The 140543-nt window shown below is 43.4% G+C and overlaps 13 protein-coding genes and 1 non-coding gene across 25 annotated transcripts; 5 read left to right on the forward strand and 9 right to left on the reverse strand.

Moving 5' to 3' along the window:
- The first annotated feature begins 5085 nt into the window (after window positions 1-5085).
- Window positions 5086-11456, forward strand: upb1 (ureidopropionase, beta). The gene is made up of 10 exons (XM_061037229.1): window positions 5086-5296; window positions 6418-6589; window positions 6914-7001; window positions 7079-7173; window positions 7883-8041; window positions 8125-8294; window positions 9325-9406; window positions 9594-9636; window positions 11007-11161; window positions 11333-11456. Exons 1-10 carry the CDS (start codon window positions 5193-5195, stop codon window positions 11414-11416), a joined length of 1152 nt encoding a protein of 383 aa, XP_060893212.1. The 5' UTR covers window positions 5086-5192; the 3' UTR covers window positions 11417-11456.
- Window positions 11457-13156: 1700 nt separating this feature from the next.
- On the reverse strand, window positions 13157-18278 carry gucd1 (guanylyl cyclase domain containing 1). 2 transcript variants are annotated; one of them, XM_061037231.1, is made up of 6 exons: window positions 17899-18278; window positions 17718-17799; window positions 15406-15571; window positions 15216-15307; window positions 14899-15140; window positions 13157-14341 (listed from the first exon to the last, which is right to left on the reverse strand). In XM_061037231.1, exons 1-6 carry the CDS (start codon window positions 17903-17905, stop codon window positions 14250-14252), a joined length of 681 nt encoding a protein of 226 aa, XP_060893214.1. In that variant the 5' UTR covers window positions 17906-18278; the 3' UTR covers window positions 13157-14249. The 2 variants fall into 2 exon arrangements, with proteins under 2 accessions (XP_060893214.1, XP_060893213.1); XM_061037230.1 differs by having other exon boundaries at window positions 17718-17802; window positions 17899-18277.
- Window positions 18279-19484: 1206 nt separating this feature from the next.
- On the reverse strand, window positions 19485-28726 carry p2rx4b (purinergic receptor P2X, ligand-gated ion channel, 4b). The gene is made up of 12 exons (XM_061037233.1): window positions 27457-28726; window positions 27219-27366; window positions 24085-24156; window positions 23252-23324; window positions 22276-22372; window positions 21455-21535; window positions 21219-21360; window positions 20342-20478; window positions 20177-20270; window positions 20019-20084; window positions 19821-19925; window positions 19485-19700 (listed from the first exon to the last, which is right to left on the reverse strand). Exons 1-12 carry the CDS (start codon window positions 27597-27599, stop codon window positions 19668-19670), a joined length of 1191 nt encoding a protein of 396 aa, XP_060893216.1. The 5' UTR covers window positions 27600-28726; the 3' UTR covers window positions 19485-19667.
- Window positions 28727-29070: 344 nt separating this feature from the next.
- zbtb26 (zinc finger and BTB domain containing 26) lies at window positions 29071-33250 on the reverse strand. The gene is made up of 2 exons (XM_061037232.1): window positions 33126-33250; window positions 29071-31451 (listed from the first exon to the last, which is right to left on the reverse strand). The coding sequence occupies exons 1-2, from the start codon at window positions 33240-33242 to the stop codon at window positions 30123-30125; spliced, it is 1446 nt and encodes a 481-aa protein (XP_060893215.1). The 5' UTR covers window positions 33243-33250; the 3' UTR covers window positions 29071-30122.
- Window positions 33251-35669: 2419 nt separating this feature from the next.
- Window positions 35670-51299, reverse strand: susd1 (sushi domain containing 1). 9 transcript variants are annotated; one of them, XM_061037238.1, is made up of 18 exons: window positions 50713-51299; window positions 50481-50616; window positions 48099-48254; window positions 47481-47636; window positions 46340-46519; window positions 44510-44689; window positions 43204-43383; window positions 42620-42799; window positions 41276-41455; window positions 40027-40206; window positions 38473-38637; window positions 38260-38354; window positions 37969-38155; window positions 36502-36595; window positions 36170-36419; window positions 36053-36092; window positions 35870-35957; window positions 35670-35787 (listed from the first exon to the last, which is right to left on the reverse strand). In XM_061037238.1, the coding sequence occupies exons 3-18, from the start codon at window positions 48136-48138 to the stop codon at window positions 35769-35771; spliced, it is 2214 nt and encodes a 737-aa protein (XP_060893221.1). In that variant the 5' UTR covers window positions 48139-48254; window positions 50481-50616; window positions 50713-51299; the 3' UTR covers window positions 35670-35768. The 9 variants fall into 9 exon arrangements, with proteins under 9 accessions (XP_060893221.1, XP_060893217.1, XP_060893219.1 ...); XM_061037234.1 differs by having other exon boundaries at window positions 50481-50621; XM_061037236.1 differs by lacking the exon at window positions 40027-40206 and having other exon boundaries at window positions 50481-50621; window positions 50713-51298.
- Window positions 51300-60918: 9619 nt separating this feature from the next.
- On the reverse strand, window positions 60919-64561 carry si:ch211-12e13.12 (uncharacterized). The gene is made up of 2 exons (XM_061037244.1): window positions 64463-64561; window positions 60919-62524 (listed from the first exon to the last, which is right to left on the reverse strand). Exon 2 carries the CDS (start codon window positions 62504-62506, stop codon window positions 61838-61840), a length of 669 nt encoding a protein of 222 aa, XP_060893227.1. The 5' UTR covers window positions 62507-62524; window positions 64463-64561; the 3' UTR covers window positions 60919-61837.
- Window positions 64562-67322: 2761 nt separating this feature from the next.
- Window positions 67323-70327, reverse strand: si:ch211-12e13.1 (uncharacterized). The gene is made up of 5 exons (XM_061037245.1): window positions 69964-70327; window positions 69720-69883; window positions 69111-69353; window positions 68804-69010; window positions 67323-67647 (listed from the first exon to the last, which is right to left on the reverse strand). Exons 1-5 carry the CDS (start codon window positions 70200-70202, stop codon window positions 67421-67423), a joined length of 1080 nt encoding a protein of 359 aa, XP_060893228.1. The 5' UTR covers window positions 70203-70327; the 3' UTR covers window positions 67323-67420.
- A 1820-nt stretch (window positions 70328-72147) lies between these two features.
- On the reverse strand, window positions 72148-73440 carry LOC132973704 (immediate early response 3-interacting protein 1). Its single transcript, XM_061037246.1, has 3 exons — window positions 73269-73440; window positions 72567-72668; window positions 72148-72477 (listed from the first exon to the last, which is right to left on the reverse strand). Exons 1-3 carry the CDS (start codon window positions 73357-73359, stop codon window positions 72422-72424), a joined length of 249 nt encoding a protein of 82 aa, XP_060893229.1. The 5' UTR covers window positions 73360-73440; the 3' UTR covers window positions 72148-72421.
- Window positions 73441-74061: 621 nt separating this feature from the next.
- On the reverse strand, window positions 74062-89936 carry LOC132973705 (mothers against decapentaplegic homolog 2). Of its 2 annotated transcripts, XM_061037249.1 has the most exons (11): window positions 89764-89936; window positions 84729-85242; window positions 83286-83375; window positions 82919-83112; window positions 80250-80384; window positions 80062-80124; window positions 78843-78896; window positions 77914-78126; window positions 77702-77839; window positions 77369-77513; window positions 74062-76210 (listed from the first exon to the last, which is right to left on the reverse strand). In XM_061037249.1, exons 2-11 carry the CDS (start codon window positions 84968-84970, stop codon window positions 76087-76089), a joined length of 1398 nt encoding a protein of 465 aa, XP_060893232.1. In that variant the 5' UTR covers window positions 84971-85242; window positions 89764-89936; the 3' UTR covers window positions 74062-76086. The 2 variants fall into 2 exon arrangements, with proteins under 2 accessions (XP_060893232.1, XP_060893230.1); XM_061037247.1 differs by lacking the exon at window positions 89764-89936 and having other exon boundaries at window positions 80050-80124; window positions 84729-85053.
- Window positions 89937-92192: 2256 nt separating this feature from the next.
- lrp13 (low-density lipoprotein receptor related-protein 13) lies at window positions 92193-104548 on the forward strand. The gene is made up of 23 exons (XM_061037250.1): window positions 92193-92313; window positions 92389-92535; window positions 93655-93870; window positions 93963-94181; window positions 94902-95117; window positions 95210-95428; window positions 96182-96394; window positions 96490-96719; window positions 96980-97109; window positions 97400-97590; window positions 97728-97914; window positions 98838-99050; window positions 99152-99335; window positions 99417-99618; window positions 99708-99872; window positions 100106-100306; window positions 101373-101910; window positions 102026-102142; window positions 102428-102535; window positions 102637-102870; window positions 102983-103361; window positions 104274-104376; window positions 104474-104548. The coding sequence occupies exons 1-23, from the start codon at window positions 92256-92258 to the stop codon at window positions 104495-104497; spliced, it is 4494 nt and encodes a 1497-aa protein (XP_060893233.1). The 5' UTR covers window positions 92193-92255; the 3' UTR covers window positions 104498-104548.
- Window positions 104549-108545: 3997 nt separating this feature from the next.
- LOC132973707 (mucin-2-like) lies at window positions 108546-111044 on the forward strand. Its single transcript, XM_061037251.1, has 3 exons — window positions 108546-108703; window positions 109825-109905; window positions 109991-111044. The coding sequence occupies exons 2-3, from the start codon at window positions 109843-109845 to the stop codon at window positions 110786-110788; spliced, it is 861 nt and encodes a 286-aa protein (XP_060893234.1). The 5' UTR covers window positions 108546-108703; window positions 109825-109842; the 3' UTR covers window positions 110789-111044.
- Window positions 111045-112190: 1146 nt separating this feature from the next.
- rchy1 (ring finger and CHY zinc finger domain containing 1) lies at window positions 112191-116712 on the reverse strand. Of its 2 annotated transcripts, XM_061037252.1 has the most exons (9): window positions 116578-116712; window positions 115660-115779; window positions 115059-115174; window positions 114564-114642; window positions 114415-114459; window positions 114250-114308; window positions 113362-113391; window positions 113154-113274; window positions 112191-112727 (listed from the first exon to the last, which is right to left on the reverse strand). In XM_061037252.1, exons 1-9 carry the CDS (start codon window positions 116626-116628, stop codon window positions 112509-112511), a joined length of 840 nt encoding a protein of 279 aa, XP_060893235.1. In that variant the 5' UTR covers window positions 116629-116712; the 3' UTR covers window positions 112191-112508. The 2 variants fall into 2 exon arrangements, with proteins under 2 accessions (XP_060893235.1, XP_060893236.1); XM_061037253.1 differs by lacking the exon at window positions 115660-115779 and having other exon boundaries at window positions 116578-116703.
- A 350-nt stretch (window positions 116713-117062) lies between these two features.
- trnag-ccc (transfer RNA glycine (anticodon CCC)) lies at window positions 117063-117133 on the forward strand. The gene has a single exon. It is a non-coding gene; the product is annotated as a tRNA-Gly (tRNA).
- Window positions 117134-119654: 2521 nt separating this feature from the next.
- On the forward strand, window positions 119655-129252 carry LOC132973710 (cytotoxic granule associated RNA binding protein TIA1-like). The gene is made up of 12 exons (XM_061037254.1): window positions 119655-119886; window positions 120623-120719; window positions 120868-120966; window positions 122210-122264; window positions 122350-122437; window positions 122882-122957; window positions 123158-123266; window positions 123356-123451; window positions 124081-124165; window positions 125139-125277; window positions 126042-126193; window positions 127844-129252. The coding sequence occupies exons 1-12, from the start codon at window positions 119858-119860 to the stop codon at window positions 127980-127982; spliced, it is 1164 nt and encodes a 387-aa protein (XP_060893237.1). The 5' UTR covers window positions 119655-119857; the 3' UTR covers window positions 127983-129252.
- Window positions 129253-140543: the final 11291 nt, after the last annotated feature.

The following is a 140543-nucleotide window of genomic DNA, read 5'->3' on the forward strand; positions in this document are numbered from 1 at the left end:
AAACATCACCGCAACCAGCAGATTCTTAGATTAAAAAGAGGATCTGGTCTTGGCTTTAAGGGGGTGTTCTTATAAAGACTTTTCTAAGAATCTTGTCACTCTGGAGCGACTCCTTGTCCTTAGTAAGCTTCCTTACTACGGCCCCTGCATGGTGTGCTCATTCTGGGAAAAGTTGGTTCATCAGTGGGACTATCTTTGGACTTCTTTACTTTCACAGCTTTTATCTTTATTCCCCCGTGAGTTCAGGTTATAGGCCAATGGATCACTTCTTTATTTAGGTTCCCTCAGGGGTCTTTAGTGCTTCTCCACAGAGACCTCCTGAGTCCTCGCGCTCGTCTGCTGCCCTGTGTGGAAACATCCAGATAATTCAGCTTGGTCTTATCAACGTTATGATTGAAACTTTCAAAGAGAAAAAGGACAAGGTATTAGTCATTGCAAAAGCACCATAGCTGTATATAACTGGAAACAGTTTCTTACATTTTGGGGAAATTAGCTGGTCAGATGAGACGATAAACATCAGTCACATGTTTGTGCAGTCCATATAAAGCCAAGGTCTGTAGCTGGTTAGCTTAGCTTAGCATTAAAGACTATTAAAATGGTTCCCCATTAAAGAGTCCATCAGTATTAACTCATCCATTCATACACATTCACACACTGATGGTAGAGGCTGCTGAGTAAAGAGTCCATCAGTATTAACTCATCCATTCATACACATTCACACACTGATGGTAGAGGCTGCTGAGTAAAGAGTCCATCAGTATTAACTCATCCATTCATACACATTCACACACTGATGGTAGAGGCTGCTGAGTAAAGAGTCCATCAGTATTAACTCATCCATTCATACACATTCACACACTGATGGTAGAGGCTGCTGAGTAAAGAGTCCATCAGTATTAACTCATCCATTCAAACACATTCATACACTGATGGTAGAGGCTGCTGAGTAAAGAGTCCATCAGTATTAACTCATCCATTCATACACATTCACACACTGATGGTAGAGGCTGCTGAGTAAAGAGTCCATCAGTATTAACTCATCCATTCATACACATTCACACACTGATGGTAGAGGCTGCTGAGTAAAGAGTCCATCAGTATTAACTCATCCATTCATACACATTCACACACTGATGGTAGAGGCTGCTGAGTAAAGAGTCCATCAGTATTAACTCATCCATTCAAACACATTCACACACTGATGGTAGAGGCTGCTGAGTAAAGAGTCCATCAGTATTAACTCATCCATTCATACACATTCACACACTGATGGTAGAGGCTGCTGAGTAAAGAGTCCATCAGTATTAACTCATCCATTCAAACACATTCATACACTGATGTATTACGTTGTGTTTTTCTCTTCAGACAGCAAGATGGAAATGTTCAATCTCAACTGTAAACTGATCAACTTCATCCATCACTTAAAGGAACGGTGCAGCCTGGACTTCAGAGGTATTTATCATCAAATACTTTATGATGACGATCAGCAAAGGCCCAATCATCTGATGGTTCTAAAGATTATCTAGTCAGATGGTCCAGAGGTGTGAGGTGTGTGAAGAGGGATTTTAACCTCCACGATCTGCTCAGAAGACGATCAGGACCGCCTGATTTATCGACGATGAGAAATCCTGTTGTGTGGAGAGAACACAGAGGACGGCCGAGCACGGACTCTGTGAGTTGTCAAGTAGAACCAAACAATAGCCAATCAGGAAGCAAGCTGACTGTAGCAGGAAGTACAACAGACTTAACCATGGCGATGACAGCAAATGCAAAGCATAAAGTCATTTAAAGGGGACATATCGACTTCTACAGTGTTTCTGAACATATATTTGTGTAACCTGAGTGTCTACTGACCCACAACATGTGAAATAAATCCATCCAGTCCTTTGTTTGTGGTCTGCATAAGTCTTACAACACAGAGAAAAATGCTCTGTTTCAAATGTGCTCTCCTTGTGATGTCACAGTGGGATTCTGGTAAAAAAAAATCCCCTCCCCTGGTATCTCCACCCATGGACTCTACCCCCAGCCTAGAACAAAACTTTTGATCAGGCCCACCATTTTTACGATACGATACACTTTATTGTCCCCTTAGGGAAATTTGTCTTGTGACATCATGTGATGACACTATGGCTGACAGACGTCTCACATGAAGTTTCTTCCTGCAGAGATTGTGGATTTACTGGACAGCAGCGGTAAAGTGATGAACCTGGAAGAGAAGCAGCACAGTTTGTCCCGGGCCAGCAGCGTGCTGGTCGAGAGAGAATTCTATGTCCTCCTTCGAGTCTGCCGTGAGTATATCGAGGTTTCTGAAGATCATCAGGTGAACGATCCTCAATAGTTTGATTCACAGTCGAGAAATATGACCGGAGAAGGTTCATCATAAACTACAGATTATTAACAACATGAGGCAAAATAAGTCATTACCATGTTTCTCTAACTCTAATATGTGTCTCTAGTCTGTCTACAAACCCCCCAATGATGAGAAAAGTCCATCCTCTCCATCCTTTACCTGCTCCACTTTTCAGAAAATGTGTGCTCAAACAGGCCGTTTGGAGATTTTCCCTTCATGACATCACAAAGGGCAGTAGCCCCTCCCCCAGGTGGGTGACACTCCCACAGCTAGGTGTTTGTTCTGCCCTCTGAGTCTGCCTTCTCACTGTAAACAATAGGACATGGAGAGAGAAAGACCGAGACACCCGAGCCCTTCCAGAGAGGGGGCGTGGTCAGACACAGCTCATTTACATATTTAAAGGTACAGACACAGAAACAGCCTGTTCTGAGCAGGGCTGAAATAGAGGGGTTTATAGACATGATCAAATACAGGATCAGAGTGGATTTAGAACAAGAAACTTCACACACATGTTTTGAGGAGCTCTGAGACTTATTTAAACTGAAGAAGAGGAGGAGGATATGTATGTATATATGTATATTTTAGATATATTGTCATGTTTATTCTTACTGGTTTTAACAGACGACATCACATCACTCCTGTATCCTCGCTCTCCTCCACTGGCTCCCTGTCACATGTAGAATTGATTTTTTTCTGATCGCTTTTAAAGCTTGTCTTGATCTCGCTGCAAACTACAACTCTGAAGTATTTATTTTTTAAGGTTTATTTTGGGCTCTTTATTTAGAGATAGGACAGTGGATAGAGTTAGAAATCAGGGAGAGAAAGAGAGAGGGGTGTGACATGCGGGAAAGGAGCCACAGGTCGGTTTTTAACCTGGGCTGCCTGCTTAACAGAGCCTCCCGCACCAATCCATACGACAGCGGCGCTCCCTTCTCTGAAGTGTTGACCCCCTATGAACCATCCTGTGACCTCAGATCCTCAGAAGTCGAGGTTCAAATCTAAAGGAGCTCGAGCTGTTTTCAATCAGGACTCCTCGACTTTGGAACGACCTGCCCGAGGAGATCTGACGAGTAGATTCACTTTTTAAAACTCACATTTATTGACTCGCTTTAGCGTGATGTCACCTTTTCAATCCTTTCATTTATTCACTGGATTGCTCTTAATCTTCTTTAATCCTTCTTCTGATGTTGAACTCTTCTGCCCTCTGCTGCTTTCTTTCATTCACTCTTTTTTATCTTCATTTAGTTTTTTATTTCCTGTGATGTCGTCTTCTGGTGTCTTTAGGAGACCTTCCGGTCGTTTCTCTCTTATTCCTTTTATTTACATTTACATTATTTTTCATGCACGTCTCTCTGTTTGTCCTGACTGTTGATGTTTATTCTGTTATCATCCTGACTTCCTGCCTTTTCTTTGTTTCTCTAAGCACTTTGTAAACATCTGTTTTCAAAGGCTATAAATAAAGTTATTATTAATAGACTACTGCGACAGTCTGATCTACGGTTCATCATCCAAAACACTCAAGAAACTACAATTCATCCAGAACTCTGCTCCTCTTCTCACACACCACCGCACCCGTGACCACATCACTGGGGGGGACGTTCATAACCTCCACTAGCTCCCCATCCCCCAGCGTATCCACTTCAAACTCCTCATCCTCACATGTAAAACCCTCCATAACCTGGCTCCTCCCCCCCCACCTGTCTGAGCTCCTCCACCGGCACTCTCAGGTCTGCTGATGCATGTTGCAGACTTAGCGCGGCCCTCTGGCGCCCCCTGCTGGTCAAACACATCTTCACAACTCTCCTCTTATCTCTTTAACGCTCACTCTGCAGTGCTGCTGAGGAAACTTTCAAACCCCGACAAGGAGCCGGACAGAAAGGTGAAGGGAGGTCGACCCAGGAGCAAAGTCATCACTGCAAACAACAAGAGCCACAAGACGACCAAGTTTCAATGTTTGTGATGATGGAGGTCTGATTCCTGTGGACAACTAAAACCTTTATCTGTACAAACACGACCTGTTCAATCCACTCTATCTTTCTATGTAGTCCCCTCTCCTAACAGAGCTGTGGACATCGAGTATTAGAGGATGGTTGAGACTTTCGAGGAAACAGAATAAATGTGTTTTATTAATAAAGAAGTGATGTCATGGATCTTTTTACTAATATGTGACATTTCTGCATATATATTTATTGACTTGTATAAATAACACAACAGAGTGGCAACACGTGCATTTTCAAGCTGGGGTGGCCAATCAAATTTCGGGGGGGGGGGGGCATGGCCACCCCTTAGATACGCCCCTGCTCATGAAAACTCGCTCTGCAGTCCGGAGCATTTACCATAAAGATCAGAATACGTGGGCACTTCAAATTTAGGGGCGACTCACTTCACCATGTAAACTCGAGGAGCGGCTGGCTTGACCGCAGTGATACGCTGCAGCTGCTGCTGCGTCTTCCTCTCTTTTTTTGGAGTTTGCTGTAACAGACATTACACACACATGGTCACACACATGCTCACACACATGCTCACACACTTGGTAACACTTTGGGTCGCAGGTTGTGAGGCTTGGTGCACACAGGGTTAATGAATGACACAAACGCCCCCTGAGCTGCCTCTGGATACAAGAAGTCTGCTCTTCTTCTCAAAGTCCTCGATTGTGAAAGGCTTCTTTAAAACACACACACACACACACACACACACACACACACACACACACACACACACACACACACACACACACACACACACACACACACACACACACACAGGGTTATATAACGAGTGTGTCCTGATATAAATACAGTGAAGTCACACAGAACTGTTCCGTCGCGGAGAATCCGCAGAAATGTCCGCGTCCGAGTTCGAGTCTCTGGAGAAGTCTCTGGAGAGTCATCTTCCAGAAGCCGAGCTCAGGGAGGTGAAGCGCATTTTATTCGGGAAGGAGACACAGTAAGTTGTTGTTATTAAAGTGTTTTTAACCTTTAACTATGCATGCTCTTTCTTTAAAAATAAGTCCTGGTAAATGATTGTTCTGCAGGACGGACTTCGGCCAGCTCTTTCAGAGCTCTAGTAGAGCACACAACTTTTAACCTGAACCAACTGTGTATTTAAAAAACAGCTTCAAATGTGCACATATGTCACATATAGCCTACTAGTATAGAGATGGGTATTAGTCCAAACTTGTATCTGTTATTAAACTCAGATTAAAATGATATTGTGATTATTTGTTAACATGTAAAAACAAGAGCTACAACTCACACTTCTGCAGGATATTTTCTTGCTTCTTTTTATAGTCATTAAAATGTTAATAACCAGCAAATAACTAAAGCCTATAGCTAACATCCCCATGCACACTCCTCAAACAGTTCAAAGCAAACAGCAACCTCCGGTGTTGAAAAATGAAGCCGATGCTGATGTGTAAAATCCTGCAGTTCCTCGAGTGTCCACTAGAGGCTGGCTGCAGAAGCACAGGAAGTCACATACACACCCATTCTAAAAAGTCTGTTTTTACAGCAGAGATTAACATGTTTACAGCCTGGTTCAAAAAACAAATAGGTGTGATTAGCTCATGTCTCGATGGACACACACTGTACAGGGGGTGAATGTTTTGATGACTCATCAGTTTTGATTTGATGAAGGATAAGAGTTATTCACAATAAGGCGTGTAGCTGACCTGATTGACAGGTGGGCGCGGTGTAACGGTTTGTCAGGAGGTTTAAAACCCGCCTCAGCTCCAGCTCTCAGCCTGTTGTTAGGTTGACTGAAAGTTAGACTGAGACAGCATTTCCAGCATGGAGACCGCCATCGAGGGGACTCCAGCGCCCCCTGCAGGAACAGAAGGGTGATGTCTCTCAGGCTTCAAACATTCATATTTACAGTTTATCGTTCAAAAGTTCTGCATATTCAGTTTACTAACTTATATGACAATGAAAACCATCTGTGGAGAAGAAAACAATAGGGTAACGGCTCACTGTCATCATTCATTTAGAGTCCTGAAAGATGAATGTCAAAGTGTTTAATGTATCCCGTCCTTTAGCGTTCAGAGGTGTAAAGAATCCTCTCTGTCACAGGAAGCTGGACCTCCCTACATGTGCTGTGGACGCTGCTTCGGAGCGCAGCTTTGAACTGAAAGGTTGCAGGTTTGAAGCTGCACAAGAACAACTAAGGCCGCCCAGAAGGGTCCGTGTGGGACTCATCCAGCACCAGATAGTCCTGCCCACTGACGCCCCCATACTGGACCAGGTCAGGACTCAGACCATCACTTACCAAACAGGCTGTGCACCTGTTGACGATGTGATACAGATGGGGTGTTATAGTTGAATCATGAATAAATATTAAACTGTTCAAATGAGGCCTGTCCCTTACTAAGGGTTTAAATAGATGAACCTGATTTGTCAGATTTTGCCGATTGTCGACGGATAGTTGAATGTGTGAGCCATGAAATATTTAGAGAAAACAGCCTCAGCCTGAATGGGAATGTCCACAAACCAGTCTTTGAGTATTGGACTACATGGGGCCTTGCTGGTTAAAAGTGATTCGAACATATCCTCTGACTTCACTCCACAGATCACTGCCATGCACAGTCGTATTGGTGAAATGGTGGAGGTGGCAGCCATGTGCGGTGTGAACATCGTCTGCTTCCAGGAGACCTGGAGTGAGTTCTGATTCACCGTCGACTAAATATTATCCACTTGTTGTAAGAGACTGTGACGTTCTCTGTGTCGTCCTCAGCCATGCCCTTTGCTTTCTGCACTCGGGAGAAAGAGCCGTGGACAGAGTTTGCAGAGTCTGCGGAAGAAGGAAGCACAACTCGCTTCTGCCAAGAGGTGATTGACGCTGCAGAGATCTGTGTGGTGACGTGCTCTGCTTAACCCTCATGTGTCACTATGGACATTATTGTCCACCCTTTAAATGCCAGAATCATGTAATCAAACTGGCATTTAAAGGGTTAAAGTCCTGATAATTACTCAATATTTGATAGTTTTGAGCAGGGCTGGAGTTGTTTAAAAGATTTATGCAGAAAAAAGTAGAAAAAAATATCAATCTGTTCTATTTTTATAGCAGTTTTTGTAAATTGGACATTTTTGCCCTCCAATGTCCAAACAGGGAACTACATTTTAAATCTGATGCTACACAAAAACTAACAATGCGTCAAAGTCAATATTTTGGATAATCTTTGACATATCCAAGACTGATTTAAAAAAAATCCCCCGGCCACCAAATATTTGTTTTATGGAAAATAACAAATTTTTGTGTTTTTTTCTTGAATAATAACAGTGACATCAAGTAATCAAACTGGCATTTAAAGGGTTAAATTCCTCAAAATGATTGAATATTTAATAGTTTTGAGCAGGGCTGAAGTTGTTTAAGAGATTTATGCAGAAAAAAGTAGAAAAAAATATCAATCTGTTCTATTTTATAGCAGTTTTTTGTCATGGACATTTTTGTCCTTAGTGACTTAAGAGGGTCGTACATTAAACAGATGCCTGAGGGTTAAGGAACACAATCCTTGTAACGCTGTCGTTCTGTCATCAGCTCGCCAAGAAATACAACATCGTCGTGGTTTCTCCAATTCTGGAGCGAGATGAGCTGCACGGCACTCTGTGGAACACGGCGGTGGTCATCTCCAACTCGGGGAATGTGCTGGGAAAGAGCAGGAAGAACCATATTCCCAGGATCGGAGACTTCAATGAGGTGAGGCGATTTAGACAGAACGCTGGGATTGTGCAAACCTGCATGACTTTAAGCACCCTCTCTTCTTTTCTTTTTCTGCACAGTCGACATATTACATGGAGGGAGACTCCGGCCACTCAGTGTTCCAGACTCAGTTCGGGAAGATAGCCGTGAATATCTGTTACGGGCGCCATCACCCCCTCAACTGGTTTATGTACAGTATGAACGGAGCCGAGGTCATCTTCAACCCTTCAGCCACTGTTGGAGCTCTGAGGTTAGAGACTGCTCTGTCAAAGTGTGAAGGGATTGGCTGAAGTATGAATTAAAAGAGGGACGCTCCTCATGGCGCCCGTGGTCTAGAGGTCTGTGGTTAGAGACTGAAGTCCTCCAAGCAGACAGCCCGGTCGTTCTCCCTCTCTCTCTCTCTTCCTGATGTCTGACTCTATCCACTGTCCTGTCTCTAAAAAGAAGCGATTTGCTCGGCTCCGAGTTATCCCCAGACTACTCCCCTCCTTTTTCAAGATATTTTTGCTTTTGAAAATTCACATACTTGCTTTTGTACAACGTGTGTTACTGGAGGATTCCTCTAGAGGGAGCACCACATGAATCAGAAGAAGAGATGATCTGTCTCCAGCTGTTTTGGAATGCATGTTTGTTGCTATGCAACGGCAATGACACATCATCGTGCGGGTAGATGTGGACTTGATCTGTAAACTTTTCTTCAAAACTTTCCTCCAATCTTTGTAGCGGCTCTGTGGTGTCTCCGTTGATGTCACATTTTGTCTCATCACCGTGACAGCTCTACACTGCTCCTAGTGGTTATATGCATGTTTCATCTCCCGGATGTGTAGTGTTAATTTCGGAGGACATGCACAATAAATGCTTCAAACCGCTGCAGGATACGCAAGGCTGATGTCATGTGTCGGTCCTAGTTGGACCGTTGGTAAGCGGTCGTCGCCATAGTTTTTGCGGTGTGTCTGCACGCTACCCGTCGGCCCGTCAGCTTTTTTTTGGGCCAATTCGACATGTTGAATCGGCGACAGCGGTCGGTGAGAGGAATCTCTCTGATTGGCTGTTCAGAGATTTCATTTATCTCTCGACACAGGTTCAGTAAAGCCCCTTCGTCGCCTATACTTTTCTACTGTCTGTTTGGTGTGTCAGGGCCTTAAGATTTACACTAATCAGTTCCAAACTGATGCTGTACAGCTGACTTGTCCAAGAGCTGGTGCAGTAATTAAAGCAGCTGTAGTTTCAGAGCTCGTCGACTTGTTTCTCTTGTTATTTACGGACTCTCTTCTCTGCAGTGAGCCCATGTGGCCAATAGAAGCCAGGAACGCAGCCATAGCTAACCACTGTTACACCTGTGCAATCAACCGTGTCGGAACGGTAAGTCCAGCAATGCAATCTTCACATTTTAAATATATTTATTTCAAATCTAGTTTAAAGGTCACACATAATCTGAAATCCACTTCACCATGTTTTCTTTAATATGTGCTCCTTGTCTGACTCAGCTGCTGAAGTGTCACCGTCTGCAGCGTGTGTGTTTTCATGTGCTCTCTTATTTTTCACACAGGAACATTTCAAAAGTGAATTCACATCTGGTGATGGAAAAAAGGGTAAGAGATTTGTTAGATTTGTGTAGCAGAGTCTAAACTGAACTGGACTGAACCGACTTTAGTCCAGTTCAGTCCAGTTTAGTCCAGTTCGGTTCAGTACTATAGACATTAATTGGCATTTCCACTGTCAAAAGTTGGGAATGGTACCAAAATAACCAACACGTACTAGTGCTGTCATTTAAAAATATATTTGAACATATGTGGAGTATGACATGTTGGAACACATTTGATTGAATTTACAAATCCATTCATAATCATTCACACTCTGCCGATGAAGCAGCGGGAAATGTCTTTCCTGAGGACACATCGGACATGTGGATGTGGATTCAGAGACAACCAGCTCTACCAACTGAGCCACAGCCGTTTAATGTTGCAATAATGACCCTAAAACCAAACAGCCCGTTGACAATTCAAAAGGACTGAATTTATTTTTCAATATTCTCACCAGAATCACAAGTCTATCAACCTGATTGGGATCGAGGGCAGCTCTGTATGTAGTTACAATGCTCCCTGCTGACGAGAACAACCGTTCAGAGCGCACAGACGTTCGCTGGTTTGTGGCGACCCTGAGTCTCTCCACTGAAGCAGGTTGCTGCTGTCTGCAGAGAGACAAGTCTCCCTCATGTCAGTTTGTATCTCTGGAATCTCTGTCTCTTACTGTCTTCATTTACTGAGGTCAAGAGTTCATGAAATGGTCCCGTTACACTGAGAGCGCCCTCTGCTGGATCAAACTGTAAACTACTTCAGACGACCTGCGACCCTGATAGACTTTATATTTTTAATTCAAACTGCTCATCACATTTTGAATGTGAACTTTCTCCCCCAGGTTTGAATGAATGTTTGAACTTCGATTTAAAAAATGACAGCCCTCATCCGTACCGTCCCTACCCTTCTGTTGGGGTGCCAAGCGCAGCGATCCCACCCTAAGGGGTAGAGCTAGACACACTGCAGTGCATTGATTGGTCGAAAGCATGGTCACTTCCTGTGTGTCAGCGATAATAAAGGACGAACACAAAACTGATCATGTTTAAAGAGATTTAAAGAGAGTTTTCTTTCTCTCACATTGGGATAAATATCATCATGACAAGAAAAAAACACAAAATGGTGGACGTCCATTGTTTCCCTGTGTTTGTTGTTTTGTGTTCATCCTTGGCGGGCTGCACTGTGATGTAACGCCATAACTTAGCTGGTCATCTGGTTTGCACCCCCCTTAGCAACTAAAGGTACCTCCAGGCAGGATCAGGGGTAACCTCACTAAACTGTACTGAACCAAACCGGACCGCTGGGTGGAAACAGGGCTTCAGTGGGTGTCTCTGGCAGAGTACATTTTTTTCAGCGCCTGTTTGAGACGGATCTCCTGACTTTTGCAGCTCATCATGACTTCGGACACTTCTATGGGTCCAGCTACGTGGCTGCTCCTGACGGCAGCCGCACCCCTGGACTCTCCAGAACCAGGGATGGACTACTGGTGGTAGAGATGGATCTCAACCTGAACAGACAAATCAGCGACAGATGGAGCTTCAAGGTGAGAACGACTCTCCCTCACTGTGCGTCCCATTGTACTCGGTTTTAGTCAGATACTGGTCAGGTGGTCATAAGTGGAGCTAACTTGCTAAAGCTACAAAGGTTGTTAGAACCTTGATGGTAATGAGTCTGTCCTCCTGGACTGCTAAGAACCTGTTCTCTTTGTTTGCAGATGACTGGGCGATATGCCGAGTATGCAGAGGAACTCACCAAGGCAGTCAGACCTGACTTCATCCCCAAGATAGTGAAGGAGTAGATGATATTTCACTATAGTTAAATAAAATGTGATAATGCGATTGGTTCACTTTCAGTTTATTGCATCAAATCAAACGAGGGCACTATTGTTAAAATGTAGGTACCTACCTCACCTTTGATTTCTCTTTTAGGAGTTCTGAAGTGAGTCTGGGTTTTGTAACTTCTGTGGAGTCAACAGTGGCCTCTGCAGCTCCTAGTAACAGTGAGCGCTAATGCTAGTAGAACTGTACAAGAGCAGCAGTGGAATCCCAAAAATCAGTAAACTGAACCTGAACATCTTAATGGTACAGACACTAAAAGCTGCAGCTCAAATCAGACCAGACAGGGCTGCTGCAGAGAGATGTTACCGCTGAGGTGTGAAAATGACATCTGCACATTTAAAGGAGCAGTATGTAACTCTGACCCCTAGTGTTTAAAATAGGTACTGCAGTCTAAATTCTAAACATTGTAGAGAGCTGTCTCCCCCCCTCCTCTCTAGAGTCGATGCTCACACAGGTCACCATGTGGTGGACTCTGAAGCTTCAGTGTTTATCCAGCTCTGTATGGGTCTGTAAACCTTTCTGTGTTCTAACCTCTCTCCATTTTTCAAAAACATCTCCAATATTGATCCTAGTTTGAGCACGTTTCTGCTCGTGGAGCTTATTAGAAACATGCAGAGGCTTTTTAGGTCGAGTACAATCACTTCTATCTGAACCACTTCTCTTGACCGCTTCCATCGCTGCAACACCTGTTGACCTGATAACTGCTCTCATATCTGACAAACCGAGGGGCGTCCAAAACGGCCGTGTGGGGGTGTGTCTTAAAAGCGCCTACCTTCTCTGGTCCAAACAATTCCAGAGCATTCAGGAGCAGAATCTAAAGTTAGAAGGAGGACATACTGGCTGCTGCATTGTTGTCAGAGAAGCCAGCACTTCAACATAGCAAGTTTCCTTAATGTCTGATCATATAGGAAGATCACTTTATCATTTCACTCTCTACACATCTCACTGATTGGACCATTAAATCATACATCCTCTTAGTTTAGATGTGTCTATTATGGTGGCTAACATATTAGCTTCAGTGTTTACCACATGGCAACCTGCGTGAGCATGGACTCTAGAGAGGAGGGGCGGAGACAGCTCTCTACAATGTTTAGAATTTAGACTGCAGTACCCATTTTAACCACTAGGTGTCAGAGTTACATACTGCTCCTTTAATTCCCTAAATCTCTGCTTTACAGAGAACTTCCAACTGATATGTGCGTTGCGTGTCCGCTCTGTTCTCCCTCGTCCATCAACATCCACAGACTGCGTTCTCAGTGCATGGTAATAATAGATTCTACACCCGTGACAGGGTGAGAAAATACGATGTATGTGGTTTAAAAACCTTATGAACACATAAACAAACACACATACGGTCGTTGTTCTGAATCGTCAAAGTGAGTGTTTTATTCTGAAAATAAACAGATGTTTTGATGTTTCGCTGACTGACTTCCTGTCCCGCTCGATCTTCTGTGTGATAAATTGATGCATCGTCCTCCGGCAGAAATTGAAGCTGTGTGTATCTGCTGCAGTGGACTCGGGACTGACGGAGCTGAGACGCAGCGCAGTGGAAGCACAAACAATGAATAAAGTAAAAACATTTCAGCTCTGCTTTTGTAATGAAGCAGAGACTCAACTTGTGGAATTTAGGGGTTAGTGTTGTGTAATGAGGTGAAGGGTAAAACAGCATCAATTAAGACTCAGGTATCAGAAAACATGACTGGAGTTAAATGTTTCTTTAATCAGAACCTTTTTGATAAACTGTTTAATAAAAAATAAGATGTTTTATGTTCCCTCCTCCAAAAATCACAAGCAGTCAGAAATCACTTTTTATTTATTCAAAGTCATTTCACTGTGACGTTTTAAATAACATACAATGTCTGTCTGTTTTGTAAAATGTAGTGCAAAAAACAAATACGTAATAGCAAAATTAAAAAACACAAAACTGAGGAGACGATGAGGAATTCACCCGCTCCGCTCCAAACTGAGAAGCAGTATGATCAAAACAAGCAATCATTGCATCCACCTATCCAGCATGTTGCCACGACAACAAAGCACAAGATGTTGAGCTGGACCCCTTTTGTCCCCCCGGCTGAGTAAACAAGTTCATGTTTCTTCTGCAGATATACGAGTCGATCCGTCGGCAGCCTGCAGAGTATTGCATTGAACTAGTTTTTGTCATTTCATGAGCATGTCACACTTTAGGGCGTTAATTACCTGAGACTCTGAAAACACATCTACTTCCTGTCTTCCCTGTCGCTAGAATCATCAGAATAACAAGTGGCAGAACGGTGAGTAACGAAGACGTTCTTAAAAAGGCAGCTGAGCCTCTGGACACTCAGAACAAGAAACAAAGTGAATCTTCATGTTTTCATCTCCTGATTTTATCATCTCATCATCATCATTACCTCATGTCTTCAGGATTCCCACATTTCATCCACAGTCAGAGATTTCAACATATGCACAACCACAGGTGTTAAAATGAGCCGCACTAAAAAAGTCATGTGGACTCTCGGTCCGTCTTAAAAGAGACCAGAACATGATTCAGACCTCAGAGACATTGATCCTTCATGGGTTAAGAAGTATTGAGTGTTTAAGAGGGAATGAGCACGGTGATGCTGCAGTGGGGGGGGGGGGGGGGGGGGGGGGCCTCTCATGTGAGCACTGGTGGGGCTTATTAGCACCAGAGAGGACGATGGGTCCGGGCGTCTACTGACAGGAGGGGGGGCCACTGGTCCAACCACGGACCGGCAGCAGCATCATCATCATCATCACATGGAGATTATGACATCCGAGTCCAGCCTCCCTTTTTAATCAACTCTCCTTGAAGACAAACAGGATGTCCTCGTCCGTCCCGTAGCTCCGACGAGCCTCCTCAAAGTTACTGACGCTGGTGCAGCACACGCCTGAATAACACACACACACACACACACACACACGCACACACATTTCACATTCAGCTGGACAGTCAAATATATTGTTTGATCCCTTTACTTCTCACCTAAATCAGCCTCCATTGTTCTGCTACTTAGTGTTTCTAAATACCAATTTCTACATACTCCACGTGCGCTCTGCAGTCCGTCAGCGCCGCAGACAATGCCGCTGTTCACTGCCACTCTGGGCAATGCTCCTGTTTCCACAGCGAGCGCTGCGGTCTGCCTCCGGAGCGTGCCAGCAGCCCCACTACAATCTGCTCCATTTCAAATACGCTGTGAGTCTATTTACAATGGAGCTCGCTGCAAGCACTTCAAGCTGAGCAGAATAGATTGAGCCGGAAACGCACAGAGCGTCCGGTCAATTTCAAAATTAAGGATGATTGTCTGAATGCTGTTCACGCACCAGTTCTTGTGCTCATGCATGAACTGTAACGTCCTGAAGCACACCTCTTCAAAGCGTGCCAGGGCAGAACATGGCCAAATCGTACTGCATCTCTTTCCAATCATGTGTTTGTGTGAGTACTCACGGTCAGAGTAGGCGGGGTTGTTGTAGAAGATGGAGCCGGAGGTCCTGTTGAAGCCGCACACCACCACAAAGTGACCCTGGTACTCCGGCTTCCTGCAGAAACACTTCTGGCCCACGGGCAGGAAGCAGCAGTATTTGACAGGCGAGGAGCACAGTTCACATGTCAAGACGACGGCATTGACCAGCACTATGGCAACATGGCCCTGATCCAGATGAGACTGGATTTCCTGAACTATCACAGAGCTGAGAGGAGACATTAGGTGTTAGGACTGAAGCTTCCTCTTTGTCCAAAAGAGTGCTAATAAAAGGGACACGTACCATTTCTTAACGACCACACCTTTGCTCTCTGCTTTGATGAAGAGCTCATTGACTCGGTCTTCTTCAGTATCAAAATGTTTCTTGTAGAAGGACTGCAAATCATCCCCAAACACAAAGGAGATACTGTCACACACACACACAGTATTATATAAGTCTGATTAGGACTGTGCGGATTAGTAAACACACATACCTGATTCCTGAAGCCCTTATCAACGCCCAGAGTCTGGGTATAGAAGCAGTGTTTGATCCCGAGGTGGCACATGAGGTAGGCGAGGTCAATAGTCCACACACTCTCCGTCAGCTTCAGATCCCAGCATGCTCTCTGAAACTCCTCGTCATCAACAGGATGAAGGTACCTGCAACAATGCCCGTTTAGATTCCTTAAAGGTCACATATTATATAAAATCCACTTCTCCATGTTCCTCTAACTCTAATATGTGTCTCTAGTCTGTCTACAAACCCCCCAATGATGAGAAAAGTCCATTTTCTCCGTCTTTTCCCTGCTCCACTTTTCAGAAAATGTGTGCTCAAACAGGCCGTTTGGAGATTTTCCCTTCATGACATCACAAAGGGCAGTAACCCCTCCCCCAGATGGGTGACACTCCCACAGCTAGGTGTTTGTTCTGCCCTCTGAGTCTACCTTCTCACTGTAAACAATAGGGCACAACAGTGTGGTACTGGAAGTCAAAATCCCGTTCTTTTCCTCCATAGTTGATTTGATTATTAGTCATGATGTCATAACCGTCACAGGTAGACTGACCACGAGCTACCTGAGTGTGAAACGATGGTTTACGCCCCTGTATGATATCGACCTTGTTTTAACAACAAGATGGTTTACGCACGATATTGGGGAAAAGAACTACACTACCCACTCTCATAGAGTGTAACAGCGGCTTCTCTGATTGGTGGAGCTCGCTGTTACCATGGCAATGAAAAAAAAGAAAGAAAGAAGGAGCTCAGTTAGTTACAGGCATCCGTCCATGGAAGAATCACCACTCAAACTGGCTTAAAGGATAACAGCATATCGCAATCTAGTGACGTCGGTCCCCTATAGTAACTTAGCAACACAGTATGTCTTAAAGGTATACTCCACAATTTCAGCCTTTAATGAGGCATGATCAAATACAGGATCAGAGCAGATTTATAACAAGAAACTCCACAGACATGTTTAGGGGAGCTCTGAGACTTGAACAGGAGGAGAATATGTGACTTTTAACTCATAGATTTCTGTTACACTACACGTAACAAGCAGTTCATAACTGCATTATTAGCATGGAGGTAAATGGTGAATGGACTTGAGCTTGTATATTTCTTTTCTAGTCTTCTGACTCCTCAAAGCTCTTTTACACTGCATGTCACACCTACACATTCACACTGATGGTAGAGGCTGCTGAGTAAAGAGTCCATCAGTATTAACTCATCCATTCATACACATTCACACACTGATGGTAGAGGCTGCTGTGTAAAGAGTCCATCAGTATTAACTCATCCATTCATACACATTCACACACTGATGGTAGAGGCTGCTGAGTAAAGAGTCCATCAGTATTAACTCATCCATTCATACACATTCACACACTGATGGTCGAGGCTGCTGAGTAAAGAGTCCATCAGTATTAACTCATCCATTCATACACATTCACACACTGATGGTAGAGGCTGCTGAGTAAAGAGTCCATCAGTATTAACTCATCCATTCATACACATTCACACACTGATGGTAGAGGCTGCTGAGTAAAGAGTCCATCAGTATTAACTCATCCATTCATACACATTCACACACTGATGGTAGAGGCTGCTGAGTAAAAAGTCCATCAGTATTAACTCATCCATTCATACACATTCACACACTGATGGTAGAGGCTGCTGAGTAAAGAGTCCATCAGTATTAACTCATCCATTCATACACATTCACACACTGATGGCAGAGGCTGCTGAGTAAAGAGTCCATCAGTATTAACTCATCCATTCATACACATTCACACACTGATGGTAGAGGCTGCTGAGTAAAGAGTCCATCAGTATTAACTCATCCATTCATACACATTCACACACTGATGGTAGAGGCTGCTGAGTAAAAAGTCCATCAGTATTAACTCATCCATTCATACACATTCACACACTGATGGTAGAGGCTGCTGTGTAAAGAGTCCATCAGTATTAACTCATCCATTCATACATTCACACACTGATGGTAGAGGCTGCTGTGTAAAGAGTCCATCAGTATTAACTCATCCATTCATACACATTCACACACTGATGGTAGAGGCTGCTGTGTAAAGAGTCCATCAGTATTAACTCATCCATTCATACATTCACACACTGATGGTAGAGGCTGCTGTGTAGTAACTAATCACATTCATATTCGACGAAGCATCGGGAGCAACTTGGGGTTAAGTGTCTTTCCCAAGGACACATTGGACATGTTGCTGCAGGAGCTGGGGATCGAACCCTCGACCCCCTAAAGGCGACGACTCTACCCACATGTCCACAGGTACTTACTTTAACACCATCCTGGAGCAGGCTAGCCCACAGTCCCAGTGGTACAGTTGCCGGATGACAGGTACTTTCAGCAGGACAGCATCTTCTGGAGGGAGAAGATTTAACACTTATAATTAATAATGACAGGAAACAGGAGGTGATGATGTAATAAAGTGAGGTGTTGTGAGGCCGTGCCCCTCACCTGTCATTCTGCAGCCCTCTCTCTAACACAGGTGGTCAGCTAGGTAACTCCAGACAAGCTCGTCAGGCCTCCTCACAGCATTGAATCCCGGGTTTGGTTTCTTTCCTCATCGATGAAACCAGCTGCCCAACCTCAACTTTAGCTAACCCGGCTAACAGTATTAACTTGTCTTCTGGGAGGGTCCCTGCTTATAAAAGCGAGGCAGCTCGACGACCACCGCCGCTACACATAAAGTTAACGATTAACCGAACAAATAGCGGAAAACAAATCATCACACTGAAGTCTAAGCGAGTTTTTGGGACGCCGCCTCCATCGGAGATGCTTCTTTACTTCACTTCTCTGTTGTTTGCTAGCAGACTGAGAGGCTTCGTCTTCTTCTCTGAGTTTATTAGCGGCGCGCAAACCAACGTTAAGGTGCTTACCGCCACCCGACGGTTCTGGGGAGTACTACATCAGAGCGGCAATTAAATTCTTCTTCTTCGTTGGATTTTAAAGGCGGTTGGCATCCACACTGTTGCATTACTGTCAACTACTGGCTTCAAATTAATCTGCTATCTTTTGAATACCATGAACTTTTGAGTAAGGGGGAAAAAATCCCCCAAAAAAGAATAATGTTCATTCCCCATCCCTTATCCCATCGTCTCGTCTAAACTAGGCTACTCAATCTAGACACTGAGAGGGCCTGAAGGCCTTTCTCAGCAGCTCCTGCACCTCTTCTCCACTAACTCCCTCAATATCCAAAAGTACTTGAAGTTCTCCTTCTTCTTCTTCTTCTTCTTCTTTTAGATGTTACGGAAGTTTAAACGCATCTCGGCGTATAACTGTCCTCCACAGGTGAAGAGAAACTAAACCCTTCTCCTTAACATCTTGAATGCAATCCTCCTGTGGCATGTATGACATTAATAATTGCTTTTGCACTCAAGTGCTGGTTCTTGTTAGCCAAGCAATGTTTAAACGGAAAAACATTATATCCCCGTGTCTGATAGTGTTTTACATTTCTTTGTATGGTTCAGGACTGATACATTAACCCACTGGAATGTTTTCTTCAGTAAATACTGGTTCAACCCACTGAGTCCCACTCTCACTCTATCTATTTTAAAGGATCTGTAGTGACAGAAATGATCGTGACTTTACTATATGATCAGACATTAAGGAAACATGCTATGTTGAAGTGCTGTCTTCTCTGACAACAATGCAGCAGCCAGTATGTCCTCCTTCTAACTTTAGATTCTGCTCCTGAATGCTCTGGATTTGTTTGGACCAGAGAAGGTAGGCGCTTTTAAGACACCCCCCCACATGGCCGTTTTGGATGCCCCTCGGTTTACCAGATATGAGAGCAGTTATCAGGTCAACAGGTGTTGCAGCGATGGAAGCGGGCAAGAGAAGTGGTTCAGATAGAAGTGATTGTACTCGACCTAAAAAGCCTCTGCATGTTTCTAATAAGCTCCACGAGCAGAAACGTGCTCAAACTAGGATCAATATTGGAGATGCTTCTGAAAAACCAAAAGCACAGCACAGATGTTTCATTTAGACCACAGGGGACTGTTTGAAAAGGTGGAGGAGGGGGATAATATGTGCTCTTTAAATCTTAAACTGAGAGAACTGAAAGTATTCAAAATAACATCTTGAAACACTTTGTTTTAGATTTACACATTTAACCCGTTTTATTTGATAATTCATGATGTTGAAGTGATCTACTTTATTGTGATTATTAAAGTACAGGTTAAATTCCTTCTGCAGACAAACGTTCTCGCGTCGATGTGACCACGTTACTGTGTCCCATATGAGCTGCCCATCGACATCTGCACAATAAAATATGAAGGACACATCAACACCTGAGTAGAGGTCGTCATTAAAAAAAGGAATACTTTATGAAAGACTGATTTGTTGATGCTGTGAGGGATGTCAAATGAGTCACCTACTGGTTCAGTGTCCTCATCCTCGTTCAGATATGTGACTTTGTGTTTGTTGTACAGATGCCTCTTTCTCGCACATGTCAACATAAACACATCAGCAACAAGAGGAACCTACAGGAACATGTGAGTCATTTGGATGAATATATATAAAAACAGCTTTTAATAAATGATATTTGTGAAGGAGGACAGAAGACGTCCACTCACCAGAGTAAGAAACGACAGTCCTGCACCTAAGCTCACTATCATCGGTACAATTCCAAATTTCCCTGCCTGCAAGATAAAAGAACCAGGCGATGATACTTCAGGGAACATTCAAATGTTGCTGATGAAATCATTTCAAATTTATGATAATCAGGTCTCACCGTTCCAAACACGAGGATATCGAACCGGATCCCGTATGCTTTAATCAGGGTTCTGGTTTCCTCTCCGTCCGGTGTCTTGAAGTATTTTGCAAACCTAAAAGCAGTGTTTGTATGTTTAATTGATTCATGAATAAGAGGTTGTTGTGTTTTGTTTTCAGCCTTCACCTGAAGTTGTAACCAGGAGCCACATTATTGGTAGGATTTTTGTTGTCCAGCCTGCGGAAGCTGTACTTGGGGAAACACTTCCCCGCCCACCAGTCCAGGTCGCAGCTCCAGTCAATAATGATACCAAGGATCCCACCCTTTGAAAACGACCAATAACAACGATTAACAATAAGTCATCATCCAGCGGTGAGATGAAACATTTATATGTTGTGAGAGAGATGACCACTAAAATTAAAAAGAGTCTACAGTCACAAATTCAAAGTAATGAAAGAGTTTAAAAGAAGAATTTGCGACATGTTCCACATAAATAAATCATAAAGTCTCTCCTGTGTAAATGTGTGTCTGAGTCATGACTGTCTACAATGAGTGAGAAGCTCGAGTCCCACTGGCTGTGTTGTTGTCAGAGCTGTGTTTACATGGACGGGACGGCCGGCTCCTCCCCTTGTTTATAAAAGCTGTTTTAGTCAAGAACTAGAGAGAAGAAGAACATACTCACTGATTATTTAGATGTTAGTAAGAGTTTTTAGATCACGCTCATTCTGTGTCAGTTTACATGCAGCGTGAAGCTACGAGCTAACATTAGCATGCTAACACAACAATGCAGGACACAGGAGATTGCAGCTCGAGCAAAGGACGAGTTTGGCCACAGCTTTGCGTTCAATGGTGCTTAATTATGGTGCATTCTAACTGATAACTCCTTTGTGTGAACGTGAGTGGAGGGGGGTTGGAGGTGTGTCTCTGGAGGAGAGCGGAGGCTTCAGTATGGAGGAGGCGTGGCCAAACAGCAGTTTGTTTTGGTTTCATGCTGGAGCTCAAGGGGGACATCTACTGGATCAAAAAGTCGCACATTCTTCCTTCACAGTGAGTACTTTTGTACCTTCACGGCCATGTCTTCAAAGTCCTCTCCGGCCTCTGAAACGATGTGTTTGAGGCGGAATATGGGGCAGTCTGGATCTGTCGTACGATTGAATATGCACCTCTTGAGGTACGAGGAGTTAATGTGAGGCAATATGTTTCTCCTGGAGGATCACAGAAACACACATTTGATATAAGCGTGCACATTGAAGCAGTATGTTTGCTTACTATACTCCCCGTAGACACTTAAGCACTGACATGTGGAAGTTAAACTTCGGGTATGTTACGCTGTTTTTGATCAACACTGTGAAGTTCTCTGCAGCAGCCAGCAGTGGGTGTCTGTGAGACAGAGAAACAGCACGTCATATTAAATCTAGATTTTTCTTGAATTACTTGAAGGTCCCATATTATGCTTTTTCTGGTTTTATATGCTCTTTAGTGTGTTTTCCATGTGTCCTGTGCATGTTTAGGCACATCTATGTGCAAAAATTCAAAGTCCACAGAAACGTGGCTTCTCCTACGTCCTCCTGTTAGCTGCAGCATTAGCTGCATGTAACGCTCGGTTCTAGACCCCCTCCATAAAAATTTGTCAGTCCGAGGTCTTGTCAGTGTGAGATCACTGATCTAAGTCCATTGGCTCGTTGTGGCAAGCCCAGCAGCTCATGTTGCACGCCCGTTAACTTCTGTAGCACACCCACGATATGCCGTAGCCTGCGGTAGCACAGTAGTGCTAAGGTGCTAATGTTTATGCTCCCCTCGGAGGGAGCCAGTGGCTGCATTCCCAATATGGTAAAAGAGGCGGGACATTTCCGAGAACTGTGCTGAGCGACTGACCAATTACGGCAGAGCCGACAGGCCGACCAATCAGATCAGACTTGGTACACGTGGGGACTTAAGAGCCTTAGAGAGAGAGTCAGAAGAGAGCCGGTGCATGGAGCAGCAGTTCATGAAAACAGACACTTTTTTATAACTTTATCTATTGTGAACATACTTTAGTAGATACATAGATTAAATATATGAACCCCAAAAAGGGCATAATATGGGCCCTTTAAAAATCACGACTCTGCGTTTGTTCTTACTGAGGGAGATTAGTGTCTTTTTCAAGAGGGCACCAAGAGAGCACTTCACAAGTCTGAGCAGTGGTGGAATAGTTCTCACACAGACCTGTCCGAATACCTGAGAGAAAAAAGAAAAGGTGTAAGGTGGTGTGTTCTGTACATCAGTGGTTTTTAATTTTGGTTAAACCTCAGGTCCCACCACCAAATCCTTCATGATATTTTTCAATGTGTTGAGTAAGAAACAGGGGAGAGAGAGAGAGAGAGAGAGAGAGTGGGGAACAACATGATGGAAAGGAGCAACAGGTCTGATTCAAACTCAGGCTCACAAGAACTTAAAGGTCACATATTATCTAAAATCCACTTCTCCATGTTCCTCTAACTCTAATATGTCTCTAGTCCGTCTACAAACCCCCCAATGATGAGTAAAGTCCATCCTCTCCATCTTCTCCCTGCTCCACTTTTCAGAAAATGTGTGCTCAAACAGGCCGTTTGGAGATTTTCCCTTCATGACATCACAAAGGGCAGTAGCCCCTCCCCCAGGTGGGTGACACTCTCACAGCTAGGTGTTTGTTCTGCCCTCTGAGTCTGCCTTCTCACCGTAAACAATAGGATATGGAGCGGGAAAGCCAGCAGCCAGAGTACACCCGAGCCCAGACACAGCTCATTTACATATTTAAAGGTACAGACACAGAAACAGCCTGTTCTGAGCAGGGCTGAAATAGAGGGGTTTATAGACATGATCAAATACAGGATCAGAGTGGATTTAGAACAAGAAACTTCACACACATGTTTTGAGGAGCTCTGAGACTTATTTAAATTGGTTGAAGAGGAGGAGAATATGTGACCTTTAAGCCTCTGCATGCTAAGAACTGCTAGGCTAACAGTGCCCCCCAATCAGATTTACTTTTGGGTCCAGACCCTCCAGTTGAGAACCACTGCAGCACCACTATTACCCTTTAGCACATAGTCTGATATCACCCATGTGTGAAAGGCCTACCATTGCCTCGAGGATCATTGTATCCCTCAATACAGTCACAATCGTCCACACAAGTAGCTGATGGGCCTGGGAGCTGAGGACGACATCACAGGAGTTAATCAGAGTCAGAGCCAGCTCTAGTGGCACAAAGAAGGAATTACACATCAACAGATGGGATTGATTGTAGTTACAGTTTATACAGTATATACAGTGTGCTTAGATTAAGTGCATAAGTGATGTTGTTTACATTATGAGAGGCTGTAGCTGACCAATGACGAGACAGCATGAACTCTCTGTTTGTTTGACAGGAACTGTGATGCCCTCTCGTTGATGTAGACGCTCAATGGCCCTCATCATGGCTCTTCAGAAATCATCAATGAACTGTTTTTATGTACGCTGAACACTAGTGTTGTAGTCAAGACCACACAAGACCAAGACCAAGACCATAAATAGCACATCATCTTGTGCGCACAGGGCGTCTTATTTAGACAAATTTAGACCGTAACACCGGGAAGGTTGCTGCTGTAAGCGGGGGATAAAAATCAAATTATAGATGAATTTAAGTTATTCGTTCTTTTAGTAAGAGGTAACAATTTGTTGGGACAATAACTTGTAAATGATTATTTGTAGAAACACTTAAAGAAAGTTCTGAAAAACATTCTTAACTCTAACAACATGTAAACAATAAACAATGTGTCAGAGCAGGTTTTTTACTGCTGCCATTTTGGCCAGGCCTTGCTCGAAAAAGAGCAAAATCTCAAGCAATTCTTGCCTGGTAAAATAAAAGTAAAATAAAATAAAAATAAAAAAGGACGATAATGTTGGCGTCGTAGCTTGTAGTATCGGTGACTCACCTCGAGACATCGTGATTGAGTTTGATGTGGAGTTATCACCATGTTCGTTAGCACAAAGAATGAATCCCCACCCTGTTAGGGAACAACAAGCACAGGAGTGTTGAGACAGTGATGGGGTGTTACACTCAGTCATAACCAAGCTAACCATCGTTACAGCTCCTGTGAGGAGTTTCTAGCTGCTCATGGAACAGACATCATTAACTGCCCCCCTATATGACATCTGGATGAAGATATAGATATTAAATATGCCTGGCACCCCTCCAGCGGGGTAGGAGTCTGACGAGGAAGTTAACCACACTCTGCAGGAAACAGCCCTTTTAAAGATATTCCACTCCAGAGCGTCGTCGCAACAGAAAGTAAAGTAGGATGGTAAACGGACCACCTTGTATATTTATTTTCTAGTCTTCTGACTCCTCAAAGTGTTTTTACACTGCAGGTCACACCTACACATTCACACACTGATGGTAGAGGCTGCTGAGTAAAGAGTCCATCAGTATTAACTCATCCATTCATACACATTCACACACTGATGGTAGAGGCTGCTGAGTAAAGAGTCCATCAGTATTAACTCATCCATTCATACACATTCACACACTGATGGTAGAGGCTGCTGTGTAAAGAGTCCATCAGTATTAACTCATCCATTCATACACATTCACACACTGACGGTAGAGGCTGCTGTGTAAAGAGTCCGTCAGTATTAACTCATCCATTCATACACATTCACACACTGACGGTAGAGGCTGCTGTGTAAAGACTCCGTCAGTATTAACTCATCCATTCATACACTGATGGTAGAGGCTGCTGTGTAAAGAGTCCGTCAGTATTAACTCATCCATTCACACACTGATGGTAGAGGCTGCTGTGTAAAGAGTCCGTCAGTATTAACTCATCCATTCATACACATTCACACACTGATGGTAGAGGCTGCTGTGTAAAGAGTCCTTCAGTATTAACTCATCCATTCATACACATTCACACACTGACGGTAGAGGCTGCTGAGTAAAGACTCCGTCAGTATTAACTCATCCATTCATACACATTCACACACTGACGGTAGAGGCTGCTGAGTAAAGAGTCCGTCAGTATTAACTCATCCATTCATACACATTCACACACTGACGGTAGAGGCTGCTGAGTAAAGAGTCCGTCAGTATTAACTCATCCATTCATACACATTCACACACTGACGGTAGAGGCTGCTGTGTAAAGAGTCCGTCAGTATTAACTCATCCATTCATACACATTCACACACTGACGGTAGAGGCTGCTGAGTAAAGACTCCGTCAGTATCAACTCATCCATTCATACACATTCACACACTGACGGTAGAGGCTGCTGAGTAAAGAGTCCGTCAGTATCAACTCATCCATTCATACGCATTCACACACTGACGGTAGAGGCTGCTGTGTAAAGACTCCATCAGTATCAACTCATCCATTCATACGCATTCACACACTGACGGTAGAGGCTGCTGAATAAAGAGTCCGTCAGTATTAACTCATCCATTCATACGCATTCACACACTGACGGTAGAGGCTGCTGAGTAAAGAGTCCATCAGTATTAACTCATCCATTCATACACATTCACACACTGATGGTAGAGGCTGCTGTGTAAAGAGTCCATCAGTATTAACTCATCCATTCATACACATTCACACACTGATGGTAGAGGCTGCTGAGTAAAGAGTCCATCAGTATTAACTCATCCATTCATACACATTCACACACTGATGGTAGAGGCTGCTGAGTAAAGAGTCCATCAGTATTAACTCATCCATTCATACACATTCACACACTGATGGTAGAGGCTGCTGTGTAAAGAGTCCATCAGTATTAACTCATTGATTCATACACTGACGGTAGAGGCTGCTGTGTAAAGAGTCCATCAGTATTAACTCATTCATTCATACACTGACGGTAGAGGCTGCTGAGTAAAGAGTCCATCAGTATTAACTCATCCATTCATACACCACTGATCACTGAGCAACTTTGAGCAAGTGTCTTGCTCAAGAACACATCAACATGTGGCTGCAGGAGCTGGGGATCGAACCCCGACCTTCCAGTTGAGTGACAACAGACTCAACCACTGATCCACAGCCGCAGGGTGAGATATTGTTTACCAGAAAACATTAATTTCATATTTAAAGGACAATATATTTTGTTAAAGTTATATTTTTAGGGCAATATTTGGCTTTGTTGGATAAAAATAACTTTATTTTCCTCATTACGTTTCTTATCTAGTTATTTAGACCTTAGTTTTTGGATTGTGGGATAGGGGTGGGGGAGGGAGTCATGTTGTTGCTGTTTGGTTAAATGTTGATGTAAAGCACTTTGGGATACATTTGTGTATGAAAAGTGCTATACAAATAAAGTTTGATTGATTGATTGATTGATCATTTATCTAGCACCTTTAAAAACAATGTTCACAAAGTGCTTTGAATAATAAAACAAAGACATGAAGTCAGGACAACAACAGAACAAGAGATCATATAAATGCAAATAACAGGAACATAAAGGATAGAACAGGCAGGCTAAAGAGGAAGTTAAAGCTATAAAACAATACGATGATGGAAAGTTAAACAAAAGATACAAAGTCAACAAGATGATGAGAACAATGCAGACATAAAGAGAGAGAGGGAGACGACGTCACATCACAAAGAGAGATGGTTAAATTAATTTATAAAAGCAACAGAGGACCGAAGAGAAGAAGGAGGAGGAATGTATACAAGTTTAAGAGGAGTAAAATGAATACAGGAAGGAATAGATCAATAAAAGCAGTTAAAAGATGTCTCTGAATCTGCTCGTCTGATCTCCTCAGGCAGGTCGTGAGAGGAGAGCGTGAGGGAAATTAATCAGAGAGATCCCTCTCAACGACTGCCAATTCAACATGTCGAATCAGCTGAAAAAATGCAGACGGGTAGAGACGGAGCCGGACACATTGCAAAAACTAGAAGGAAGACCGCTCACCAACGGTCGACGATCTCCTCGGTGTGTCAGGGCCCTTTCGAGAAACATTACACTGCTTTGACCACAGGGGGCGCCAAAACTCACACGACCTGAAAGTTCTTCACAGGAGCTTTAATAACTGAACGTGGAGGAGAGTGGTCTCAAACTTTCTGTGATAACGATACCTGAGGAGGGATCACATAATCAGCCACGTCCCAGAAGTGTGGATCCATGTCCGACCTGTTGGTGAAGGCGAACCCTTTCACTTTAGTGGTGATGGTACTCATGACCGTGTCCGTCTGCTGGTAGGCCTTTTGCACCATCAACACATACCTGCAGGTTGACAGCAGTGTGCACAACAAATCACCAAGCAGCTCATAACAGCTGTACTCCATGGCTGGTATATTTCAGATCTGCACTCACCCCACCGCATACAGCAGCACCACGAGCTGGCAGAGCCTGAAGAAACATCCGACCCCGAGGCTTGTAATCACCAGCGTTTTATTGGTTTCATAATCAAACAGAAAATGCAGAAAGCTCCTGCAGCAGCCTCTAGTCTTGCTCATTGCTGCACCAGAGAACCAGCAATGGACTCAATATGCAATAATGATGAGCGGAAAACGGCTGCCCTTATTCAAATCATTGTATTCAAATCTTATGAACTGCACATATCTGTCTCCAGTGTGTTTAACACCTGGCTGGTCGTTTACACAAATACAGTTTGGGAAGTACAGCTCATGTTTGCAGCTTTTATATTTCCATCCTGTGGTAGACATCCTAAATGTTTCAGTGCAAACACAAACGTGCTAAAAGTTGGTCAGTTTTATAATCCTGCAGGAAAAGAGAAGGCGGTAATTATCACTTCAGTCAGTGTTATCAGTCAATTTTTTAAATGGGAGAGTTGGAAAGATGGCTGCATGTTTTAGTAGTAGTCTTGCTCAGCCAACACTAATTTTACATTAGTGATCCCTGAGGGGAAATTCTACACATATGCACAAACAGGAGCTGTGGACATGCATTAAAAGAGAGATGACAGAGTGGGGCAGCTACACAGGGGGTGCACCAGAGCTGGACTCGGAAGTGACCTGACCTCTCAAGCTACCAGACCAACTTCCATATTTTGGTCTGCACTGTCACTTGACCCAAGTCCCTACAGACTGAGATTCTGCCGCCCCCTCATCGTCAGGTTACTAAGACAAAACACTGCAGCACATTCACATCCCCTTTAGATCCTGCTCACTTTAACGGGGTAAAAAGCTGGTGAAAGCAGCCTTAAAGGTGACATTTTCTCCTCCTCTTCAGTTTAAATAAGTCTCAGAGCTCCTCAAAACATGTGTGTGAAGTTTCTTGTTGTAAATCCACTCTGATCCTGTATTTGATCATGTCTATAAACCCCTCTATTTTAGCCCTGCTCAGAACAGGCTGTTTCTGTGTCTGTACCTTTAAATATGTAAATGAGCTGTGTCTGACCACGCCCCCTCTCTGGAAGGGCTTGGGTGTCTCTGTCTTTCTCGCTCCATGTCCTATTGTTTACAGTGAGAAGGCAGACTCAGAGGACAGAACAAACACCTAGCTGTGGGAGTGTCACCCACCTGGGGGAGGGGCTACTGCCCTTTGTGATGTCACGAAGGGAAAATCTCCAAACGGCCTGTTTGAGCACACATTTTCTGAAAAGTGGAGCAGGCAGAAGACGGAGAGGGTGAACTTTTCTCATCATTGGGGGGTTTGTAGACAGACTAGAGACACGAGTGTTAGAGGAACATGGAGAAGTGGATTTTAGATAATATGTGACCTTTAAGGCATCAGCAGAAACAGTACTTCTCGTTATTGGTCTGCATTGTAACTGAACGTCACGAGAGAAATAAAAGATAACTTAAAGACTCATTGTTGTCAATCTTCTTTCTACGTTTGAATTTCTTTACACGTTTATTTTTCCACACATCAGTTCATATTAGGCATGTCGATTTAACATCGCACAGCTGTAAACGTCCATAAATACTGAACTACTGATGTGAATGATTGATGAAGACTCGTGAGTAACAAGAAGAACATTTAATTTTCTAACACACACACTGACGTCCGCATGAAACACAGGACATGTCGCTTTGGTCCACACGTACCTCTGATATAAGCTCTGTATGACTTACAGAAACACGGACACTTTGGCATCCCAGCGCTCACTGGCGTAGCTCGCCTTCAAAGTCTCACCCTGACCGCCCCTTCTTTAAGTCTCTTGTGGTCATGACGTCCATGATGTCATATTCACAAATGTAAGAAATAAAAGGCTTCAGTAAACTGTACACACGATACACAGGAGGAGTGATACATACGCAGTGGCGGTTCTAGACCACTTTTACTGAGGGGGCCAAACTGGGGCCAGTTGTTTCAGAGGGGAACATTAAACCCAGGTGAAAAATAGACAAAGATGATCACTTTAAAACAATATATTATGCCAAATAATACAGACATCATATTTGTTTCAGAAACAGTATTTAATTCTAGATTGTGAGTCTGGTTGTTGAGTCAAATACTGTGTATTAGGGGGGCTCTTCCTTTTGGAGCTCAGTGTTACAGGGGCACTGGCCCCTGTTGGCCCCTGCCTAGAACCACCCATGCACATACGGATACATATTCATTCTGTTCATGTTTTTATCTTAGATAAGAGACACAAAGACGTCGATATAAAAACTTTTGATATACAGTCGTTATGTTTCAGTGCTGAATATTCAAGTACAATATGAAGGCATCTACAATGTGTTCCAGTCCACAGTAATGACGCTACAGTGAAATGTAGAGCATGAAAACATCTGGAGTGTTCACCAGGTGGACCCGTCAGGAAGAGGCCGACGCACCAGCCTCCCCTATCTTTGATAAAGTTTTCATTGGCTTGGTACACACACACACACACACACACACACACACACACACACACACACTCACACACACAGTAACAGTCTCTAAGCTTTTTGAACTGATAACTTTAAGGTGACTCAGTGGAGTCATGTCTGCATCATGCTCATTTAAATAACTGAAAGGCATCCAAAGAGAGCTACTTAAAAAAAATTAAATAAAAAGGTCCAGAGATTTTTTTATATTCGTCCAAAGTCAAAGTCGACCCCTCCGTCGTGCAGGGTGCCTTCATTGGCGTTGTCGAAGCTGTTCTTCCCGTGGATCTGCTTGAGGTGCTTCCGGAGAACGGGCTTGTGAGCGAACACCATCTCGCAGTAGTTGCAGCGGTGCGGCTTGTCCCCGCTGTGCAGGTTCAGGTGGTCCAGCAGGGAACACTTCTGGGTGAAGGTCTTCCCGCAGATCTTACACTGGAAGGGTTTGATGCCGGCGTGCACGCGCATATGTCTGTGCAGGTTGCCCTTCTGCGTGAAGGTCTTCCCGCACAGCAGGCACATGAACAGCTTGTGCATCTTCAGGTGGTTGGCGTAGTTCTCCAGCTGGCGGAAGACGCGGGCGCATTTGGGGCACTGGTGGTACCACTGGAGGGGTTTGTCGTAGTTCCTCTGGTGCTTTTCTGCGGGAGGGGAAGAAGGAGGAGGGGGGCTCAGCGGGTATCCGGACACGCCGGGCAGCGCCGCCATCTCACTGCCGCGACTGTCCACGGTGGAGTTGATGAGGGAGTGCTGGGGCTCGGGGGAGTGGAGGGCAGCAGGGGGGCTAGCGGGGAAATGCCCGCTGATAGAGTTCTCTGCTGCATCAGACACAGACTCCACTTTCACTATAGTGATGTCACTTTCAACAACTTCCTGCCTGGGACGCCTGCTTACCATCTGAGGAGGTGAATAAGGCTGTATGATGACATCATCGTCGTCATCATCATAGTTGTCTTCCTCTTCGTCCACGTTGTTGTCGTCCTCCACCTGCTCCTCGTCCTCCTGGAGGTCGGTCCGTACAGTGGAGCGCCCTTGCTCACTCTCGGTCTGAGAGGATGAACCGTCCTCCCGCCTCTCGCTCCTCATGTCCTCGTCCACGTCTAGCGGGCGTGTGGGCGGAGGCTTGATGAACTTGCTGAGGGCTTGAGTGCACTGCTCCACGATGTGGCCCATCTGGAGGAAGCTGGCGACCGTCAGGTAATGCACCAGCTCCAGCTCGGGGAACTCCAGCTGACCCGTGTAGCAGGAGAGCAGCAGCTGCCGGCCGACCTCCGCCTCCTGGATCATGGAGATCTGGACCTCCCGGGAGTCCTGCTGCAGGATGAACTGGTCCCTCAGGAACGACGAGCCGGCGGCGAACACCACTTTGTGACCGGGGACCTCCAGCTGGTTGATGCGCACGGTGACATCGCAGAAGCGTCGCTGGTGTCGCAGGAGGTTCATTTTCTGCAACATGGAGTCACCGAATGTGGCAAAGCGGAACTGCAGGATCACCTGGTTCTGGGCCATGGTGAACCGAAGACAGTAGCACAGCACCTGTTTAAGACAAATACAGTGACGGTGTCATTGTCATGGTTACTCATGAACATTATGAACAGTCTTCTGGTGTTGTGGTTCAATGAGTAACTTAAGGAATACTCAGGAGTCTTACTCAAACTTAGCTTCAAACATAAGGAATCACATATTCTGTTATTCAGAGATTACAGTAAAACTTCTAATAAAAGCTCAGCTCAATTTAAGGCCATTTTGACAATTACACGCAGCTCTTAATTAGAGGCCCCGATGCATTCAGTGTTGTCAAAGTCATACCTGGTTAAGGTCGGTAAGATTGCACATTGTACGATTCAATAACTATGTCAGCATAAAGCGAGACACTGTGCATGAGTCCTTAATTTCCTACCTCTCACACATTCAGGTGTGCAGAGATGTTTTCCAAGAGTGTCGCAAAAATTCTACCTCTCTTAATATCATACACAGTTAAAGGAGTGATATGTAACTCTGACCCCTAGTGTTTAAAATAGGTACTGCAGTCTAAATTCTAAACATTGTAGAGAGCTGTCTCCCCCCTCCTCTCTACAGTCGATGCTCACACAGGTCACCATGTGGTGGACTCTGAAGCTTCAGTGTTTATCCAGCTCTGCATGGGTCTGTAAACCTTTCTGTGTTCTCTCCATTTTTCAAAAACATCTCCAATATTGATCCTAGTTTGAGCACGTTTCTGCTCGTGGAGCTTATTAGAAACATGCAGAGGCTTTTTAGGTCGGGTACAATCACTTCTATCTGAACCACTTCTCTTGCTGCTTCCATCGCTGCAACACCTGTTGACCTGATAACTGCTCTCATATCTGACAAACCGAGGGGCGTCCTAAACGGCCGTGTGGGGGTGTGTCTTAAAAGCGCCTATCTTCTCTGGTCCAAACAGATCCAGAGCATTCAGGAGCAGAATCTAAAGTTAGAAGGAGGACATACTGGCTGCTGCATTGTTGTCAGAGAAGACAGCACTTCAACATAGCATGTTTCCTTAATGTCTGATCATATAGTAAGATCACTTTATCATTTACCTAACTACACATCTCACTGATTGCTCCTTTAAATGTTGTTTCTGGTGTAAATCTTTCCCATCTTTGCCTTGCAGAAGTTTTAAAATAATGAAAGGCTTGCGTCTTATTGTAGCCTGTGATTGTGATTCAGAGAAGATGATTTGTGTTTACCTGTTGGACAAACTCTGACTTGTTTTCACTGTGACACATGTAAAGAGAGAAACATTGAGGGAGTCTGACCCCAAAAGAAGTCATGAAGCTAACATCGGTATCTGCCCTGATTTACGAATCAGTTCATCTCTAAATTCTACCGAACAAGTCACAATATACTAAATGTTAAAATGTCATAACATTGCTTCATCCTTTAGAAACTTCACACAGATGTAAATCTGTCTGAGGAGAAGGAGCAGACTGGTTATTTCTGTGTTTACAGGACCTTTGTCCCCTTTAATATCATCTTATTGATCAGCAGTAACGACGTAATGTTGTTTTAAAGATGATAATAGAGAGTTTAGGTATTAATATTTAAGTAACAACGACAAACAAAGACAGAAGAATCGTCTCACAGCAGTGTTAGCTCTGTTGTGTTCATGTGTTTCCGGTTGGTGTCGTGTCGATCTTTTCTTAACTACATTATTTATTTATGAAAGTCGTGGGCACAGCCGTGTACCTGATTAACCCCGAAGAACGGATCCGTTAAAGGTGGACTGCCCTCGGGAGGACCCTGGCCTGTGGTGTTTACCCGGGTATGGAGCTCCACCGGAAATAAAACATGTTTACTTCCCATTCTTCTTCTTCGTCTTTTTTTTTTTTTTACGGCGGGTGTCTTCCATCACGTTGGTGCATTACCGCCAGCTTCTGTTAAGGAGGGTTGACTCTGAAAACAAAAATTCGTCTTGGACTCATATCGCTGCCAAACATTCAGACAATCAACCAACCAATCCTTTTATTTTTATTTAACTTTTTTCCTTTCTGTATAACTATCACAACTTATTTGTGAATTTATTTTCCTCTTACCATCAAATTTAATCTTTTTTTTATTACTATTATTATTATTATTGTCCTTAGCCACCATTTTATTATGACCTATTTATTGATTTATTTCCTCTCTCCCCCCTTATATTCATATCATATTCATCATCATGAATTCTCATCACAGCCACTCTCATTTTTCATGCATTTCTTTTTCTTTTTCTTTATTTATTTTCTCTTTCTCTTTCTCCATCCAGATGATTGTCTGTTTTTCTTTGGTTGCCTTGTTTTATGCATTATTTATGTATTTTCTGTTTCTCTTATAATTACTACTGCTATCACCCCGTGCCAACAAACCTTTTTTTTTTTGGTTCTTTTTACTATTATTATCATAATTACTACTGTACACTCCTGTAACAATTGCTTTAAATATTGAGATTATCTCTATTATTTACCATTATTTATTATTATTATTATTATTATTATTATTATTATTAATAATAATAATAATAATAATAATAATAATAATATATATATGTTTTTCCTTTCTCTCTCTCTCTTGCTTTATATATATATTTATTTCTTTTTTATTATTATAATTTTTTTATTTTGTACTATCATTATTATTATAATTTTTCTCTTTTTCTGGTATTAGTGGTATGCTGAGGAGGGTGAAGAAGGCAAGATAATGAGAATTAAAATGATACACTAGCAAATCATAGTCAAACAATCTGGACAAATTACATTATTATTACTACAACATGTCATCAATACATAACCCAACAACACACTACACTGGAACACAATTGATAGTCCATTACCCACTTTTTTTTTGTTCTTTTTTATTTTATCATTCCTCAGTTATTCTAGTTTTCCTCTTTCCCTTTGTTTTGAATATGCTTTCTAGCCCCTCCTGGTGCCTCCATCCTCTCAGTGATCCATCTTCAAACACTAAGGTTAAAAAAGGATAGACTTCAGGACAATGATAATAATAACAAATACAAAAACATACAAATACATTAAAAAAAAAATTGCAATGATAAAAATACTGTGCCTTAAAGAAATTAATCAGATGATACCTCCAAACACCAACACAAACAGATCCCCTCCCATCAGGTCTGGGGGTTGTTCAAGCTTGGCGGGAGGGTAGCAGTAGGCAACCCTATCAGCTTGCCCCTCCGCAGGGTCTGGGGGCAACTGAGACAGGGGCACCCCTGCACCACACAATGACTGAAGTAATAAAAAATGATAATATATATAGAAAGAAAGAGGGGGAGGAAAAGAGGAAAGGGGAAAAATAGGAATAAAAAAGAAAAAAAAAAGAAAGAAAGCATACACTTGAATTACACACACACACACACACACACACACACACACACACGCACACACACGCACACACACACGCACACACACACACACACACACACACACACACACACACACACACACATGCACACACACACACACACACACATGCACACACACATACACACACACACACACACACACACACACACACACACATGCACACACACACACACACACACACACACACACACACACATGCACACACACACAAGCAGGGCCCTTCAATACCCTCAACATACAAAATTGCTAAATGTTATTATTACTCCCTGCTTGCCTGTTTTGTCTCAGTCTATGCTGTGCATTGTATCGTCGTGTCTCTCCTGTCTCCTACATACTTTTGCTCTTGTCATGTCCCTCACTCGTCTTGTATTGTTCTGCAAACACATCTACATGTAAAACAGAAAGGAACATACTAATGCAAGACAACACAACATATACTGCACAAGATCTGCAGAAACACAGCATGAGAGATAAGAGAATATAAAAAACATGTAGGAACACCATGACACTATTACACGACCCACACAGTCTTAAGAAACATTATTCAGAATTTTGATCACCGTGGGAACAAAAGAGTTTTTATAGTTTACATCGGGGGGACTCTGGATCGTCTGCCAGAAGGTAAAAGTTCTCAGAGTGGAGGATGTGAGACGGGCAGAAAGCATTCTCTGTCTCTGTCAATATGCTCATATATTGGTTATAGGTAAAGGTTTTCAATCCTCCCATCGCCTTCATGGACGAGCAAATCTTTCATGTTATTGTCTCACTGGACCTGAGAGCTGTGAACACTGACCCCAATAGTTCAGACCTGCCTGTCACTCCAACTTGACTGCTTCTAATTCAAATCCAATAACTATTCAGTACACATTCAAAAGTAACTGAAAAAGGTTTTATTAAAATGATTTACAAAATGTACAGGTGTGAGGTCAACATTTCAAAATCACAACAACATCATCAGCAGCACTAAAGAGCGTCAGGTCTTCCTGTAATGCCTGGAAAAGAAGACAATCATCATGAGGATGAAGACAGTGATGGATAAATGTTCACTCTATGAAATGCACTTTTAGTCCATACCAGATGAATCCTCCCAACATGATCACAGCAACGAAGACGACTGAAGCAGCAGCAGACGACGCAGAAACCTTCATAACAAAGGAAGTACCTGGACGAGGTAAACACTGAGTGTAAGAACACAGAACCATGGAGCTGTCTCCTGGGTTTCTTTGTAAAAAAGTAGTTGTGTTTTTCTGTGTTTACCTCTTACTTTAGCCCAGAGGACGCAGGTGCTTCTTTCAGCCTGAGAGAGAAAACACTCTTAAAGAATGAAACTTTAAAGTCTGATTCACTTTCTTCCTCACCACTTGTTTCACCCACCTCGTTCCACTGACTGACCGCTCGTAGGACGATGTAGTAATTCCTGCCGTTCTCAAGTCGAGCGTTAAAGCAGCCTCCGTAGAGGAGTCCGTCCCCGACAGTGAAGTTCAACTCCATCCCGACACGCCTGACCTCCATCATGGCAGCGATGTACTCTGCAGGGGGCTCGTTTGAGGAGTGTAGGCTCGCAGGAGACGAGCAGTCAAAGGTCATGACCCCCTCCACAGGAAGCACAAACACCTGGTACATGCTTTAAGATAAACAGCATGAGAAGTCAGTGCCTCGGACGGACATTTGTGGGGGGTGCAGGGTGTGTTTTATCATGTTGTTACCTTATAGGGTCGAGTGTGTTAAGTGACCTTCGTAGCTTCAACATCGGTACAGGAGTCTCAAATTCTCTGAAGTAGACATCAGGTGCTGGAGGCGCTGTCGGATGTGATTATAGAGAGTGTGTGATTAAGACTGCTGAAAATGTGATTTAATAATATAAGGACAAAATATTTTCAGAACGGGGGAAACAACAGGTTTAACATTAATGAAAGAATGTGCGACTTTTTGATCCAGTAGATGTCGCCCTTGAGCTCCAGCATGAAACCAAAACAAACTGCTGTTTGGCCACACCTCCTCCATACTGAAGCCTCCGCTCTCCTCCAGAGACACACCTCCAAACCCTCTACACTTGAGCTCGAGTTAGAAATTAGAATTGTTGTGTTAGCATGCTAATGTTAGCTCGTAGCTTCACGCTGTATGTAAACTGACACAGAATGAGCGTGATCTAAAAACTCTTACTAACATCTAAATAATCAGTGAGTATGTTCTTCTTCTTCTCTCTAGTTCTTGACTAAAACAGCTTTTATACACAAGGGGAGGAGCCGGCCGTCCCGTCCATGTAAACACAGCTCTGACAACAACACAGCCAGCGGGACTCGAGCTTCTCACTCATTGTAGACAGTCATGACTCAGAGACACATTTACACAGGATAGACTGGATTTATGATTTATTTATGTGGAACATGTCGCACAGTCTTCCTTTAATGGTAAATGGACTTGAGCTTGTTTATTTCTTTTCTAGTCTTCGGACTACTCAAAGCTCTTTTACACCGCAGGTCACACCTACAGATGCACTTCGGCTCCGTTGCTGCCACTCTAGTCAATGGTCCTGTTTCGCCAGCAGCACCACAACGCTCTGTTCTGTTTCAAATACGCTGCGAGTCTGTTTTCGACGGAGCCCGCTGCAGGCAAGCGTCACACTGGACAGAGTAAATCGACCTAGACAGGAAGTCAAACAAGGAAACGCACAGAGCGTCCGGTCAATTTCAAAATAAAATACAAGTCAAGTCTCTCAAAAGGAAACATCCTCACTGTCCATTATCTTCCATTATTTATCATGCAACAGGAAAATACAACAATTAAAAAAGTAATAAAGCCAAGAACACAATACAGACTCCTGATCGTTTTCCTCACTTTATCAACATAACATCAAAACAGGCGCCAAATGAACAACAAATCATCCTCAAAGAGACGTTTTTCTCTTGATTCTCCTGTGATGTGTGTACAGCTGTGTCATGGCTGCTCTCTCGCTCCAGAAACAGACCCAGTGGGGCAGGGCGCGCACAGTCCAACAGATCAAAAGCGTGGCATTGACAGACCCAATTACACATCAGACATGAAGCTGCAGGAGCTGGGGATCAAACCCCTGACCTTCTGGTTGAAAGACGGCCGACTCTACCCACTGAGCCACAGCCGCCCTGAATGCAGGAAACATTTGGTCAGAGTAGAACACTGGGTTTGATGTGTACCTGTTAAACTGGTGTTAGTGGTGATGCTGGCTGTGAACCTGGCAGACACTGCAGTGATGGAGATGCTGTAGTTGGTGACAGGAAGCAGCTTCAGACACACTTCCAGCTGGTTGGACTTGGATCTCAAAAACCGTGTCGTCTTGTCATGAAAGGACTTCTGATAGTCTCTGGATCCGACACACGTCACCTGGAAGGATTCAAGGCGGGATCACCAGTTACAGGATAAGCGCTTACCTCTGATGCAATAAAGTGAGAAGCTAAATCCTACAAGACAATCACATCTCCTGTTACCTTGTAAACTTCTGTGTCGTCCTCGTACTTCTCTGCTCTCCAGTGCACACACTTTTCATCGACGACAAACAGGTGAGTGACGGGTGGCTTTAGCTCTTTAAGAGATGAAGGGAAAGAAGAACACACACTAGATCCTCAATATGTAACCAGTCAACATCGATCACCTCACCTCTCACCATGAATGAATTGTGTTCCTCTTTTCTTCTTACTCACCGACACATGTCATGGTCGCGTTCTCCCACACACCGGAGCTGCTGCACACGGACACGTTGCTGCCCCTCCAGCTGTGATATCCGTCCACACAGCGGTGGATCACAACACTTCTGTTATGCCACAGCACGTCTGAGTTCTCCAGGATCGGCACTGGGCCACATTTAACTAGGAGATAAAAAAAACAACATTACATGACTGAGTGGTATCTGGGGCTTATATCTCACATATTTCTATGACTGCCTGTGTTTGAGCTGCTTGAGTCTCAAGATGGTAAATCATAAATAACATCTGTTTTTTCCTCAGTATTCGTCTCGTAGTCCATCGACCCTCATTTATGGATTTACCAGCACACGTGGAGGTAATTTAAAGGGGACATATTATCCCCCTTTTCAAACAGTCCCCTGTGGTCTAAATGAAACATCTGTGCTGTGCTTTGTTCAAAATATAACATGAATCAAGCACCAGAGGAGGTTTGTGACCCTGTATAAACCAGCTCTCTCAGAACGCTCCGTTTTGGTGTGTGTGTCTCTTTAAATGTAATGACCCCCCCTGAGTTTTCCCCGTAGACATCACTCCTCTGTAGAGAGAATAAAAATAGCGGACCTGCTCAAAAGTTTTGTTCTAGGCTGGGGGTGGAGTCCATGGGTGGCGATACCAGGGGAGGGGAGGGGATTTTGTTTTACCAGAATCCCACTGTGACATCACAGGTTACCCAAATATATGTTCAGGTGTGTGAAGGTGGCTTTTTCAGAATATGTCCCCTTTAAGAGGAACAAAACACAATGATTCCCTTCAGTTAATGTCACAATAGGGATCATAAATCAACCTGAACACACTCTTTCACCTGTTTTCTTTCTAAAGCCCTCTGGACGGTGCTATCTTGTCCCTCCATGGAGAACCAACAGATACTCAAACTCTTTTATCCATTCAGCCATCACGCTGTTGAATGCTGAACAACTTTTATTGATTTACTCTTTGGACTGTTAAGCCCCGTTTCCGGTTCAGCTCAATACGGTACACATTCATTTTTACTCTGTCTTGTCTCGGTCTGATTTTAAATCTAGACCGGTCAAGACCACCACTGAGAGGCTATTTTTCCAGGTCGTTAATGTGATTAGAAGGAAAACGCCTCTTTCTAAAAGGAAATTAACTTTAATTCATTTGTAGTTTGATTTTTATCCCCCGGTTACGGCCACAAACTTCCTGTTGGTACGGTCTAAGTGGGTGACATGCCCCCTGCAGACAAGATGATTTTTTAGAGATATTTCTGGTCTTGGTCTTGCCCTGCCTTGGTCTTGGTTTTGGTCTTTATCCTCTAAATGTCTTGGTCTTGTCTCGGTCTAGGAGCACTCTGGTCTCGGGTATGTCTTGGTCTTGGTTACTGTGGTCTTGACTACAACACAAGTGCATGAGGTGCATGCATGGAAGCAAAACATGTGCAATTTGCCTAAATTAATGAGAAACTGTTCAGATGAGTGAAACATAAGAATCCCAGCCAGAGACCCTCCCACATTTCAACACATACACGTCTTTGTATAGAAGTGGAAGTTGTACCTTTGCACTTTACAGATACTTCCCCCCACTCTCCTGACAGTAAACACGACGACACATTATGTCCACTCTCCTGATAAAATCCATCCATGCACTCATACAGCACCACACTGCCCGGGGTACTGGAGCCGTCCCACAGGAGGTTAGTATGGGGGAGCTTTAGTGGGGGGCCACAGCGTATCTCTGCACACAGACAGCCTGAGTGTTATTTACATCACAAACAGAAGAGTACAATCCTCAATGAGAGCACAACATACCTGAGAGTTTGAAAAAATACATTCATTTACTTTCTTATACCTGAAGAACTACAGAGTAACAGATCAATAGAAAACAAATCGGTTTTTTTAGCGTCTAGTTACAGAGACCGGAGTCTGAGTGTCTGTGTGAAGTTGCCAGGCAACCAGCGTAGACTTCAGGAATGCACTTAAACATGTCCGTCAGAGACACGGAGGTTAAAGGTTAAAGATGGAGTCAGAAGCATCTCCCTTCAAAATACAATACAGACTGATCCTAAAGTGAAGCTGCTCCATCGTCCCTTCTGGGCCTCCGTAGATGTGTGGTGGTGACTGTGTCTGCAGAGACTCTGTCCTCTGACTGGATTTTACTGTTCTGCTTTGTTCTGGTTGACTTGGGACGTTTCTGGGCGGAGCTGGTGTGTTTCCTCCAGCCAATGACAGCGCAGCAGGTGAGTTTAGGAGTGGATACTATTCAGTGATTGGACGAGATTCAAACCAGTGAATATGATGGACGTGGACGTAGCAGCAAAGAAGAGAAAATATAATCAGAGTGAGGAGAAACACCAAGTGGATAAAGCTCGTTCTAAAACAAGGGTGAACCTTGTGTTGTCTTTTACTCGTGGACGTGGAGTTGGTCTGCTTCCTGTTGGACAGGAAGGTGACAAACACCGGCGGTTAGCTTGCAGTGTAGGTACAAGCAGTAAATGTACACACTACAACCTGCAGTGGGCAGGGCTTCTGGGGGAGAAGAGCCCAGGAGGAGGGGCCTAGTTTGAATGTGTTTACGCTACAACAAAGATTTCTACTGACTCCATCTTTAATTTTTTTGCTTTTAAGTAACTAGAATGATGTTACTGTTGAAGATAGCTAAGCTTTGGTTTAGCTGTATATTAAGCACAGATTTGAACAATGGAAATCCATTGTACTCAAATTGAAATAAACTAACAAAGAGTATTGACCAAATAGCTAAAAAATAAAATTTCACAGCAGTTAATCAAAATGATTGAACATTGCACCTTCACACCATATATCAGTGTCCTCCCACAGTCCACTCTCTCCACACACCGAGACGTTTCTCGGGCTCCTGGTGTGATATCCTTCCTCACATTGGTAACGCACCACACTGCCAAGGTGTGACGTGCCGTCCCATAGCATCTTAGCATGAGGTTTAAAAACCGGCCTTTGACAATTGATTTCTACAACAGAGAGACAGTTGAGTCAACGTGGGACACTGTTAGCTGGAACAATCATTGAAACACGTTTCTACGAACAGTTCAGCGAGACGATCAGATGATTAATTTGATATTATGCAGGTAATACAACTTTTGGTCATTGAGACTGACATAGTGCCTGACCGATTAATCGGCCTCCTGATAATATCGACCGATATTAACGTGTCAAGTGACTATCGGTATCGGTTAATTTTATCACCGATATGCACTAATTTAAGAGTTTCATTGTATTACGCTAGCAGTTCTCTTTCACCAGCAGGGGGCACTGTATGGATTACAACAAACATCATCACTCTCCAGAGTGTTGAGCCGTGATGCACAGTTAGGCCCCGTGTCTACCTAGCGTCTATTTCTGAGTGCCAGCGTTTTTTTAAATTGTTTTCCATGAGTAGCAATTGCATGGAGAAAAAGCCCAGTCTTTTTTTCTCAGCGCGCCGCCTTTTTTGTGCGGCTGTTCAGAGCGCTCAAGTTGAAAACCTTTCAACTTGTACCCACATCCTCCTCGCGCCGTGTCTGATCAGGAAATAACCGATCTCAAATATAGAACATGCAGTAAAAAGCAGTGTCGGTCATACAGCGGCCGTTGTCCACAGACTGTTGTCATAGAGACAGGACGGACATGCAGCGCTTTTACTATCAGCGCACAACCACTTCATGCAAGGGCTCCTGAGCGCACAGCCAGCACTTTTCTGCTCTGAAAAAACACTAGGTGGACGCAAGTCTTGAGTCTTTTCAAAAAGTGTTTAAATGTGTAAATTTGTATATATCTAACTCTCAAGATTGAACATAGATAACGGCTGATTTATCGGTATCAGATTTTTTTCTCTTCTTAATATCGGTATCAACCCTAGACGGATGTAAAAATCACCTTGACAGAGCAGAGAGGCTCCATCCCATCCTCCATCAGCAGTGCAAACGGACACATTTCCCTCTCCCACAGTTTGGTATCCAGAGTGACACTGATACACGACCTGAGAGCCCACAGTGGAGATATTATCCCACAGCATCACTGAATGAGGAACGGGTGGGGGTACACCACAGTCTACTTCTACAGGGATGGAAACTACATTAATAAATTCAGATTAGACCGTTGAGAAATGTCACAACCAAAGTGTTACTAATCGTTACCTTTGCATGAGATATCTGGCTGCGTCCAGTAACCACTAATTGTGCAGGATGATATATTATTTCCTCCACTTTGATGAAATCCTGTTTTACAGAAATAAATCGCCGTGCTGTCGGGTGCGGAGTTTCCGTTCCACATTAGCCCAGTGTGAGGCAGTATAGGAGGATCCCCACACAATATTGCTGTCAGGTGTTCAAATAGATTAAAAATGTTAACCAAAAGTACACTTTAAAGTCAGGGTTGGTAATTTCCTCCCGATCCACTTTTTAAGATTTTGGTGGAAATTGTCTTTAGGTCCTGACAGAAATTAATAACTCATGTTCTCTGAAAAAGAAACAAAGAAAATCCATCATCTGTATCAGTTGTAAGTCTGTAAAAACTTTGACCAATGTCTGCCACGAGGTACCAATCTGATGAACCAATCAGACGCCTCCCTGTCTCCCTGCTCGCTCAGTGCTCTCGCAGACGCAGCACTGAGGGAAAGCTACTTTCAAAATCATGCAACAATTTCAACCAAAATCTGCCTTTTCATCAAATCATCTTTTATTATTATCGTCAAGGGTAACCACTTTCGTGTTTTAATTACCTTGGCACGACAAAGTTGGACGTGTCCACTGACCGTTTCCACTACAGGTCGAAACATTGTGTCCTCCTTGGTAATGAAACCCGTCTTTACAAAAATAAAGCGCGGTGCTTCCAGGTGTTGATTTATTGTTCCACACCTGCTCAGTGAATTCAATCACAGGTGGAAATCCACACAAGGTCTCTACAAAGAACAACACATTTTACAACCATGTGAAACAGAAAACAGGATTCAGCTCCATTAACCTTCAGTGTACGCCAGTGTTAGGACCATGTTACTGCAGAACTGATGTTAGCATAACCTCGCTCACTACAGAACAGTGTACTGTAGCGCCACTACTATTTGCAGTAGCAAGTGACGCATCCAGTTACTTTACAGATTTAATAATGCCGTTGACATTTAAAAGCTCATTAATCGTTTCTTTATGTGAATCAGCCGACAACAAGGTGGCGAGGTTACGCTAACGTTAGCACAGCAGCATCCTGGGAGAACGAAGTTAAGCACTGTAAACAAAGACAGGTGGTCGTTCAGCTGTGAGCTTCCTGTCCCAGAAATAACATTATTTTACTCTGCTCGAGTAGAACGACAAGAATACAGCGGTGAGTTGTTGTCTACGTTCAGGAAGGAAAACTTCTCTCACAGGAACGTAGCATCGAGGTAAAATAACAACACGCTTCTATAGAGCGCCGTGCCGCAGACAACGGAGACCTGCAGGTACAGCTCACATTAGCCTTGCAGACCGAGGAGGAGACACAGCTTGATTCAAAACTCCGCCTGCTGCAGGATCTGTAAGCTGGACTCCATGGTGGATAGACAGGTACTGTATGTTGACGTTTGAGTCTGTCGCCTTCAGAGATCTAATCGGTAAAATACCTACAAACTGAAAATGACCACGTGCGAGTTGTCACAGCGACACTAAATAATGTGAACATTAAGACGAGGTTTGAAGCAGAAAAAGTAACATTCAAGTTACTATCCCAACAAACTAGTTACTTTAATAAAACTCTGTTAGTAACTGTAATAAGCTACTAACAGCATGTCCTACCTGACCGCGAGCGACGTAGCGCGCCGTCTATTGGTACGGCTCCACTGGCTCTGCCTCGCCGTAGGAAATGAATAGAAAGCGTTGAGATGCTATCCGTCGTTGGAACCAGTGGAGCCGTACCGTTACGACATTGACAGTTTCAGTGCCATGCCCAACACTGATTTACACGTGAAGTTAAACGTGCAATAATCGAAGACGTCGTAACAGTTTGTCTCAGTTTGTTTCTCTACATTCTGACAGGATTTGTTCAGACGGTGAGTGTACCTTGACAGAGCACCGGTGGTCTCTCCCACGATCCAGCAGCCGTACACATGGACACATCGCCCTTTCCAACATTATGATATCCAGAGTGACACTGATAGTGCACCGCAGCGGCCATCCTTGAACTCTTATTCCACAGAATGTGAGCGTGAGGCGTCGAGGGCGGAGAGCCGCAGTCAACATCTGAGAGCCAAAGTATGACAGGTACGCTGCATGAAATAGAACTGAGAGGGAAAATCTCAAGGAACTCTGCACCAACCCCCATAATCAGTTTATGATCTTTGTGCTCCTGGACATGTTTATAAAAACATGCACTGTTGGATATGAAATGACACTCTGCAGGTTTACCGGTAATGATGAGACTTGTCATACTGAAACAAATTAAACCGGGTATTAGAGATAAGACAGACATTGAGGTAATGGTATATACATGTTCTCACCTTCCATCCCTTTTACTTCTTCTACTTCTTCACCACATGTTGCATTGGTAAAAAGATATAGTGTACGTGTCATATTGCAATGTTATTTATATAAATGCTTATTAGCCTTTCTCCAGCAGTTCAAAGTTCATGCCTTAATGAGCAGAAGCTATAAAACATATTTTGATGTTAAGAGTTCAAATTAAGCAGGACCAAGAGTCGACAGCAAGCAGCAAACTCCGGGGGTTGAAAAATGAAGCTGATGCTAGAAAGCAAAATCCTGCAGTTCCTCGAGTGTCCACTAGAGGCTGGCTGCAGAAGCACAGGAAGTCACATACACACCCATTCAAAAAAAAAAAACAACAGTTTTTACAGCAGAGATTAACATGTTTACAGCCTGGTACAAAATTAAAATAGTTCGGATTAGCTCATGTCTTGATCGGCACACACTGTAACTGATCAGTCTGATTTTAAGAGTGATACGAGTTATCCATAGTTAGGTGCGTACCTGGCCTGATTGACAGGCGGGCGCGACATAAAGGTTTATCAAGAGGCTTAAAACCCGCCTCAGCTCCAGCTCTCAGCCTGTCATTAAAGGAAGAATGTTTGACATGTTCCACATAAATAAATCAGAGATCAAGTCTATCCTGTGTAAATGTGTCTCTGAGTCATGACTGTCTACAATGAGTGAGAAGCTCGAGTCCCGCTGGCTGTGTTGTTGTCAGAGCTGTGTTTACATGGACGGGACGGCCGGCTCCTCCCCTTGTGTATAAAAGCTGTTTTAGTCAAGAACTAGAGAGAAGAAGAAGAACATACTCACTGATTATTTAGATGTCACATTAGTGTTTTTAGATCACGCTCAGTCTGTGTCAATTTACATGCAATGTGAAGCTACGAGCTAACTAAAGTGCGCTAACATTAGCATTAGCCCATTGTGCTTGACTCTTTCATTCGAACGCGATGGGAGGTGTGTCTCTGGAGGAGTATGGAGGAGGTGTGACCAAACAGCAGTTTGTTTTGGTTTCATGCTGGTTCTCAAGGGCGCCATCTACTGGAACAAAAAGTTGCACTTTCTCCTTTTAAAGTGGGTGGGTTTTTATCAGTCTTATAGCTGTTGATATTTTCAATCGATGACAGATGGACCTACTTCAACATGACAGTTAAAAATATTATTAGGATCTAGTGCAGAAGATAAATGTGACCAGGTTAATTATTGATCATATTAACCTCCTAAAAAGTCAAACAATGACTGAAACACATCTTTCTGGACTGTTAAGGTTCATAGCAGAGAAACTGTTGCACAAAGTCACAAAACACAGACTGACTAACAAGGACTATTTACATAAAGCTCATGGAGAACTCTAGAGCTGTGCATGGAGGCTGCCGTTTAGGCTTCTTTTATTTGTTGTGTTACCTTCACAGACCGCAGTTGGTCCTCTCCACCGTCCATCAGCTCCGCACACAGAACTGTTGGCTCCACTTCTCCACACAAAGCCTTCATCACAGGCAAACATGGCCACACTGCCGTATGTGGTCCGTGGGACTGATAGCAACACCATGTCCTCCACTGCAGCGGGCCTCCCACAGTCAACCACTGAGCGAGACAAGACAAAATAAAGCCCTAGTTCATAGTCATCTTTTCACCCACTGAACTCACATCTGCAGATTTCACACTCAGTACAAGCACTCAACATTATACCCGCTAGGACCAAATTGAGGGGTACACATATATATATACAGATATTAAAGGTCACATATTCTCCTCCTCTTCAGTTTAAATAAGTCTCAGAGCTCCTCAAAACATGTGTGTGAAGTTTCTTGTTCTAAATCCACTCTGATCCTGTATTTGATCATGTCTATAAACCCCTCTATTTCAGCCCTGCTCAGAACAGGCTGTTTCTGTGTCTGTACCTTTAAATATGTAAATGAGCTGTGTCTGACCACGCCCCCTATCTGGAAGGGCTTGGGTGTCTCGGTCTTTCTTGCTCCATGCTCTATTGTTTACGGTGAGAAGGCAGACTCAGAGGGCAGAACAAACACCTAGCTGTGGGAGTGTCACCCACCTGGGGGAGGGGCTACTGCCCTTTGTGATGTCATGAAGGGAAAATCTCCAAACGGCCTGTTTGAGCACACATTTTCTGAAAAGTGGAGCAGGGAAAAGACGAAGAGGATGGACTTTTCTCATCATTGGGGGGTTTGTAAACAGACTAGAGACACATGTTAGAGTTAGAGAAACATGGTGACGTGGATTTTAGTTAATATGTGACCTTTAAGAAATCGAAAAATAGATTGGACAGGATATAATAAACAGTATAATTTTAATTTGTGTGGTGTAAAAACAAGTCTGAAACATCCATTAAAAATGTGTCGTCTATAAAGGATGCATCTAGCAGGATGCTGCTTCCCAGACTGTTTGGAGTTTAGCCCATAATCCAGACTAAACTAATCTGTAGCAGGTCTCATGTACGTTTGTAGAAATGTTTTATTCATGCCAGCATGGTCAAAAATATAATCAATCCAAGGGTGGATTCGAGACCATGTAAATCCAATCATACCTTTGCAGAAAGCTTTGTTTGTGTGAGGATTGAAGCGCTCTGGTCCGTTGTGGACTTGGTATCCCAGCTGGCAGCTGCAGTAGAAACTGCCCTCAAGATTCCTGCAAAGACCTCCATCTCCACACAGGCCTAAGATCCTCCTGCACTCATCGATGTCTGCACAGACAGGGAAACAAGCATGCTGCAAAATATGAAATAGGAGGCTTCAAATAATCTTTTTAGCCCTTTCAAGTTAAAATTCAACGGACGCCTTCTCTCAAGCAGAATCCAAAGAAAGAACCGGAGCACACACTGCGTCTTCCTCAGAGTCAAACAGCACAGGTTCAGATTTGAAAAAGATGAATACAGTTGAATTCATGTTGAGTTTTCAAGCATGTGAAAGGGGTGTGCAAGAATGCAAAGGCCATCTTAACCTACACACATTCCTTTTGATGCACTCCATGATTTATTCCCGTATCAGTTATTACTTCCTCCTACCATCAAGCTGCTGCTGATGATTTACAACAGAGCAATTAAAATCTTAGACAGGAAGCCATGTTTTAAAAAAGGTGAATAGGTTTACTCATGATAGTAACATGATGATTAAATGTAATATCATGAACGGCCTCTCCAGTTCACCTTGGCAGTGGGTTCCATCATTTGGGATGAAGACGTCCATGTTGTTGGACGGGCTGTAGCCCGACAGGCATCGACAGTAGTAGCTGCCGTATGTGTTGTGGCAGGTGGTGTGTGGCCCACAGATCTTACTGGCGCCGATCTGACACTCATCTTTATCTGGAAGACAAACATAAAAAAAAAAAGAGTTGAAGTCCTCGATGTTAATCCCTCGGCCTCCTGCGCTTTTCCCGCCACAAGTCAAAGGGTTTTCAACGTGGGGAAGATTGGATGGGCTGCCATGAAGTCCCAGAGAATAAATCCCACTGACTTTCTGATCCCCTCACTTTTTTTCATTTAGCAGCTCATAAGGTCACATTTTACATTTCTGAACTTGTTTCATCCATAATCAGGAAAATGACCAGGAAACAGACACATTGTATTTGTGTGACAGTGCACTTTATAGTCCACTAAATATAACTCCCTTTATAGTGAGGAGAGAATGAGTGAGTGAATGTCTGTGAATGTGTATGCATGGATGAGTTAATACTGATGGACTCTTTACACAGCAGCCTCTACCATCAGTGTGTGAATGTGTATGAATGGATGAGTTAATACTGATGGACTCTTTACTCAGCAGCCTCTACCATCAGTGTGTGAATGTGTATGAATGGATGAGTTAATACTGACGGACTCTTTACTCAGCAGCCTCTACCATCAGTGTGTGAATGAATGGATGAGTTAATACTGACGGACTCTTTACTCAGCAGCCTCTACCATCAGTGTGTGAATGTGTATGAATGGATGAGTTAATACTGACGGACTCTTTACTCAGCAGCCTCTACCATCAGTGTGTGAATGTGTATGAATGGATGAGTTAATACTGACGGACTCTTTACTCAGCAGCCTCTACCATCAGTGTGTGAATGTGTATGAATGGATGAGTTAATACTGACGGACTCTTTACTCAGCAGCCTCTACCATCAGTGTGTGAATGTGTATGAATGGATGAGTTAATACTGACGGACTCTTTACTCAGCAGCCTCTACCATCAGTGTGTGAATGTGTATGAATGGATGAGTTAATACTGACGGACTCTTTACTCAGCAGCCTCTACCATCAGTGTGTGAATGTGTATGAATGGATGAGTTAATACTGACGGACTCTTTACTCAGCAGCCTCTACCATCAGTGTGTGAATGTGTATGAATGGATGAGTTAATACTGACGGACTCTTTACTCAGCAGCCTCTACCATCAGTGTGTGAATGTGTATGAATGGATGAGTTAATACTGACGGACTCTTTACTCAGCAGCCTCTACCATCAGTGTGTGAATGTGTATGAATGGATGAGTTAATACTGACGGACTCTTTACTCAGCAGCCTCTACCATCAGTGTGTGAATGTGTATGAATGGATGAGTTAATACTGACGGACTCTTTACTCAGCAGCCTCTACCATCAGTGTGTGAATGTGTATGAATGGATGAGTTAATACTGACGGACTCTTTACTCAGCAGCCTCTACCATCAGTGTGTGAATGTGTATGAATGGATGAGTTAATACTGACGGACTCTTTACTCAGCAGCCTCTACCATCAGTGTGTGAATGTGTATGAATGGATGAGTTAATACTGATGGACTCTTTACACAGCAGCCTCTACCATCAGTGTGTGAATGTGTATGAATGGATGAGTTAATACTGACGGACTCTTTACACAGCAGCCTCTACCATCAGTGTGTGAATGTGTATGAATGGATGAGTTAATACTGACAGACTCTTTACTCAGCAGCCTCTACCATCAGTGTGTGAATGTGTAGGTGTGACCAGAGGTTTAAAAGAGCTTTGAGGAGTCAGTAGACTAGAAAAGAAATATACAAGCTCAAGTCTGTTTAAGAAGAAATGTGAGCATACTCTAAGAGGCTGACTGCTGTTGATGGAAATGATGCTTAAGATGGCAGTAAAACTGAAGCAGAACAACAAATTAAAAAAACCAAAACAATGAGCTGAAAGACACCAAAGCATGGAAGAAAACGGCAATGCCAAGTGAGTCAGACAACCTTTCACATTAGACATGATTAAAGGCAGGGTCGGTCATTTTCTAAAACTAGCTTGATTTTGAAAGTAGCATTCCGTCTGCACCCCCAACAGATTGGTACCTCGTGGCAGATATTGGTCAAAGTTTTTACAGACTTACAACTGATACAGATGATGGATTTTCTTTGTTCCTTTTTCAGAGAACATGAGTTATTAATTTCTGTCAGGACCTAAAGACAATTTACACCAGAATCTTAAAAAGTGGATCTGGAGGAAATTACCATCCCTGCCTTTAATTAGTCGTGCTTCATCAACCTTTTATTTTCCGACAGACAAAATTCAAGTATGAGATTTAAAAAACAAAACCTTACCTTGACAGAAAGTTCTTCCATTTCCAACAAACCCGTACTTGCAGTTACAAACTTTCCCCGAGCCGTCTAACTTGTCGTCACATGTGGCGATCACGTGGCAGCTCGCACAAACATCCAAAGTCTGGCCTCCTGCTGGCTTTGCTAACAGCATAGGGAGAACAAGTCATTCAACTGGCAGAAGATACAGATTTTAAACATTCACACAAAACAAAGATGCTGTTTAAATTCTCACCTGTCGTGACGCAGAGGAGAAACAGAGCGATCATGGTTATTTTGGTTGCGTCCATCGTCTCCCTGTCGTTCTCTTCACTTCATGAAACACTCCTCACTCCTCCTCAGCCACCTCCTTCTTCTGTGTTCATCTTGTCCTTCCTCCTTGTGGACCCTGATGATGATGACGACACTGAGCGGTTTTGATAACCAGGACTGAGAGAGAGGATGCTGTGAACGGGTGAGCCGAGGTCACTTTTTCTCAATGGTCTTCTTCCAGCTGCTGGTTCTGAGGCTTCTCATCTGTCATCCTCTGACACATTCAGTTACCCTTCACAACGCTCACGCTGCTGAACCGCACACTCATGCTGCGATGGAGATAACAGCTATATTTGGCCTAACGAACCTGCGGGATGTCCTCTTCAAAAAAACACTGGAACACTTTAACAAGAGTGTCTTTAAGAAGGCGATGAACTCTGCCACTTCTTTGTAAAACTTTACACTGGAGAGGTTCTTTAACTTGCTGGTTTTTGGTTTTAAATCAAGTGAAATTAAATGAACGTCAACTGGACCAAAGATCTGCGTACCACAGTGTGAAGTGGGCGCTGAGGGGGGGGGCGGCGGTTAGTGTTCAGCGGGAGATAAGTGTGGTGAGCTGCTATCTTTCTGCTCAGCAGCCCGTGATGGGGTCTCTCTGTCACATAAGGGTCTGCTGGTGAGTACTGATTAACCCCAGAGTTTCCCTCAGGGCCCGAGTCCCCCCCAAATGGACTGAAGAAGAAGTCACAATCAGACAAGAACAAAATATAAAAAAATATTTTTAACTGTTTTTCTCGGAAGTCAGAGAAACTCTGTGGGTGCTCTGACTTTTTTTTTGGGCTTCACACCAACCGCCGTGGTAATTGTGGTGGAATTTCTGTAGTTATTTAGATTGTAATGTACAGACGTCATTAGGTTTATTCATTGTTCATGATGTCAGTCAGACCTGATAGAGTTCAGCTGTTATTAGATGACCAAGGACAGCTTAGAGCAGGGGTCTCCAACAGGTAGCTCGGGATGTTTTCAGTAGCTCGCCTATAGGTTGACTGACTGTGTCAAAAATAAAAAAATATCTGACGACAGTAAATGCACCTCTTCCCTTATATTTGGTTCATTAAAACAAGTGTAAAGTAGTGATGTTTTCTTGGACATTGATGTGAATTTTCAGCAACATAGCTTACTATGTGGCACAATAAGAAGAAAATATTCATGTTTTTTTCTTGGACCTTTTTTGTGAATTTAAGATTATTGATAAGCATTGGCTTATTGCAATTTCACACGTGTACAAACAGCAGCTTAATTTAGCTGATGTGTGCTGTGTAAATAAATGCAAGTGATGTGATGCAAGTAGCTCTTGGCCACTTTCATTTTTTCAAAGTAGCTCTCAGATGAAGAAAGTTTAGAGACCCCTGGCTTAGAGAGTGTCAACTCTCTTCCCTTATATCTGCAAAGATGTTTGGTAAACTTGTTGTCTGCTCCAGTGTAATTGACGTCACAGATTAGTCTAGGTGGGTCAATGTGACCCTGATAATGGTAATGTATTTTAGGATATATGCAATGCCTTTGGAAGAGTCCTGCAGATGTGGTTGAGCAAGACACGAGTACACAAGTGTGATGTTGAATCATGTCTCCTCATGAGTATTCATCTTATGTATAAACTTTCATCATCGTAAGCCATCTGAGTCAACTGAGTCTCTTTGTGTGAAGTCAAGTTCTTAGTCATTTCCTCAACAGTAATCTTTGCCGAGTACATCCCAGGTCGTCATGACAACTGAAGCAGTGTGTGAGCGTGCCTCTTTTCATTCTGATTCTTTGAGTCATTTGTCTTCGTTATTTATGACCCAATCAGAAACACTGACCCTTTTTTTTGTTGTTGAATATTTAAAGGTCCCATATTAAGCTTTTTCTGGTTTTATATGCTCTTTAGTGTGTTTTAGATGTGTCCTGTGCATGTTTAGGCACATCTATGTGCAAAAATTCAAAGTCCGCGGAAACGTGGCTTCTCCTACGTCCTCCTATTAGCTGCAGCATTAGCTGCATGTAACACTCGGTTCTAGCCCCCCTCGATAAAAATGTGTCAGTCCGACGTCATTGTCAGTGTGAGATCACTGATCTAAGTCCATTGGCTCATTGTGGCAAGCCCAGCAGCTCATGTTGCACGCCCGTTAACTTCTGTAGCACGCCCACGATATGCCGTAGCCTGCTGTAGCACAGTAGTGCTAATGTGCTAATGTTTATGCTCCCCTCGGACAGAGCCAGTGGCTGCATTTTAATTTTGGTTTCAAAATTTTAATCTTAATTTTAATTTTGATTTATTTTATTTTATTTTTTCTCTCCAAATTTTTTTTTTTACGATTAAATTTTTTTTTTTCTCTTCTTCTTTTGGTTTTGTTTGATCATTTAACAGAAGCCAGAGATGGAGACCTCTGCCCACTCAGCGCAGGTAGGCGTAGCTGACCCAGTAGAACAGTTGAAATCTGTTTTGGTGGACATGGTGCCGAGTTTTATTGTAGCGGTTTTAACCCAAACTCTGAAAGACAAAGATTTAACTGATGTACTAGGGCGAATGGCCATAGACAGGCCCGCCCAAGAAAAGTTCACATGTAAGCTGAACGTTAGAACGAGTAACTGAACAGCAAGAAAGACATCAAAAGATAGTGGCACAACTTCAGCAGGAGAATAACGAACTCCAGCTGCAACTTAGAGAGACAGACCAGTCCCTAAGCAAGGCAGAAAGGCTCATCGCAGAGCTTCAAAATGCTAGTAATCCTTCTGATAAAGAAGAGAAGGAAGATAGGGAGGAGCTAGGAGAGGCCCTTCAAGAGAAACAAGACGAGTTGGAATCAATCAAAGATCAACTCGCGGCAACTGCCGAAACGGACGTCGACGATGGGGTGATCAAAAACACACCTCCTGTAGTCGAACTGTCCCCGAGCGAATCACTCTCTCAGCGAGAGAACTTTCTGTGTGCATTCACTAACCCCACTGAGACAAATAAACACTGTCCATTAGTGACACAAGGAATCAATCTTGACGGCACACATGTTGAAGAAGTGGCATTAGCCCTGTGGGCTAATCAGACAGTCATTAGCCGAGAGTTATTCAACTCTTTGATGAAAGCTAACCCTGACATCATGTTTTATCCAGGTACCAAACACTTCCCTCTATTGCCCCATTCACAGGTAAACATGACTTCTGAGGGCGTATGTGCCTTAAAGGTGTGGTGGAATCACCGGGAGCTAACTCATTGCTTCCTCGTTATCCCCAACCTTCCGCACCCAGCTTACATAGGCAGTGACCTACTCGTCAGGCTGAATGTACAGGTCGACAGCATTAACAACATGCTGTGGTCCTTCAAGACTGTCGGTAACGACGCAGCTCCAGACACTGACAACCCAAAATCAGGACAATCCATTCCTGAGGCATGTCAGGTTGTCAACAAACTTAATGTGGTCATACCTGCCAACACGTCAGAGATGTACATAAGATTGAACATCCAACCAGGGCAACGCCGCCCTCACTCAAAGTTGATCTTTCAACCATCGCTTCTATTTGTAAATCTTGGGCTTTCCATTCAAGCCACTCCCTTGATGGATCTTCGCTCCAGATCCACACACCTGCTGGTACAAAACAAAACCAGGCAGGACATCCTGAGCCCTAAATCCACCCCACTGGGCTGGTTGATCAGTACAGAATTCCATGACTTATAGTTGAGAATTCCAGTGATAGGGGATATTCCTCTACAGGTGCTTTCAGGCAACGAAAATGTACATGTGGTGCATACAGCACCATCAGAGATTATAACACTCTTTCCTGCTGCGACTCTAACCCAAGAAGCGGTTTGTCGAGTCGATTTCACTGACTGCACACAAATGGTTCTGCAAACAGCCCATGTCATGTCAGTCAATTCATGCCCCGATCAAAATACACTATGCTCCAAGACAGAGCCTCCAGACTCTACTTCAGGCACACCTGCAGCAGATCCTGCTGTCACTTTCTCAGACCCCAACTCGATCCAAGCGGGGGACCCTTCTATTTGTGCCATGACCTTGTTCCTTTCAGATCCTTCTAAACATCCAATTTCAGCTGAAGATCGTGCTGCTAGCACATCTTTACGCTTCCTTTTCCGTGCCTCTCTTAAGGTCGTCAAGGACCTCTTTGTACTTGCCTCTGACCCACTCGCTGCACCTGCGTTTGTTGTGCCTCAGAGCCGCAGGGGGGTGATGCTAACTCAGGCCCATGACTCCCCTTGCACAGGACACAGAGACATAAAGGCAACCCTGAAGTCTCTACAGGTAGCCCCCTTTTCAATGGGCCAGGCCCTATGTTATCACAGAGAAACTTTCACCTGCCGTGTACCAGATCAAGGTCACCAAAGGACAGACAAAGCCTACCCTCAAATGGATACACCGCAACCAAATCAAGTTACACAAAAACCCCATGGGACTAGCAGGGGACTCCAAGATCCCAGTTAGGTCATAAATCTAGGAAGTATCAAAGAAAGTAAAGTTACACTTTACTTCGTAGAATAGTTCAGAAAAACTTAGATTTTTTTGTTTTGATTTTGCTTTCTCTCTTCATCTTTTGTCTCTCTCGTCGGCCATATTGTTTCAAATTGCAGACTACCAGGTCTCTGTCCACCAACCAGACTTTAACATAATTTGGCTAACTACCATAGTAACCATCTGTGTTTCCTCTGTTAACTCAATCATTCTAGCCACTGTCGGACTACACTTCGGTGACGTAGATTAGGAAAATCACAATATTCTGATCAAAATAAACGGACAATATCTGTTCCAAAATAATTAAACAACCATTAAAAGATATACTCTAAATAGTGAAAGCAGCTTAGCCTTAAATAAAATTACTCAAAACATCGAGCCACTTCTGTCAATCATACAGGTTGATTACGCTCACACACAACTTGTAAACGCCTTGATTGAAAACGTTGATAACGGACACGTTACATGAGATTGAATCATCAGTGAAGAGCTTACTATATGTAATGTTTCACCATACCACGTTCAAATTTTTTTGTTTGTTTGTGAGAACCCATCACCCCAATTAAGACAGACAACCATACACGTTTCATATAATACTAGGAACATCCAATTAGATATATATATGACACGACTCTCTTTCCAACACCTGCTAACGAGGCTGCTTGATCAACTTCACTTGGATTGGCCTGATTAATTCTCTCTTTGGCGAATTAACTTGCCAAGCAGGGGATATGTAGCCGTTCACATCAGCAGACACGTTTACGACCTCTCTTCCTGCAGGACTCAGGACTGTGGATTAACATTTATTTTACCAAGAAACAAAGGAACTGATCAATGATTTAAGTCTCCCTCTCAGACAGGATATTATGAACTTTTACAACACCTGGAATAAACAACCGAGCGGAAACAAAACACTCTGCTATCTACGAATTGACCCCAAAGACATGAACTGTGACCGAAACCAGTCTCTGCAAAGTCGTAAAATTGACCATCTGTTGAAGGACTGCTGAAGAACTGAATTAAACCACAGGTTTCAATTCTGCATCAAATGAACATTTATGTCTTTCTTCATCTAGATATTTGTAATTGTCACATTGAATGTATTATAATCATCTTTTTAAACTCAAAATCTGATCTTCAGAACAGGAATAAGAGTTATATTATGTTTAATAGGAATTTGACGTGGAGCGCTATTGCCATCAAGTGTTAGAATATCCATGAATACGTAACCTTCATAATTATATATTTAGACGTGTTATAAAGCATACTCTTTGATATTAGCTATAGAAGGTGTTATTTAAAGACACCAACTTCTTTTCCTACTTTATTAATATGTCTTATTAAGAATGTTGACTGTATAACATGTTTTTGTTCACCTACAGGCTGGGATTAACTGAGGATGTTCCCAGATGGTGTGATTTTCATCTCAACATGAATCTGATAGAAATGTTTGTCTAAATATATGACGTGAACCTACATCAACGTGGATCTGATAGAAATAATATCAAATGAATGTATGGTGACGTATATATGTTTAGATTCTTATTCTTAATCTTATTGAGTAAACTCGATTTAATTTAAACAATTGTCCTCCGGTCAGAATGGGAGTCACCCGTGGGCGGCACCCCTCTTTGCCTGCAGACCCCCCTCTTCTCATCCAGGTGATAAGAGCTCACACTGAGCTCTGATCTTTGGTTCTTTTTAGTTTTGGTTTCTTGAAGTTTAGAGCTTCAGCTCTTGCTCGCTTCTCTTCGGACTTCGGTCCGAATCACTTCTTTTAAGTTTGTGCCGTAGAGACGAGTCTCTGCCGAACTTTCTTTTTCACGCACAATTTTTGGAACATCAATTCTTTCTGGCTCAAGCAAGGTTTTTGAACTTTCTTCTCCAAAGTCTTTGCTCTTCAATTTTGAATGCCAATTCCTTAATTTCTGTCTTAATTTCGGTTCTGAAAAGAACCGCTTGCCAGAGACTGAAACGTGGGACCAGCCGGCGGAGTTCAATTGAACACATCTCACAGTAAGACTGCTGGTGGCAAGGGGTGTTGGAAGATTGAGTCTTGAGTCGTTTCTATTCAGAGCCCTCCTTTAAATCCAAATAGAATCCCAAAATTCCTTTATCAACTTTTTCTTTTTGACCATTTTCTGATCAAGTCATTCAAACAATACCGCGTCTTATCTCATTACTAAATATATAATGTCACCATACATTATAACTGCATTATCCTGATCATAATAATCCTATTCTTTATCTGTTTCATCTATACATTATTGTTTACCCCTTATTATATTCAATTTGACACATAAAATTCAGGACTTTGTCTGTGTGTTTTCTTGTTTAACATTTCCAGAACTTGCTTCTTTCAAGATATGAAACTGACTGATAAATTAATTAACTTATACCATTAAAGTTATTTTCTTCCTTTAACAGGAAGTGGTGCCCCTTCTTAAATATGAGGTTAAATAAAGATATAATAATAATTTAATTACGCTACATCCAATATGGTAAAAGAGGCGGGACATTTCCGAGAACCGTGCTGAGGAACTGACCAATAACGACAGAGCGGATCGGCAGACCAATCAGAGCAGACTTGGCCCACGTGGGTCTCTGCAGTCTGGGCTCAGCAGAGCGTAGCTGACAGACTCAGAGCGTAGAGGGAGCAAGGAGGAGCAGTACATGAAAACAGACACTTTTTTCGGACTTTAGCTATTGTGAACATACAAAAGTAGGTACATAGATTAAATATACTAACCCCAAAAAGGGCATAATATGGGAAATGTATTGAGTGTCATTGAAGACTTCAGGTGAAATAGCAGAGTGAAGTCAGCAGCAAGAATCGGCTACCAGAGCGGCTCCACGTTGCTGTCTTGAAACTCCTTCTTCAGAAAATGAATCCATGAGACTTTGTTGCATTTGGATCAACACAGAAACTGGACTTCATCTATTCACTTCCCTTTGAAGGCATTTGCATTGTTTATGAAGAACTCCTCACAAAGACGAGAAAAGGCACATTTGACCATGAGACGCTGTCAAACGTGTAACCAGAACAGTTTTAACTAACTTATTATTTGCACTGTGCACAGATTTACTGGAACATGTTCATCAGCTGGGGCAGCAATTTTTCTTTTCTTTTAAAATTGCACAAAATAATGAATAATTTATATGCATAATAGATCAGAGGGGATCATAACCCCAGACCTCCCAGTTGAGAGACGACCAACTCTACCCACTGAGCCACAGCCGCCCACAGTACTATTGAGTACATCTAATACCTGCCTGTGACAGTGAAACAGTCTGCAACTACTTTTGACAAACAAACACAGATACAGTAACCCCGTTATTCTTTTAGACTCAAAGGTTTGGAGACATTACACTATAAATAGACATAAATAGAATAAATAATAAGGACTTGTATCAGTGTACCCTGTTTAGCTGGACTGCAGTACAGCATTCCTCCACTATATAGCAGCTAGCACTATCATGCTAGCCAGCTAAATATCAAAATGCATTTCAATAACTTGACTTACTGGTTTTAACTACGTGCAACAAAGTTAACCAACATTAGCGCATGCAAACATACCTTAGCTGATAGGAATAACCGCATCTTTCTACATTTAGTCAATATGAAGCTAAATAACTGAGTCTAAAAGTAATGCTAGCATAACTTGCAGCTAGCTAACAAAGCTAACACATGAGGAAAATATAACAAATAAGGCCAAATTAGAGGAGTGTGGGAGCCCGGCTTGTGCAGACATGATGGTCACAGAGTGTGTTTTGTTGTTCAAATTAAAGTATTAATATGAAGCTAAATGACTGAATCACGAAGTGATGACTTACAGCTAGCTAACAGTGTCTTTCCCAAGGAGACAATAGATATATGGCTGCAGCAGCTGGGGATAGAACCCCTGACCTTGAGAGACGAGCAACACTACCAACTGAGCCACAGCCGCCACAAGTAAGATCACCTAATGTAACATTTCAATTTTGACAGGATTAATTGACAACAGGTTGGTAACTTAAATGGGTAGGGGGGCATCGCAGAAAGGCTGTGTAACCTACTGACCACATATCTTCCTGGGAGCTCCTGAGCTCTTTTGTCCCCTAAGTTTCCTCTGCATCGTTGGTGGAGACGGCCCGCTGCTATGGGACTGTGTTTTCAGTTTGGAGTATGTTCCTTTTTGCATACATGTCCTACATGCACACTTGATAATAAGGACACCACCTGCACTTGTGGAAATAACCTACATACACACATACAAAGACTTTATATTGTGTGCAGAATCCAGTACATCTGAAATCAATATTGCTCCATATCTTCACTCCATACAACATTAATATAATGATGCGACCATTGTGCATCGTTGTATTTCTTTCATTGCCAAACGAAGTTGCAAGTCGAGGAAACATCTGAACACATCATTGAGTCATTGAAGATATCTTTATTTATTGTTAGCACCAGATTAGACCTTCTGTGTAGTTCTCACAAAGTCTGTCATGGAGGTTAGATATTACAGGAAAACACTTTTTTAGTAAGTATCAAAATGTTATCAGTCCACCTTTATGTCCTCGAGAGATCATTGCTCATTTACAATGTGTTAAAAAATACAGACAATAAAATACAAAGTAGATGTTTATCATAAACTTCAGAGCAATTTCAACTTGAAGAGGATCATGATCAAATTATTTGATGGTAAATGAAACCAGAAGTTCAAAACACCTAAACAGATATTTATTTTATATTCATGTTAAATTGGAAAAATGTATTAGTGAGTGATTCTTGAGAATAAAAGTCTTTTAGAGCTTTCACACTTCTGATATTTTGGTGCTGAGCTGCATGTGTGAATGCAAACAGACCAATATTTCAGACTTCAGAGTTTCTCCTCCAGCCTCCTTAATTCTGAAGAAAGCTGATGTGAGAATTCCGCAGGATATAATCAGGAGAATTCATCTTGAGTCAGAAGGGAGAAGTGTCCAAAGCGCACAGCTTATCCACAGGGGTACCCCAAGGGTCAGTGCTTGGTCCCCTTCTCTTCTCCATATACACAAGCTCACTTGGTTCAATAATCCGCTCTCATGGCTTCTCATACCACTGCTATGCTGACGATACCCAGCTCTTCCTGTCATTCCCACCAGACGATGTTACAGTCTCTGCAAGAATCTCATCATGCCTTGCTGATATCTCTAAATGGATTAATGAACGCCACCTTAAACTCAATCTTTCAAAGACTGAGCTCCTTGTCATCCCAGCCAGTCCCTCTATGCAACCACAGATCAATATCCAGCTTGGAACAACCAAACTCATGCCCACAAAGTCTGCCCAGAACCTGGGTGTCATGATTGATGACCAGCTAACTTTTAAGGTTCAAGTAGCCTCGATTGCCCGGTCATGTCGATTTACCTTGTACAACATCAGGAAGATCAGACCTTACCTGTCAGAACATGATACACAGCTCCTGGTACAGGCTCTTGTGATATCACGCATCGACTATTACAACTCTACTGGCAGGTCTTCCTACATGCACTATCAAACCTCTGCAGATGATACAAAATGCAGCAGCACGACTGGTCTTCAACCTTCCTAAAAGAGCACATGTCACTCCGCTGTTCATCTCCTTACACTGGCGCCCAGTTACTGCTCGCATCAAATTTAAAACTCTGCTGCTCGCTTACAAAACAGCGACTGAAACGTCTCCTCCTTACTTTAACTCTCTCATCCAGGTCTACACTCACTCCCGCCCACTACGCTCTGCCAATGAAAGGCGTCTGATCCAACCTTCACAACAGGGTCCTAAGTCTCTGACTAGACTCTTCTCCTCTGTCGCCCCCCGGTGGTGGAATGAACTTCCAAACTCCATGTGATCTGCAGAGTCCCTCTGCACCTTTAAGAAAAAGCTAAAGACCCAGCTCTTTCATGAATACGTACTAACTTAATGATGATGGTCTCCATATTATTGATGATGATGATGGTAATGACGATGGTTTTTGTTTGATAACGATGACTTATAAGATGCTTTCTATACTGATTAGAGCTCTCAAGAACTGCCCTCAATGTTGTGCTTTGCCTCTGGTCACTTCCTGTCAGCACCTGTGTGTCCAATCAGACTCAAAGCTGATCGTTTGCTCTTACTGACATTGTTTCCTTTTTCATAGATCCTTGCTTGTGTTGTACGTACTCTCTGATGTACGTCGCTTTGGATAAAAGTGTCTGCTAAGAGAATCGTAGAATTGTAGAATTGTAGGACTAAAGAGTGGAGAAGAACATACTGGAGAACAGGAAACATGCAGCAGCAGGTTCATTAGAGCACGGAGATGGTAGAGGTGGCGTGCAGACAGTCTATGGTCGTGCAGCGATCACAGGGAATAAAGGTCACCACCCCCTCCCACTGGCTCCAGGTGAATTCTCCTGATTATATCCTGCTGCGTTCTCACATCAGCTCACTCTGACTTTCTGCAGAATGAATACGAGGGGGCTGGAGGAGAAACTCTGGCTGAAGTCTGAATGAAAAATGTGTCTGTTTGCATTCACACATGTAGCTCCTCCTGGAAATATCAGGAGTGTGAAAGCAACACAAACTCCTGTAGAGTTCAAACTATGAGTATTCTGTCTGGTCATAAAATGGTGCAGACACAGCAGGGTTTCCTTTCATGTTCAGCCTCCACTTCCTCGGGGGGAGGAGCTTCAGGAGCCGAGGGTTCCTCCTTATACTCCGACAGCGAGCCACTGGAGGTGGACAACAGCCTCCCACACACCAGCTCAGCTGCTTTCCCGCCCATGATGGACAAGTCCGTCACTGTTTTCTCTCTCAGCGACATGTCTCCATCGTCATCGTCGTCTATCAGCACAAATTCCTTGAGGTAAATCATCTCCACCCCGTGGAGGCTGTGGTTCTCTGTCGATTCCTCCGTGGTGTGGGCATCCACAAAGGTCAGAGTTGAAGTCTCTGTCAGGGTCTCATGTTGGTCTGTGGAGTTGTCCTCCGGCCCTGAATAGACCTGGCTGCATGAATCCATCACCCACGAGGAGTTTCTATGAAAGGCATCATCTTTCACGCTGTACCTCGGCTCCTGGCTGTGAGAGATGATGTCTGGTACACGGGACATCTTGCCTGTATCATCTCGACCTCTGACCCTGTGAGAACCGTTTTCTGTAGCATGACCATTCTCAGGATGAAACTTGAAAGCTGCCTTCTGGTATTCATTGTAGACCTGCACACTGCTGCTCCCTGCTGGTGAAGAGAGGGGGATGCCAGCAGTGTTTCCTTTTCCTTGTTTCTTCATGTATTTTCCTTTGCTGCACTGAAATGAAAAAAGAGAAACAATTAGCTTTTCACTTTCATAAAGTGATAATATTCTTTCATGTTTGTATTTTAAAGGTCCAATCAGTGAGATGTGTAGTGAATGAAATGATAAAATGACTTTACTATATGATCAGACATTAAGGAAACATGCTATGTTGAAGTGCTGTCTTCTCTGACAACAATGCAGCAGCCAGTATGTCCTCCTTCTAACTTTAGATTCTGCTCCTGAATGCTCTGGATTTGTTTGGACCAGAGAAGGTAGGCGCTTTTAAGACACCCCCACACGGCCGTTTTGGACGCCCCTCGGTTTGTCAGATATGAGAGCAGTTATCAGGTCAACAGGTGTTGCAGCGATGGAAGCAGCAAGAGAAGTGGTTCAGATAGAAGTGATTGTACCCGACCTAAAAAGCCTCTGCATGTTTCTAATAAGCTCCACGAGCAGAAACGTGCTCAAACTAGGATCAATATTGGAGATGCTTTTGAAAAATGGAGAGAGGTTAGAACACAGAAAGGTTTACAGACCCATGCAGAGCTGAATAAACACTGAAGCTTCAGTGTCCACCACACACTGATGGTAGAGGCTGCTGAGTAAAGAGTCCATCAGTATTAACTCATCCATTCATACACATTCACACACCTGCGACAAAGCAGTGGGAGCAACTTGGGCCCAAGGACACATCAGACATGTGGCTGCAGGAGCTGGGGATCGAACCCCCGGCCTTCCTTTTGAGAGTCGACCGACTCTACCACCGAACCACAGCCACTCCTTGTACAGGTGATAGTAAGTGCTGTGGAATAGTTGTATGAACAATCTGTCATTCAGCGTCGGACCCGGTGAATACATAAACGAGGCTGGAACTTTTAAAAGAAGCAAAAAATAACTTCAACTCCCAGAGGAGCAGCTCTTTGAAGACGGAGACGGATGAACTCCTCTAAAGTGCTCCATGTGTTTCATGTCTCTCAAGCACACACACACACACGCGCGCACGCACACACGCACGCACACGCACACACACACGCACACGCACACACACACACACGCACACGCACACACACACACGCACACGCACACGCACACGCACACGCACACACACACACACACACACACACACACACTCCCCTTCTCCACAAATACAACTTTGGAGATGAAGGGATGAATGCATCAGTGCGAGTGACTTCAGAGGGAGAGTGAGGCAGGATGTCAGGTGTTTTAAAGGTACAGCAGAAGAGCTACAGTCACAGCAGGAACGACTCTTCATGACACTAAATGTTCAGATATGAAGGATGAATTACATTTAGACCGGTAACATACATTAACTATGAGGTTAAAGGGAGGAGGAGCATTTCCACTTTGCACCTCTTTAGTCTAGATTCTGCACAGGAGCGTAGCTGACTGACCTTCTTACACTCGACTGGCTGCATGACAGAATCGGGACTCCATAAATGAATTATAACAACAATGTACATGTTAACGCGGGCTGCACTCCCAGCTTTTCGATGGTGAACGAGCGACAATAGATGAAAAATATATTGCGGTTGCATGATGGTCTTCACCTGGCTGTTGGCTGCAGCAGTAACCATGAGAGGGATTAAATGTGACAAATTTAAGGACAAAAATGACACATTAATCCTGTCTCAAGGTGGCCTCTATATACTCAAAGTGACATTAGGTCATCTGACAATGTCATGAATGAACCCTCATAGACCTCAAGATTCATCTCAGCATGAAGAACTTCACTGCAGGACTGAATGTACATGTCCTCTGGTAAAGTGACTGAAACTATCCCATGAGAACGATGGGAGTTCAGTGTGTCTGCAAACAGCAGCGCTGTGACTTTAAAGCTATATGAGCACCGCACAGGTAAACACAAGATGAACACAGACATCATATCTTTCATAACCCACTTAAAGTCAAACATTCAGAAAACAGATTTACCTCAAACGTTCCTCGGTCGAACTCGTCCTGGAGCTGCTGCTGTAACGAGAATCACATGGCAGGGGCGGGATGACCCAGCGTGCGTGCGTCCCTCTGCTCTGTAGTACGGCTGCTGAAAAATTATTTCTCCTCCTCCGTCTTTAAACAGAGACTCTCCTCCTCACACACACCCTCCCCCCTCGGAGAAACTACAACCGCTCAGTGTGCGCAGGGAGGCAGGCGCAGGATGCTTCACTGATTGCTGATTTTGTTATTTGGGGCTTTTGCTGAACTTGTGTTTTTTTTGTTTTTTTTTGCCCCAAATGGAATGACCTTCACATTCATACAGCTGTACATTTTCACACCTGGAAACAATCAACTGAACATCTACTACGACACTCACCTTTCAGACACCTGCTCTCTTTAAAGTAGAATAACTATAAGGTAACATACAGTGAGATTCTTTCACCCATGAGTCAGAACATTATGACCATGTGACCACAGTATTAATCAAACACAGAAGACGAAGCAGCAGGGGCAACTTCAGGTTAAGTGTCTTGCCCAAGGATACACCGGACATGTGGCTGCAGGAGCTGGGGATCGAACTCCTGACCTTCAGGTAGAGAGACGACCGACTCTACCAACGGAGCCACTGCTGCCCTGTTGGCCCCCCTGTCTTCTGAAAACACCCCTAACATGGACTCCTCTAGACCTCTGAACGTGGGATGTGGTATCTGCAGGGACCGAGGTGTTAACAGTAGATCCTTTAAGCTCTGTAAGTTACAAGGTGGGTCCTCAATCCCATATCCCTGAGGTCCAGTTTTGGTGCTCACTTGCCAAATGTCAGGGATCCGATCTGCAGCTACGTAGCCCAAAACACAACCAACTGCGATGCACTGCCTGATCAGAACCTGCAGTAACTTTTTTCAGCTATATAAACTGCAGCAGCTCTTCTGTTGGGTCAGACCACATGAGCCAGCATTTGCACCCCACTCACATCAATGAGCCAGGTCGCTGGTTTAACTGTTTGACCATTGTTGGTACTGACCACTGCAGACTGGGAACACCCACCAAGAGCTGCAGCTTTGGAGGTGCTCCGACCCAGTCGTCCAGCCATCATAATTTATCTCTGGTCTAAGTCGCTCACTTCAGAATCAGAATCAGAATCAGAATCAGGGTTTATTGCCAAGTACATTTACACATACAAGGAATTTGACTTGGTGTATTGGTGCTAAACAATTAACAAATAAAGCAGAACTAGCAACAACTTAAATAATACAGAATAAGAAGATATTACAATATATAAAATAGAATTTAAAAATATAAAATATAAAAAAAATTAATGTCACCCATTTCATTTGGTTAATATTTTAAATAGAGACTTTGGATATAGGGAGTCGTTTTCTGTTTTCTTTAAATAAAGGTTTTGTTACATTTCTTTGTTCTGTCTGGTTGAAAAATATCAGAAATTTGAGGTTGTTATTTTTCACGCAGACTTGTTGCTGCAGTGGTTAGCGCTGTCCCCTCACAGTGTGGAAGTTCCTAATCTGAATCCCCGTCCTTCAGGAGTCTCTCTGTGTGGAGTTTGCATGTTCTCCTCATGTGTGGGTTCTCTCCTGGTACTCCGGCTTCCTCCCACATTCCAAAGACATGCTCGTTAGGTTAACTGCTGACTCTAAATTGTCCGTAGGTGTGAATGTGAGTAGTTCTGGTTGACCTACCACCTCTGCCAGACCTTTGTAGACCCCCGCTCCCCTCCCCCTCAGTGATGATGAACATGTGGCCCCTTTTCTGCACAGAAGGCAGATCAGCTTCTTATAAAAAATAAAAGCAGATTAACCTCCTGGATTGCCGTTGCTAAAAGTCCAAACTGGATGTTTTTTAAATTCTATTTTCTCTCATTTTAAAATCCAAAAAATGGATGAGAGGAGCTGTTATTCTATCTAGACCAAAACCTGTCCTTCAATCCTTTAAAAAAAAAAGGTCAGTTTCTTCTTTTTAAATTGTCTTAGAAACCCAGACTATACATCAACTCTTTTCCTTTTCTTGTGCTGAGACACGGTGCCAGAAATGTGTTTGTGCAGCGATGCATGAGAAGCTGCTTCTCTCAGTCCCATGCACTGAATGTGTTTCACTAAATAATACACGAGGACAGACCTCCACATACATGAAATCAAATATTGAAAAGAAGTCGTTCCCTGTGGGGGGGGGGGGGGGGGGGGGACACTTGTCATCTTACAAACTGCTCATGTTCAGTCAGACCTACAGCATGGAGCACTGCTGATAAAACCAAACACACATCTTTAGATCCCTCACCAGACAACATGTCCCCCTTCAGGTTCAAAGTCAGCAGAATGACCGGGGTATCAGTTTCAGATTAAAGATGAACATTCACTCGAGACAATTAAGCATAAAGACTCAGAGCACGAGGGAACAGCTTATCTGACTCCGCCCACTCAGTCTGCAAAAAGAACACAACACATCTAAAGTTCCATTTAGGCCGTCTGAACGTCTTTATCGTGAGCACAGATATAAAAAAAAAAAGGACACTTTGTGTTTCTAAGGAGGGACGCAGATTAAACTTTTGACCTGCTTTACTGATCTACCAGACTGCATGCAGCTCTCAGCTGATGTCCTCCTATAGCTCAATACCTACAGATATTCAAGAATTAGAATAAGGGGCGCTGGTGGGGCAGTGGTTAGCCTGCACGCCCCATGTACGGAGGCTGTGGTCTTCCAAGCAGGCAGTCCAGGCTCAAATCCCGCCTGTGGCTCCTTTCCCGCATGTCATTCCCCACTCTCTCTCTCCCTGGTTTCTGACTCTATCCACTGTCCTATCTCTCCAATAAAAGCCCAAAAATAAATCTTAAAATAATTAGAATTCCATTTAGATGCATTTATTGACACTGCATGTTGTACAACAAGATGGGAAATGGACTTGAACTTGTATATTTATTTTCTAGTTGTGACGGTCCTCCATCAACACTTTGATATCAGTCCCATCACGTGACACGTGTTCCTCTCATGGTGCTGCATTTGGAAACGGACGCCTCGGGCTGAAGACGGGCCCCCCGGACCCTCCGGACCCCCCGGACCCTCGATACTTTCAGTGCTGTCCCAAAACCTGAGCGTCACCCTGCCTGGTGTCCACAGAGGCTCCATGAACTGGGCTGTGATGCTGACGGGAGCTGTGATGACTCCTACCCCTGATGATGATGAGACAAAGGAGAAGGACTGCTCAGTAACCATGACAACAATACAAATAATGAGTATGACTGACATAAGATCTATAAGAGCTAAAAAAAAAACAGGTAGTGGATGAATCAACAGTCCTCTATACGACGCTATTTATGGTTTCTTAAAACTTGGTTCAGGAACATCCCTTCACCCGTACTTCCATCTTCCATCTGTCTACCCTCAATCTTCTGATTATCCAACCTCGCTCATCATTTTGATCTCTGCCTGCATATTACAGTAAACTGTTCTAAATCAATGTCTTTCTTGGTGTGGTCTTTGTTAGTGATAATGAGAATATGTGTCTTTGTATCAATGCTGCGTGTAGTTGAAGAGAATCTCAATGTGAACTAAAGAGTGGAGAAGAACATACTGGAGAACAGGAAACATGCAGCAGCAGGTTCATTAGAGCACGGAGATGGTAGAGGTGGCGTGCAGACAGTCTATGGTCGTGCATCGATCACAGGGAATAAAGCCCAGAGTATACTTTGCTTTTAGCTACGCGTATGAGAACACATGACATCAGCTTGTGTATCGTGCGGTGGTTTGGAGCGTTGGTGGTGAACGTCCTTAAAAATGTATGATATGCGTCCGAGATATTCAATATGCATATAACCGCTCGTAGCAGTGTTGGGTTGCCATGGTGATAAGACCAGAAATTACAACATCTGAGACACCAGAGAGCTGCTACAACAATGGAGGAAAGTTTGAAAGAAAAGTTAATCGATGACGTCTGCAACTACCGTACCCGCACAATGATGCGTCATTGCCACTGCATTGACATGTCGCTGCTGATTTATGTGGTGCTCCCTCTAGAGGAATCCTCCAGTAACACACTTTGTACAAAGGGAAGGATGTGAACTTTCACCACACAGCCGCTTGTCTACGCGTACCTGTCGTTCAAAAGCAAGAATATTTGAGCTCTTAAACATCACCACCCCCTCACAACTGGCTCCAGGTGAATTCTCCTGATTATATCCTGCTGCGTTCTCACATCAGATCACTCTGACTTTCTGCAGAAGAAATACGAGGAGGCTGCAAATATCAGGAAGTTTTTCAGGAGTTTTCTGTAAGTGTGAAAGCTCTAACAGTCAGGTTTGAACAACAGTGGGATGAAATATATATCACCTTTGTGCTTCTCTATCTCAGCCAGGCAGACAGACAGCATCCAGAGACTCAGGGAAGTCTGCATCCTGCCGAGGAGCCAGGCCGAGAGAAAAAGGAGCCGAAAGGGGGAGGAGTCAGAGAAGGACCAGACACCCTGCAGAGCGGCAGTCCTGGGAACTGGTAAGTCTACCTGCTTCACATTCTCCAGGACAGGCTCGTCCTGCTGGCCTGTCAGAACGAGGAGAAAGACAGAACGCCTTCATTAGAGTCAGACGTTTCTTTATGTTCTCCTTTTAAAAAAGTCTAAAATCATATTAACACTGCTCACTCTGGTTTTCATTCTTCAGTAAACATCCGCCCACTTTGTGTTCCTTTCTTTCTGACAGCAGAGTCAGGACGCTCTCCCACACCAGACGTCCCGTACGAGAGGTGGCGCTCAGGCAGACGTCCACCTCCACTCCTGCGTCCAGCTGCCGGTACTCCAGGACTCGAACCCGCAGCATGAACGCACCCTTCTTCAGTTCATCAACCGGCTCCAGGGTTTTCAAACTCTGACGGACCCGAACCAGACCTGCAAAAAGAACCAGTCATACCACAACACTTCAAAGTCTTTATTAAGATTTTAATCACCATTATCTTCTTTTCAGAATCATGGAAACTGAAATTGAAACACGATTGTGTTTCTGAGACAGAGAGAAGACCAAACACATTTAGGGATCGAGACCGAGTCAAGACCAAGACATTTAAGACCATAAATATCAATGACAGATAATCATCTTGTGTTTAGGGGGCGTGTCACTCACTTAGACCGAGACCTTCATAAAGTGGTCTCGAGACTACCTGGAACTAACAAAAAGATGGATTGCTGCATTTTTTGTTTTCATATGGCTGATCAGCATTAAATAAGAGAGCTGCTGAACATGTGAGAGATGTTTACCTGCAGGACTGAGTCTGAACTTTCCATCAGTCAGCACCATGAGGAGCAGTCTGCGGCACAGGAACTCGGGGAAGCACAGGGGGGTGTCTCTGTAGTCGGTGTCTGGGTAGTCCCATTCGTACCCTGCAGCACTGCAAAACCTCCTCAACAGGGGGACCTGCAGCCTTGAAAACGCAGACTCGACTTGTAGCTGTCAACTTATGTTTGAAAAGCTTCCCGTTTCTAAGTTCACCTTTGACCTTACCTGCAGTTCAGAGCTGTGTAGTCCACCTCACACTGTTTGCTTTCTGAGTACAGCTGGCCTCTCCTCCGAGTCAGGATCCGGATCAAGTATTTAATGTACAGAAACACGGAGCTCGGGAGACTGTGGTCGTCGAGGACACTTCTTTTAAGCGCCATATGTGATGAGTAAATGTGAACATAGAGGAAACACACGGAGCAGACTGTGAGCGACGACACTATGAAACTCTGCGCTGTCCCCATGGCGTCAAAATCATTTCATTTAGCAGGCTCAACGAGGTTAGAGGAACTTCTTATTAATACACCTTCAAATTACATGAAGTCAACATTCCCACCGAGTGTGTGACGCTGGGAAAGTACGGAATGCGCGCTGGGACAAACAGACAAAAAGCGCTTTGTGTGTTTTGGTTAAGAATCATATTCACAAAGAAAGATTTCTCATTGTCTTTCAAACAAACACTCAATATATAGAACTACAGACATTTTATGAATCTTTAAAGTATTAAAAATCAAGAAAGCTTTACAGGCATCCAATATGTACAAATATTGATGACATTAATTACTAGATAAGTTTGTTCTTTAAAGAGGACATATCATCCCCCTTCTCCACCTTTTCAAACAGTCCCCTGTGGTCTAAATGAAACATCTGTGCTGTGCTTTGGTCAAAATATAACATGAATCAAGCACCAGAGGAGGTTTGTGACCCTGTATAAACCAGCTCTCTCAGAACGCTCCGTTTTGGTGTGTGTGTCTCTTTAAATGTAATGAGCCCCCCCCCCCCGAGTTTTCACAGTAGACATCACTCCTCTGTAGAGAGAATAAAAATTGCCGACCTGCTCAAAAGTTTTGTTCTAGACTGGTGGTGGAGTCAATGGGTGGAGTTACCAGGGGAGGGGAGGGGCTTTTATTTCCAGAATTCCACTGTGACATCACAAGGAGAGCACATTAGAAACAGAGCATTTTTCTCTGTGTTGTAAGACTTATGCAGACCACAAACAAAGGACTGGATGGATTTATTTCACATGTTGTCATTAGACACTCAGGTTACACAAATATATGTTCACAAACACTGTAGAGGTGGATTTTTCATAATATGTCCCCTTTATTAGTATTTTTCGGCTACAATGCAAAGCAGGAAATCAGGGAGAGAGGGGTATGTGGAAGGAGCTACAGGCCGGACTTGAACCCGGGCTGCCCGCTTGGAGGACTATTGGTGGGTTCCATTTGATGTCGGGAGTTGGAAATACTGAGTTGCCGGTCTGATACGTACTCTGTAATGCCCCCCTTAAGTAGGAATTCTGACTTGGAAACTTGGAGAACCTTCAGTAGCTCTTATTAAAATCCAACATGGCTGCTACATGCATCAGTAGTAACGTTTAAGCAGCGTACAAAATAAAGCTACTCCTTGAGACGTCCATGTTGCTTGGACAAGTTATTGCCAACACGCAACTGGAATGAGATTCACTCAGGTGTGACGTTATCCCCAGCTCCAGGACCTGAGGTAAATGGAAAGCACCGTGAAGCCTCCGTACACGGGGCGCTACCTAACCACTAGCCTACCTGCATAATGACTTCTTTTCATATACGTTTCAAGCTTTTTCTTTAGTTTCTATTTTTGTTATTTTATATTTAAAGTGCTGCTAATGTTGTTTCATTACATCTCACTATTTTGTATGTATGTATGTATATGAACCTTTATGAACAGTTAGTGGGACGTCCTCCTGTACTCATGTGTTCCTGTGTTGGATGAAATTAATTGTGAATATATTTTAATAATGAAGTGTACTGTAGTGTTTGTGACATTGACATCAGAAGTTTAGCGGTAGCTGCAGTGGCTCTCGTCATCCCTGCAGGGGGCCAGTCATGTTGGCGGTGCTGGTGAGAGAGATGAGTGGTACATGGGGCCGGCCCCCTGCCGGGGTGCTACCGCTGACCTTGCGGTGCCATGCCACCAAACTCAGCGCATGTGTGGCTTTAAAACCGGCATGCCACAAACAACAGTGGCGTGCCAGCTCTCCATGTGACCGTCTTTGATCTCACCGTCACTCCAGCAGTGCACAGACGCACTTTGTGAAGTTCTCAATAACTTTAGGAAATCAGCAATCAGTGAAAGTTTATCCATAGTTTCCACGTTTTCAGTGTACAAACACATCATATTGCAGTCAGCTTCAAAAAACAATCTAAAAAATTGTGTTCATAGCAATCATTTTATTAAAGGCAAATCAACTCTTAACAACCCGACCTTTAACGTACTTCACAATCAAGGAGGGAAGGTAACTGTTTTGGAGTATTGTGTCGTAAAAAAACCAGCTCATCAAACATGTCTAGACTTCATGTGAATGATCAAATGAAGAGACTTGGTGGTAAACATCGTCTGTGCCAAAGAGAGAAGATGCTCCTGCAGAAAGGTTCCTGAGGGGACGGCGTGTTCTCCTGACGTCTGAACCGTTTGTCCCATCTCGTCATCCAAAGAGGAGCAGCAGCACAATGCAGACTGAGTTCACAGCGATCAACGGCACTGAAAAGGAAGACAGGCAGATTGTATGAACACAACCAAGGATACTAATGGTATCTGTCTGTTAGAGTGAGAGTCACATGAGCTCCTACCTCTCATGACCGTCCTCACAGAGCGAATGAGGGTCATCATCTGCGCCTTGATGCCTGGTTCATCACCGAAACCTCCGACACTTTGGTCCACTCCCCAGCCAACTGAAGAGGGTTAAAACATTCAGAGAGACTCAGTTATAAAAGCAGTATCAGAAGAGAATATCAGCCCTGCTGTGATTGGGTCTGAAGATAATGACATCAGTGTTGATATCCAGAACAACATCTCCACCTCCAGTGTCATATTACTTTAATACATGAAGAAAATAGTGATATAAAGTAAAAATGATCTACAGGTTAGTTTTTAACTCCACCAACTTAACTAGTTCCAGTTTAACTGAAACTAGACTTGCTAAGCAACCCGAACATTCTATTGTGAAGTTGGTGTCCATGGTAACCACAGAGCAGCTACTCTGAACCTTCACATGTTAAAATAAATGAATGTGATCATTAAACCGGTGACATTAAAGGTGTGTTGTTTGAATCTTGAGATAAATCAAAAAGAAAGTGGAAAACATTGGGCACAGCTTCAAACAGGACATTCCTGAGCCTCCTAATTCATCACCAATAAAGTTGTTTTAAGAGCTTCCAAAATAGTTTCCGACCGTTTTCAGACCACGTAGCTAAGTGGTTAGCATTAGCCATTCAGTTTTCTCCACATTTCCACAGACACATACGGGTGTTTAACAGTCTCACTCCACTTACTTTTACTTAGAAATCGTTCTTCGTGTAACACAGCAACAGCATTGACGCATAAAATCGCAGCTTGAATGAGAGAATACAACGTAAAAGACATTTTTGTTAGCAAGAAGCTAGCTGATGGGGTTGGTTGACTGTATTTGTGTGTGACGTTGCCTACGGTGGCCGAGGAGGGACAAACCCATTCACAGCTTCGAGATAAAGTGTTGCCTTCCTGTTCAGTTCTTTTACTCCCAACTGTAACCTTGTGATAACTAATGTTGGTGGAACAATCAGTAGATAAGAGGAAATACTTCAATATAACACCATCTGATACATTTTAATGTCAACCTAATAATTATAAATAAATTGTGTTTGCTTTTGAGAGGCACAACTTGTCTCAAGTTTTTGTATTGTTGGCCCATCATTTGTTATGTAGTTATACATTGATACTGAAAAACTTTATTCTCCAGTCTGTGAATTGACCCTGCTTTTATTTGGGACAGGCGTCATTAAGAGACAGGCTTTTAATTATTTTAAATAATCGAGTGAGTGACACGCCCCCTAAACACAAAATGATGTTAATTTTTCAGTCATTATTTTGTCTCTACTCAGTCTCGCTCTGCCTTAGTCTTGACTCGGCCTCAATCCATAAATGTCTTGGTCTTGATCCCTAACTGTCTTGGTCTTGTCCTGGTCTTGATCCCTAAATGTCTTGGTCTTGTCTCGCTCTGGCCCTGCCTTGGTCTTGATCACTAAATGTCTTGGTCTCGGAGTACTCTGGTCAACAGTAACAAAAACACAACGACATGAGACTGAATCATGAGAATAAAAATCTTTATTAGTGTTTTATGAAGTCTGCATAATATGCCACACGCCTGAGAAGCTTATGGTCAGAAAAAAAAAAAAAAAAAAGAGAACTGCTCTATCAATACCGCCCTCTACTGGTAAAACAACTGCGACAACTACTGTACTGACTGCTTTGCAAAAAGATTACTGTTAAATACACACATACTGTACTACTGTTATGTATATGTACGTCTGGTCCACATCTGTTTGTGTCATGTATTTTTTTCACATTCATATGTTGTAGGCCAAAGAGAAAAAACAATGTAACACTGGACCCTAACACGTGATTCAGTTCCCAAAAAATCCAAACGCCACTAGGTGCACTTAAAGTACAATCACTAGTGCCAGAAGGTAAACACATTTACATCGAGAAGAAAGGGAGTCAGAGAGGGGAAACAGCCACGTCATGACCAAGAATGGCAGAGTGTAAGCTAGCACGTCTGGGTTGTACATACTGTATTTTAGAGACAGAACAAATACAATACACACATTAACACAGAATGTCCCCGTGTGCACGCACATTCGCTCTTCTTTCACGTGGAAGAAAATGATCCCGTCTCCCGTGTGTCTGTAACATTTGAAAAATCCAATTATATTCTTCTTGACCTTAACTCGCTTTGACGAAGCACCAGAAGGCTACAAGAGGTCACGTGTGTGTTTCAAAATAAAAACAAGTGAAGAGATGAACGAATGGCCATCACAAAGTTTGACCTCTGGAATCAATTATACCACCGCAGGAGAGAGAGGGGGGGAGGGGCTTTGAGTTTGGGGAGCAAACCTGTTGTGTACTTTAAATGCACCACATTTCTTTGGAAAAAAAAAAAACAACAACAAAGAGAATCTTTAGGGTCAAACAAAAGGAATGAGCCTCCGTGTCACTTAAGAAACAGCTGTGGTCTTGAAAATATTACTTTAATAAAAAGTGAACGACAGAAAAATTTTAAGTATATTTATATATAAAAATACATGAGAATACAAAAAAGTAGCAAAACAACGGGGATATAGGCTAAAAACAGAATGGATTCATTGATACCTTCAGTTTCTCCTGGTGAGACGTTCACCTTCGCAGCGCCGCGTCACAAAGAGAAACAAGCTTCCATAACAGCCGATGTTCTCTGGTCCCGTCCCAGCGCGCCTTGTCAACACATCATGAGCTTCCACAGCAGACTATTCAGCGGGGGATGTAAACCGACAAAACCGACGACACTGAAGAGTGCCGTAAAAATGACAAAGAAATAAACTACGCTCGTAATCGGGCTCGACGTTGTTTGGGGCTTTTTTTTTTTTTTTTTTTTGAATCATTATTTTTAGCTAACATTCCTATTTGTCCGTTAAAGAGGCGTGTCTTATAAAGACACACGTCAAGGGGTAACAAAAAGTCAATTCAGTCAAATTTCATAAACACTCTGTGGGCGTTTTCCTTCAGTTTAAAAAAAACGCCACCAAGGCCATCGCTTTCTTCACTGGGCCGCCCTGACAGCAGACGACAGGGCCGCAACCCCCCCCGCACAAACGTGAGCTCAGGTCCACAGGTTTGGTCGGGGACGGCGGGAGCCAGCAATCTTCAATACTGAGAAACTATTCACAGATATTTTTGGTATTTCCCCAACTTCCTGGACTAAAAACCAATATACATTTTATTTGTACCAGAAATAGATCTAATATTAAGGACTCGGGGGGGAAAGCAATTTAAGAAGGTGCAAGACATAGATGGGTATCAAAAGTGCCAAATTCTTTACTTAAGTCTGATTTTGTGTGTGTGTGTGTGTGTGTGTGCGTTTGTTCTCGTGTGTGCATGTGAAACGTTAAAACAGGGATGTGGAACTGGGCCACAAATACTATGAGGGACGTTACAGAATTCATTCTGTGGGGTTTTCATGGTTTTGTTTTTTTTTTTCATGAAAAAACTCACAACTTTAGAATTTAACGACATGCCATAGGGCTGCGTTTTTTTTTTTTGGGGTGGTGGGGTGGGAGGTGGCGTTTCCTCGGCCGTTTAGGACATACTGGAGCAGCGGGCAGACGGGGAACCCATCTGAGTCAGAACCTTGTCAAGCCACTGCAGGGGTCCATTCAAATGCAGCTCGATCCAGCAAGGAGTGCTCGTGACGGTCTGCCGCCTGGAGAGAGGAGAGAGAGAGAGAGAGAGAGATACATGTTAATGTCTGGCGGGCTGTGTGGACGTTTCCTTTCTTTAAAGGCCCTGACACATCAAGCAGACGGCAAAGAACTAGTGGCGACAAAGGCCGTCTGTGGCATCGCCTCACACCTTGACCAAAAAGTTGCACTTGAACACACCACAAAGACTACAGCAAAGTTGACTTGACAGCCGACGGCCAACCACGTACGTTCTGCAGTGAGAGGAAATAACTCTCCATGCCAGCAGGGGGTGGTAGTCCGTTGTTATGATACAAGAAGACCATTTTCACACCGCTGTCGATCACCACTTGTATTAGAGGTAGTCTACTAATTGAGAATAATGTCTGAAAAAAGTAGAAAATGGCGCTGGCGTTGTCAGTTCTTGGTGTTTTAGTGTAAAAAGAAAAGAAGAGACGGAGGAGACAAATAAGGAGAAACCACACTAATGGGTGAAAGCATGGATACTACAGCGACATGCTCAAGGGGCTTTACTGAACCTGAGAGGAGAACTGGAGAGAAATGAAACCTCCAAACAGCCAATCAGAGAGACTCCTCTAACTGACCGCAGACGCCGAGTCAACATGTTGAATCTGCTGAAAAAAGGCCGCCAGGGGACGACGGCTTTTATTTTGAAGGCGGACAACCTGACGTGTGGTGCTTTTATTTTGAAGGCGGACAACCTGACGTGTGGTGCTTTTATTTTGAAGGCTGACAACCTAACGTGTGGTGCTTTTATTTTGAAGGCTGACAACCTGACGTGTGGTGCTTTTATTTTGAAGGCTGACAACCTGACGTGTGGTGTTTTTATTTTGCTTTTATCTTGAAGGTTGACAACCTGACGTGTGGTGCTTTTATTTTGAAGGCTGACAACCTGACATGTGGTGCTTTTATTTTGAAGGCTGACAACCTGACGTGTGGTGCTTTTATCTTGAAGGTTGAAAACCTGACAAGTGGTGCTTTTATTTTGAAGGCTGTGTGGCGCTTTGGATTGATGAGCTGTTGACTCAAATCAACACTCAGAGGCTCGTCAATAAGCGGGTGGCTGTGAGCTGAATAAACCCTTCTGGGCTACTTCATTGTTGAATAATCAGTTCAAACGTGAAAAGGTGCTGACATACAGCGCTGCAGGCAGGACTCACCTGTACTCAGCCCCCCAGCCTTTGACAAAGCTCATGCGGATGGTGCACATCCTGGTGAGCTGGTAGACGGCCTCAAAGCCCTGGTTGACCGACTGAGCCAGCAGAGCGGCAAATTCCTGGTTGTTGAAGATTTTTAGATTACATCCTGGAAGAGAAAAAGAGGAAGTGAAGTTAACATCAGGAAACGAGGTGTAGCAGTATCAGACGAGAAACAAAACTAACCCTGAAGGAACCTCACAGGTTCAGCTGAGTCGTCAAGATGCCCCGCTCTACTCTACACGTGTGCTGTGTTCAGTATGAATGCATGACAATGCATCACAAGCTGCATCTCACCTGGAGGAATTTTACACACTGTCGCTGGATGCCAGCCATACCGCTGGTTGCAGTTCGGACTCTGGACAAAGATGGCGCTATCACTCAGGCACTCAGCAAATACTTCCCCTCCGATGTAGTAGAGTCGAACTCCTCTTCCTGAAAACACAGACAGAAGCACAGTTAGCACCAGAGCCATCTTAAAGGAGACAGGTCAACATTGTGTTCTATACCTATGTGCCTCCGGGTCATCTCCACAGTGGCGTTCCTGTTGACGTTTGACAGCAGACCCAGGCAGAACCGCTCAGAGTTTGACGGATCTGTGAATCCGTCCACTGTCAGCGAGGGCTGAGAGGCGTGAAATGTCTCCCCGACCCGCTGGTTCAGCTCGTAGTAGGCTATAGAGCACCAGAAGGCGGGCTCCGAATAAGTCACCGGCTGCAGGTCTGAAGAAGAAGTCGAGTCAGTGAGAGTTTGTCCTGATGGGGCGATAACTACTCTAACTACTAAATTCCACCAGATGTGTGTTCCGTCCGTCTCCGCTCCAACAAGGTAACAGACCTGATAGCTTTTTTATTTAGTCAATGTGTTAGCTGCCACTGACTCCTGACTTGTGTTTTATTTTGAAATTGGTCGGCTGTCTGTGCGTTTCCTTGTCTGACTTCCTGTCCAGCTTGATGCATGCTTGCAGTGTGCCTCGTTGAAAATAGGCGCATTTGAAGCAGAGCGGAGTGACATGGACTATGTGGAAATAGGCAATCACTTTACCACAGAGCAGACTGAGTGGGACAGGAAGTCGGACACAAAAAGACATTGTAACATCCGGTGTGTCTTTCAGAATAAAACGCTCCGTTTTGATGTTTCAGAAAAACGACCTTCTGTGTGTTTGTTGTTGTGTTTATACCACACATATCGTATTATCTCCGCTTGCTTGTGATTCTGTAATTACGGCGGGAACTCGCTGGTCTCGAGACTCCATCTGTCCGGTGGTTCTGCTCTCTGAGAACACAGCCTGTGGGTGTTTAACGGACGAGGGAGAGGGGAGCGCACACGTATCTGGTGGAAGTTCTGGATATGTGTTTATTTAAACTCACAGCAGAGTTCTGACCTGCGCTCTAAGTTATAAACAATGTGCTCATTGTTTTAAGGGGAAGGGTCTTACCCATGCTGTGATTGACAGGAGACAGAGTGCTGGGGGACAGCTCTGCTGGAGAACCTGCCCGGAAACAAAAACATGAGTTAGAGTACGGACTCACAGGAGACCACATCCAGGATCTACAGTAGGGGTGCAGGAGGATCAGACCAAATACTTGGGGTACGCTGGAGGCTGCTCTGCAATCAAACGTCAAAATGATGCTTTTAAACTGATCTGAGTGATAACCTTTTCCCACCTGTGGTTTGTTCAGATTAAAATGCTAGAAGTTTTGGATACAAAGACCTGGGAACTAAAACCTCTTAAGAGAACCTTTACAAGTACTCATCAATCTTTGATCTATCCTCCAGTAGAAGCAAATCTAGCAACTAGCTTCCATGCAGTCTATTGGGTGGACCCCCCTCCCGAGTTAATGTCCAGTCAACATGGGGAAGCTGACAACACTACACACATGACTTTTACACAACGAGCGGTGAGGAGAGGCTGCAGTAAGAGGAAACCCCGACGCCAGTGTGGGGACGTTTAGGTAGACAAGGTGACAACAGAGAGCAAAACAAGACAGAGTTTGGCTAAAAGTTTATAGCAACAGACTACAACAGGCTGTCACGCTACACAAGCTAGCAGGCTGAAACGCAGCCACCAGCTGATCCCTGCATGATGCAGATGGGGTGATGGTGAGCGGAGAAAAGACTAAGCAGTGTTTGAAATGTTGAAGTTACCGTACACAATGAAATATCAACACTTTATGATCTGTTTCTGTGTGAAAGTCCAAATTATACCAAAAAAAATGTTTGAATTACTGACATGTCTTCCTATTTGTACATTTGCACATGGCACTACGTTAACGCCATTGCTGTTCCTGTAAAATTTGCCAAAAAAAACTTACATACTCCCAAACGGCCAAAAACGGTGACAAAAAAAAAAACGGGGTACGTATTGACCTGACAGCTGACTGAATTGTTGCATCCCTAGATCATAGAGATAAATTTAACTTAAGTAATCTATAGGTCCACACTGATCTCTTTAAACATTTGTCACAGCCTTCTGATTTGACCTGATCAGAAGGCTCCTCTCAGCGATTGGTCGCCGACTGTTCTTTAAAAATGTGTCATGAAAACACACATCTGATTTTGACCTTTTGTCAGCGGGGGGGGGGGGGGGGGGACGACGACGACAGACAGGAGGAAAGGAAGAAGGAGCTGCTAGTCTAGGGTACCTGTGTCCATACTTTGATTCATCTGTTGGTCGCTGGCCTCCCCATCCTCACTGATGTAGCCCGGTGGAGGCGTTTCTGTTGGAGTGAAGCAAAGAAGTTAAATCTTCACTTATATAAAACAGACACCGCGTCATGCAGTGCCTTCAGACACCGGGAATACAGGATCATTCATTGTGAATAATGTCTGACCCTCCACTCACCTGGTATATAGTTATTGGGAGGTTCGATTCCTGCAGGAAAGTTTGTGTTCTCGGGTATGGAATGAGTGTAGTCGTCCAGAGGTGGCAGCTCTGGCAGGATATCTGAGTGTCTTGGCACGAGAACAGGAGGCAGCACTGCAGGGTCGGGAGAGCGGAGTTAACACGCGCATCGCTTATAACGCTGTCCGTTGTTTTGTGATAGTTTAAAATGTAAAGAATGAAAAAGTCAACAGAAAGACATTTTATTACTGTTACATCCCGGGTCAACCTGGCGCTTTTCTCTGAGCATCAGCGTCTTTTTTTAAATTGTTTTCAATAAGTAGAGAATGTTCGCAGCGGCAGGCGGCCACTTTGACACCTGCACTGTACCTAAACCAAATATAACCTCTCCCCTTTGGGAACATTTCAGCTTTAAGTCAAATGAAAAAGGAGAACCAGCTTTTTTAGACGACACAGTTTGTAAAATCTGCACTAAAAAGATCTGTGTGTTGGGGCGCTGATGGCGCAGTGGTTAGTGTGCGTGCCCCATGTATGGAGGCTGTAGTCCTCCAAGCGGGCGGCCCAGGTTCAAATCCAGCCTGTGGCTCCTTTCCCTCTCTCTATCCACTGTCCTATCTCTCCATTAAAAGGCACAAAACGCCAAAAAATAAATCTTTAAAAAAAAAAAAAAAGATCAGTATGAAACGAGAAAACACATCCAAACACATCATGTCTCACCTCGCAAATCGTTTTGGGCCTACAGGATTATTTTGATTGTGACTTAACAACAACGCTGTGACATCCAGTGTTTCCAGTGCGGCCCCCCCCCCCCCCCTATCCAAGATCAGGAATATCCTGTCGCAAAATGATGCAGAAAAACTAGTTCATGCATTTGTTACCTCCAGACTGGATTATTGTAACTCTCTTTTTTCAGGGTGCTCTGGTAAGTCTCTAAAGACTCTTCAACTGGTCCAGAATGCTGCAGCTCGTGTACTGACCAGAACTAGGAAGAGGGACCACATCACTCCTGTGTTGGCTTCTCTGCACTGGCTCCCTATACAGTCTAGAATAGAATTCAAGATCCTTCTTCTCACTTACAAAGCTCTAAATGGCCAGGCACCATCTTACCTGAAGGAGCTACTAGTGCCGTACTGTCCCTCAAGAACTTTACGGTCCCAGAATGCAGGCCTGCTGGTGGTACCTACAGTCTCTAAGTGTACTATGGGGGGTAAAGCCTTCAGTTATCGGGCTCCTCTCCTCTGGAACCGCCTTCCAGACACAGTCTGTATTTTTAAGAATAGACTTAAAACTTTCCTTTTTGATAAATCTTATAGTTAGGGCTGGTGCTGGTGTAGACCAGCTCTTAGTTATGCTGCTATAGGCTTAGACTACTGGGGGATCTCTCTCTCTCTCTCTCTAACGCATGAACACCAAGATTCCTTCAAGTGTTTGTGTCGTTGTGTCGGCTTGTCCCCACCCTCCCAACGCTGTAAACCTAGGGGAAACACTGGACATCAGTGACAGACACAAACGCTCAAGCTGCAGAACAGTGTGCGAGCAGTGCAGACACCGCACAGCACCGTTTAAAAAAAAAAAAAAACTAACTGTATTGTGATTCTTGGTAAAAGGCTCAAGAGGAGGTGATTCTGGTGATACCTGTTGTTCCTCTGACGCCGCTTTGCTTCAGCACCCGGCGCTGTCTGCAGCGCTGCTCCGTATCGGGTCGTGAATGTTTGTGTCTGTCACTGATTGTCACGGCTTTGTTGTTAAAAGAAAATAATAAAATAAGTAAAAGTGACAATTAAAATAATCCTGTAGGCCAGATGTTATTGCTGGAGGTCCAGTTTGTGACCCCTGGTTTTAAAACAAATAACGCAAAATGTCTTAACGCTTCAGCCAGCAGTCACTTAGATCAGCACAGAGACCGCCAGACGGCGTCCAAAGGTTAAAAAATATCGGCCTGCATGCATCTCTAAATCTGAACTAGCAAACATATTTGATCTGTTTTATTGACGACCACGAGACTCCAGAGAGTCACAGTGCTCTGACCAAAGACCACCCTGCACAACCTCCCGTAAAACCTCTGAGGCCTCGTCCACACGTGGGTGGGAGGTTTTCCTCCTCTGTTTAAAAACGCTCAGTTCTCAAAAACCATCCACATAAAAACACGGTCATGAGCACGCCAAGTCAACAACGAGATCCGTGACATGCAAACATTTTCTCCCCCTTCTTCTGCAAAGACCGTTTCATTTATAACGTTATCCCACCGACCCAAAGTCTAACCGGGTCTTGTCTAAAGCCGCAGACGTTGGGGGCAGGGTCTGTGTGGTAGGAGTGTTGTTTGAAGCAGCAGTGACCTCCGTCGTCCAATCAGGCGTCTCTGCTCGTCCACACAGTGGGAGAGTAACTGTGTGTATGTGTGAGCGTGTAAAAAGTCCAGTTAGCATCGTTAGCACCAGCGCTAGTTTGGTTACGTCTGCCATCGCACTAATCTCATAAATTAAAGGGAGAGCGTTGCACGATAACATCACACGGAGGAGAAACCGGCGTACAGCGTGACGTTACAAGAACAAAACTCTCACCCCTCTGCCCCCCTCCCCCTAGCCCCGCCCCCTCGCTCTCATCAGGTCAACTTATACAGACTTATAAATATGAAGATGTTCATGGTAAAAGTTAAAAGGTGCTCTCACCTGGGGTCTCCACCCTCTGGTAGTGGTAGGGGTTGATGCAGACCTCATCCTTCTTTAGGTGGAAGGCATACTCACAGGCCTCGATGGCACGCAGCTCGTGGTGGCTGTGGAGGTCCGGCCATCGCCACAAGCGGCAGTAGATAACGTGGGGAAGCCCCTTCCTGTGGGATACCTGCAGGCGGCCATCCAATGATCTGATTGAACAGCAGACAGGATACGGTGGTGAGATGGGGGGGAGAAGGGATGACACATATTATGGGGAAGGGGAGGGAGGGGGGAATGGAGATCTGTCACCTCAAACACTGTAATGACAACTCGCCCACATCAAAGTTGTATGCAACACCATACAATAGTTGAGGATAGTCACCTGGTTTGGTCAGGGTAGCTGTATAGGCCTGATGTATCCCACTGTTCTATCGTATTTGGTGTACTCAGTCCCCATATTTCAGAGCAATTGCTGTGCACAGAGAAAACAACAAAACAAAAACAAAAAACAAATGATAAACATGGGACATGGCTCATTCAGAATATCAGTATGGGTAATGTGAACATTAAAAGGCCTCTTTTATTGGAATCTTATGGCAAAAGAACCCCCCGCCCCAGAGAGTCCATTTTCAGCAGTGAAGATGAAAGATGGGAATTTCAAGTAAGAGAAGCCTTTTTGACAGGAAAAACAAAAAAAAACGAACATGGAGTCTGCGAACACACGAAATGAGTGAGACAAAGAGCATTCCTCGACAATGTGGCTTTGTATCAAACGACCCCCCAGAATAACTCCCAACTTATCAGGAGACGCTCAAACAAACGGCAAAGACACACAATGGGCAACAAACAAGAGGGGCAGGAAATGGAAGGAAGGAGGCGACCGCGACAAAAAAAAAAAAAAAAGGAGAAAAATCAATTCTCAAACATTCACAAGAAAAGAAAAAGGCCGAGAGGCGGAGACATTGGAAAAACTTGGAATGAGGACACATGGGAGATGTTTGCTTCTGAATAACAGGACAATACATTTCTTCATTTTAAATGTACTACAAATACACAACGCGTCCTGGCCCTAACGACGTCTGTGGGCTAGCTACTACAATGAATTCTGAACATGTTTGGTCCTTGATAGGGGAGGAGACAGACTGTCGGCCACCACACATTGTCAGCTCGCATTTCCTAATATTCATCGGCTGTTTGTACAGCGGGAAAGTAGGGAAGAAACGGGCCACATATTTGGAACGCAGGTCTGTAAATACAATCAAAACACAAGCACGACTGGCGGGCAATGCCCCCACTTAGGCTCTCTCTCTCTCTCTCTCCTCCCTCTCGCTCCTCTCTCTCTCTCCTCTCCCTCTTCTCTTCTTCAGCCACCTACCAGGAATGATTTCATTCACATCGAGGCGGCCACTACAAATCCCTACAAACACAACAGTGTGGCTTAGAACAATTCTCAGGCGATAACAACAACCCTGCTATCTAATAGACGTACAAACATGTGGCGTGGTACTGGGTGGCACAAGATGTTCCCACTGAACGTGAGTCTGGGCCATCAAGGCTGGCTGGCTGATAAAGAGAGCGTTTTCTCACCCTTCTCATTTCTCTCATCGATAAGACGAATAGAAACGGAGCGTGAAGGAGAGATGTAAACAAACAGGGATTTGACTCCAATCTTTTAAAAAAAAAGCTGTTTCTACTATCGTGCACCGATCATCACATACCGACCCAAACCTCTTTAAGTTTGTGTCGCTCAAACTCTGAATCTAGCTGCAGCTTTCTGCTCGCCCTAGTTTACTTTAAACAGCTGTGTGGCGTCGGGGCGGCATACCTGGGGATGGTGACACACTTGGTGTTGCAGTTCTGCGTGGTGATCGCTTTCTCCAGCTCGTCTAGCTGGCCTGTCTTCTTCAGCTTCTTCACCAAGCTCTTCACGGCCTTCTCGCACCACTTCTCCTCTTGCCCATTCTGCTCGCCACCGCCGCCGCCCGCTCCGCCGGGGCTGCTGGTCGACTTCTTCCAGCCCAGCAGCCTCTTCACCACAGGAGGGGTGAACGGCAAGATGGAGGACATCTTGGGTGGTCAAGCCGGGGGGGGGGGGGGTCTCCAGAGGATTCGATACAAGTTCTCTCTCTCTCTCTCTCTCACACACACACACACACACACACAAACACACACACACACACACACACACACACACACACACGCACACACACACACACACAGAGAAAAGAAGGGACCTAGAGCTACAGGTCGGGCCCTTGCTCTGATGGGGCCCCTCGAGTGACCAAAACGCCACAGGTGGAAGCCAGAGCTAGCAGCGTTTACTCGACAAAAGTGGGCACCTTTGGGAGAAAGAGCGACACACAAGAGGAATTATTACAAACAGTTCATATAACACATTCATATTTACAATCACAGGTAATGACATATGTACTCCCTGACACTTCATTAAACTGTGAATCCATTAATAAACGTTTCTGAGGTTACATCAGAGCCGGTTTTTGTTTGGCTCAGCATTTAGTGAGAGGAACAAGCAGAGACGTCCACTTGACGTTAGCTCGTCTAAAACATCAGAGCTGTTTACTTATCAGTTTTTTCTTACCACTGTAACTTTAGCTGTTTTGCTAAAGTGCTCATCAGGATAGGCCGGATCTTTGTAACATAACAATGAGTAAGGTCTTTTACCTGCTTTTTGCAACATAACAATGAGTAAGGTCTTTTACACTCATTATGAGTTGACGCTATACAAATAAAGATTGATTGATTGATTATCACACAGGATACACCCAGTGGCGTAGTGGTGCCTAAAGAAGTGGGTATACTCTTAAAGGTTTCCTCAAATGCAAGCAGAGACGTCCACTTGACCACTTTTCCCCACACATGATTTTTTAAGCGGCCCGTCCAGCAGAGGATAAACGGCCTCTGTTATAAACATGTAAACCGGTTTCCACCAAGCGGTCCGATTCGGTTCAGTACGGTTAAACCTGATGTTGCCTGTGTTTCCACAGCCGACCGTAGCCTTACTTAGGGCGCTCTCACATAGTGCTGGGCGATATATCGTGTAGCTCGATTCGATCGATATTTAATTAATGCTTGATATGGAAAAGGGAACATCGATTTTATTTTTTAAACTACTTCAAAGTTTTCTCGCGATATTTCATTGCTCCGCGAGATTTCCGCGGCAGCGCTTGTTGCTCGGAGACGAAAGGGCGGCCACTGAGTAGCCTAGCTCTTGCAAGCGACCAACACGGAGGAGAAAGATGTGAGCGAGGCCGAATTACTTCCAAAAAAAGGGCTCATAACGCAGGGCTCGACATTATAAGTGTCCCGCTGGCCCGGATGATTGATTGACAGAGTCCAGCTGATTGCACGTTCAGCTGGCGGCTTCACGGCTGTCACTCCCGCGAGCGCGTTCACTACTCTCAAGTTGTACACTCGCACACAGATTTTAGAGCAGGTTTTCTCTACTAAAACACACGTTTGGTAAAATGGTTTTAAAACCATCATATCCCGACAAAAGCCGAGCTTAAATCAGAATTCAAAGAAAAAAAATCACCGGGAGAGTTGAGAGTGACAGCTGGGCATGACGAAAACAGAAGGGAAAAAAGTTTGATCCACAGTGACAGACAGCTGGAGGAGCTGGAACACGTTAAAGTTAAAGACTAGATCCTGGTAAAGATAAAAGTTATTCACAAAACATCTTAGCCCTTAAGAGAGCTCCTAAAGTAAAGATCTAAAGATGAAGAGTTTCTCACAGAGAAGAAAGAAGGAGAGATTCCAGATCTATCACAGCCTCATTAATATCAGATTAAGTAGACTCACCAGCATGGTGAATAAACATCAGCGCATAAATATAAGAAAAATACACAATATTTTTATAATTAGAGCTCAATTAATTAAATAAAAGTTGACTTTTGCATCAGAATGGTTCAAGAGTAAAATGGTGACTGTTATTCTTCAAATCAAAAGTAATGTTCCTGGGCCAGCGGTTACAAAGGTCGGGCCAGTGATCTTTTTTTTTTAAATACAGGGGAGATTCAGTTTTATAGGCTACATTTATAAACTTTAAAGGTCCCATATTATGCTTTTTCTGGTTTTATATGCCCTTTACTGTGTTTTCCAAGTGTCCTGTGCATGTTTAGGCACATCTATTTGCAAAAATTCAAAGTCCGCAGAAACGCGGCTTCACCTACGTCCTCCTGTTAGCTGTAGCATTAGCTGCATGTAACGCTCGGTTCTAGCCCCCCTCTATAATGTGTCAGTGCGACGTCATTGTCAGTGTGAGATCACTGATCTAAGTCCATTGGCTCGTTGTGGCAAGCCCTGCAGCTCATGTTGAAATTTCCGAAAAGCGTGCTGAGCAACTGACCAATAACGACAGAGTGGATCGGCAGACCAATCAGAGCAGACTTGGGGTCTAACAGTGGGGGCTCAGCAGAGAGCTGTAGCTGACGGACTCAGAGCGGAGAGGGAGCAAGGAGGAGCAGTACATGAAAACAGACACTTTTTTCGAACTTTAGAAAAAAGTGTCTGTTTTGTGAACGTACAAAAGTAGGTACATAGATTAAATATACGAACCCCAAAAAGGGCATAATATGGGCTCTTTAATAAGATAAATATCGAGTCATATCGAATATCAACATTAGGCAAAAAAATATTGTGATATCAAATTTAGGCCATATCGCCCAGCACTACTCTCACACAAAGCTAAGTTGTATCGTACCGTGATTAAGCATGATTGCCCCCCCCCCCCCCCCACCCTCCGCATTCCCCCACTGGCCTGCACTCACACTGCTCCAGGACTAACCGGGCCTGAGCACGGTTACCTCTTGTACATAACGTCATCATACAACACATGAATGGATTTATGTTATCATGAAGCATGCTGAGTTAACAACATAGGCGGACTCAAATCTAAGTCTGCACATCAGAGAACAACACAGAGAACATGGCGGCTACTTAACGGACTTTGTGTCTTATGTTGAGTCATGTTAGTCAGAAACAGACAGAACACTCAGAGATTTCTCCATAATGAAGGCTGTCCATTTCATACCTGTGCTTGTGCTCGTGCATGAACTGTACCCTACCGACGCACGCCTCTTCCAAGCGTGCCAAGGAAGTGTACCGTGCGGATCTAAGCACTCACACTAGTCAAACGAACTGGACTTTAGGTGTGAAGTGTACTTAGCCAGGGCACGGATTGCCTAGTGTGAGTACGTCCTTTGTAAGCGGACTGTAAGCCGGATGGTGAAAGCTACGTCAGCTACATGATAGCATGTAATCATTGCAGCGGGACACAGTGTAGCCCGCCAATAATTTCAATATAGAAGAACATGACACTGAAAACAAAGGGCAACAGTGGAACGTCCAGCAGAGGTCTGCACTAGGATCCGACCGATATTGGATCTTTTTGAAGCGATACCGATATATTGGACGATATCTTTCTTGGTTTTATCTTCGGTATGTAGAGATAGATTTACACATTTATTGTGTTGATCTCTCAGTTATCAAACACTTGTTGAAAAGATTTATAATGAAGACAAGATGGTCACTCAGCTGGAAAGTAACTGAGCATGTACGTGCATCACTGCTCGGCACTCTGCAGAGTGATGTTTGTTGTAATCCATATAGCGCCCTCTGCTGGTGAAAGAGAACTGCTAGTGTAATTTAAAGATACTCAAATTAGATGTTTTTTTTTTAATTAAATCTGGGATGAAAACAGCCGATACCGATAGTCACTTGAAACGGTAATATCGGCCGGCCGGTCGGACTCTAGTCTGCACCTTCAATGTCGTCCATTTCGACGTGCTGACATTAGTCAACTGAACTGGACTGCTTGGTGGAAACTGGGCTTACTGTGTACTAGCCAATTAGAGACAAGAGTAGGGAGGGTCGTCCCTTCACCATCCTAGAAAAAAAATTGCAGCACACTTGAACATTGTCAATTAATGAATGGGGAACATGAGAGGGGATTTAGAAGAGGGTAAGCCCTATGGAGACTGAAAAACAAGTGGGTATACCTGCGTGTAGCGGCCGGTCACTAATATTCACCATAATTAACATAGTGAACGCTGACAAGGTAAAGGGAGTATTTATTTAGTGACAGCCCCCCTCAACACACACACACACACACACACACACACACACACACACACACACACACACACACACACACACACACACACACACACACACACACACACACACACACACACACACACACACACACACACACACACACACACACACACACACACACACACACACACACACACACACACACACACACACACACACACACACACACACACACACACACACACACACACACACACACACACACGGCCGGCTGCTGTTGCTAGCTGCCTGGTCGGGAGGCCTGCTCCACTGAAATCACAACAATAAGTTTACGAGTCTTATCTTTTGGAGCCTTTAACAACAACATGTTGAAATCACACGCAGCGCGACACACATTACGTAACAGAAACATAAACACAGGGGTGATTCATGGACGTGAAGCTGAGGGAGCTAACGTTAGCTTATCTGAGCTAGCTGCCAGCTTGTTATCAGAAATCCTTTTGTTGTGAAAAACCTGCGACGCGCAACAGTCACGTCGCTACTCCGCTCCCTTTCTGACACCCGGGTTATTATTAATCTAATTACCTGTCACTCCCTGAATATTAACATCTTACTGCTCTGTTTCATCGCAGCTACATCATGTTTGTGACTTTTACTGAAATGTAGACACGGCACCAAAATGAGTTAGCATCTTTTGACGAACTATTCCAAAGTGAGCTAACGGAGCCACACAAAACAACAAGCCGCAAAGTCCGCAAAACAGATAAAAACATTTGAATAGTTACCCCAGCTGTGAGTCCCAGAGCTCGGCTTTATTAGGAAAGGAGTGCACAGCCCTCTTAGCTCCTTGTTGGCATTAAAAATGCCTGCACAGTTTGTTGACCGCAGCTAATTTTGACAAGGCTGAACTCAAGTTGCTACCAGAGCTACCAGAGCTAGTTGGTCAGGTTCGGTAGACCGGAACAACAACACAAACATGCTGGCTACGTAAAGGCACGTAATCCCGCCTTTTTCTAAACATGATTGGAGGAGAGCCGTTGAGGGGATCGTGGAGTTATCTAAGGATTCAAGGTTCAGGATTTGTTTTATTTGCCAACATGTTGACTCTGAATTTTCACCTGAATATGAAAATGTATTGTTTGGATGTTTTTTTCTTACTCTAAAATAAATATTACATAGTCAACCTGATTCTGTTACCAGGAATACCTCATAACCACAAATCTAAATGTTAAAGAGGACATATTACCCCCCTCTTCCACCTTTTCAAACAGTCCCCTGTGGTCAAAATGAAACATCTGTGCTGTGCTTTGGTCAAAATATAACATGAATCAAGCACCAGAGGAGGTTTGTGACCCTGTATAAACCAGCTCTCTCAGAACGCTCCGTTTTGGTGTGTGTGTCTCAAGTGGATTTTTCATAATATGTCCCTTTTAAAACAGCAAACCATCCAAATGAATCAGATATCGCAGGTTATTTGTCCCATCAGCAGTTGGGTTTTTAAATAAGCTGTAGGTAGCTGCTGCCTGTACATTTGCATACTATGGATTGATGATCTTTGTGTCTGTTATCTCATGTCTTTGTGCTGTTTTAATGATGTGTACCAAATTGCCCCTTGGGAACAATAAAGATTTTCCAGACCAACTCAATCCTTTGTCATGTCTTTGTTCCGAAGATTTTAGTTGTGAGTACTTCAGTTGTAAAACTTTATAACATAAATCATTTTTTTTTAAAAATTTCAACCCAACCAAGTGTTAAATGTCTTATTTTTAATGTATTTTTGATTTAATTTATTTTCTTGTTATATATATGCCCAGGGGCGTGTCAATGCTTTTTAAACGGGGGGGGGGGGGGGGGGGGGGGGGGGGGCGCACCTGGGGCTCTGACTCATGCAAGGGTGGCCTGACCTTTGTGGGCACATGTATGCACATAAAATGTTTTTTTTTTGTAGGTAACACAATTTGGCAACATATACATCTTCTTAGCTTGACTCAAAAACAATTATGTATGGGTCGCCAATAGTCACGTTATGACGCGCACCCCATGTATGGGGTTATAGCCCTCAAGCCAGCGACTGTGTGTTCGAATCCGACCTTTGCCCTTTGCTGCATGTCCTCCCCTGCGTCTCTCCTCTCATCTTCTATATGTGCAAATTCATGATTTTAAGTACTTAGAAAGTTGCATGCTGTCTCACAAATACATTTATTGGCATGTAAGTCCTTCTTAAGTGAGACAGTGTGCACAAGGTTTTGCTTGACATTTTTACTAGAAGGGTCACACATTTTTTCCCTAAACTGAATGTACCATTATCCTGATGAAAACAGCCATGTTTCATCCATTTTGATTTTATCAACGATACATGTTATCCATAGTAAGGCGTGTAGCTGACCTGATTGACAGATGGCCGTGATGTAACGATTCGTCAAGAGGTTTAAAACCCGCCTCAGCTCCAGCTCTCAGCCTGTCGTTAGGTTGACTGAAAGTTAGACTGAGACAGCATTTCCAACATGGCGTCTGCTGCCGGTGAGCCTCCCCTGCAGGAACAGAAGGCTGACGTCACTCAGGCTTCGTCCAATAATATTTAGAGTCTATGGTATGGTCTATCTTTTAATCTCATCCATAAATGTCACCCTGCCACAGATTATATTCAAATACAGATTTAAGACAGATGTGCATTATTTTTGGTGTTGCCCAACTTTAAACTTAGTGATGAGTTTCTACAGGTGAGGATTGAACCCTTGATCTTCTGGTTGAGAGACTGCCAGCTCTTCCACTGAGCCACAGCCACCACTTCAGTGACATGGTATTCATTTGTCATGGTTACACAGTTTGAGTACGCGTCTGTTTTGTAGCAAATTGTTCAATAAAGTTCAAAACACAAACATGACTGCAGGATAATACAAAATAGAATTCAGTATCCTTTATTGTTTACATGACAACATGAATGTGTTACCGCCATAAAGAGAGATTAGTGGTTAATGATCAGAGTTACTGCAGCACATTAAGTCTTTATTTTAATTTAATTATAAGAAGTCTGAGCCTACAGCACCAGAGTAAGAGCAGAAAACACACAAGGCACGATCAGGTGAAGATTTTATTATAGGAGGAAAACCAAAAAGTACCCTGCTCTGAATCATTCTTTCAGAGGCTGTGTGCAGAAAGCAGTGGCTCCTCCCCATCCTCAGGTGTTCAATTAGGTTGCATTGTCCTCACCTGGTACCTTTATAAATGCTACACTGCCACTCGACACCATTTGGTCCGTTTGATTTTATCCGTGGCGATGGGTGGACTTCTGCTTCTTTGTGCGGTCTTACTGCAGGCGACGGTGTCATTGCAAGGTGAGTATGTGAAACAAAATGATCCTGCATGTGTGCCTCATGATGGAAAGTAACATGTCTGAGCTTATCTTTCAGCTGGGAGTAGTCCTCTGAAGTGTGGCCTGGGCTCCACACTGTGCAAGGATGGCTCTGCTTGTATCCTCTTCCGCCATGTGTGTGATGGGGAGACTGACTGCACGGACGGCTCAGATGAAAAGGACTGTGAATCGGGATGCAATGAAGGTACTGAAGCACACTCACAGATAATGTGTGTTTGGACCAGTTGAGACACATGGATCAATATGCATCATGGGCTAATTCAATGATAGTTCTGACTGGGAATATAGAGGGTGGAAGGTTTGAATTTTTCACTTTGCATGGTGATTAAAAAGCATGTGATGTGTATACATATATAAGCATCACATTGTCATGAGTGTCTGGACCCTGAAAAGATACTGAAAGAAACTGAGGCTTTTACGGAGGAAGCACCACACTGTCTGGGAGGAAGTTGTCTCTTTTGTGGCTTTAAGGGCTCCTCTTTCATCATTTTGACGTAGGCGGATGGCTGCTCTTCTGATGCAACCTTTCTGAAGAATTATTAAGAATTTTGCATTTCACACTTTATAGTTAGGCTTTGCACTTCCCAGCCACCGCAGAAAACTCAAGTTGTAATCTGAACACTAACATTTATGTATGCTTCACATTGCAGGACCACATGATGCTGCGTAAAGGGGACATATTATGAAAAATCCAATATTTGTTACTGAACATATATCTGGGTAATCTGAGTGTCTACTGACCCACAACATGTGAAATAAATCCATCCAGTCCTTTGTTTGTGGTCTACATAAGTCTTACAACACAGAGAAAAATGCTCTGTTTCAAATGTGCTCTCCTTGTGATGTCACAGTGGGATTCTGGTAAAAAAAAAAATCCCCTCCCCTCGTATCTCCACCCACGAACTCCACCCCCAGCCTAGAACAAAACTTTTGAGCAGGTTCGCCATTATTATTCTCGCTCCAGAGGAGTGATGTCTACGGGGAAAACTTGGGGGGGGGGGGGTCATTGCATTTAAAGAGACACACACACACCAAAACAGAGCGTCGAGAGAGCTGGTTTATACAGGGTCACAAGCCTCCTCTGGTGCTTGATTCATGTTATTTTATTTTGACCACAGGGGACTGTTTGAAAATGTGGATAATATGTCTTTAAGTAAAATCTAGGTGTCCCTGATAATTGAAACCTGAGAGCATATTGTAGGCCAAGAAGTCATTATTTCACTGTTTTTAAATATTTTCTTTGAGCTCTCTTTTAAAGCCTACAACCAGACATGAAGTTAAATGCCCGCCTCTGTATCTTCAGATCAGTTCCAGTGTGCCCACGGGAAGAAGTGCATAGACAAGGACCAGGTGTGTGACGGCACACCTCAGTGTCAGGACCGATCTGATGAACTGAACTGTACCAAGCAAACCGAGGACTGTGTGTTCCACTGTGGCGACGGCAGCCGCTGCCTGCCTGCAAACTTCCTCTGTGATGGAGAGAGGGATTGTTCAGACGGCACCGATGAGGAAAACTGTGGTGGGTTGATGATGGCATGAGACATCTCTTATTTGAGTTGATCCTTTCAGTGTTTCAGTCTTAAATCTTGATTTCTTTGCTCTCTGCCTCAGAGGACCAGAAGGACGATGGACAGGAAGAACAAAGGGGCACCAGAGCGACTTCAGCGCCTGCTGTGACTGTCGGCTTGTCGACTCCCATCAAGTGTGCTTTGGGCTCGAAACCCTGCAAGAGCAATTTAGAGTGCGTCCTTTACAAACACGTGTGTGACGGAGAAGCAGACTGTAAGGATGGCTCCGATGAGGAGGAGTGTTTATCTGAATGTGAAAAAGGTAATCTAAAGGTTGGTGTGGGGGGGATTCAAACTGTATGTGAACTTTCCTTCAGGTGCATTTAAAGGATATTTCTCTTGTGATGTTGAAGGCTGCAATATGGAGATGTTTAGTGCATGTGTGGTCTTAAAGGGGATGGGGTCTTTTTCATCTGTGCCCCAAAACTATGGAGCTCACTCCCCCCCCCCCCCCCCCCCCCCCCATCAGATTCTTCCCCCGTTATGTTATATACAGTTCACCCCCCTACATCCAATTCTCTGATTCTTCCCCCTTTACTTGATTCTCCACCTAATTCTTCCCCATTTCGTCAGAAAATCTCCCCCTTCCATCCTTCACCCAATTATTTTCTACTTTTTAGTCTATTTTCTCCCCCTTTTCGTCCAAATCTCCACATTTCATCTGATTCCCCCCTCTCACCTTATGATCCTCCCCCACCACTGATGTCTTTAGGATTCATGTCAAAACACTTTTACTCCTAAACCAGCACAGTTGTCTCTCCTGAAGTCTTTATTATTGATGAATCATATTTCATATCCTTTCCTCACTCAGGATTTTCTCTTCTCCTCTGTCCATCTTTTAGTTTCCTTCTTTGGTTCTTGTTTTCATGTGTGTTTAAATAAAGTTGGATGGGTTTGATATCCACGGGATGATTGGGCCGTGAAAACAAACCACAGCTGTACTGGGAACAAGCTTAATATTTTAACCATCTGTTCCCTGCAGATCAGTTCCAGTGTGCTCACGGGAAGAAGTGCATAGACCAGGACCAGGTGTGTGACGGCACACCTCAGTGTCAGGACCGATCTGATGAACTGAACTGTACCGAACAAACCGAGGACTGTGTGTTCCACTGTGGCGACGGCAGCCGCTGCCTGCCTGCAAACTTCCTCTGTGATGGAGAGAGGGATTGTTCAGACGGCACCGATGAGGAAAACTGTGGTGGGTTGATGATGGCATGAGACATCTCTTATTTGAGTTGATCCTTTCAGTGTTTCAGTCTTAAATCTTGATTTCTTTGCTCTCTGCCTCAGAGGACCAGAAGGACGATGGACAGGAAGAACAAAGGGGCACCAGAGCGACTTCAGCGCCTGCTGTGACTGTCGGCTCGTCGACTCCCATCAAGTGTGCTTTGGGCTCGAAACCCTGCAAGAGCAATTTAGAGTGCGTCCTTTACAAACACGTGTGTGACGGAGAAGCAGACTGTAAGGATGGCTCCGATGAGGAGGAGTGTTTATCTGAATGTGAAAAAGGTAATCTAAAGGTTGGTGTGGGGGGGATTCAAACTGTATGTGAACTTTCCTTCAGGTGCATTTAAAGGATATTTCTCTTGTGATGTTGAAGGCTGCAATATGGAGATGTTTAGTGCATGTGTGGTCTTAAAGGGGATGGGGTCTTTTCCATCTGTGCCCCAAAACTATGGAGCTCACTCCCCCCCCCCCTTCATCAGATTCTTCCCCCGTTATGTTATATACAGTTCACCCCCCCTACATCCAATTCTTTGATTCTTCCCCTTTACTTGATTCTCCACCTAATTCTTCCCCATTTCATAATAAAATCTCGCCCTTCCATCCTTCATCTTATTCTCTTCTCCCCCTTTTCTACTATTTACTCTATTTTCTCCCCCTTTTCATCCAAATCTCCACACTTCATCTGATTCTCCCCTCTCACCTGATGATCCTCCCCAACCACTGATGTCTTTAAGAGTCATCTTAAAACACTTTTACTCCTTTTTAGTTTTGAAATGTCCATATCTAAACCAGCACAGTTGTCTTTATTATTATTGAATTGATGAATCATATTTCATATCTTTTCCTCACTCCTGATGTTCTCTTCTCCTCTCTCTATCTCTTAGTTTCCTTCTTTCGTTCTTGTTTTTGTTGTGTTTAAATAAAGTTGTATGATTTTTGATGTCCACAGGATGAGATAGTGCAGGGCTGTGGAAACCCAACCACAGCTGTACTGGGAACAAACTTAACCCCAGTTTGACCATCTGTTCTGTGCAGACCAGTTCCAGTGTGCCCATGGGAAGAAGTGCATCGAGCAGAGCCAGGTGTGTGACGGCGTGCCTCAGTGTCAGGACCGATCTGATGAACTGGGATGTGCGAAGCTGGAGGGCTGCGCCTTCCAGTGTGACAACAAGAGTCGCTGCATCCCCGACAGCTTCCTCTGTGATGGAGAGAGGGACTGCATGGATGCCAGTGACGAGGCGAACTGTCGTACGTGTTGTAGAACTACGAAATGCATATCTACATGTTGTTTTCTTAAGAACACCTTGATGATATCTCCCCTCCCTCCCTTTCTATCACTTCAGCTGATGAGGGCTGCAGCGCCACAGAGTACAAGTGTACCAGTGGTCAGTGTGTGTCGGCCAAAATGCGCTGCGACGGTTATCCGGACTGCTGGGATCGTTCGGATGAGGAGAGCTGCACCAACCCACCGAGCTGCAGCACCAAACTCCGCTGCCACCAGAGCACAGAGTGTCTGGTGCAGGAGTGGATCTGTGATGGGGATCTGGACTGCAAAGATGGCTCAGATGAGAAGGTGGAAAACAGACACATTATTTAAACCTTTAATTTGAGTATTAAGCACTAAGCTTCTGAGCAGAGTCAACTTTTTGGGCTGCTTAAGTTGGCTCAAGTTTCTTGTAAACATTGAAGGATAGAGCAGCACTGTCAGGGTTTTAAAGGTTCTTCAGTTAAGGATCCATATATGCCTCATCTGGCCACATTTTTCAAACTGAGAATTAACAAGTAAAGTACCAGTGTGGATGACGGTAAAATAATCCTTGTCTTCCTCTTGAGGATTGTCCTGTGGTTCCACTGAGCTGCGGAGAGTTCCAGTGGTCATGTAAGTCCAAGACAAAGTGTGTCCCCGCAGCCTGGAGGTGTGATGGCATGAAGGACTGTGACGATGGCAGTGATGAGGCGGACTGTGAGTAGTTCAACATATTACTGACACACAATTAAAGGCAGGGTTGGTAGTCACTTCTTCGGGTCAATAAAGATGCAGCAAACTGACATTTTTCTATGTAAGCATTCAGGTATTCCTTCAAAATGTGGCTCACCTGAAGGAGTCTGTATTAATATCAAGTTGATCGAAGCAGCTGGACTCGGTTGAAGACGTTTTAGGGAGACATTTAAGCCTCTCTCTGTGGATCAGGCTTCGATTGGATGACGGAGAACGTTCTCAGACTAATATTGAAGTTCTGTTTGGATACTCAGGTGGGGTTGGGACTTGCCTCCCTCACCAGTTCCAGTGTGGCAGCCAGGAGTGTCTGGATCCAGCCCTGGTGTGCAACAGCATCACCAACTGTGCCGACGGCTCAGACGAGGGAGGAAGCTGCAACGTAAACTGTGCAGAGATGGACATCAACCACTGCGCCCAGAGCTGCTACAGCACGCCACAGGGACCGGTGAGGACCCTCCAAATATGACACCATGAGTAAACTTAAGCACAACTACTAATGACTCTGGACATGCATTTGTTCAGTAAAGTGAGTATCCTGATGTTGCGTCTCCATTGACTTGACTCTCTGTTCTCGTTATGAAGCGCTGCCGCTGTTCTGAAGGCTTCGGGCTCCTGGAGGACGGGCAAACCTGTGCTGATATTGATGAGTGTAAAGGCCGGAGCCCCGGTGTGTGCAGTCACCTGTGCATCAACACTCCCGGCTCGTATCAATGCAAATGTCACCTGGGATACATAATGGAGGCAGGCGGACAGCACTGCAAGATCACAGGTAACATACTTCTATGTAGACGGCATCGATCTCAGTGTAGCACATTAAAGATGGACAGTGGGGGAGAATGCAGAATAAACATTTCATACGTTTTCCTTTTTTGCAAAGTGTAAGACGGAAGGATTGTTTCCACATGTCTGTCTGTTAAATATGAAAACGAGAATGTCGGATTCCTTTGAAGTCATTTGCAGTGAGTTTGAACATTTGCCCTCTAGCTGCATTAAAGCACATTAACAGTACTTTTCATAGAAACCTTCAAGGAACAATATGCAAAATTTTACACATAAATCAAGTCTATCCTGTGTAAATGTGTCTGAGTCATGACTGTCTACAATGAGTGAGAAGCTTGAGTCCCGCTGGCTGTGTTGTTGTCAGAGCTGTGTTTACATGGACGGGACGGCCGGCTCCGCCCCTTGTGTATAAAAGCTGTTTTAGTCAAGAACTAGAGAGAAGAACATTCTCACTGATTATTTAGATGTTAGTAAGAGTTTTTAGATCACGCTCATTCTGTGTCAGTTTACATGTGATGTGACGCTACGAGCTAACTAAAGAGCGCTAACATTAGCATGCTAACAACAATGCAGGACACAGGTGATTGCAGTTTGAGCCGAGGACAATTTTATCCGCTGCTTGCGCTTAATGATGCTTTATTATGGTGTTTTCTGATTCAAAACTCCATGTGATGGAGTTGTGAATAATCAATCAGTATGGAGGAGGTGTGGCCAAACAGCAGTTTGTTTTGGTTTAATGCTGGTGCTCATCTACTGGATCAAAATGTTGCACATTCTTCCTTAAATTGAGTAGCCTACTAGTTTGTGTTATGGCTCAACAAACATTAATTGGACCATCCTTAATATCAAAGCCAGCACCCTGAAGAGGGGCAACAACCACTCCACCATGACAGACATCTTTTTCTTCCTCAGGTGAACCGTTCCTCCTAGCGTCGGTCCAAACGGACCTTTACTTACTCAGCCTGCGCAGTGGCAGCCTGGACTTGTTGATGTCCCCTGCCAAGCGAGCCATTCTCTCCCTGGACTACGACTGGAGGGAACAGAGGGTGTTCTGGGCCGGTCTGGACTCTGAGAGCATCAGATGGTCCTCGCTGGACCAGAAGACCACAGGGACTCTGATTAAAGGTTTGTGCAAGACAATTTATCTTCTCCTTTGCAGTAGCATAAATTTATATTCATGCGTGAGGATCTGACATCGAGACACCAGATCGTGTTTCTTTGGACAGGTGTACGGGCCGACTCTGTAGCTGTAGACTGGCTTGGGAGAAACTTGTACTGGATCGATGGTGTGAACAGTCAGATCGTTGCTGTCAGACTGTCCAAATCCACCGTGAGCACCCTGGACCACAGCATCATCCTGGACGAAGACCTGGATCAGCCTCGCTCCCTGGCTCTTCTGCCACAAAAAGGGTCAGAATAAATCACCAAACAATCCACACAGTTTCTGAAAACCTTGAGACTATTTCTCAGACCTCTTTGTTTTCCTCCCAGGCTGATGTTCTGGACAGAGATTGGTAACGTGGTGAAGATAGAGCGTGCGGGGATGGACGGGTCCGAGAGGAGGGCGTTGGTAAACTCCAGTCTGGGCTGGCCAGGTGGAGTCGCTGTGGACACCATCTCTGACAGAGTCTACTGGACGGATGAGAGGCTGAAGTCTATTGGATCGGCAACGCTGAATGGAGACGATATTCGGGTAAAAAAATGTTTCAGGTCTTTCAAATATTTGTATAATAAACTCAATATTCTCATGAAATGATGTGAAATTTTCAATGTGATGTTCAGGTTCTACAGATGAAAGAGACCACCAACCCGTTCTCCTTGGCGCTGTTTAGTGGCTTGCTCTACTGGACTGATGCCAAGAAGCGGGTCGTGCGGGCTGCTCACAAAATCTCTGGAAAGAACCATCAAGTTCTCCTGAAACGTCAGAGACAACCGTTTGGTGTGAAGGTGAGCAGAAAGTTCAGAAAACAGGTAGAAGTGGAGCTGGTGTAACCGCAGTTCGATCCCACAATGTGTTCAGTCCTCACTCACTTAAAAAATGTATGATCCTATTTTTGGAAATTGAAATAGTTCTGGTATCAGAACTGTCCCAATTGGTGCATTAATGTCACTGCATTATGTTTTAATCTGCACTAAAAAGCCTTGGTAAACTAAATGTCTTGTCCCGACTTGGCTTGCAGATCGTCCATCCGTTGCTGCAGATGGGCATCGACAGCCCCTGTGAGAAGATGTGGTGTTCCCACATGTGTGTGCTGGCCCCAGGACCCAAAGCTGTGTGCAAGTGTCCCTCCGGTCTCTTACTGGCAAAGGATGGTCTGAGATGCTCAAAGCTGGCAGACTCCTCGTTCCTGCTGATTCTGTCGCCCTCCACTGTCACCCAGGTTGTGGTGTTGTCCATAGTTTCAACCAATCTGCTTTGAATGGATTGATTGGGAAATGCATTCAATGACTTCCCTCATATTTGTGATTTCATGTGTAGCTGCTGCAGCAGATTAGTGTTTAACCAAAAGAATGCAAGGAGACACTGCTAGCTTGATGGAACAAAAACTTTTAAAACCCACCATCGAAGGCCAAGTCCACACATAGGCGGGCCTTTTTTAAAACCAAGGCTCAAAATGTTCAATCCTGTACACGCATGCCAAGTTCTCAAAAACATCTTAATCCTAATGAAAAACTCAAAAAGCACAAATGCAATGTTAATTCTGTCAAATCCAGAACTATGTCCTTGACATGTGCACATTTTCTCCACCATTCCTCTGAAAATGAAACTGTCATTGCAAAGTTGTCCCACCATCCCCAGGTCCGTTCGGGTCTCATCCAAAACTGCCAACGTTAGCGGTGGGGTCTGTTGTCGGAGTGTTGATTGAAGCAGCAGTGACCTCCGTTGTCCAATCAGGCATCTCTGCTCATCCACATAGTGGGAGAGTAACTGTATGTGAGCATGTAGAAAGTCCAGTTAGCACCAGCGCTAGCTTAGTTATGTCTGCCATCACACTAATCTCATGTAAACAATAGAGACAGCATCGCACAATGACGTCACACGGAGGAGAAACCAGCGCACAGTGTGATGTTACAAGAACTAAACTCTGTTTTCCCATCTACACAGAAACACCTTAAACAGAGTTTCTGAAAGTCTTCACCCTGGAAGGAGTTTAACTAAAGGACAGTTTTGAGAGACTTACGCAAGGTCAAAACACAGAAAAAGCTACGTTTTAGCTACGTCTACATGTGGTCTTCTCTGAAGACGGCACAGAGGGGGATCACTTTGTCCCCCCCCCCCCCCCCCATTACTCCTCCTTGATATTCAGATTAAAGGGGTTTAAATATGGCGCTCTATATAGGGCTAATTTGATAAAATCACTTTATAGGCGATTTACAATTCATCAGGCATCAGTGCATTTGTGTTTATTTTTTAGATAATTATTTAATTTTCCATGATCCCTGTAGATCTACTTGCAGTCCAGACACACAGCAGCAGAGCTGAAAGGCTGGCCTGAACACATTGCCATGCAGGTTCCCAGTGTCAATGAGGCCGCCATCTTGGACTACAGCCTACGAGACCACATCCTGTTCTTGACAGACGACAGCACGACTTCCCTCAGCTCCTTTAAGCTGAAAGAATCAAACTTGTCCCCTCGGGGTCAGCTTCTGAAACTCATGGGCGACACAATCACCGCGATGGCTCTTGACTGGGTTACGCTGAACATCTACTGGAGCAGCAACAAACAGGCGCGCCTGCAGGTCACCTCGACCACGGCGGCGCACACTGCTGTTCTGATAGCGGAAGGTATCGTCAGAGTCGAGGCAATCGCCCTCCACCCTCCCAGTGGAGGAGTTTGTTATGTCAACGTGGGTCTGCAGGGAAAGGGTTCTGTGGAGTGCGCCAACATGGACGGAGCTGAGCGTGTTGTGAGGAAGGAGGCTGTCCAGGCCTCGTCGCTGGCGTTCTCCAGCACCGGGGATCGCATTTACTGGGCTGACACAGGCAAGTATTGTCACACATTTCAGGTGTAACCAGGACTTTTTGTGTCATGCATTGAAAGTCAAACTGTCTGTGGTATAAAGCTGAAATCTACCCAACGACTCCGATTCTCTCCCAGGTTCAGGAACGATCTGCTCGGTTCAACTTGACGGATCTGGTTACAAAGAGTTCAAGACTGAAGGCCTGGCTGCTCTGGCCCTGAGTGGAGAGACGTTGCTCTGGATGACTGAGAGTGGTAATATCTCATTAGAGTATGAACTTGATAAACTGAAACATGACGCCATATCAGTCCAATGGGCTGGCTGGATTAACCTCCCGATGAATGAACCCTGCTATTCTTGTACTGGAGGCTTTTTGCAAACCTCAGATGTTAAAACAATTGTTCAATCTGCCTTCATTGATTCATTCTGAAATACAACCACCCAGTGTCTTAAGTTGATTTTAAAACTGGCAACAGATCTGCACCTTTCAGAAACACGGTGTCCTTTCACTTTGTTTTTTTTTCCCCCCATTCTTCCAGATAAGACGAGGCTCTGGTACCGGGATGAGCAGCAGCAAAACAAACTGTGGTTTGAGGTCGGCACAGAAGTGGTCGGGTTTAAGGCGTTCAGTGAGTCAAGTCAGACTGGTATGTAGAAGAAGCACAAACCATGAGAGGTTATGACAAAGAGCACATCAGTACTCTCACATGACCAGGACCCTCTGAAACAGTCCGTCTTTATCTCACAGGTTCAAACCAGTGCTCAAAAAACAACGGCCACTGCCATCACTTGTGCCTGGCCACGCCCAGAGGTCGAACATGCAGGTGTGCTCATGACCACGTCATTGTGAATGACACGCATTGCATCCTGGATCAGCGCTGCCCGGCTGGCAGCAGACCCTGTCTGGATCAACTCTCATGCAAGCCTGCTGAGAAGTTCTGCAACGGACATGTTGACTGCAGTGACCACTCGGACGAGAACTGTAACCCCTTTTTATTTTATTTTATTTTATTTTTTTTTCCAAACAAAAAACAACAAATTTAATCCAAATCTTAACCAACTAAAAATCCCTGAAATGATTGTTCTTGTGTCAGGTGTCACTCTGAAGCTGGGATCAGGAGTTAAAGTCCTGGCTACCCCTCGGCGCCGCAGCTCCTCCTCTCCTCCCTTGCCCCCTCCTCATGTCTCTGAGGATCCGGGCCCGAACACCACCCTGAATGTAAGCGGCCAGCTCAGGAACCTGGGCGCCCAGCAGTGCAGCCACAGACTTTGTGGGGGAAACGGACACTGTGTGGAGGACGGAGAAAACACTGCGTGTGCGTGTTCATTCGGCTACAGCGGCGACTCCTGTGAAAACCACCTCCTGAAGAAGATGCAGGGTCCCATCGTGTACGGCGCCGTGGGGCTTTGTGCAGCAGTGGTGGTCATTGTTGTGATGGCGGTGGTGGTTAGGAGGAAGAGCGCCAACACAAGGTTTGTTGGATTACTAAATGAAAACACTGAATGCAGATGAAGTCTGTTGATTGAAACTTTATGATCTTATAAACGGTCTTACCCTGTGAGGACACAAACGGTCCACAGCTATGACGGTAGTATTGAATGTAATGTTTGATGTTAATGGAGAACACATCTTAGCATTAATTAGTACACCTTAGCATGCTGATGATAGTCTGTGTCCTTGGGCAAGACACTTGACCCTGATGGACTCTTTACTCAGCAGCCTCTACCATCAGTGTGTGAATGGATGAGTTAATACTGATGGACTCTTTCCACAGCAGCCTCTACCATCAGTGTGTAAATGTGTATGAATGGTTGAGTTAATACTGACGGTCTCTTTACTCAGCAGCCTCTACCATCAGTGTATGAATGGATGAGTTAATACTGATGGACTCTTTACTCAGCAGCCTCTACCATCAGTGTGTGAATGTGTATGAATGGATGAGTTAATTACTGGGAAAGTTCCTCTGTACTTATCCTAATAAAACCATGAATGGCTGCATTAAATATCACAGAAAATCCAGCCGATGACACAGCTAGTACTTTTCAGCCATAAGGCGATGACAATTTCAAGGATTAGCAAAGTTTGAATGTTTCTTCTGAGGCCGGACTCTCCGTTAAAAAAATGTGACTTGTGACCCAACGGTTGAGAAAAGTAAGTGTTGACTGGCTCGGCATCGCCAGAGCTTTGCTGCTAATTTTACCAAAAAGACTGAGGCAGAGACTTCTAAATACTATCAAACTCTAAAATAAGAAACTATCAAAACATGATTGTTGTCATCTTGACTTTGACATTTGATGTGTGCGGACAGTTAAATATATTTCCCACATTGTGCAACAGTCGACTAAATATATGGAGGTTGCTTAAGATGACCTTTGTGTTTCCAGGAGAGCTAGGCCGGCTGATGTGAAGGAAACGAGTATGACTGATCTGGAGACAGAGTCCACCCCGACAACACGACCGGTTTCATCGGACACGGAGAAAACAGAGGTGGCTCTCCAAGAAAAGTTGACAAAACAGATTTCCCAGATTTATCCCCTTTGTTGTTGTGGTTCAGACTGTTTGACATTTCTCACTTTCTCTGCAGGAAGCGGTATCTTCTGTGGACTGAGGCCGAGTAATGGGCACATAGTGTTTTAAAATAAATGGTTTTTGTGATAAATGTTTTCCTGTGAAGTTATTTTGTTTGCTGTCAGTCACACCACCAATGATGAATAGTTGGAACAAACTATAACGGTCTCCTCAGTTATGGTGCTGAAACACATATCAAAGAAGCATTGTCGTACTGAAGGATGGTGCTACAGAGGCTGGGTGGCTACTTTTGTTTACATCCTGAAGTGACTACAAACCCATGGGTGTATACTCGATCTGTAACACTGGTTCCCGTCATGAGGTCCTGGGCCAAAGATCTAAGAGAGTTTGGTTGTTTGGTAACTATGACCAAATGGCTTAGCTGGTTGTGTGTTGGTGTTAGCGTCAGCTAGCGTTGAAGCAGTGGAGAGCTTCAAGGTCTGCCTCAAGCGGAGATTGTAGTATTCCTAAACATGACTGTGATTTTGCACAATCTCCTTTTTCTTTTAAGCCATTAAACTTTGGAATAATCTCCCAACTAATCTGAGACTTTGCACAAACTTCCACTTTCTCCCAAAATCAAAACACAAGGAACCAGTCTTGTCAGCATTAATTTGTCATCCCGACAACTTTCTATAACTCAGGGAAACTTGTACATAATGTTTTAATATCTGTATATTGTTTTGTCTTTCTTCTCTCATGAAATGTGTGTTTGCACATGACGGGTTGATACATATTTTACTGTTGCTATCAACAGATGGAAATTACGTAGTTAGCTTCATCTGGTAGCTTTTTTGTATGCTGTACCTGATTCAAATTAAACTAAGAACATACTCACTGCTTATTTGAATGTCGCGTAAGCATTTTTAGATCCCAGTCATTCCATTTAAATGTATATGCAATGTGAGGCTATGAGCTAACCAAAGCTAACTTTAGCCTGCTAACACAACAATGCAGGCCACAGGTAATTGCAGCCTGAGATGGGGACAATTTTGTTTACCATTTTTCCTGCGTGCCAATACAAATAGAGGGGGGTTGAAGGAGTGTCGCTGGAGTTGGAGGTGTGCTGGATCAAAAAGTCACACATTTTAAAATTAAAGGTCCCATATTCTCCTCCTCTTCAACCAGTTTAAATAAGTCTCGGAGCTCCCCAAAACATGTGTTAAGTGTCTTGTTCTAAATCCACTCTGATCCTGTATTTGATTATGTCTATAAACCCCTCTATTTCAGCCCTGCTCAGAACAGACTGTTTCTGTGTCTGTACCTTTAAATATGTAAATGAGCTGTGTCTGACCACGCCCCCTCTCTGGAAGGGCTTGGGTGTACTCGGGCTTTCTCGCTCCATGTCCTATTGTTTACGGTGAGAAGGCAGACTCAGGGCAGAACAAACACCTAGCTGTGGGAGTGTCACCCACCTGGGGGAGGGGCTACTGCCCTTTGTGATGTCATGAAGGGAAAATCTCCAAACGGCCTGTTTGAGTACAAATTTTCTGAAAAGTGGAGCAGGCAAAAGACAGAGAGGATGGACTTTTCTCATCATTGGGGGGTTTGTAGACGGACTAGAGACACATATTAGTGTTAGAGGAACATGGTGAAGTGTATTTTAGAGATTATGTGACCTTTAAGAGTCCATTGAATCTATGCTCACATAGGCCTAGATATAAGAAATTTGATGAAAGATATATTTAACTTTTCTTTAAATTGTGAAAGTAATTATAGGTATGGAGTCATACAGCTGGTGTGACTTGGCATGGTGGAGTTTAGACATTAAGATCTGTCTCTCAGACAAAAGGAATATTTGATTTGAAAGAAAGGGTGAACAGGAGTTCTTCTGGTATCCCTCAAACCACCGCAGCTCATGGAAGAGAATATTTCATTGGTATAAATGAATAAAGGTTTAGGTGCTCAGGATGGTGTGAAAAGTATAGAAGGCCTTAAATTCATCGGGCTACTCAAACGCGTATCAGCCTGTACCTTCACTTCACCCTGAAGAATGGTGAATGGACTTGAGCTTGAGTAGTTATTTTTTTCTGACTACTGAAAACTCTTCTCAGCCGGTCACACCTACACATTCACACACTGACGGTAGAGGCTGCTGTGTAAAGAGTCCATCAGTATTAACTCGTCCATTCATACACATTCACACACTGACGGTAGAGGCTGCTGTGTAAAGAGTCCATCAGTATTAACTCGTCCATTCATACACATTCACACACTGACGGTAGAGGCTGCTGAGTAAAGAGTCCATCAGTATTAACTCATCCATTCATACACATTCACACACTGACGGTAGAGGCTGCTGTGTAAAGAGTCCATCAGTATTAACTCGTCCATTCATACACATTCACACACTGACGGTAGAGGCTGCTGTGTAAAGAGTCCATCAGTATTAACTCGTCCATTCATACACATTCACACACTGACGGTAGAGGCTGCTGAGTAAAGAGTCCATCAGTATTAACTCATCCATTCATACACATTCACACGCTGACGGTAGAGGCTGCTGAGGAAAGAGTCCATCAGTATTAACTCATCCATTCATACACATTCACACGCTGATGGTAGAGGCTGCTGTGTAAAGAGTCCATCAGTATTAACTCATACATTCATACACATTGACACACTGATGGTAGAGGCTGCTGAGTAAAGAGTCCATCAGTATTAACTCATCCATTCATACACATGCACACACTGATGGTAGAGGCTGCTGAGTAAAGACTCCATCAGTATTAACTCATCCATTCATACACATGCACACACTGATGGTAGAGGCTGCTAAGTAAAGAGTCCATCAGTATTAACTCATCCATTCATACACATTCACACACTGATGGTAGAGGCTGCTGAGTAAAGAGTCCATCAGTATTAACTCATCCATTCATACACATTCACACACTGATGGTAGAGGCTGCTGAGTAAAGAGTCCATCAGTATTAACTCATCCATTCATACACATTCACACACTGATGGTAGAGGCTGCTGAGTAAAGAGTCCATCAGTATTTACTCATCCATTCATACACATTCACACGCTGCTTACTAAGCAGTGGGAGCAACTTGGGATTAAGTGTCTTGCCCAAGGACACATTGGACATGTGACTGCAGGATCTGGGGATCGAGCCCCAGACCTTCTAATCCAGTGGTTCCCAAAGGGGGGGTCGGGGCCCGCAGGGGGGTCACAAGACACTGAAAGGGGGGTTGCGAGATTCCTTCCAAAAACATTTTAAAATGACTTAAAATTGCATATTTTAGCTATTATTGTGAACAAAAAAAAGTACAGAAAAAGTAGTTCAAGAGATGGACAGCTGGGGTCCCCGGTCTATAACTCCTTATTTTGGGGGTCGTGGGTTGAAAAGTTTGGGAACCCCTGTTCTAATATCAATACCCCTGTTCTTTATGCGTTACATTAACGCCCACTGGACTTTAAATTTATTTTATTTTCATGCACTCTGTGAGTAGTTACATACACTGTAAGATTTTTTTTCTCATAGTCCACTGCACAGCTCCTACATTGCACCTTTTGTACATTTTTTTTATTTTTTTATAGTTTACATTTTTAAATTATATTTTATATATTGTAATAGCTTCTTATACTGTATTATGTAAGTTGTTGCTAGTTCTGCTTTATATCCTTGTTAATTGTTTAGCACCAAGTCATTCTGATTCTGAATATAAAGAGGGTACCAGCCGATACACGTTGGGCCATTTTAAATGTGTCTAGCCCGATGAATGAAAGGCATCTTTGATTGTAGTGGAATTAGTGGAAACTGGTGAACATGACTTCAAATAATCCATCTTTTGTTGCAGTTGCTTTAAATACGATGCAGGATGATTTATAACAAAGAGATTTAGACGGCGTGAAGTTTAAGTATGAACCAGATTGTTCCCACTGTTCACACCCAAACCCAAACAGATGTTTACTGCACTCATGAATAAATGCTTTAGGCTTGCACGTTCTCTCATTATCGCTTCACTCGTCTTATTTTAGCTCGCCCTCATTTCAATGTGTCAGGAGTGTTAGAATGATTTACTTTAAATTGTTAGTGTCAGTGTCGAAGCATGAAGTGCCATACGAACATGAACACTATGATAGATGACCGGTTCATTGTGCCCACACCTTTCAGCACGCCGTATAAAGGGCGTTCAATGCTCAGAGAAGCAGCAGTGAGCGTTCACAGTCGAGCTTTCAAGAGAGTCAGTCTGCTGTCTCCACGTTCATCCCAGGGATATAATCAGGCTCAGTCGAGGTAAGTCCTACAGCAGGACGACTAACATGTGTCTATGTTTATGATCTCTGAGTTTCATTGTTTTTTATTTACTGCTGGTTATGGAGCGGATAGTTTCAACCTCATTATGTACGGCAGCATCTATTTTAGAGAGCCTTCAGTGTTAGAGGAACTCATTTAGTCTCTCCTGGTGCAGCGAGTACTTTATGAAAAAGACGATGTTCTTTGTTGTGACAAGACTAAGACCAAGGCATGGCGAGACCGAGACAAGACAAGACCCATCCATTTAGGGATCGAGACCGAGTCAAGACTATGACAAAGGCAGGGCGAGACCGAGTCAAGACCAATCCATTTAGGTATCGAGACCGAGTCAAGACTATGACCAAGGCTGGGCGAGACCAAGACAAGACCAAGACCATGGCAGGGCGAGACCAAGACAAGACAAGACCAAGGCAGGAAGAGACCAAGACAAGACCAATCCATTTAGGGATCGAGACCGAGTCAAGACTAAGACCAAGGCAGGACGAGACCAAGACAAGACCAATCCATTTAGGGATGGAGACCGAGTCAAGACTAAGACCAATGCAGGACGAGACCAAGACAAGACCAATCCATTTAGGGATGGAGACCGAGTCAAGACTAAGACCAATGCAGGACGAGACCAAGACAAGACCAATCCATTTAGGGATGGAGACCGAGTCAAGACTAAGACCAAGGCAGGACGAGACCAAGACAAGACCAATCCATTTTCCGAAAATCCAACTACAAATGCATTGAAGTTAGGTGTTTTCCTTCTAATCAGGAATGAAGTGGAAAAATAGTTAGTGGTCTTGACCTGTCTTGATTTAAATTCTGGAGTCCGCCCAGTGTGAGCCCGAGACAAGACCGAGTAAAACTGCTTTAGATTCAGAGACAAGACCGTGACCTTCAAAAAGACAGACCGTACTACAACACTAGTTCATTGGAAAGTCATTGAAATATTCATGACATGTTTGCTACTCTCCATTTTGACAATTTCAGATAAAAAGTCAGAGATTGGAGTTTTTACTGCTTTCTTTCTTTTTAAGCAGCAGGCTGTGTTTGTACGTTTGTTGTACGATTATAAAATGACCGTCATGGTGCTTTTGCATTATTTGTTTCAGCAATAACAGGAAGAAGCGATGGCAGTTCTCAGGGTTATACTTATTGCTGCCTTCATGGTGACTGTAGCGCTGGCTAAACCGGTGAGTAGCTCCACCATTCGGCTTTTATCATGAAATGCAATCTAAGAGGTAGTAGTCTAAAGAACATTCCTTATTCCTGGAACAGGTCAATCTGAGCGAGGATGAGGATCAATCCAACGAGTCCACTGAGGAAAACTCATCAGAGGAGGACAGCAGCCCTGTTGGGCGTTCACATCATGGGTCCCTGCCGCCTGTGAACACCCCTGATGTCATAGTGTTGACTGGGCCATCAGAGGGGGACAGCACCCCTGTTGGGGACTCACATTATGGGTCCCTGCCGCCTGTGAACACCCCTGATGTCATAGTGTTGCCTGGGCCATCAGAGGAGGACAGCACCCGTGTTGGGGACTCACATTATGGGCCCCTGCCGCCTGTGAACACCCCTGATGTCATAGTGTTGACTGGGCCATCAGAGGGGGACAGCACCCCTGTTGGGTCCCTGCCACCTGTTAACACCCCCGACATCATAGTGTTGACTGAACCACAGGGCACTGCAGACATGTTCCTGTCTGTAGATGGAACCATTTCAACAAACAATATTTCAGTCCTGCCAGACCACATAGACCCGCAATCCTCCACTGACTCGGACACCACCAACATTTTTCAGGACATGCCTGTGACCGATCCTACTCAGGACTCGACTATTGGCGATGTTCTCCCAGACTCCGAGGTCACTCTGCACGCAGGGCTTACAGAAACTCATGATGGCACAAACCAACCACATGCCACCACCACATACCAAGAACCCCCGCTTGGTACCACAGCCTCACCCATGTCTATCGCCATGGCAACTGCAGAGACTACTGTTCCTGTCTGTATCACTTTCCAGTTTGCTACCTCCGAGCCAGATCAACCGAGAGGAGACAGCATGCGACGCAAATAACAGAAACATTGGTTTAAAGTTTTTATTATTGTTGTACATTATACTCTAAACACTCTAAGTGTCTATTTTAGCTCCACATTTAGAGAGAGGTGATCTGGTTTTAGTCAGATGGTGCATGTGTGATGACTGCTATATCATATTAAGTGAACCCTCTCTGTACTCTCGGAGCTTTAAAAACTTACAGCTCTTCATTTGTTAATGTTGATGATGATGTGTTCATTTGAGCAGCTGAAAAATAAAAGTGTGATGTGATTTATGTTCTTATGTCTCCTTTACGACCTTCTTAACCAAAACAATTAAAGAAATAATGTGCGACTGTTTGATCCAGCATGAAACCAAAACAACTCGCGCTACATTGTTGTGTTAGCATGCTAATGCTAGCGCTAGTTAGCTCTTAGCTTCACACTGCATGTAAATTTTCACGGAATGACCGTGATCTAAAAACTCTTACATGACTTTCAAATAATCAGTGAGTACAATATGTTATTCTTCTTTTCTCTAGTCAACATCACAGACAGTGGGACTCGAGTGTTACACCCATTGTAGACAGTCATGACTCAGTTATTTTCAGAGGAGATACTTGATTTATATTACATTTAAGTGTGAAAAATCACATATTAAACCTTTAAACAAAGGCTCAAAACATGGAGACTGCCACACAAACATGCCACACAGATTTAAAGTTCAACCCCGAGCTTTATTACATTTACATCAAAAGAAAAATAAGAAACCAAAGAAACAAAAAGGGGCTGGAGACCCGGCCAAAAAGATCAGATGGGAAGGTACCAAGCCAAACAGGTAATGGGTAATCGCTCTCTGCACCTCCCCCTAAAAATACCTAAATGGACTTTAAGTGGACTTAAAAAAGGGGCAACAAAAGCTCCTCATCACCACTGCCCAGAGTGTGTGCATCCCTGATCTCTCCTCCCTGACTCCTATAAACACCTCCTCCTCCTTGAGCAGAAATGGCACTCAGGTGTGCAGCAGCCAGAGAGAGAGAGAACAGGTGTGCAGCAGGCAGAGAGAGAGAGAGAGAGAGAGAGAGAGCAGGGCTGCACAGTCTCAATCAGCAGCTTAGAAAGACTCATATCTTTGTTTTTAGTAAATGATGTTGTTTATTGGGAGTTGTAGTTCTTACATTGTAAACGTTCCCAAACTTCAAACATGCAAGTATCAAAGACATAAAAAGCATATGATGAGGATGGAAACAGGCGCCTCTTCACAGCAGCTGCACCACAAAAACACATCATGAGAAACCTTCATATGTATCCATCATATTTTTAGACAACGTGATGTGGAGTGGAGTTGTGCTGATCCAGTACTGGGTTTACATACGACGTACGGCACAATCCCTGAGCTGAACGAAAACAGTCAGATTTTATACAATCAAAAGAACAAACACTGTTTTTTTTTTAATTCATGGAGCCTCAGCGACTTGACCCCTCAAGTAAGACAGTCCTCGTGGTCAGGTAGTGTGAAAATGTGTAAACACATGTTAGTCAGATGGGCGGGGGCGGGGGGGCGGAAACCTTTAAGAGCTGCATCCTTAATTTCATAAGACGCGTGCTCGGGGAGGTTCCCACCCTGCAGAGGACGAGCAGCTACAGAAAAAGTAACTCTAGATAGATTCTTTCTGACGTACGACTGAAGAACAGAGGTGCGGTCTGACAAACGTCTCGAGTTTGAAAAATTAAATCAGGCATTGTGATTGGTTGTGGATCTAATTTGGCAAGGTGGTCTGCGTTGGATCTTGCTGTTCCGGCTCCGTGTCTGTTTCTGGGTCGGGCTCTGCGTCCGGTTGCTCGGGCTGCTCTTGTGGCGCCGGCTGCTGGATGAGTCCTCCGTCCTGAGCCGTGTTATAGGAGCCACAGCCGCTGCACTTCATCCCCAGCACGTGGAAAGGCACCGTGCAGTGGACTTGGCAATCGTTACATATAATCTAAAATCGAGGAGAAACACACAGCTTTCAGATAACGTACAGGATATTTGATATTTATTATATTGCATTATTTATTGTTAGTTATCTATTTATAAAAACAAAGGACAAATACAAAACAATACAACTGATGCTACCTTTTTTTTGCTATTTTATTATAAATCTGTACCGGTGTATTTTATTTAGACATGTCTATTGCTGCTACTGTGTACAGTATATTATTTGTATATAACTTGTGTTTTTATTTTATTTTTTGTGTTTGTGTGCTGTTCCATCCTTTGGTGTTACCTGCTGCTGGAATCTGAATTTCCTGAGGGAACCTTCCCAAGGGATTAATAAAGTTCCTATCTATCTATTTCCTCACAGCAGCCACAGAGGTCCATTCTTCATTTTTGACATGAGCACTTTGTTGTGTTATGAAGGTCTTACTTTGACAGTGGCCCCTTGGTACTCGGTGGGCATCGGGGACAGGGAGATCTCTTTGTCTATCTGATCCCAGTGGTCCTCCATGTCCCACGCAGAGTGCATACACAGAGGGCAGCGATATGCACTAAAACACACCAGAAAACAATCACACTTAGTGAGAGGCCTCACTCAGAGCCTCATCACATTACACCGGGTTAAAGGTCATACATACCCCGTTCTGACCATGTCATCGAAGCAGGTCCTGCAAAAACAAACATGGAGAGATGTGTTCAGTTGTTAACCTGATGTTGTCATACCTCATCGAAAAGTGTAATACGACATCAAAGGTCAGAGACGACAAGAACATTACAATGATGGAGAGGGGAACAGAAATCATTCTCAACGTTTAAAATGATTTTCAACTCTTCATATTTGGTGTTAAACCGTTTTTAAGACTAAATCTGTCCAGGCGCCACTATGGGTGGTTTCCCTCTAGGGACCCGGGCCCGAGTATGTTTGATCCCAAAGTCTGGTTCATTCACAGACGTACCGCACTCGGTCACCGTGCCCGAGTCCGCTTGAAGAGGTGGTCTCAGGCACGATTCATGTGTGCTCGAGTAAAGTTTGCGGGAGTAAAGTGGATGCAAAAGTGCTCGAACAAGGAAGTGGAGCGCTATATGACGTCATTCTGACAACCCCTCGTATCCATGCAGCACGGGAACATTTCATCCTCTGTGTAGGAAGAGGGTCGCTGTCTGCGTCTCAGAAATCACTAAAACATCCACAGTTAGCAGGACGGACTCAGCCTGTGAGCGGTTGCCATGGTTACTTCTTCTGGGTGGATTTGACAACCAACTGTGTGCATACTGTCGCCTGCTGTATCGGACTGTGAACACAGTAAGTGTACTCGGGTACTGAACGATGTTACTAATGTGAACGCAGACCAGCGGGGGAGGGGGAGTGGGGGGCAATCATGTGAAACAATCATGCCTCATGTGAAAACGCCGTAAGCCACTGGACCTTCATTCATGTAGTAGGACTGAAGAGTTAAAGGCCAATCTGTAAAAAATGAACACATCATTCCCACAATGCTGGTATTCAGAGAGGAAGGAATCCTTACTTGTGTAAAAGATGGCCGCATGGAAGAACGTGAGCCATGATTCTGGATGTATGGATATCCTGCACAGAAAGAAAATCTCATTAACCTTCAGGTAAATAAGACGTATGGATTCAAAGCTAACATCACTCTGGATAACATCCCCCTAAAGTGTTCATATTTCATTACCTCCATACACACCGGACAGTTCTGCCTCGAGACATTTTCAACACACTGAAACACAAAAAGAATCTCAGCTGTGATGACGCTGATTCGCTTTTCGAGCATCAAACATATTAAAAGTGTGAGTCAGAGAGAAGTGGAAGCGTAACACTCACCTTGTGATTTCCTCGCAGATTCTGGGCTAAACACAGATTGCACTTCTCACAATGGAAATACTTTTCCCGGGGCCCGATCCTGTGTGGGGTCAGGACAACACGGGGGGGGGTCATCATGCTAAAGACTCGTTTTAATTCACCTCAATGCATGTAAGCAAAAGCTAAGCTGTCAGAGGAAAAGTTTCATTTTGTGTATGCTGTGTGTTTACAGGAGAGGTAATAGTCTATGTCTAACTTTTTTTTTCATTTTTGGGCTTTTTGTGACCTTTGTAAATGAGAGATGGGACAGTGGATAGAGTTGGAAATCAGGGAGAGAGAGAGAAGGGAAAGGAGCCACAGGCTGGACTCGAACCCGGGCCGTCCGCTTGGAGGACTTTAACCTCTGTACATGGGGCGCACGCACTAACCACTGCCCCACCAACAAACCTATTTTATTTCATCAAGACAGAAAAATAAAACATTTGTAACCAGCAGTGTATCAACACGTTAACTCACCTGCATATCCCACAAGGCTGACAGTGGTATTGTTTCTTATCCTTGTCAAACAAGTGGCAAATGCTGCAGTAATATTCCCCAAACTGCACGTTACACTGCTCACAAGTTTGTTGTGCCTAAAAAGGAGAAGAAGAAGAATCCTTCATTAATCCCACGAGAGGACATTTCTTTTACTCTGTTATTTTGACATGCTACACACACATGCACAAACAGGATCCTATGGACATGCACTAATGGAGAGATGTCAGAGTTAATGGAGGGCTGCATTGAAAGAGCATCTGAGCGGTTTGGGGTTCGGTGCCTTGCTAAAGAGCAACTCAGCAGTGCTCAAGACATTACCTCTCCAGCTACCAGACCTGTCCACACTGGGACTTAAACGGGCAACAACCCACGTCCCTATAGTATGAACTACTGCTGCACAAAGACAGAGATAATTCCACCCTATAGACTGAGCTACTGCCACTCCTAGCACAAGTCAGAATATCTTTATTGCCATTGGACAAGAACAACGACATTGAAAGAAGAAGCCGCTCTCATGTTCATTATTATCCCCATAAAAGCCCTGAGGTGTCCCTTCGGCATCGCTACATGTGTCTCTTACCTGCTGCACGGTGTGACACTCAGAGCACTGCACCTCTGTGACTTTGAATCGATCCATCTGGTGGTTCTCCTCTGCATCGTGGCACAGCCGACACACGTACAGTTTGCCACAGCAAGGAGCCTGCAGTACATAGAAACACGAGATGACCAGGTGTTATGTTGAGAAGTTCTACACAGCCTGCTAGTGAGCAGGCAGGGCAGGCAACTGCTTGGGGCCCCAGACCAGTAGGGGGCCCCTTGAAGGCTGACAAACTTAAACCAAAGCAGTGGCCCTAAATGTGCAAATGTCCTCTACAGACTGTAGGCAATCATTGTTTTAAATATTTGAAGTCATTTAAACTTTCAAATCAAGAAAATTCAACTTCAAATTGACTATCATTGTCTGTGAAATAATGTGAATAATTGTTGTGCCAAGGTTGTAACACTGTTTACAGCTCAGACTTCTGAAATGCGTCTTCTGTCGACTCTACAGAACAATGAGCACACTTAACTTTATTAAGTAGAAACTTCACATACTTTGTCATCACTGATCTGCCCCCAGGAGCAACATTTGTATTGTTTTCAAACACGAGGTGCATGCAATTTTTAACAAGGATGCATTTCTCGGCATAACACCCCCGGGATCTGGTGCAGGTGAATGACAGCTAAGTCAGTCATTACGTTATTCCTCTTTAGCCTTATGATGGCCTCCACAGTAAAGGTTAAATCTCAAAGTGTATGTCAAAGTAAAGTTGTCTTATTTAAACACCTAACACGGAGAAACACAGAAGATGAACTTCATGACGTTATATAACCTGTTTGGAGCGAGGAGCTAGCTGCGGTTAACGCTAACAAGGCGCTTTATCGGGATTAAAGTTATTAATAAAGACTTCTCTCTTCAGGGCAATCACACAATACACATTTTAAAACCTTAACTCACTTTCAACAAGCAGCTGCGTACATAATGCTCACAACCAGCAGGGGAAGCCATGATTCCTCCAAATGTATGATTCTTCTTCTTCGAATGCGCTGACGTCTCCTCTTCTTCTTCTTTTCTTCTTCTTCGTCGGTGAAAGCGAACGCACAGCAACACTGCCCCCTCGTGGTTCAGGGTCACAAGTGCTCCCAGTTACTGTGATGTACTGTTGTTGTAGCTAAAACTGACACAAAGATAGATTAATGTATGTTACGGTTAATTTTAACATATTTCCCTCTTTATTTGCTTTTTAATATCGGCCATTTTTTTTAGTTACTTGTCCGAATTAACACGAATCCTTTTTCGGTGATTATTTCAATGTTTTTTTTTTTTTTTTAATTTAAACACTTTATAAGTATTTTTTTCCTCGTCGATGTGCAGCAATTAATTAATCTTCTTAATATTTGTAATATGTGAAAATGTGTTGGTGCACAGACTTCTTCAGACAGGCGCCGCTGGTGTAGTGGTATCATGCAAGATTCCCATTCTTGCGACCCGGGTTCGATTCCCGGGCGGCGCACTCATTTTGTTCCGTCAACTACCGACGGACACGAAGCGTTTACTATGTTCGTGTTTGAATCATAGATTATGGTTTGAATAACGAGATTAAAGATGCTGCAAATGTACGAGGGATTATTATTATTTTTTTTTTTTTAATGGATTCATTTTTTAAATGTTTTATACATATTTTGTGATTAATTTATGCATTTATTCTAGCATTTATTTATTTTCTCTGCATTCATTTATACTTTCTAATCTGTAAATGTAATATATTTCATTCATTTATTTCTACATTTATTTAAATATTTCCTTCATTATTATTACATGTATGTATTTACACATTTATCCATCTATTTTTTTTCAATTCAATTAAAAAACCTAAAGCTTAAAATAGAAAATTAAATACAAAAGTTAAAAATAGAAAAAAAAAAAATGAGAATAGAGTTATGAGTGGACAGTGATCGAACTAACAGATGTAAACAGAACTCTTTGCAGCAGACGTATACTGAGTGGGTAAGAGATTGAAGTGCAATCAGGGACAGAGATACAACAGGAAATAAAATGTAAACAGAGTTGTATGAAAAACTGACCAAAAAAACAAGTCATAATAGTGCATGAAGACCAAATAAAGCTGAATTTTATTATTTATTTATTTCCTTATAGTGTAATGTTACAGACGTCAGCGAGCCCAGTGAACTTAAAGGCAGAATGTGCGACATATTACACATAAATAGATCATAAATCTAGTGTATCCTGTGTAAATGTGTGTCTGAGTCATGACTGTCTACAATGAGTGAGAAGCTCGAGTCCCGCTGGCTGTGTTGTTGTCAGAGCCGTGTTTACATGGACGTGACGGACGGCTCCTCCCCTTGTTTATAAAAGCTGTTTTAGTCAAGAACTAGAGAGAAGAAGAAGAAGAACATACTCACTGATTATTTAGATATTAGTAAGAGTTTTTAGATCACGCTCATTCTGTGTCGATTTACATGCAGCGTGAAGCTACGAGCTAACATTAGCATGCTAACACAACAATGCAGGACACAGGAGATTGTAGCTCAAGCCAAGGACAATTTTGTCCACTGCTTGCACTTAATGGTGCATAATTATGGTGAGTTCTAATTCATAACTCCTTCATCAGAATGTGTGTAGAGGGGTTGGAGGTGTGTCTCTGGAGGAGAGCGGAGGCTTCAGTATGGAGGAGGCGTGGCCAAACAGAAGATTGTTTTGGTTTCATGCTGCTGCTCAAGGGCGACATCTACTGGATGAAAAAGTTGCACATTCTTCCTGTTATGCAGGAAAGCGTATAGCCAATCCAGGTCCTGCACAAAGACGGCTGCATAAGGAAGAGTGAGCTGCTACTGAAAGCTGCCATACTGTTGCTGTGATATAAATCATAAAATGACTACAGTCAACTCAGACTATGTTTTCATCGGGGATGGGAGGGTGGTAGCAGAGAGAACTCATATAATTCCCCGCCAGCGTCATCTTTTATACTTTATTGATTGAGAGCCCCCTGGTGGCTGAATTTACATACTGTGCCTTTAACATGTGCATGCAAGATTATTAATATTTTATAAGCTTTTGGGACTTCAGGGGCTCCATAGCTTAGTCATGTTATTATTGAGGGTCCAAATTTGAAAAAAAAAAATACTCCTATAATAAATGAGAAAAATTGCAGGCAAAGCAAATTGTTTCAGTTTCACATATAAAGAAAGTGCATCAATTTATTTTAATATGTAATACAAACAATCCTTACATGGTTAATTATAATTCATAGTTTTAAAGTGCGCTTCTTTGGCTTTCTGTGTTATAGGTAATTTAGTTATGAAACATTTAATTAAGAGCACAACTATGAGGGATAAAAAATAGTATAAATAAATAAATAAATGGTGGGGGAAATGCATACAATAATGTATAAATAAATAAATAAATAAATAAATGCATAAATAAATATATAAATGCTGAAAACAATTAATCAATGAATAAATAATAAATACACTTTGTTAATGAAAAAGGCTATTTATATATTTTTACATGTATTTATTCATTTATTAGTGTATTTCTACAGTTATATATGTATCAATAGATACATTTCCACATTAATTGAGTTATTCATTTATTTCCGTATTTTTACATTTCCACATCTATTTATTTCTGTGTCCAGGTCGTAAGAGGAAAAGTATATATGTAAATTTGCTTCTGTCTGTTTTTCAAAATTGACCAATGCTACTTCAGTAATGTTAGGACGGACCACTTAATTTACATATTTGGACACAGAAATACATAAATTAATATATGAATATATTTATTTATATATTATTTTTTACATGAATTGTTGCATTTATATATATATATATATATGTATTCATTTATTTATATATTTATTGATGCATTTATTTAATTATTTATTTATTTATACATTATTGTATGCATTTCTCCCAACATTTATTTATTTATTTATACTTTAGTCATTTTTTGTCCCTCATATCTTTCCGCCGCTGGGTTTTGGCTTCATTTCAGCGCGCAGGTTGACGCTGCTGACGCTGCTCCTCCGCCATCTTCAACTTCCTATTGTTTGCATCAGACTGAGGCTGTGTCTGCGGTGTGTGTGTGTGTGTGAGAGTGTGAGAGCAGATTCATCGGTAAATTGTAGATATAGCCATCACGTTTGCGGCCGATCGAGTTCAGCACAAATCTTTTTGTATGTCATTGGATTAACGGGGACTCGACCACTAAACCCAAGATGATGGACGAGGATCAGCCCAGAACCTTGTGAGTAGCAGCGGGCCTGGCTACGTCCTGGCGTGGGAAGAAGAAGAAGAAGGCTCCGTGTAATATCCACGGCGCGTCCCAAATGTTTCCACGTTGTTGTTTCAATTAAACACGGCAAACCCTCACATTTAACCCACGGAAGGACATTTTAAACGCCACATATTTACATCAGCATGCGCAGCGTGTGGTCACACAATTAGTCAGGAAGCAGTTTCGATCAGAACATGAGGTTCTGTTTGATTTGGTCGTATAAACGGAGAATGAAACCCACCGGCTAATGTTAGCTATCATTAGCTTAAAATGCAAACACCGCTAGTGAGAAAGTTACTCGGAATTGTAACAGCTCTCCTTTTAATCGTGACGTTAATAACAACATAACCGCGTTATGATTACAATAATTAAGCTGGAGTGTAGAATAAATGTTGAATTTAACGAAGAAGCGTCAGATGCTAACACAGCTAGCATTAGCGTTAGGCCCCTTGAGCCGGCTAGCTGCTGGCCACGTCAACGCTGAGAGAATCGGCCTGGGACGGTTTCACTCAGCCGGTGACCCCACTACAGTCTTCTTTATAAAATCAGACTGTGCTCCAAAATCACTATACCCACACAGCTTTCGTTTTAATGTTATAATTGAGAAAGGTGTGTGTTGTAGCTAGCCTTGTTAGCTAGCCTTTGTTTGCATGCTACTTCCTGTTTGACAAAGGCTCATATCTTCCTCCTCTCGTGTTATTTTCAGGTACGTGGGGAATCTATCCAGGGACGTCACAGAGCCCCTTATTCTACAGGTCTTCACGCAAATAGGACCCTGCAAGAGCTGTAAAATGATAGTGGATGTGAGTGTTTAGTTTGAACTCAAAGGAAACTGGCCTCTCAGTCTTCATGTGTTCTTTATGTTGAATTTCCTCTCCGGCCTGTGTGACTGGTTATCTGCACTTCTTAATGGCAGTGTGCATAATATGAGTGTTGTTTCCCCGTTGACAGACTGCTGGAAATGATCCATACTGCTTTGTGGAGTTCTATGACCACAGGCATGCTGCTGCCTCTTTGGCAGCGATGAATGGAAGGAAAATAATGGGTAAGGTAAGCTATCGTGTCTACAGGGTGAGTGGGAATGTGTGGGCCTGTGGGAGAAATCAGTGGATTTATATATTGCAGTAATCACATAGTGTTTTCAAACCTACAAAATAAAAGCTGCTCGAGCTGCACTCTAAAATCAGATCACAATTTAACAGTTTTTCTGCTGCGAGAAAAATGATATTGTTTTTAGTAAACCACGTTAAACCAGGCGGACCTAAAACAGGATAAATCTCATTGTTTCATCAGGAGGTTTACTGTCCTTATGTGACCTTTAAATATTGGAATCAGACATAGAAAATATTTGAAGAAATACATAAAACAATGTAACAACACTGGAATAGTTTAAATGAGGAACTGTGACCAGTCAGTTCTCTCAAAGAGGAAAGGAAATCATGACCTGCTGCATTAAAGAGACCATAGGGCCTTATTAAATAATATGAAATCATATTAAAGTGGGTTAGATGTGATCTAATTCAGGGCTAAGAAATGAAGAGAAAAGTCCACCTCAGATGATTGTTTTCTAATGTTACGTTAAAGTTAAATATCTACTTGTACAAAATTAAACACTTGAGTTTGTTTTTCAAATTAATTCCCAAATTCTCCAAAGAAAGAGTCAAGTCAGTTTTTATTCAGTAGAGTCGATAGAAGACATAATATTTTCTTGCATCGGCTGCTTGATATCGTCCTACTACTTAGTGCCGGGCGATATCGACCAGATCTCGATTCTGTTGAGCTGAATGAAGATACTCGATATATACGACTTTGTGTCTTTTATTAACAGTCGGGAACATAAGATCAACATGTACATGACAAATAAACTACCCGTTTGCTAAATTAAAAAGCCATATTGTAAAATAAAAATGTTCTGTAAATACAATAAATAAAAAATGCTATTTTTTTTTCAAAATGAACACAGCAGGTGTTTTTTTTCAGTTTGGAGGAGCAGGGTGAAGAGAGATGTTAAATAGGTGAACTAGCAGCTCTAACGTTATTTTAATGCAACATATATCTACTAAATCGATATAAACGATATTGCTGTACCCTACATCTTGTTTTGAAAATATATCCACATGTCAAAAACTCGATATAAAACCCAGCCCAAATTCGTCTTCTTTTTCTTATAACTATTAAATTCTAAGAATAAAGTCAAAAATGAGCTTTTTTCTTAGAGGTGTGGTTCAGAGGAGGCTACGAGGTGATATAAACATACCCCACCTGTCCTGTTCTTTCTCTGCTCCCCCTGCAGGAGGTCAAAGTCAACTGGGCCACGACGCCAACCAGCCAGAAAAAAGACACAAGTAGTAAGTACACGTTTGTTACAAATCACACAGGAGATACTCTGAATGTGTGTAAAGTCATAACCTATCATGTGACACGTTTCCACAGATCACTTTCACGTCTTTGTTGGAGACCTGAGCCCAGAAATAACCACAGAAGACGTCAAAGCGGCCTTCGGTCCATTCGGCAGGATATCGTGAGTAACGCGCGTCACTTAAACGCATCATGAACTATTCCTACAGATATTCACTGAAGGAGCAGAGCGGGGGATTTTCTGCCACAGTTTTCACCAAACAACCCAGGTGCATGCAGAGGTCAAAAAAGCTCCAGCAACGCGTCTCGGCTTGTGGTTAGGATGACCCTGATGAACGCCACAAGCTGAAACACGTCAGCCTAATCTGTTAATAAAGTTGATCTTCATACTACGGGTGTTGCTGGAGCTTTTTTGACTTCTTTGAACATTCACTGACATTAAACGTGGTGTCCTGTTATCCCCCGCCTCGCGTCATGCTACCGTCTGTCCACAGAGCGCTGACACTTCCTGACGCACTCATTATCTTTTAATCGTCTTTGGTTGTGTCAGGCCGTGAGTGGAGCGCGGTGGTCTTACTGAACTCTTGTTGTTGTTTTTTGTCTGCAGAGATGCTCGTGTTGTGAAAGATATGGCGACAGGGAAATCTAAAGGCTATGGCTTTGTGTCTTTCTTCAACAAATGGGTAAGACAGAACGTGTAAACTCTTCTTTAAGTCATAAAACAAACACTTCCTCCTTGTTAGAACTTGTAGCTCTTTGCATTAAGATGAAACATTTCACAAAGACTGCTGCGTCCTTCTCTGCTGCGCTCGCCCGTCCTGCACATTTAACACCATTCACACTCCAGATTGATGCAATAACCCGCTTCCTGTCTCTTTTCCAGGATGCAGAGAATGCCATCCAACAGATGGGAGGTCAGTGGTTAGGTGGCAGACAGATTCGAACCAACTGGGCCACAAGAAAACCCCCCGCCCCAAAGACCACCTACGAGAGTGCGTTCTCTTTTTTCTCTTTTTCTCTTTTTTTTGCTTGTGGATACTGAGCTCGAAGAATTCATCCTCCATCTTTTTTTTCCTTGCAGGTAACTCCAAGCATCTATCCTTTGACGAAGTAGTCAGCCAGTCCAGTCCCAGTAACTGCACCGTGTACTGCGGGGGGGTCAGCACAGGACTCACAGGTAAGAATCTGAAGTCGGTACCGATCGTAGCATGAAGCTAGTGTTAGCATCAGGTCGCTACAGCAAAGTGAAGAAGCTGCTAACAGATCACACTGTTTAGGTTTATATTAGCGGATCAAGCTGCGATACTCGCCTCCCTGTAACGTCTCCGTTTTTGTATAAGTCACAGAGGTGTCCCCAAGTCGTCCCACCGCTGTACCCACCGTCTGAGGTACTAACAGAGGGGGGGAGAGCAGTGAGTAGGTGTGTGTGTGTGTGTTGTGTGTGAGATGACCACCTCAATACCCGGTGTTGCAGAAATCTAATGTCAAAGGGTCATAGGTCACACCTTACCTTCCATGTTGTTACTGAGTTAGAGCAGCCGCGCTTCCTGTGTGCGTAGCTCAGGCTCGGGCTCGACATCCGAGCTGGTGAAGCACGCCGTTTCTACAGACATTTTCCAAATGATATGAATGTCTTGATGGAGGAAACGTTGAATGAAGAGACGATAATAATGACCGTATCATCTCGTCATCCCAAAGCACTGAAATTCAAAATCATCCAGAAGCTGTTGTTGAACAGATGTTTTGTTGTACACGGTGTGTCGTCATGACGACAGTACCTGACTCTCCCTCTTTGTTTCCATTCAGAGCAACTGATGAGACAGACCTTCTCTCCCTTTGGACAAATCATGGAGATCAGAGTGTTCCCCGACAAAGGCTACTCGTTTGTGAGGTGAGTGACGCGAGATGCAGCCCGTTGAGTTAAAGACACGGAGAGTAGGAGATACTTTTAAACATGTGCAGCTTGCACTTTATCCACAAACAGACATTTGGTCAACTAAATTTCTCTGTTGCAGAGCGTTGTTAAGATGTACGGAGGCTCGGGTTAGAAAAGAATGCGGCGTTCATAAATCAACGCATCGTTTAGAAATCGTCCTCATGGATTTGAAATCCGTGGAGACGGTTTTATAAACTGCACAGGGATTGGCGATCTACAAGCTGTGGGTCAGTGGTGGAGTCGGTCGCCGAAAAGCTAGCTAAGTTCGTGTAGCATTAGTCCTCTTCAGACTGCTGTTTCAAGCTGCAGTATTTACTCCCCCTGTGATGTTTCACCTTCAATCTGAATGTCATGGAGGCGTAATCGATCCCACCTCTGTACTGTCTTCAGAGCTGGTAACAGAGGCGTTACAGACGCTTTCAGCATAGCAAGCGAGGGAGCAGCAACATAACACCGTCATAGAATTAATATGAACGTACAAAGACGTGATGATGGATGAGCTTAGTGACGACACTTGAATAACAACAATTGAATCACTATTATTTCTTACCCAACGTGTGAGAAGTGTTGATTACAACTCCAGGTACTGATGATACACCTGTTGGTCTGGTTACATCATAGATTTAATAAAGTTTCTAATAGACGTTTGAGATTAGTCTGGATATTTATTCAGTCTCTTCTCACCGTGTTGAAGAGAGGATCTCCAGAGGTGATGACTAATACTGACTCTCTCTCTCTCTTTCCCCCCTCTCTCTCTACCCCTAACCCATCCCTCCCTCCCTCTCTCTCCCCCTTCCCCTCCCTCCCTCCCTCTCTCTCTCTCTCTCTCTCCCCCTTCCCCTCCCTCCCTCTCTCCCTCTCTCCCCCTCCCTCTCTCTCCCTCCCTCGCTCTCTCTCTCTCGCTCTCTCCTCCTCTGGTTTTGTCCAGGTTTAACTCCCATGAGTCAGCAGCCCATGCGATTGTGTCCGTGAATGGGACCTCAATAGAGGGCCACATAGTCAAATGCTACTGGGGCAAAGAGACCCCGGACATGATGAACCCAATGCAGCAGGTGCCTATCCCCCAGGTAAGGATGCCGCTGACCGTGTCAGTCAACCCGCCACTAGGTGGTGTCTTCTAATCCTCAGCACCAACACACTCGTGTCTCATCCTGTAGGGTCGGTTTGAACAAAAGGAATATGAGATCTTTGCCTAGGCCCCGTGTCCACCTGGCGTTATTTTCTGGGCGGCAGGATCGTTTTTCAGAGCGCTCTGCCTTTTTGTGCAACCACTCCGAGTGTTTCGTGTTGAAAATGTTTCAACTTTTCAGAAAGGAGCTGTTGACGTCACCGGGCGCTCTTTTCCAAATGTACGTTATTCCTCGCGTTTTTAGCGCCTTACAGATCGTGTCCCCACATCCTCCTCGCTGCGTGTCTGAGGAAATCTGCTCTAAAATATTAAACATGCAGTAAAAAGTAACGGAGCAGTGTCGGTAATACAGCGGCCGTTGTCATGGAGACAGGACAGACGTGCAGCGCTTCATGCAAACGCTCCTGAACACACAGCGAACGCTTTTCAGCCCAGAAATAAAGAAACTCCAGGTGGACACGGGGCTTTGGTCCTTCAGAATCTGTTATTAGAGACTCTTCCTTAGCAACTGCCGGCTTTTCATACCAACAGTCTGTTCTTCCTGATTACGGTGTGCAATCGAGGTGACAGCAACCTGACCAATCAGAATCGAGTATTAAAAGACAGTGGAGTAGTTTCTGAAGGTTATGAATTTCCAGATTTGAAGAGCGCTGTACATGATGACACACTGTTAAACACTCCTTGTTGCATTGTTCCTCACAGCAGAACAAGATGAGCTTCCCTGCAGCCCAGCCCTACGGCCAGTGGGGCCAGTGGTACGGCAACGGGCCCCAGATCAGCCAGTATGTCCCCAACGGGTGGCAGGTCCCCACCTACGGAGTCTACGGCCAGGCCTGGAACCAGCAGGGCTTCAAGTAAGTAGCAGGGTGCACAGGGCTCCACTTCACCGCCTCCTTCTACTCCAGCTCCACCAGAGACCCCCGGGGCGACGAGAGCCAGCTTTAGCCACAGGAGAGGAGGACATGACCTCTCTCCCCCGACCCCCCCCTACATCCTTCATCCTCCTCATCCCCCCTCCCCCTCCCCCCTCGACAGCACCCCCCGTCTCGATCATCTTGGGAAGATAGAGACGCAGACACATCCTCTTAGAACAATCTGAACTTCATTCTTTTTTTTGTTTTTGTTAATCATGTTTTCCAAGAGGGTCCGTTTGACCTGCTCATCTCCGTAACTTCCAGAGTTTTGTTTTTGAAACAGTTGAATTATGACCCTTAAAAAAAACAGTAAAAACTTCAGTCTGACAACGACGCCCTCAAACCTTCTTCTTCTTCTGTTGTTGAGAGTTTCATTAAATGCAAATATGATTGACGTCATTCATTCAACGAGACAAATGCTAAACCTCAGAACAAAGTTTTCCACTTCCTGTCCACGCCGATGGGGGGGGATTGTGTCCTGATGAAGGATTCACGTCCTTCTTCCCCCGCCGTTAGATTCCTAACGGTGTGTCGGGACTGTGTTCCCCCCCCCAAGTGTTACGTTGTTCTGTGTGTCAACATTCATGTCATGGCTTTTACATTGTTCCCTTTGTAACTAAGTTGACTTCATTATTTTTTTTTTCATCCATCTGAACATTTGATCTGTGTATGAACGTCAGTAGGACGCGTCACATTTAATTTCTCGGGTTTTTGTCGCTCCATGTTTTGTTTTTAGACGGCCTATGTGCAGTGATGTTTGTGCAAACCAGGAAACAGAAATAAAAGAGACCACATGATGTTTTGGGGGCGGTGTAAAATTCTTGGTGAACAGCTTTCTGTATCGGCTCCTCTTTGCAAAAGGTCGAGAGGTCCGTTCTCGCGACCGTGTGTTGACGCATGCTCAGGACGAGGTTTAGGGCGTTTTCACATTAGTGCCTGAGCACGATAAGACTGTTTTTGAAGCGACGTCATATAGCGGTCCACTTCGGACTGCCCGAGACCACCTCTTTAAGGGGACTCGTGCACGCTACCCGAGTACGACTTCGGGGTCAAGCGTACTCGGGGCCCGGGCTCCTAATGTGAAACCACCCTTAGCCTAAGTCTTATTTAGATCAATGCCCTGAGTGGAGTATGGAGGAATGGCGGTGGTGACCTTTGTAACGTAGCGTGGCTCACCTGGCTGCAGGCTGGTTCCAGCTGTTGTATGATCGTAGCCTAGCAAACAGCTGGAGGGGGAGGGGGGGGGGGTGTTAGAGAGGAATATTTAGCTCGCTGCTCTTAGCCTGTATGCTCTTTGTCTGCTTTTGTCCACCCATGTTTTAATCAAATTACACTGACCTTTGACCCCTCTGACGATTCCTCCACTTTCTGTTTCTCTCCCTCCCTAATTGTTGCTAGCTTGATTGTCGCCCAGCCTGCCTCACCCTCTGACCTCTGATAACCCTGTTTTGCCTTCTTGTTCTCATTCTAGTAGCTCTAATATAAACCGTCCCTTTGCTCCCTTTCGCCTTGTCTCTTCTAACCTGCTGGCATTTTGTCTTTCTGTCTCTCTCTCTCTCTCTCTCTCTCTGTACCTCGTTTTTTTTGCAGTCACTTACCGGCCAGTGCTGGGTGGACTGGCATGAGCGCCATCAGTAACGGTGGGGTTATGGAGCCTACACAGGGATTGAATGGGAGTATGCTAGCCAACCAGCCTGGTATGGGAGCCGCAGGATACCCCACACACTGATAAGTGGGCAGGGTGGGAGCGTTGTCAACCATCGGCCTCTTATTGGCTGTACAGTGCCCTGCAGGGCTGTGTAAACCCCGCCTCCAATTGTGGCAGGACTAAGACTTTTACTGGGATGTGGAACCTAATGGGAAAAGGTTGACGTCTGTACGAGTTGTAAATGGGAATTCATGGGGGAGGGGGTGGGGGGTGGGGTTTGAGGTAACAGGAGCCAGGGGGGACGAGCGATTTTGACCCACACAGGTATCTACACCCTTTGTGGTAGAGGAGACTGGCCATGAACCAGCACTCTTACCATTTTTAAGTTAACTGTAAATGAGTATAAACTGTAAAGGAGAAACTTTTTGACTTTGCTTTTCTTCCGGGGTTTTACAAAAAAAAAATTGCTTCCAAACGTCACATCTTTTCCTCTCACACAGCCACAGAGAGGTCTGTCTTTTTTTTTTTTTCTTTTAAAGAAGTTTGAGACGTGCTAAGTTATGAAGTTATTCTTCAAGCAACGGAAATCTGTTTTCATTTTTGTTTTCTCTCGGATTAAAAATCAATCGCAGGGATTCTTGCCACTGCTGTTTCTCTGTAAGGGCAGATAAATATTGCACAGTTTTTTTTCCTTCTCTTGAACTCTGAAACATTCGACCGCCAAGAGTATTTTCCTTTTTTTTTCTTTTTTTTTTGCATTCCACTTCTCCTCCATATCTTCTCGGACAGCCTCAAAACCTTTGGCCACCGCGTGTAAATAACCATTCATTCATTTGAAACGATGTAAAGTAAAAATGCTACTGTTAACTGTGGGTGCTCGCTTTCTCTTCTGTTTTGATAGCTCGACAGTTAACTCCAACATTGTACGTAGCAGAGTGGCGCTCTATAGACGTGACACTGGCGCAGTGCAAGCGGGGCGATTCTTCCACGCAGGGACACGAGGGCATAGCCATTCACAGAGAACTCAAACGTTTAAAGGGTTTAACATGTTTGACACTCGGGATGGTTTTTAAATATGTTTTGAAACGCCAGTATTTTATATCAAACTATCTGAAGGGGGTTCGACCTTTCCACACTTGCTGTGTTGGCCGGAGGGATGGCGAGGCCGACATGGTAACTGTTGCCTTATAGAGCTGGTTTCTTTTACCTGACGAGATCCTCTTTTTAATTAGGCAGTGCCTACAGACCCTTTTGTTTAGAAAGGTGTTAGCCCTGACAACTGACGACTCTGCTACTGTAATCAATGTTTTCTTGCTTTGTCCAATTAAAATGCTAATGCACATAAACCACACCCCGTGTCTGTGCTGCTTCTTTTTGTTTACTCACTAAAGGGTTAATGTGGGACACCTTCGGGTCCTTCAGAAAGTGCTCTTAACCCTAACCCAATGTTTGTTTGTTAATAAATCTATCGCTTAAAGACATTAATGACTTTCGATCCAGTCGCCCCTTGAGCACCAGCATGAAACCAAAACAAACTTCTGTTTGGCCACTCTCTGAAGCCTCCACTCTCCTCCAGAGACACACCTCAGACACCCCTCCCCTAGTGTTCACATGTAGGAGTTATGAATTGGAAAGCACCAAAATTAAGTTCAAGCAGCGGACAAACTCATCCTTTGCTCGAGCTGCAATCACCTGTGTCCTGCATTGTTGTGTTAGCATGCTAATGTTAGCGCTCTTTAGTTAGCTCGTAGCTTCACATTTCATGTAAACTGACACAGAATAATCGTGATCTAAAAACTCTTACTAACATCCAAATAATCAGTGAGTATGTTCTTCTTCTTCTCTCTAGTTCTTGACTAAAACAGCTTTTATACACAAGGGGAGGAGCCGGCCGTCCCGTCCATGTAAACACAGTATTAACTCTTCCATTCATACACATGCATACGTCGCCCATGAAGCAGCGGGAGTGTCTTGCCCAAGGACACAGCGGTCATGTGGCTGGATCAAACCCCCGACAACAGCTGCACCAGGAACTATTTCCTTATTTGTGAAACCTTTACTGAAGTATAACTTCACGAGATGCTCCACATTTTCATACAGATGTCTGCTGCTCTTCTGATGTAACTGTAGACTAAAAAGAATGACTTTAACTTTTGTGTTGGTTGCCGTGGCGATTAAGGGCCATAGGGTAGGTATCAGTCGTGCATAGGGGCATGATGAGGGATGAAGGATGTCTTCACTGAGGGCTGATCACTTCATTAGGGCACAAGTACCTCGTGTTTATTTTTAAATTCACCTTTAATGGAACTTAAAATAACAAAATACATTTAATAAAAATTAAAGCTTATGGCTCCCTTTATCACCTGAACTCCCAGAGGAGATGAGAGCTTCAACTTCACTAACTGGTTTGATGATCTGAACTTTGAGCCCGTAAACAACTGATTTCTAAATATTTAGCTAATATGCTAATTCACGATACCGCGAAGCTCCAAAATAAAACTTCGTTGAAGCGATCCAGCTAAATATTTAGTTCAGATTCTAAATATGTTCAATCTTAGCTAGATGTTTAGGATAAAGCAAATATATTTAGAATCAGGACATGTATTTTAACATTTATATATGTAACATTTAACATTTATAGTTGCCAATTAAATGATCTAAAGTGTATATTCACATAAACTAACTACGACAGAGTTCACAAATATTTCTCTAAATGTGAAAGTGACTTTTAAAAATTCACGCCATTTTTTTAGGAATGTTTTAAAGCTAACTGTGGAGAAATGTTTCTGTTATTTTATTGTGTGCGCAACTTTAAAATCGACGCCCCAAAGATCATCGTGTAAAATCTTAATAATAATATGTAATACTTACAGTCTATGTGTAAAATCCACCCGAGTATAAAGTGAGCCGTGAAACAACAGCTGGTTACTTCCTGCGTTTTGAAGAGAACTTGAAAACGTCATCATGACATAAATAAATGTTGGACCTCACAGGAACCCTGTGATTTGAGAGTTTGTGCACTAGATGGCGCTCTCTGTCCACGTTTCCTGCTGTAATCCGGCTGAGCTGTTCAACACGGAGCATCAGATCAGCTGTCAGCACGATGACGTCAGTCTGTCAGTGAGGTGTGTAATGTTAGCAGACTGCTGTTAAATGTCAAACTTCCCGGTTTGTAAACGTGTCTCTGTGTTAATAAAGTTTATAAATCACTCTAAATGTGGACTGAAGGGTGTGTGCATGTTCGTGTACGGCAGCAGACCCTCCTCACTCAGAGGCTCTCAGACCGTCTGGCTGGAATAACAGGCAGCAAGAGCTGACAGGCTGATAAATGGTTTGTCTCTTCACGGCCGCTCAGCCAGGACCCGACTGGGTCTTAATGGACCAGGAGTCTGTAACAGAGAGAGAGAGAGAGAGAGGGAGAGGGAGAGAGAGATGTCAGGATATGAGTTAGTGAGCAGATAAAAGCTGAAATCAATCAAAGCAGCATCTCTCTCTCTCTCTCTCTCTCTCTCTCTCTCTCTCTCTCTCTCTCTCTCTGTTGTTCTGTCTTCCTCTCATCTTTGTTTTTGTTATGTCAGCCATTTTATTAGTATTTTTTAAAACATCAGTTCATCTGGATCATATATTTATTTATTTATTGAATTATTGGGAAAGTCCTCAAACTCGATGGCTTCTTGACTGCAGTCACATCTTTTTTTTAACGTCAATTCAAACATCAGAGTCAAACGTGCACAGCTGGAATATCAGAGCTGCCATGATGGAAGTTTTTCATGTGATTATAATATTTGTCCTCTAAAGAAATGATATATTGTTTTCTTTCCTGCAGCAACAGTTCATTACACTTTTATAAATTCTTTAGAATTAGTTTTTTTTAATTCTTGTAAATTGTGAAAATTCCAGATGATGAAAACATGACTGAATAGATGAAGTAATCCTAACCAGCCTGCGTCACAGTCAGACTTTCAGTAGCTCCAGCTGATGGAGACAGAAGATTAAGATTAAGATTAAGATTAGGTTTCTTACTCAAGGACACATCAGAGATGTAGCTGTGGGAGCTGGGGATTGAACCCCTGACCTTCAAGTTGAGAAACACCCAACTCTACCAACAGAGCCACGGCTGCCCATATAAGTCATATTAACAGTAAATTTTAAAGATCAGTATGTAACTCTGACACCTAGTGTTTGGGTACTGCAGTCTAAATTCTAAACATCATAGAGAGCTGTCTCCCCCCCCCCCTCCTCCTCTCTAGAGTCTATGCTCACTCGGGTCACCATGTGGTGGACACTGAAGCTTCAGTGTTTATCCAGCTCTGCATGGGTCTGTAAACCTTTCTGTGTTCTAACCTCTCTCCATTTTTCAAAAACATCTCCAATATTGATCCTAGTTTGAGCACGTTTCTGCTCGTGGAGCTTATTAGAAACATGTAGAGGCTTTTTAGGTCGAGTACAATCACTTCTATCTGAATCACTTCTCTTGCTGCTTCCATCACTGCAACACCTGTTGACCTGATAACTGCTCTCATATCTGGTAAACTGAGGGGCGTCCAAAACGACCGTGTGTGGGGGGGTGTCTTAAAAGCGCCTACCTTCTCTGGTCCAAACAAATCCAGAGCATTCAGGAGCAGAATCTAAAGTTAGAAGGAGGACATACTGGCTGCTGCATTGTTGTCAGAGAAGACAGCACTTCAACATAGTATGTTTCCTTAATGTCTGATCATATAGTAAGATCACTTTATCATTTCACTCACTACACATCTCACTGATTGGTCCTTTCATTTTTTTCCCCTGCCACCAAAATAACCATAAAGAGAACATGATAGACGTTTGTTATTCCAAGTGGCTTTATAGTTTAATCCAACTCTGCTGTAATAAAACTTGGATAACTACAGTGCGCTTGTTGTTTTTGCTCTCTTGTGACTTTTGTTTCTGTTGGACGGAGCCGTTCTGCAGGACTGCATTGTGTTAGTGTTCCAGGTGTCTGACAGAGAAAGCTGCACAGAGTGTGTCGAAGCAGAGACAAAAGAGCTGGGGAAATGTGGAGGCTATACGAGGGACATGAGGTGCCCTGTGAGTTGTTTGAGCGAACAGCGTCTGTGCGTGTTTGTCTGTGTTTCCATGCAAGTGACAGCCTGCAGCAGTGGCTGACAGCAAATAAACATGTTCCAGTAATTAACCTTGACAGGCCCAATGTGGTGGCAACAGCAGAAACCTGCTAACGACACAATTAATCCATAATTAAGGCAGTCTGTCACACCACACACACACACACACACACACACACACACACACAATAGACCCATTCAGTGAGTTTGAGTGTGTGTGTGTGTGTTGGAAATATTCATACAAGTTCAAGCTTATTGGTGATTTTTAGATTCTATTGCAGCGCAGAAAATAAACTCAACCGACCTGCAGACAGGAGGCGTTTCAACATCTGCACTCCTGAAAATATCTACATAATTTCAGGAGGACTGCGTCGGATATTGTCCTGACCTGCTCCTCACAACGGGAGACTATCCCGGTAATACGGGAGGGGGGGCGGGGGGGTCTCCTGAGGTAAGACATAGAGACGTAGAGTCCGCTACACGATGCTATAATGAGAATATTTGCCCCCCTGTCCTCTGACTGGATTTTACTGTTCTGCTTTGTTCTGGTTGACTCGGGACGTTTCTGGGCGGAGAGCTGGTGTGTTTCCTCCAGCCAATGAGAGCACAGCAGGTGAGTTTAGGAGTGGATTCAATATATGATGGACGTGGACGTAGCGACAAAGAAGAGAAAAAATAATCAGAGTGAGGAGAAACACCAAGTGGATAAAGCTCGTTCTAAAACGAGGGTGAACCTTGTGTTGTCTTTTACTCGTGGACGTGGAGTTGATCTACTTCCTGTTGGACAGGAAGGTGACAAACACCGGCGGTTGGCTTGTGCTAGCATGTGTTAGCTTGCAGTGTAGCTACAAGCAGAAAACGTGCACGCTACGTCCTGCAGGGGGCGGAGCTTCAGGGGGAGATGAGCCCAGGAGGAGGGGCCTAGTTTGGATATTTTGTTTACAATCAGTGATGAACGTTTCTACTGACTCCATCTTTAATCATGGAAGGACATCACATATGTTTTTAGTACTATGCAGACGGCATAGTACTTCCTTCCTTTGACAGCTTCATTATGTACTTTGTATACAGCTTCAGCAGCCAGTGGAAATAGCTGGCATGTGTAAATAGAGTCACAGGTGATTTTGTGTTTCTGTCAGGATGTTCAGCAGACAGTCTGAGTGATTTATAGACATCGTGTCAACTCCAATAATCCAGCAGGCAAATAAAGGTGATGCTGTGAACTGAGACTGCTGCTGCATCCAAAGTCAACACACAGTTACACAAACACACAAACACTCACAAACACACTAACGCTCACAAACACACAAATGCATTCACAAACACAAAAACACACACAAACACACACAAACACACAAAAACACACAAACACACAAAAACGCACAAACACACAAACACACACAAACACACAAAAACGCACAAACACACAAACACACACAAACACACAAACACACACACAAACACACAAACACACACACAAACACACAAAAACACACAAACACACAAAAACACACAAACACACTCACACACACACAAACGCATTCACAAACACATTAACACACAAATACACAAACACACAAAAACATACAAACACACAAAAACACACAAACACACACAAATACACAATCACACATAAACACACAAACACATACAAACACACAAACAATCACAAACACACAAACGCATTCACAAACACACAAACACACAAACACACAAACACACAAACACACAAAAACACACAAACACACAAAAGCATTCATAAACACACAAACGCATTCCCAAACACAAAAACATACACAAACACACACAAACACACAAAAACACACTAACACACTAACACTCACAAACACTCACAAGCACACAAAAACACACATACACACAAACACAAAAAAGGCACAAACACACAAACACACACGAACACACAAAAACGCACAAACGCACAAAAACATTCAAAGACACAAACACACACAAAAACACACAAACACACACACAAACACACAAAAACACAAACACACATAAACACACAAACACACAAACACACAAACACACAAACGCATTCACGAACACAAAAACACACACAAACACACAAAAACACACAAACACACAAACACACAAAAACGCACAAACACACACAAACATACAAACACACACAAACACACAAACACACACAAACACACACAAAAACACAAACACACAAAAACATACAAACACCCAAAAACACACAAACACACACACAAACACACAAAAACACACAAACACGCAAACACACAAAACACACATAAACACACAAACACACAAAAATGCACAAACACACAAACATACAAAAACGCAGAAAAACACACAAACATACAAAAACGCACAAACTCACAAAAACACATTCAAAGACACAAACGCATTCACAAACACACAAACACACTAACACACAAACACATAAACACACAAACACACAAAACACACAAACACTCACAAACACACAAACACACAATCACACAAACACACAAACATACAAACACACAAAAACGCACAAACACACAAACACACACAAACACACAAACACACACAAACACACAAACACACACAAAAACACACAAACACATAAAAACATACAAACACACAAAAACACATAAACACACAAACACACACACAAACAAACACATAAAAACACACAAACACACAAACACACAAAAACACACATATACACACAAACACAAAAAACATACAAACACACAAACAGACACAAACACAAACACACAAAAACACACAAACACACAAAAACACATAAACACACAAACACAGACAAACACACACACAAACAAACACACAAAAACACACAAACACACAAACACACAAAAACACACATATACACACAAACACAAAAAAACATACAAACACACAAACAGACACAAACACAAACACACAAAAACACACAAACACACAAAAACACATAAACACACAAACACAGACAAACACACACACAAACAAACAAACACACAAACACACAAACACACAAAAACACACAAACACTCACACACACACAAACACATTCACAAACACACAAACAAACAAACACACAAACACACAAAAACATACAAACACACAAAAACACACACACACACACAAATACACAAACACACATAAACACACAAACACACACAAACACACAAAAACACACTAACACACTAACACTCACAAACACTCACAAGCACACAAAAACACACATACACACAAACACAAAAAAGGCACAAACACACAAACACACACGAACACACAAAAACGCACAAACGCACAAAAACATTCAAAGACACAAACACACACAAAAACAGACAAACACACACACAAACACACAAAAACACAAACACATAAACACACAAACACACAAACACACAAACGCATTCACGAACACAAAAACACACACAAACACACAAAAACACACTAACACTCACAAACACTCACAAGCACACAAAAACACACAAACACACAAACACACAAAAACGCACAAACACACACAAACATACAAACACACACAAACACACAAACACACACAAAAACACACAAACACACACAAAAACACAAACACACAAAAACATACAAACACCCAAAAACACACAAACACACACACAAACACACAAAAACACACAAACACACAAACACACAAAACACACATAAACACACAAATACACAAAAATGCACAAACACACAAACACACAAAAACGCAGAAAGACACACAAACATACAAAAACGCACAAACTCACAAAAACACATTCAAAGACACAAACGCATTCACAAACACACAAACACATTAACACACAAACACATAAACACACAAACACACAAAAACACACAAACACTCACAAACACACAAACACACAATCACACAAACACACAAACATACAAACACACAAAAACGCACAAACACACAAACACACACAAATACACAAACACACACAAACACACAAAAACACACAAACACACAAACACACAAAACACACATAAACACACAAATACACAAAAATGCACAAACACACAAACACACAAAAACGCAGAAAGACACACAAACATACAAAAACGCACAAACTCACAAAAACACATTCAAAGACACAAACGCATTCACAAACACACAAACACATTAACACACAAACACATAAACACACAAACACACAAAAACACACAAACACTCACAAACACACAAACACACAATCACACAAACACACAAACATACAAACACACAAAAACGCACAAACACACAAACACACACAAATACACAAACACACACAAACACACAAACACACACAAAAACACACAAACACATAAAAACATACAAACACACAAAAACACATAAACACACAAACACACACAAACACACACACAAACAAACACATAAAAACACACAAACACACAAACACACAAAAACACACATATACACACAAATACAAAAAACATACAAACACACAAACAGACACAAACACAAACACACAAAAACACACAAACACACAAAAACACATAAACACACAAACACAGACAAACACACACACAAACAAACACACAAAAACACACAAACACACAAACACACAAAAACACACATATACACACAAACACAAAAAAACATACAAACACACAAACAGACACAAACACAAACACACAAAAACACACAAACACACAAAAACACATGAACACACAAACACAGACAAACACACACACAAACAAACACACAAAAACACACAAACACACAAACACACAAAACACAAAAACACTCACACACAAACAAACACACTCACAAACACACAAACACACATAAACACACAAATACACAAACACACAAAAACATACAAACACACAAAAACACACACACACACACACACACAAATACACAAACACACATAAACACACAAAAACACACAAACACACAAACACTCACAAACACACAAACACAAAAAAACACAAACACACAAATGCATTCAAAAACACAAAAACACACACAAACACAAACAAACACACAAAAACACACTAACACACTAACACTCACAAACACTCACAAGCACACAAAAACACACAAACACACAAACACACAAAAACGCACAAAAACACACAAACACACAAAACACACAAACGCACAAACACATTCAAAGACACAAACACACAAACACACAAACACTCATAAACACTAAAATACACAAACACACAAAAACATACAAACAAAAAACACACAAACACACACAAATACACAAACACACATAAACACACAAATACACAAACACACAAAAACACACAAACACACTCAAACACACACAAACACACAAACACACAAAAACACACAAACACACAAACACACACAAATACACACAAATACACACAAAAACACACAACCACACAAACACTCATAAACACACAAATACACAAACACACAAAAACATACAAACACAAAAACACACAAACACACATAAACACACAAACACACAAACACAAAAACACACAAACACACAAACACACAAAGACACACAAACACACAAAAACGCACAAACACACAAACACACACAAACACACAAACACACAAAAACACACAAACACTCACACACACAAACGCATTCACAAACACACAAACACACGTAAACACACAAATACACAAACACACAAAAACATACAAACACACAAAAACATACAAACACACACAAATACACAAACACATAAACACACAAACACACAAACACTCACAAACGCACAAACGCATTCACAAACACACAAACACACAAAAACACACAAACACACAAAAGCATTCACAAACACACAAACGCATTCACAAACACAAAAACACACACAAACACACAAAAACACACTAACACACAAACACTCAGAAACACTCACAAGCACACAAAAACACACAAACACACAAACACACAAAAACGCACAAACACACAAACACACACAAACACACAAAAATGCACAAACACATTCAAAGACAGAAAAACTCACAATACACAAACACACACAAACACACAAACACACACAACAACACGCAAACACACAAAAACATACAAACACCCAAAAAACACACAAAAACACACAAACACACACAAACACACAAACACACAAAACACACAAACACACACAAACACACAAACACACAAACACACACAAACACACAAACACACACAAACACACAAACACTCAAAAACACAAACGCATTCACAAACACACAAACACACAAAAAAACACAAACACACAAAAGCATTCACAACCACAAAAACACACACAAAAAACAAAAACAAACTAACACACTAACACTCACAAACACTCACAAGAACACAAAACACACATAAACACACAAACACACAAAAACGCACAAACACACAAACACACAAAAACGCACAAAGACACAAACACATTCAAAGACACAAACACTCTCAAACACACAAACACATAAACACACAAACACACACAAACACACAAACATGCAAAAACGCACAAACGCACAAACACATTCAAAGACACAAACACTCACAAACACACAAACACAAAAACACACAAACACACAAACACACAAAAACGCACAAACACACACAAACACACAAAACACACAAACGCACAAACACATTCAAAGACACAAACACTCACAAACACAGAAACACAGAAACACAGAAACACAGAAACACGCAAAAATGCACAAACACACAAACACACACAAACACACAAACACACACAAACACACAAACACACACAAAAACACACAAACACACAAACACTCATAAACACTCAAATACACAAACACACAAAAACATACAAACAAAACACACAAATACACAAACACACATAAATACACAAATACACAAACAGACAAAAACACACAAACACACTCAAACACACACAAACACACAAAAACACACAAACACACAAACACACACAAATACACACACAAACACACAAAAACACACAACCACACAAACACTCATAAACACACAAATACACAAACACACAAAAACATACAAACACAAAAACACACAAACACACACAAATACACAAACACACATAAACACACAAATACACAAACACACAAAAACATAGAAAAACACACAAACACACAAACACACAAAAACACACAAACACACAAAACACACAAACACACAAACACACAAACACACACAAAAACACACAAACACACACAAACACACACAAAAACACAAAAACACACAAACACATAAACACACAAACACACACAAACACACAAAAACACACAAACATGCAAAAACGCACAAACGCACAAACACATTCAAAGACACAAACACTCACAAACACACAAACACAAAAACACACAAACACACAAACACACAAAAACGCACAAACACACACAAACACACAAAACACACAAACGCACAAACACATTCAAAGACACAAACACTCACAAACACAGAAACACAGAAACACGCAAAAATGCACAAACACACAAACACACACAAACACACAAACACACACAAACACACAAACACACACAAAAACACACAAACACACAAACACTCATAAACACTCAAATACACAAACACACAAAAAC

This window comes from Labrus mixtus, chromosome 5, assembly GCF_963584025.1.
Source record: "Labrus mixtus chromosome 5, fLabMix1.1, whole genome shotgun sequence".
In the NCBI taxonomy this organism is placed as follows: domain Eukaryota; kingdom Metazoa; phylum Chordata; class Actinopteri; order Labriformes; family Labridae; genus Labrus; species Labrus mixtus.

What these genes read in the sequence shown, in the direction of transcription:
- zbtb26 (XM_061037232.1), bottom strand. Translation starts at nt 33,242, where the DNA reads ATGGGAAGTAAACATGTTTTATTTCCGGTGGAGCTCCATACCCGGGTA. An exon ending in CGTTCTTCGGGGTTAATCAG is followed by an intron (nt 31,452 to 33,125) that starts GTACACGGCTGT and finishes TGTCTTAAACAG; the next exon opens with GTGCTGTGCTACTGTCTTCG.
- rchy1 (XM_061037252.1), bottom strand. Translation starts at nt 116,628, where the DNA reads ATGGCTTCCCCTGCTGGTTGTGAGCATTATGTACGCAGCTGCTTGTTG. An exon ending in TACGCAGCTGCTTGTTGAAA is followed by an intron (nt 115,780 to 116,577) that starts GTGAGTTAAGGT and finishes TATGTACTGCAG; the next exon opens with GCTCCTTGCTGTGGCAAACT. An exon ending in CAGCCTTGTGGGATATGCAG is followed by an intron (nt 114,643 to 115,058) that starts GTGAGTTAACGT and finishes GACCCCACACAG; the next exon opens with GATCGGGCCCCGGGAAAAGT.
- si:ch211-12e13.12 (XM_061037244.1), bottom strand. Translation starts at nt 62,506, where the DNA reads ATGAAGAAACAAGGAAAAGGAAACACTGCTGGCATCCCCCTCTCTTCA.
- p2rx4b (XM_061037233.1), bottom strand. Translation starts at nt 27,599, where the DNA reads ATGAGCAAGACTAGAGGCTGCTGCAGGAGCTTTCTGCATTTTCTGTTT. An exon ending in ATTATGTGATCCCTCCTCAG is followed by an intron (nt 24,157 to 27,218) that starts GTATCGTTATCA and finishes GTTCCCTAACAG; the next exon opens with GGTGGGGATTCATTCTTTGT. An exon ending in GACTGTCGTTTCTTACTCTG is followed by an intron (nt 19,926 to 20,018) that starts GTGAGTGGACGT and finishes ATGTTCCTGTAG; the next exon opens with GTTCCTCTTGTTGCTGATGT.
- gucd1 (XM_061037230.1), bottom strand. An exon ending in TGCTCCAGGATGGTGTTAAA is followed by an intron (nt 15,572 to 17,717) that starts GTAAGTACCTGT and finishes GCATTGTTGCAG; the next exon opens with GTACCTTCATCCTGTTGATG. An exon ending in CAACCCCGCCTACTCTGACC is followed by an intron (nt 14,342 to 14,898) that starts GTGAGTACTCAC and finishes TGTGTTATTCAG; the next exon opens with GCGTGTGCTGCACCAGCGTC.
- LOC132973707 (XM_061037251.1), top strand. Translation starts at nt 109,843, where the DNA reads ATGGCAGTTCTCAGGGTTATACTTATTGCTGCCTTCATGGTGACTGTA. An exon ending in CTGTAGCGCTGGCTAAACCG is followed by an intron (nt 109,906 to 109,990) that starts GTGAGTAGCTCC and finishes TTCCTGGAACAG; the next exon opens with GTCAATCTGAGCGAGGATGA.
- si:ch211-12e13.1 (XM_061037245.1), bottom strand. Translation starts at nt 70,202, where the DNA reads ATGGGGACAGCGCAGAGTTTCATAGTGTCGTCGCTCACAGTCTGCTCC. An exon ending in TACACAGCTCTGAACTGCAG is followed by an intron (nt 69,884 to 69,963) that starts GTAAGGTCAAAG and finishes TGCGTTTTCAAG; the next exon opens with GCTGCAGGTCCCCCTGTTGA. An exon ending in GTTCAGACTCAGTCCTGCAG is followed by an intron (nt 69,354 to 69,719) that starts GTAAACATCTCT and finishes TTCTTTTTGCAG; the next exon opens with GTCTGGTTCGGGTCCGTCAG.
- lrp13 (XM_061037250.1), top strand. Translation starts at nt 92,256, where the DNA reads ATGGGTGGACTTCTGCTTCTTTGTGCGGTCTTACTGCAGGCGACGGTG. An exon ending in CACAGGGACTCTGATTAAAG is followed by an intron (nt 99,051 to 99,151) that starts GTTTGTGCAAGA and finishes TTCTTTGGACAG; the next exon opens with GTGTACGGGCCGACTCTGTA. An exon ending in CAGTGAGTCAAGTCAGACTG is followed by an intron (nt 102,536 to 102,636) that starts GTATGTAGAAGA and finishes TTTATCTCACAG; the next exon opens with GTTCAAACCAGTGCTCAAAA.
- LOC132973710 (XM_061037254.1), top strand. Translation starts at nt 119,858, where the DNA reads ATGATGGACGAGGATCAGCCCAGAACCTT. An exon ending in CCAGAAAAAAGACACAAGTA is followed by an intron (nt 122,265 to 122,349) that starts GTAAGTACACGT and finishes ACGTTTCCACAG; the next exon opens with ATCACTTTCACGTCTTTGTT. An exon ending in GGTCAGCACAGGACTCACAG is followed by an intron (nt 123,452 to 124,080) that starts GTAAGAATCTGA and finishes GTTTCCATTCAG; the next exon opens with AGCAACTGATGAGACAGACC.
- LOC132973705 (XM_061037247.1), bottom strand. Translation starts at nt 84,970, where the DNA reads ATGTCCTCCATCTTGCCGTTCACCCCTCCTGTGGTGAAGAGGCTGCTG. An exon ending in AGTGTGTAAAATTCCTCCAG is followed by an intron (nt 77,514 to 77,701) that starts GTGAGATGCAGC and finishes TTTCTCTTCCAG; the next exon opens with GATGTAATCTAAAAATCTTC. An exon ending in GGCTGGGGGGCTGAGTACAG is followed by an intron (nt 76,211 to 77,368) that starts GTGAGTCCTGCC and finishes TCCTCTCTCCAG; the next exon opens with GCGGCAGACCGTCACGAGCA.
- upb1 (XM_061037229.1), top strand. Translation starts at nt 5,193, where the DNA reads ATGTCCGCGTCCGAGTTCGAGTCTCTGGAGAAGTCTCTGGAGAGTCAT. An exon ending in TTATTCGGGAAGGAGACACA is followed by an intron (nt 5,297 to 6,417) that starts GTAAGTTGTTGT and finishes TCTCTGTCACAG; the next exon opens with GAAGCTGGACCTCCCTACAT. An exon ending in ATCTGGTGATGGAAAAAAGG is followed by an intron (nt 9,637 to 11,006) that starts GTAAGAGATTTG and finishes TGACTTTTGCAG; the next exon opens with CTCATCATGACTTCGGACAC.
- LOC132973704 (XM_061037246.1), bottom strand. Translation starts at nt 73,359, where the DNA reads ATGTCTTTTACGTTGTATTCTCTCATTCAAGCTGCGATTTTATGCGTC. An exon ending in AGAACGATTTCTAAGTAAAA is followed by an intron (nt 72,669 to 73,268) that starts GTAAGTGGAGTG and finishes AACCCTCTTCAG; the next exon opens with TTGGCTGGGGAGTGGACCAA. An exon ending in TGTGAGGACGGTCATGAGAG is followed by an intron (nt 72,478 to 72,566) that starts GTAGGAGCTCAT and finishes CTTCCTTTTCAG; the next exon opens with TGCCGTTGATCGCTGTGAAC.
- susd1 (XM_061037234.1), bottom strand. Translation starts at nt 50,767, where the DNA reads ATGGACGCAACCAAAATAACCATGATCGCTCTGTTTCTCCTCTGCGTC. An exon ending in TGATGGAACCCACTGCCAAG is followed by an intron (nt 47,637 to 48,098) that starts GTGAACTGGAGA and finishes CTGTCTGTGCAG; the next exon opens with ACATCGATGAGTGCAGGAGG. An exon ending in ACCAACTGCGGTCTGTGAAG is followed by an intron (nt 44,690 to 46,339) that starts GTAACACAACAA and finishes TTTGGCTCTCAG; the next exon opens with ATGTTGACTGCGGCTCTCCG.